The sequence below is a fragment of the Artemia sp. Qi Xiang Cuo genome, chromosome 6 (assembly GCF_049724085.1).
Source record: "Artemia sp. Qi Xiang Cuo chromosome 6, ASM4972408v1, whole genome shotgun sequence".
NCBI lineage: Eukaryota > Metazoa > Arthropoda > Branchiopoda > Anostraca > Artemiidae > Artemia > Artemia sp. Qi Xiang Cuo.
The window spans coordinates 39,373,641-39,480,017 of NC_142799.1; the positions used below are offsets into that span (position 1 = coordinate 39,373,641).

The 106,377-nt window shown below is 36.4% G+C and overlaps 2 protein-coding genes across 6 annotated transcripts; both read left to right on the top strand.

Moving 5' to 3' along the window:
- Positions 1-9,888: 9,888 nt before the first annotated feature.
- LOC148951214 (uncharacterized) lies at positions 9,889-12,621 on the top strand. Its single transcript, XM_089091030.1, has 2 exons — positions 9,889-10,075; positions 12,323-12,621. The coding sequence occupies exons 1-2, from the start codon at positions 10,009-10,011 to the stop codon at positions 12,619-12,621; spliced, it is 366 nt and encodes a 121-aa protein (XP_088947156.1). The 5' UTR covers positions 9,889-10,008.
- A 7,251-nt stretch (positions 12,622-19,872) lies between these two features.
- LOC148951215 (mitotic spindle assembly checkpoint protein MAD2B-like) lies at positions 19,873-103,326 on the top strand. Of its 5 annotated transcripts, none has more exons than XM_089090182.1 (4): positions 19,873-20,011; positions 86,151-86,314; positions 98,790-99,013; positions 103,113-103,326. In XM_089090182.1, the coding sequence occupies exons 1-4, from the start codon at positions 19,874-19,876 to the stop codon at positions 103,139-103,141; spliced, it is 555 nt and encodes a 184-aa protein (XP_088946308.1). In that variant the 5' UTR covers position 19,873; the 3' UTR covers positions 103,142-103,326. The 5 variants fall into 5 exon arrangements, with proteins under 5 accessions (XP_088946308.1, XP_088946306.1, XP_088946307.1 ...); XM_089090180.1 differs by having other exon boundaries at positions 98,790-98,967; XM_089090181.1 differs by having other exon boundaries at positions 86,154-86,314; positions 98,790-98,967.
- Positions 103,327-106,377: the final 3,051 nt, after the last annotated feature.

Sequence of the window (106,377 nt, forward strand, 5' to 3'; positions counted from 1 at the left end):
AAAGAGAATTATTTCCAATGAAAGAATTTAAATCGTTAACATTGGGGGGTTTACATGGTAAAAAAGACGTATTTTACGCTTTCTGGCGACTACAAACATCCCATAGTGGAGTTTGTATTGGGGGGGGGGAATACCCTGAATTTGAATATACTGGAGGGAAACTATGTAAAATGATTTTATTTTGAAATAACCTAAGAAAATTTACTAAGCAGAGCTCGCATTATTAATCATTGTAGCTAAAGTTTCCATGTCAATAATACTTGATGTTCTATCCATGGTGGCTTGAGACTTTATTATAATTTAACCTCAATGCATGTCCGTTATAAACAAAATCTCAAGGGCGAATTGTGATGTAAGGAGAAACTTTATGTAACTTCCTGATTAGCTTAGAAAGAGACACGTGATCTTGTCCCGTTAGAGTCCATCAGTACACTTAGAAACAACAAACAAAATGACATTGAAAGAGGTTTCATTGACCCTGTCCCGTTAGAGTCAATCAATAATACAGCATTTGTTGATGTGAACTTATGTTGACATCGAAAGAAACATCCAGCAATTGTTGTTGATTTCCAAGAAACATCCATCAACAGTGAGAAAAACCATGAAAAAAAAATCAAAGTGAGAAAAACCATGAAAAAATATCCTCAGTGAGAAAAACCATAAAAACATCCATAAATTATGTTAGTTTCGGACTGGCACCCCCTTCCCTACTAATGTCTTCGACATGTAAAAATTGTGAAAAAATGCCTTTAGTAGGCGGAGAATACAAATTTGATAAGAAATTAGCGAAAAGTTGATCAAAGCATGTAAATAATGGATTATTCTTAGAACCAGCAAGACCATAGTTATTTCTTCTATGTTAGCCTGAACAAGAATATACATTAGCCAGAACAAATTGATATTTTTTTATCGCACAAATAGATATACTTACATCTTCAGATTCTGTCGACATTCGGACGTGGGACCTGGACGGTTTTGGTAGTACATAACGCTCGGCGAAATTAGGACCCAGCATATCCGGGACTTGTGCAACCATGCCAGCGACGTAGCGTGTTTTCGCAGTCGGGGCAGCAAATTGAGCAGACAGCATGGCAGTTCAATTGTTTGGAGCTTCCGGCGTGGAAGCTCGATGGTTGGGAGCGTGGGCAGGCAGTGTGGCAGCTCGATGGCTCGGAGCTTGGGCAGGCAGCGTGGCAGCTTGATGGCTGGGAGCTCGGGCTAGCAGCTGGGCAGCTCAATGGCTGGGAGCTTGGGTAGTAGGGGTGGACCTGGATGGGGTAGCTATCTCCAAGCGCTGCATGGGAGTTGGGTCGGTGCCCTTATCCCTCTTGGCTGGTGGAAGGAGAGATGGAAACTCCTAGAAAACAAAACAGGATTTAATATAAAATAGCGCAAACTTCTACAGAAGAAGAGAAAAATATTATTTATTGGAAATATATGGTTTCGGGGCCCCTCTTGAGTCTAACTCACTCCCTTCTAGAAACCCACTACAATAGTCACAGAAACAGGATCCTTTTTCTTGCTATAAATATTTAAACACGTCCATCATTGTTCAGAAGCTTTATACATCGATATCTTAAGCTTTTAAAAATGTGTTATTAATCATCTAAAGGGCAAATAAGAATATATCTGGTACGCGCCGTGGAAATACCCAGCCAGGACCGATATTTTCTCATTTTCTTAACTCTCCTCCCTCTCTTGCTATATATACAGCTATCTTAGGCTTTTCAAAAGGCTATTATTACTCTAAAGAGCGGATAAATAGGTCCCTCCTCCCTTTTCAAGAAAGCAAAAAGTAAAATTTGCAAGGAAAAAGCTACCTTAAATTACCTTAAATCACATTGTCCAGCAAAATAAGGAAAAAATCCTGTAGAGTCACTGGTCGCTGGTCAGTGACGATGGGGAGCCATTGGCTAGGCTTAGAAATCAAACTTTTTTGTTATACAACTTGTGAGAAATAAGCCCCGACAATCAGTAGTATGTAAAAAAATATATAATTTAAAGCAAAAAGAGCTAAGATGTATTTAAAGCTTAAATAAAAACTAACATTATTCGTCTAAGGCCAAAAGGTGCATCAAATCCAGGCCAATGATTTAAAATCTAGATCTCAAAATAGCCAGCCATAAATATAGTATAATTAAAAGCTAACCAAACACTAAACTTAAGAGTCGCATGCATGAAAGGCTACATTAGTTTTCTTGTCAAAGGGGGGTACATGTCTGCACAATGAATCCATCCCTTTGCAGTTCACACGAAGGGACAGTTTGTTTCACCTTACAACGAAACTGTTAGAAGCGAGGCTTTAACTCAGGCACAGTCCCCTCCTCCCTCTCCCCTAAAGAAACACTGACTACTCAAAATAGAAGCCATTACATTTTCCATATGAAAATATTTATCATAACTAACACACGTACCCCTAGCAATTCTAAGGATTTACTGTAGAAAAATATGTCCTTAATTTGACTAGAAAAAACATCTTTTTTATGAAACCATTTTTCTTGGTTAATCAGACAATAAGCTTGATCCAACTATTGTAATGGAGTTACATAGGATGTGCATTTGACGGGTGCCAATAATTACCCCTATATACCTGTTTACGGAAATGTTTAAGCCAGCTTGAACTAGTAGCAGTTATTAGATAACGTAAAAAAGGGAAAACATATAAATGCCAAAAACAAAGAGTTGACGCATGTTAATTTACCCTTTAGCTAGGATACAGAAAGGTGCATTGAAAATGCAAACGGGAGAAAACGTCACCTTTTTTCTAGAAAGAGAATAACTTCCATTGGAAAGGATACATTGTTAACAAATGGGGGAGGGGTTTTTCAAAAAGTAGAAAGAGGCTATTTTATGCTTTAAACCGAGTATAAGCAATGTTTGGAGGTCTTGTTTTTCTTAGGGAGGAGGAGAGGTATAGAAAATACTACAGAAAGTGATTTACATCTTGATCAGATCGTCACATATTCGCTTTTTAGAGATAGATCTAGCACGTTTGAGGAGCAAATGAATACTGGTGAAGAATTATCCCTCCCTCCAGTATTTATACAATTCCTAGAACATGCAGGGATCTTCTATTCTCGATGGAACACCTGGATTCTGGGAATCTTGTGATTTCAACATGGGGAAAACAAAATGGCTTCTACCACCTGGAAAAGCAATTAAACTTGTATAGGGGGAAAATACTTGGGATTTTTGCCTAGAAAAAGGGTTCTCGTAGAAACAAAAAGGGGTGTGTCGTTTCACGAAACATACACTTGAAACGGGGGTGTGTCGCGTGACGAAACAGGGCTCCGCTTCAAAAACGCAGGGGTGTATCACGTGACGTTAGGGCGTTCCGTTAGAAACAGCTGACCGGATTGTACAGGCGTGAGGGATTTCATTTATTTGAACTTGTGTTTTATCCCGACCACATTCCAGGTAATTGAAACACCTGGGAATCTCGCCTAGAAACAGGGCATGTGCTCGGAATCATGCCAGCTGACCGCTAGAAACAGGTGTGCCACCTGACGAAACAGGGCTCTGCTTGAAATTCTATGGAAAAGGGATAGGGCTCTGCTTGAAATCCGGGGTGGGCTCTGCTTGAAATGCCTGTGGGGATACTACTACTAAGCACTTTAGGTCATTTATGAACTCTAGATTATTTAAAAAAAATTTACAACAATTATAAATGCTTTAGATAATCTAAGGTCACCCTCTGTGAGAACCAGGAAAACACAAAGGTAAACAGGAGGCGTACTCCTTCACCCCTTTCTTACGCATTGTTGTTGCCTTAAGCAGACTTTGTGTAACTTACAGTACTTAATTCTCTTCCTTTACGCATTGATTTGACTCTCATGAAATTTTTTACCCAAAGCTCTTAAAGGAACAATCAATTTTTTGGTAGCGTAATTGACTGAGGCGATTTACTACTTTCGTGCTCAAAATTTGGTGACAACTTGATTTTATTGTTAAATTTGATAAGAGTAGAAAAGGGAGAAAACATTGTTTTCCGTCTTATTAAATATACACTCCCCCAATGCTTTTCTTCGGATTTTATTTGTGTGGTATGGTGTGTGCCTGCAGTTCCAAGAAGGTTGTCTCTACTGCCCAAACGTCGTCACCAGGAACTGGATTTTTTGTAAGGCTTAGGACTACTGAATATTTCTAATAGAATACACTTGAATAACCAATTAAGGCTCAAGTCTGTGATTTATAGGCCTCAGTTCAAGTTGTCAAATAAGGTAAAGTCTGCTAATTGAATTATAAATTTTCTGACTAGTAACACTCTCCTCCCGCCTAGCCTCTCTGCATAGACATAAAGACCTGTGTAGCTAACATTTCAGCAAAAGGAATTATCAAAATCGGGCTACAAATGCGTGAACTGGAGCGGCTGCTATTGTAAAAGTTTACCAAAAGTGGACACTGCCAAATGGTTTTGGTGTAGTGAAATACTGAACCTAAAAAGGAATCATCAGAATTGACCTAGAAATCTGGATGGGCATCCATGCTACATAATTATTGCAGCATCTAGTACAAGACCACATAGTGGTAGATTTGAAGATCTTGTACAGGTATGTTCTAAACTGTCAGTCTAGTCACAGTGGACGTAATGGACCTTATTTTGGTGCAATTAGTCATGCCATGCAAATATATTGGCTGGCTCTACATATAACAGTTGTACTACAAATACCTAAAACTGGCAATGTTGATTTTCCTTCTTTAAGTCTGGCCTTAAAAACGCTTGCAGTGCTTTCCACCCTAATATTTACAAGCCATTTAGTAAACTTCTCCAAAACTAGCAGTCCCTAGTACTCACCCTTTCCCGGACAGACAATTACTGTGCAATCTAACAGTTGTATGATGTTTAGATATCGTGTTATACTTGCTGAAATTGTTCTTTCCATGCAAAGCAAAATATGAGCTAGAACTCGCAATAAAATAATACGGTTTGTAATTCGACAATGCAGTGTACTATTACGTCTATGTTTGATGTTCAGAGGTAAAAAAAATTGCTTAATATGGTGAAATGACTCTACCTTAATGGTGCAATGATAAACCTTCTTGCATAAGTTCTTATCATTCTACTTTAGTGGTAACTGTTGCAGGCCCGTAAATGGTGAGGGGGGCCTGATTTTGATATTTTATTCATTTTTAACACAGTTTTTCGGTCACGATGGCATAAAAGGGTTCCTAGCCTGTTTGTCATGACAGAATTGTCAGGAGACTGGAAAAATTACTAAGAAGGGACAGAAATACCTACAAAATTTGCTTTTGGCAAAAAAGGATCATTCACATGCTCATTTTAGTGCTAAAACAGCTGAAATCAGCAAAAAAAGCCAAAAATGTGTGGCCTTCAGTTGAGGTTTTTTTAGTGTTGAAAAATACTGAACTAAAATATAGAGAAGTAAAAAAAAATCGGCCTTTGGCCAAACATGTTGTCACCGTTTCTTCACCCCCCCCCCCCACCAGGTTTTGGTGAAATGACGCAATAGCGTGTCATATCGCCTGTCATTTATCAACACGTAGTGTATACCACCTTAAATATTTGATGAAGCAGAAGTTGAAGGGCTGTGAGGAACTGCGTCTTCACAGAACTAAATGTAGTATGCTCATTAAAAACGTGATAGCCCCAGAAATGCTATCTGAGATAATAGCTGATGTTGGTGGAAACGAGTATTCGTTGATTCTGGACGAATCAACAGACGTGTCAGTCTCGAAATATATGGCTGTGTGCATTAGGTATCAGTCAGCGAAACTGAAAGTGATCAATACTGCTTTCCTGGGTCTCGTTCAGGTTGTGAGCACAACTGCTGTAGCTCTGGTAGATGCCCAGTGTGACTTTCTCGTAAAACTAGGGATCCAAATCAAGAAATGTGTGGGACTAGGTAGTGACGGGGCAAGCAACTTGGTGGGCATTCATAATTCGGTGTACACGCGACTTCGTGAGAAATCGGGTAACCCAGACCTCATACTATTCAAGTGTATCTGTCATTCTCTTCATCTTTGTACCTCCAAAGCTGGTTTAGAGCTACCTACATCGATTGATTACATGCTACAGCAAACCTATACATGGTTTTCAATGAGCCCAATACGTAGAACTGCATATCAGCAAGTTTATGCCCTCCTAAATGACGGAGCTAAAGGCCGTGGTATGGTTCAGCTTGCGGCTACTCGATGGCTTTCACGATATGGGGCAGTAGAAACGGTGCTAAGTTCTTATCTAGAACTATCTTCACATTTTGAGCGAGCTAGACTCACTGAACGGTGCTATGCGGCCGGAGTTCTGAACGACATGTATAAAGACGAAGCAAGTAAATTGTACTTGCTGTTTTTGAAGCCGATTCTGAAGAAGTTTCAGAAAACCAACTTGCTATTCCAAAAGACTTCCGCTGACCATTTTTACCTTCTACAAGAGCTCGAGTCATTTGTGCTTACCTTACTAAGGCGATTCCTACGGAGAAATAGTGTATCAATTGAAGTCTGTCTCGAATCTGGCCTCGAATCGATTTACCTGCCGGTTAGCGAAGTTGACTTCGGATACGAATTCCAAACAGCCCTTGATAAATAGTCGAAGTTGATTTATGAAAAATATGAAACCCTTCGACACTGCCATAACTTCCTGAAAGTAGTAGCTTCAGAGGCACTGAAAAGGATGCCCCTAATCTTGCCCTCTTAAAGAAAATCAAAGTCTTCTCTCCACAAATATGTCTCAACGGCATTACGAGGCAACGCTTCCAAGAGCTGCCACTTTCTCTTCTTAAAGGGCGTGATTTGAGTCAACTAGAAAATCAGTGGCGAAATTTGCTTCAGGTTGACTGGGTCGAAATATTCAAAGGGGAGTTGCCGGTGAGTTCGGAAGTGTTCTGGTTTGGTGTTGGTGACTACAAAGACAGGTTGATTCAAAAGCTTTTCTTCGATATTGCCCAAGCAGTACTTTCAGTTCTTAGCATGCCAATCAGCAACGCCGTAGTCGAGTGAGTGTTTTCGGTCATGAATGTGGTAAAACACAAAATTCGAAACAGGATGCAGCTGAAGATGCTGAACTCTGTTGTGACCATTCGACTTTGGCTGAATTGCCAAAGCAAGTGCTGCAAGGATCTTGATCCCACGCCTGCTATGTTAAACCGATTTACAAGTGATATGTATAATGATATCCTAGAATCACCTGAAGAAGACGAAGATGAAGACGACAGTTATCAGGAAGTTCTGTGTGATATAGAGGAAGGGTTTGCTGCGTTCTAAAAAGCTCACTTTCTTGTTTTCTTTTTGTGTTCTTGAAGTTGATAGTTGATCTCGATGGCTAGTCCATAGCAAATAATGTTTAAATAAAAAATAGATGCAAAAACTCTGTTTACAGCACAATATATTAGTGGGAAAAGATCATTATAAGCTACTGGTGCTGCTAGAAGATGGGATTTGTTAAATAGACTATAGGCTCACGTGTGTACATTTAGATTTTCCTTTGAATCTCTCATTGGCTGTTGACCTTTCAGACCTAAAAATCGAGCTTATAAGAAAGAGGCCTTCTCTGTCTCTACGGTTAGTGGATATAAACGTGCAATGACGTCGTAGATTTGCGGAAACCCCTAACAACTGTCCGGATTGTGGTGTGCTCCCCCCGAACAAATGTGCTGAAAAGCAGTAATAACGGCGGCCGTGTTTTTTTGTTTTTTTTCTTTGACTCGGTTCCTCTTATCGTCCGAACTTGCATTTTCGAAAGAGTTCTCCCACGTCACATACTTTAAGAAGACAAACCGGCAGCTATTGGGAGCTTGGAGCTTTGGGAGCTTTGGTTTCCTATACAAAAAATAGAAAAAGACGCGAAAATGCGCCGAAGGCGCATTTTCACTTTTCTGGCTGCGCGATCTTGTGTCAAGCATCTGGCAACACTGTAAAGACTAGCTTAGTTGTACAAACGGCAGAGAAAGGACTGGGTAGGTAAGAGAACACGCTGGAAGGTGACAGACCTCTTTTCAGGATTCAGACTCTATCGTATAGACGCTTGAAAACTAACCTAGGAGGTGAACAAAATTAGAGTTTAGGGAATTCCATTTTCTGTGCTTGAGATCTCTTGTGAACACTGAGCCTAAGTTGCAAGGAACACTATCCTGTAAAAAAGGGGGGTCAAGCTCTTATAGCTTTCTATCCCTTGTTGCAAGCTACCCTAGGTTAACACCTGGTAACTAAGAAAAGAAAATTACAAAATCCGTAACCAAATCGAAGGAAAATCTAAGAAGGATCTTAAGTTATATGCAAGGAAATCACAGCTTTCTGCTGTGGTATGAATATAGTTTCATAAATTCTGTTAATTAAAGGAATTAAATCGGAATAAATCTAATACCCTAGAGAGGTATGTCCTCCAAGGATACAGCTCTAACTAAAGGTAGGGTCAAAACCCAAAAGGGAATTCAAAAGATTTAATTGAAAGCTTAGTTTAATACAAAATTAGAATCTTTCGGTTTACACATAAGTGTGAAAAGGTCTTGTAATACTATTTTAACATTACATTCAAAGAAGTTGAGACCGGACAAGTGGTTGCCACAAATTAGTTAAAGAAAGGTTACTTACTAGAAGGTTCCTCCTTAACTTCCTCTCGACACAAGACAGCCCTCTTCCCTCTTTGATCTCCATGCTTTATTCGTTTTGTGCTTAATTGTGATTTGTTTTGAGACTGGTTTTTCTCCATGCCTTCTATAAACTTTAGACCATCACTAGTTTTTAGTTAAATTAGTTGTTTCTTTGTTTCTTAGCTTGTTCTAAAAACACTTATGTGTCACAATTGTTCTTTTTGTCTATTGATTCTACTAGTAATAAGGGACTGAATTAAGTCCTGTTATTTATAGCGCGTTCAAAATGTTGTTCATTACTTGAAACAAAGAAATGTCACTTCGAAATTTATGACTAGGTAATTTATGACGGCCAATATAAAGGGATCTTATTCTAAAGTTAAGCTGAAACTATATTTGCACCTATTTTCTTTATGTTTGCTATGATCGTTAATTTTGGATTTTTGTTCGGTTTGGGTTTCATTTATTCTTAATGATAATTTCTATTCTTTTTTAGTTTGAACTATTACAGGAATTTACATCTGCTGGTCTTAAGCTTAATATGACAAAAAAAAAATTTTATGAATTTTTTTGTAATTAATAATCATCAAAAAACTAAAAAAACATGGGAACTTTTTTTTAGATAAACACAACAAAACTACTCATAAGCAACATATGAAAGCAATCTGAAAGGAAGTTAATTTAACCAGCATCTCGCTCACCTAGAAGTATTACAAGTGCCTGACCACGATCTGAAAATGCATTTTTAACACCAAACTTGTCTCTCAGTGCTCTCAGAAAATCACGATGGCGTTTTGTTAGAGATTTAGAAATAAAGATTTTAGAACCAACCAATTTTGATCTACTTGAGAACACACTAAGAATTGTCTCAAAAATAGAAAATTTCACAAACACTGGGGCTAGTATATTATTCGCCGACCTTAAAAAGTTTAATTTTGACCTTTAAACCACAGAAAATCACGATTTTGGATACCCGAAATTCCCATTTTTTATGACGCTACATTCAGACCTGTGTTGCCAGATGGTGCGCATTTGCGCCATTTGGGCGCTTTTTTGAGGCGGCGGCGCTTTAAATTTTACAGGTATGCGCATTGCGCCATATTTGCGCATTTTCGGAAATTTCGGCGCAAATTGGGCGATTTTTGGCCTCCTCATGAAAAAATAGGGATTTTTAGGTACCTCACAGTTATTTTATGTCGAGAAATATAGAGGGTGACGTTCGAAATCTTAATAGCGCGAAACTTCAAATTACAGTAGCATGGTTAGCGGATAGAGACCTGTAAAACCAAAAATGGGAAAGTGGGCAAATTTCCAGAAAACATACAGGAAAGAGTGGGAAAAGCAGGCTGAGCTGAAAGATTAGCTGAAGCCTGTAGACAGTGACCCAACTTCAGCATACTGCCCTGTCTGCAAGTCCACCCTGAGGGCTCACTTGGCTGATCTCAAGCGCCATGCAGAAGGGATGAAGCACAAAGCTGAAATGAGAAAATTGCTGCCACCTGATAGGACACCTACACTTGAGCGAGTTGGTAAGCACACTGTGGTTAGCAGCATTGTTAATTGTACAGTATAGAAGCCCCCTTTGAACATGAAGTCATTTCTAGGTTGATTTTTTTGATTCTTTAGGTAGGCGTGGTCTCTGTAATGCTGTGTTGATAGTGATGAAATCAATAGGAAGCCCCTTCTATTTCCCATGTGTTTTCCTCAGTCTAGCAGGCCAGCCCTTTTCCATGCACCCCAGATAAACCACACTGCACCATGAGAAAAATAGATGGGCTTTATTATTTGTTCATAACTGTTTTTGCAAATAGAGTTTGTTTACATTGTATAAGGTCTCAAAAGAAATGCGAGGAGGAGGGGCACTTTTGGTTACAACTATCCACCATGCCAACTAGTAAGTAACTACTGTAGATATGAGAGTAGAGATAGAATGATGCATGTACCCTACTCAGCTTTTACATATACCCTATATGAGAAAATGTATTAGTATGCTATGGGGTTTGAGCATGTACAGAGGTTTGTGCATGGTACATGGAAAAGGGCTAGTGTACTAGACTGGCAGTGCCCCTATTTTAATTTTTAAATGGAGTAAGTGACAGTGGTTCCCTTTAGTAGATATGCAGCAACCATATTGATTTGAAAGGAGAAAAATAATGGTTCAGCATTCAGAAAAAAAGAAAAAATTGGGGTAAAATTTGATTATAGCAGCTACTCCAGTTCACCCATTTTAAGTCCAATTCCTATGCTTTTTTGGGCTGAGATGTTGCCAACAATTCCTATAAAGGTTGTCCCCCTTTTTACTTTTTTGATTTTTCTATTTTTTTTGAATAAAGTAGAGGAGTGTTTGAAGATTTTGAAATTGACGAAGGAAAGGCAGGGTTGAACACGGTTGAAAGGCAGGGTATCAGAAGCAATATGTAATGCACATACACAGAAATGCTTAAATTGTGACTTACCCCTGATCTACTTCAAACCCTCCCCTACTTTACGGAAAAAAAGGAAAATCAAAAAAGTAAAGAGTGGGACAACCTTTACATAAGGTGTAGCTAACATCTCAGCAAAAAGAATTATCAAAATCGGGCTACAAATGCGTGAACTGGAGCGGCTGCTATGGTAAAGTTTTACCAGAAGTGGACACTACCAAATGGTTTTGGTGTAGTGAAATACTGAACCTAAAAAGGAATCATCAGAATTGACCTAGAAATTTGGATGGGCATCCATGCTACATAATTATTGCAGCATCTAGTACTAGACCACATAGTGGTAGATTTGAAGATCTTGCACAGGTGTGTTCTAAACTGTCAGTCTAGTCACAGTGGACGTAATGGACCTTATTCTGGTGCAATTAGTCATGCCATGCAAATATATTGGCTGGCTCTACATTTAACAGTTGTACTACAAATACCTAAAACTGGCAATGTTGATTTTCCTTCTTTAAGTCTGGCCTTAAAAACGCTTACAGTGCTTTCCACCCTAATATTTACAAGCCATTTAGTAAACTTCTCCAAAACTAGCAGTCCCTAGTACTCACCCTTTCCCGGACAGACAATTGCTGTCCAATCTAACAGTTGTATGATGTTTAGATATCGTGTTATAGTTGCTGAAATTGTTCTTTTCCATGCAAAGCAAAATATGAGCTAGAACTCGCAATAAAATAATACGGTTTGTAATTCGACAATGCAGTGTACTATTACGTCTATGTTTGATGTTCAGAGGTAAAACTAATTGCTTAAAATGGTGAAATGACTCTACCTTAATGGTGCAATGATAAACCTTCTTGCATAAGTTCTTATCATTCTACTCTAGTGGTAACTGTTGCAGGCCCGTAAATGGTGGGGGGGGGGCCTGATTTTGATATATTTTATTCATTTTTAACACAGTTTTTCGGTCACGATGGCAGGAATGGGTTCCTAGCCTGTTGGTCATGACAGAATTGTCAGGAGACTGGAAAAATTACTAAGAAGGGACAGAAATACCGACAAAATCTTTTTTTGGCAAAAAAGGATAATTCACATGCTCATTTTAGTGCTAAAACAGCTGAAATCAGCAAAAAAGCCAAAAATGTATGGCCTTCGGCTGAGGTTTTTTTAGTGTTGAAAACTACTGAACTAAAAGATAGAGAAGTACAAAAAAATCGGCCTTTGGCCGAAAATGTGGTAAATGTTTATTGACCCCCCCCCCCTCCACCAGGTTTTGGTGAAATGACGGGCCTGAACTTTTGTCATAGCCTACTAACTAATAAAATAAGATCAAAACCTCACAACATTTTTTTTCAGGTTTTGTTGCAAAAACGATTGCGTCCAAGAAGGCAGAGCTGGCAATAGCGTGTCATATAGCCTGTCATTCATCAACACGTAGTGTAGACCACCTTACATATTTGATGAAGCAGAAGTTGAAGGCCTGTGAGGAACTGCGTCTTCACAGAACTAAATGTAGTATGCTCATTAAAAACGTGATAGCCCCAGAAATGCCATCTGAAATAATAGCTGATGTTGGTGGAAACGAGAATTCGTTGATTCTGGACGAATCAACAGACGTGTCAGTCGCGAAATATATGGCTGTGTGCATTAGGTAACAGTAAGCAAAACTGAAAGTGATCAATACTGCTTTCCTAGGTCTCGTACAGGTTGTGACCACAACTGCTGTAGCTCTGTTAGATGCCCTGTGTGACTTTCTCGCCAAAATAGGGATCCAAATCAAGAAATGTGTGGGACTAGGTAGTGACGGGGCAAGCAACTTGGTGGGCATTCATAATTCGGTGTACACGCGACTTCGTGAGAAATCGGGTAACCCAGACTTCGTACTATTCAAGTGTATCTGTCATTCTCTTCATCTTTGTACCTCGAAAGCTGGTTTAGAGCTACCTACATCAATTGATTACATGCTACAGCAAACCTATACATGGTTTTCAATGAGCCCAATACGTAGAACTGCATATCAGCAAGTTTATGCCCTCCTAAATGACGGAGCTAAAGGCCGTGGTATGGTTCAGCTTGCGGCTACTCGATGGCTTTCATGATATGGGGTAGTAGAAACGATGCTAAGTTCTTATCTAGAACTATCTTCACATTTTGAGCGAGCTAGCCTCACTGAACGGTGCTATGCGGCCAGAGTTCAGAACGACATGTATAAGGACGAAGCAAGTAAATTGTACTTGCTGTTTTTGAAGCCGATTCTGAAAGAGTTTCAGAAGACCAACTTGCTATTCCAAAAGACTTCCGCTTACCATTTTTACCTTCTACAAGAGCTCGAGTCATTTGTGCTTACCTTACTAAGGCGATTTCTGCGCAGAAATAGTGTATCAATTGAAGTCAGTCTCGAATCTGGCCTCGAATTGATTTACCTGCCGGTTAGCGAAGTTGACTTCGGATACGAATTCCAAACTGCCCTTGATAACTCGTCAAAGTCGATTTCTGAAAAGGATGAAATCCTTCGGCGCTGCCATAACTTCCTGAAAGTAGTAGCTTCAAAGGCACTGAAAAGGTTGCCCCCTAATCTTGCCCTCTTAAAGAAAATCAAAGTCTTCTCTCCACAAATATGTCTCAACGGCATTACGAGGCCACGCTTCCAAGAGCTGCCACTTTCTCTTCTTAAAGGGCGTGACTTGAGTCAACTAGAAAATCAGTGGCGAAATTTGCTTCAGGTTGACTGGGTCGAATTATTCAAAGGGGAGTTGCCGGTGAGTGCGGAAGTGTTCTGGTTCGGTGTTGGTGACTACAAAGACATGTTGAATCGAAAGCCTTTCTTCGATATTGCCCAAGCAGCACTTTCAGTTCTTAGCATGCCAATCAGCAACGCCGTAGTCGAGCGAGTGTTTTCGGTCATGAATGTGGTAAAACACAAAATTCGAAACAGGATGCAGCTGAAGATGCTGAACTCTGTTGTGACCATTCGACTTTGGCTGAATTGCCAAAGCAAGTGCTGCAAGGATCTTGATCCCACGCCTGCTATGTTAAACCGATTTACAAGTGATATGTATACTGATATCCTAGAATCACCTGAAGAAGACGAAGATGAAGACGACAGTTATCAGGAAGTTCTGTATGATATAGAGGAAGGGTTTGCTGTGTTCTAAAAAGCTCATTTTCTTGTTTTCTTTTTGTGTTCTTGAAGTTGATAGCTGATCTCGATGGCTAGTCCATAGCAAATAATGTTTAAACACAAAATAGATGCAAAAACTCTGTTTACATCACAATATATTAGTGGGAAAAGATCATTATAAGCTACTGGTGCTGCTAGAAGATGGGATTTGTTAAATAGATTATAGGCTCACGTGTGTACATTTAAATTTTCCTTTGAATCTCTCATTGGCTGTTGACCTTTCAGACCTAAAAATTGAGCTATAAGAAAGAGGCCTTCTCTGTCTCTACGGTTAGTGGATATAGACTTGTAATGACGTCGTAGATTTGCGGAAACCTCTAACAACTGTCCGGAGTGTGGTGTGCTCCCCCCGAACAAATGTGCTGAAAAGCAGTAATAACGGCGGCCGTGTTTGTTTGTTTTTTTTCTTTGACTCGGTTCCTCTTATCGTCCGAACTTGCATTTTCAAAAGAGTTCTCCCACGTCACATACTTTAAGAAGACAAAGCGGCAGCTATTGGGAACTTGGAGCTTTGGGAGCTTTGGTTTCCTATACAAAAAATAGAAGAAGACGCGAAAATGCGCCGTAGGCGCATTTTCGCTTCTCTGGCTGCGCGATCTTGTGTCAAGCATCTGGCAACACTGTTCAGACTGGTGGACTTTAGGTCAGTATCCGACTGCTGCACCCACCCTCTTGAAAATCAAGTGAGAAAACATTTTTGCTTTGGTACCACTAATGTGTATCCATCTTTATTTCTGATTTTCCCAAGGCGTGACCGTGTAGAGCCAACAGATATTGAATTCCAGAAGGGGGCTCATTTGAAAGGCAATTAATATATCTAATGCGCTTTTTAGATAACAAAATAAAACAAACAGCAGTAACATACTGCTTTCCAGACTATTAGAACTTTTTTCGAACTTTTCCACCCTCTTGCGTCACAGAACATCGATTTAGGCATGATTACGGCTAAAATGCTGAAAAATGCTAGTTTTAATACGACCAATCAGTTTTTCATGGTCTAAACTTATAGCTGGAAATTTACAACCACCTTTCTTTAGAAACAAGGAAAATCGCATTTAGTATGAGTTGAATAACTTTGAGGCTGTCTTTTTTTCCAAGGGTGATCACATTCGAGCCACAGGTCTTTGTATCACGAGGTGGCTTACTTCAACAAAAATTAGAAGATCGTGTGGGTTAAGTATGTCAAAAATCCCTGTTTTCTTTCCCAAATTTCATTACGTGTCCACCGTTGTAAGTTGAAACCGCTGGGAGAAAAGAAAATTTGATCGGTGTCACAAATCAATGCAGCCATTTTTTTCCAAATTAGTGTTTGACTGAGTGTACACGGACCTGTCTACATTTCCTGTAAGTTTAAAATAAATCACAGTCTAAAAATAAATTAGGGCCTGTTTTTGAAATCCTGAATATATACAATAGAAGCTAGTTTCAATGTTGTCTTTACTGGAGTCCCCTTCTCTCCAAAGACTTGTGGGTTTAATTTCCCCGTCGACTGTAAATACAAATTTATGGGCCCGTTTCTATTGTTTGTAATCCATTTTTAATAATCTTTCTAATTATACTATTGAGAACTGTATACGTGAAGTAAGAAATGTTAGAAATAGGGACAATTGATCGTTCTTTGAATCAACGTATCAACGTAATTAAATTGTCCAAAGACGGGATATGTTATATACGCAAGACTGAAACGTTTCTGTTCTGTTAGGGAGAGCCCAAGGGAGTTCAAACCAAGGACAAGAAGATTCGACGGTGACAGTAGTATGACCCATATAACCATAAAAAGGTTGGTATCCCTTATCATTGCTCCACGGAGAACGAGACACAGATAAAGTTCACATAATACATACATCCAAATGAAATTATTTTATTTCCATCATTGAACTTCAAAAATCCACGATTCCTTCACCAACGCTGTCAAAGTTTTCCTCCTTGCTAGCAGCCACACAACACTATATGAAGTACCCTGACAATGATGCCACTTGATTTGCCAACAATCTAATGTCTGCCTCGTTTGGTGGTTGGTGGCATTGATATAGCTTACAATTGTGATGAAGATACCGGCTTGTCATTTATTTTAAGGGTCAAGGTTGCATCTTTCTTTTTTTCCAAATGGCTTTGAATCCTACTGTAAAGAGATTTAAGAAGCATGTGTCACCTCATACCAATCTGGAGTCTGAAATTTCACTTCTCAATTTCCTCAGCCAAGTCTATGTCAATTGTTAAGTGAGTATATTTCACATCACCCTGGAAATGAGACATGGTTATACTTACTTTTTCTCGCACGTGGAACCCGTTGAAATGCACCGTTACCTCACTGTATATTGCAAAGTTACCTCACCGTGATGGTATCAAAGAGCAATCGAAAATATTACAACTCACCAAATGCAATAGGCAACGAGTACGTAACCTTTCCTTTGACTTTGGTCGCCTATGACAGGCCAACGGATATCGACGTTTAGTGGCAACCTTAACCTCGACAAAGTATGGCAATACCTTGTGCAAGCGGAAAAGTGAACCAGTTGATCTCCCGTTGCGTCAAATCCCGTCGATAGTAAACCCGGCCTTAATTCAATTATTTTAAACAAAGTTGTAGGAGGGGAGGGGGGCTGATGTTACACTTTCTCCTTTTGACAATGTCACCCCTCCCAAATTAAGCCTCTGGATCTGTGCTTGCTCAATTTCAGAAGGATTTTCAGAAGGATTTCAGAAGGATTCTACATTATATAACATAAACTTGCAATCATGGTGTATAGGCCAGGAATTTATAAACATAACCGCAATTCAATGTGCCCCGTAGGTAAACTTCAAGTTGAATGTAAAATAAGAGTTTTTGACTTTTTGCGTTGTTTTTGTGGTGGGGGGGAGGGGGCTCATCTAATCCAACATTTATATGATGTGGTCCCTTTGGCTTTTTCAAAGTCATAAGAGCTTAACAGTACTTTACTTATTTTTGGGCCTCTTGATGCCCTCCTTTTCCGAAAAAATTATTGGGTTCCCTGGGTAAAGGGATTGTTCCCTGAAACTTTCAAATCGATTGTGAAGCCAAGATCAAAGATACCTCCAATTTTTCTAAAATAAAATCCCGCTGTGAACAATGGCAATTTGTACAATTTAGAAGTCTTGCACCTGAGCCTATTGGTTCATGGTATCCCTTTAGGGCCACATGTAAGGTCTTTTGATTATTTTGAAAAAATGGTAAGTAAAAAATTTGCATCCCATTCCGTAAAGGTCACAGGGGTGCCTGAAAGCAAAAAGGGTGCTGGAGGAAGGTCGGTTGCCCTCCAGTGACTTTTGCTCATTAATAATTACTTTGGAGCTTGTACAATCAGATGATTCCCTCTCAAGTTTTTACAACCACTCCCTCGAAGTTAAATATACAATGTACAATCAAATGAGCCCCTCTCGAATTTCTACAACCATCCTATCTATGCGAAATGACCGAAAGAAAACACATAAAAGACTGTTGAGTCATCGCTAGTACGTTGAAATTAATTCGTGCAGAGCAATAGCCCGCGAATAACTGCTACGAATTACGCTCTGTGGAGAAGGTTTGTGTTTCTCCATCACACCTTATCTACAAGACAAAAACGTAAAAAAAACATATGCGGCTGCTGATTATGTGGAAACGGCTACAATTATGAAAGAAAGAGAGCTTCTTATTATAATTCCGATTCTAGTTGTTAAGTTCCGTTCAACAGTTTATAAGAGAGATAATTCTGGCAAGTAAAAGTCCAATTTAGTTCAAAAGGCATGAAAAGAGATCTCAAAGGGTACAAATACACTAGATAACGATGCGGTGCACACAATAAAAGCAACTGTACTATTTGATTAGCTGCCTATCTAGTTCCAGTTCCAAAATTTGCAGCAGGGTATATGAACTACCAATAAGTCCTTTCAAACCTTTGGCTCTCCAAAAAGTATCATCAGATATTTAGAAATCCATTGTCCTCATCTTTAACCAAGTCTTCTTATCAATTAAAACAAACCAATCATCCCAAATAAACTTCCTAATTCTATTGATTGATTGTGGGAAGTATGGGTACTTGAGTCACCTTTTCCCAGCAGTTTAAGACCTATAGGCCGGTCAATACCAATACGGCACTTCATGTTCAATCCCGCCCTCTTCTGCACTCTCCAAAACAAATGATGAATAACCTACATCTTATTAATGACTTCATTATGCATTAATAACCACTAATCAATTAGACTGTTCTTTAAAATAGCAATAGATGCCTAAAAAATCTTTCTATCCACGTGCCAAGCCAAGTTAGAATTTAGGATTTCAGTGTAGGTATTTGGAATATTAGCCATATAGCAGAGAGGTTTAAGGGAAATAGTCTCCACACCCAGTGGCTGAAAATTAAATAAGACATGCTGGATAGTTTCATCGGTTGAGAAGCAGACCTGGAATAGAGGGGAGTGATGTAACCCCCAATTAAATAACAAACTATTGAGAAGAAGGGCACCTGATTTCAGACGGTAGTATAGCACTGTGTGTAATCTAGTATGAAAAAGAGATAAAATCAATTTACTGTGATTAACATTAGATCTTTGCCTAATAATATCAAGTGAATTGAGGTCAGAGAGAGGACTTGGGTTTAACAAAGAAGCCTTGGCTGCCAAGAAATCAGCAGTATCATTATATTATATTTGATACCTTTACGGCTTGGAACATGTTGGAAATAAATTTGGTTGCCTTTAGACTGGAGGTTCATAAGCTGTCTTCTATTGTTGAATAGCTCTGTATCATTGGCAATTCTATTAATTTTTTGAGCAATAGTATTGCCGATTTGGGTCAGAAAGGCTAAGAATGTTCTCCTCTACGATGCTATAATTTATGAGAACTTCTAGGGCCAGGCGAATGGCACATAATTCAGCTGACAAAATGGAAGATTCCAAAGGAAGGGGTGAAAAAAGGTTAAGGTTCTGTAATGGAATACATACTCCTACTCCAGCTCTCTCACCCTGAACAGCTCCATCAGAATAGATTTTCCTGTGATTAAGGTATAACTTCAAAATCTGATCAGCCAGAAAAGTATGAATCTCGAGACTGAGAATTTGGTTTTAATTCGATGGAATAAGGTCTCCTTGACAGATAGGTACACTCGTTTCACAAGGTGGAGTGTCAGTAAATGGATACGTAGAGGGGGAATACTGACTTAACTTTCGGACATCTGGTTGAAATTGATCCTAAGATGATTGGCCATCGGTGCCAGCTGCCTTCAAAGCCAAGATATCATTATTCACAAGAAGCTTGTTTCCATAAGCTTGAATTTGCGAAAAGTATTTCTTCCTTTGACTGGATGCTCTTTGACTTATGGAAACCAAATCAGACAGTTGTTTTAGTTTAGACAGAGGAGTATCCCTGTGCAAACCCAGAGCAATTCGAATGGCTGAATTTTGTAAAGATTCCAGGGTTTTAAATGCAGATGATGAACGAATTGAGAAGCATTGGATTCCATATTCTAGATTAGATCAGATATATCTACCAAAGCCCATTGTAGATTCAAAATTAATCGGGAAAATATGCTTCATTACTAGTGAGTTATCAGCTTTTGTCAATTCTAATTTTCTTTCGTGAATTGTTTTGAAGGCTTCACCGATATAGCACTGCGGTATATTATCTGCACCATAATGCATTTCCGTAGATCACTTGTCTATGTCGAACCTAACATTCGCCCATACCTTTTGAATGAAGCAGACTATAGAAGAAATTGAGAGAATTTGTCATGACAGATTTTAACCAAACCAAAAGCAGTATTATTGTAGAACTTTTAGAAGTCATTTTCCATGAAGTAATATACCTGTGGAATGTTTATCCAAAAGGATCATTTTTGAGAACTAAAAATTTTGATTGCCTAGTTATGGTAAGCTATGGGGTTACCTACATCTGACAATATAAAATTTTTTTTCTTTATATCTGAGCAATAGGAAATTGTCACTTACTCTTATATAGGGTAAAATTCTACTTTAGCTACTTTTGACTATCTTGGAAAGGGGTTAGGTTAGGAAAATGAGACTTTCAGGGATGGGTCTACAGGCTAAAGTAGCCTATGTCCTGGGAAGATATTTTGAAGTACCCACCTCCACTCCTACTCCCTCTAGAGGGTCCTGACCTTTAAAAATATGTGAGTTATAGAAGTGAAACCTTGCAAAATAGATCTTCTGCTTAAATGAAGTAAAACAAAATTGTTTTCAGCTTCACAACAGCGCTCAATCCCAATTTATAAGGTTTTAAAGATATGCAAATACATTTCCTAAATTTTGGAAATAAACTATTATATGGCTTAAAATTCTGCTCAAATAAATGAAATTGCATTTTCAGAGCTAAAGCCAGAGAAAAAGAAACTGATAACTGAAAATTAATGTAAAATGTTGTTTTGTCAAAATTTCAATGGGTATAGACCTGTCATATAGGCAGATTTCAGGACCCTCTAGAGGGAGAAGGAGTAGAGATAGGTACTTCAAAATACCTTCCCGGGACATACTTTAGCCTGTAGACCCATTCCTGAAAGTTTCATTTTTCTATCCTTACCCCATTCCAAGATAGCCAAAAGTAGCTAAAGTAGAATTTTACCCTTATATAGAATGCAGTGTAAAGTCAAACAGAAGACAATATCTTGCTTTCTCCTATTATGTAGAATTATAAAAAGTCATACAGATGACTTTTTATACCTCATGCTATTATAGAGCAAGCAAAAATAAAGCCATACAGATGACTTTTTATACATCTCACTATTATTGAGAAAACAAGAATAAAGTCATACAGATGACTTTTTATATCTTATACTATTATAGAGCAAATATGAATAAAGTACTGCAGATGACATTTTTTTTATATATGTCAAACTGGAGATACAACAGAAAACCCATTTTGTATGGATTAATTCAAGACACTGTTATGCAGTAATTAATGCTTAGCATTGTTTCCAATGTGTTGACAATATTTAAACTGTTGTTTTTTGGGGCTTAGGGTGAGAAAAAGGTACCTAGGTTAGGTTAGGTTACATATTTAATATATGCTATGCTTTACAAATGACTTTTTATACCATGTATGTTTGTAATTATATATTTCTATATCTAGAGGAATGATGAAGAATGATATAAAGTGTTCTGTTTGACTTTTTAAACATCAAATTATTGTTGAGAAGTACAAATAAAGTTATACAGAAGACATTTTGGTTTTATTATTTAATATATGATCCACTAAAATGTCATACAGAACAAAGTACATTACCCCACTGATACATAATTAAACTGTTGTTTTTTGGGGTTTAGGGGTAGAAAAGGGTACCTAGGTTAAGTTTGGTTACATATTTAATATATGCTATGCTGTACAAATGACTTTTTATGCTGTGTATGTTTGTAGTTATATATTTCTATTTCTAGAGAAATGATGGAGAATGATATAAAGTCTTCTGTATGACTTTTTAAACATCAAATTATTGTTGAGAAGTACAAATAAAGTTATACAGATGACATTTTGGTTTTATTATTTAATGTATGATCTTCTAAAATGTCATACAGAAGAAATTATATTACTCCACTGATACATAGAGAAAACAACAAAAAGTCATTTGTAAGAATTTATTCATGTTTGCTCTATACTAATATGAGGTATAAAAAGTCATCTGTAAGACTTTATGTTTGCTCTATAATAGCAGGAGGTATAAAAGGTCATCTGTATGACTTTATTTAAGTTTGCTCTATAATAGTATGAGGTATATAAAGTCATCTGTATGACTTTATTTATGTTTGCTCTATAATAACAGGAGACATAAAAAGTCCTCTGTATGACTTTATTCATAATGCTTTATAGTAGAATTATATGTTAAAAAGTCATCTATATGACATTATTTAGGCTACTCTATAAATGAAATCATGTAGGCATACGCTATAAAAATTCATTTGTATGACTTTTTGTGGTTTTCTCTATGTACTAGCAGGAGGCATTAAAAGTCATCTGTATGACTTTATTGAAGTTTGCTCTATAAAAGAAAGGCATAAAAAATCATATGTAGGACTTCATTCATATTTTCTCTATAATTGTATGAGATATAAAAAGCCATCTTTATGAATTTATTTATGTTTGCTCTATAATATCAGGAGGCATAAAAAGTCATCTGTTTGACTTTATTCATAATGCTTAATAGTTGAATGATATATTAAAAAGTCATCTGTATGACTTTATTTAGGCTGCTCTATATATGAAATCCTGTAGGCCTAGGCTATAAAAAGCCATCTGTATGACTTTTTGTTGTTTTCTCTATGTACTAGCAGGAGTTATAAAAAGTCATCTGTATGACTTTATTGAAGTTTGCTCTATAAAAGAAAGGCATAAAAAGTCATATATAGGACTTCATTCATGTTTGCTCTATAATATTATGAGGTATAAAAAGCCATCTGTATGACTTTATTGATATTTGCTCTATAATAGCAGGAGACATAAAAATTCATCTGTATGACTTTATTCATAATGCTTTATAGTAGAATAATATATTAAAAATTCATCTGTAGGACTTTATTTATGGTTGCTCTATAAAAGCAGGAGACATAAAAAGTCATCTGTATGACTTTATTCATTATGCTTTATAGTAGAATGATATATTAAAAAGTCATCTCTATGACTTTATTTAGGCTGCTCTAGGCTATATATGAAATCATGTAGGCCTAGGCTATAAAAAGCCATATGTATGACTTTTTGTTGTTTTCTCAGTGTATCAATAGGGTAGGCTGATATAATTTTTTCTGTATGACATTTTAGTGGATCATATATGAAATAAGAAAACCAAAAGTCTTCTGTATAACTTTCTTCATACTTCTCTAGGCCTATAATAATTTAATGTTTAAAAAGTCATACAGAAGACTTTAGCCTAGGCTATATCATTCTCCATGTTTAAAGGAAACACAATATTGTCTTTTGTTTAACTTTATAGTACTTTCTATATAAAGGTAAATGACAATATTTGTTGCTTAGTGCATAAAGAACCAATGACTTTAATAGTCCAACATTGCTCACCCTAAGCTATGGGTCTATGCCTGGAGCATTTTGTAAATTTGGGGCAGTTTATATTACAAATCCAGACTACAAACAAGGTGAGCATACCAACCATTGCCTTTTTTATCCTCTTTCTAAATATATTAGTCATTTGACTTAGAAACTCAATTCTACCCCCTTTATTGACCCTGAAACCTTTACCCTGACCTTTAAAAATCTGTGTGTTATAAAAGAGAAACCTTGCAAAATAGATCTTCTGCTTAAATGAAGTTCAACAAAATTGTTTTTGGCTTCATGACTTTCCTCAATCCCAATTTATTAGGTTTTAAAGATGTGCACATACATTTCCTAAATTTTGAAAAAAAAAAACAACATTCATATGGCTTAAAACTCAACTCAAATAACAGGGATTGCATTTACAGAACTAAACCTAGAGAAAAAGAAACTTGAAAACTGAAAATTAAGGTAAAATGTTGTTTTGTCAAAATTTCAATAGGTAGCCTATAAACCTGTCATGTATGCAAATTTTAGGACCCTCTAGAGAAAGAAGGAGTGGGTTTAGGTACTTAAAAATAATTTCCCGGGACATAATGTAACCTGTAGATCCATCCCTGAAAGTTTTATTTTTCTAACCCAAGCCCTTTCCAAGATAGCCAAAAGTAGGTAAATTAGAGTTTTACCGTGAAAATATATACCCTAACTTCCCCCCCCCCCTAATGTGCAAATATATACCCTGAATTGGTATATATAGGGGTGGGGGTAAAATTCATTTCCAACAGAAAAGATTATTATATTTAGAAAGAGCATAAAAAAAGGCATTGAGTGGTATGTTTACTTTATTCATAAGTCAATAATATGAATAACAAAAAATTTACCCATAATTTAGCCTGTAGACCCATCCCTGATTTTTTTTTTTCCTAACCTAACCCCTTTCCAAGATAGGTTAGCTAAAAGTAGCTAAAGTAGAATTTTACCCCCCCCCCTCCCTAATGTGCAAATATACACCCTGAATTGGTATATATATAGGGGGGGGGGGTAAAATTCATTTCTGACAAAAACGATTATTATATTTGGAAAGAGCATAAAAAAAGGCATTGATTGGTATGTTTACTTTATTTGTAAGTCAATAATATGAATAACAAAAAATTTACCAAATTATGTCCCCTTTCCAAGATAGCCAAAAGTAGCTAAAGTAGAATTTTACCTGGGGGGGGGTACATTTTATTTTTGATGTAAATGAGAGGCAAGTTTAAACTTGCCCCCTCCCCCTTTATGTGCAAATATATACCCTAACTTTCCCTCTCCCCCCTAATGTGCAAATATATACCCTGAATTGGTATATATAGGGGTGGGGGTAAAATTCATTTCCAACAGAAAAGATTATTATATTTAGAAAGAGCATAAAAAAAGGCATTGAGTGGTATGTTTACTTTATTCATAAGTCAATAATATGAATAACAAAAAATTTACCCATTATTTAGCCTGTAGACCCATCCCTGAAGTTTATTTTCCTAACCTAACCCCTTTCCAAGATAGGCTAGCTAAAAGTACCTAAACTATAATTTTACCCCCCCCCCTAATTTGCAAAAATATACCCTGAATTGGTATATATATGGGGGGGGGGGGGTAAAATTCATTTCTGACAAAAATGATTATTATATTTAGATAGAGCATAAAAAAGGCATTGAGTGGTATATTTGCTTTATTTGTAAGTCAATAATATGAATAACACAAAATTTACCAAATTATGTCCCAGGAAGGTATTTTGAAGTACTTGCCCCCACTCCTTCTCCCTCTAGAGGGTCCTGGCCTTTAAAAATCTGTATGTTATAAAAGTGAAACCTTGCAAAATAGATCTTTTGCTTAAATGAAGTACAACAAAATTGTTTTCAGCTTCACAACTTTGCTCAATTTCAAATTATACTACTACTACTACTAACAACTCACCACAGCACCAAGCCGCCTGAGGCCAACACAGCTATGCATGCTCCTCCTCCACCCCAATCTACTCAAAGCCTCCCTTTTTAAACCCACCCACGAAGTTCCCATTTCCTTTAAATCTTTCTTTATGACGTCCTCCCACCCCAGACAGGGATGACCTGCTTTCTGTTTAGCCCTAGATGGTAGACAAAAAGAACAATCTTTGGCAATCTGTCATACTTCATCTGAAGAATGTGTCCTAGCCATCTCAACTTTTCTTTCATTATAGCCCTAAAGAGCGGTATTGAACCATACTTTTTGTACAGCCTATTGTTTGAAATACAGTCAGTCAGCTGGGTGCCCAGAACAATCCTTAAGCAATTTCTCTGGAAAACATCTAGTAAATCTTCATCCAATTTTCAGAGCATCCATGCTTCAGATCCATATTTGACTACTGTCATCGCTGTAGCTTATAATATTCTAATCTTGGTTTGCAGACTTATCTCTCTTTTCTTCCAAACTTTTTTTAACTGTGAAAAAACACCCTGAGCCTTGACTATTCTACTTTTAACTTCTTCACTGCTCCCGCCATATTTACTAATAATACTACCAAGGTAAGTGAAGCTGCCCACCTGATCAATCTTTTCATTTCCCAATGTCACATTTTCATCTTCACTTATTCCTAGCCTTAGTGACTTAGTCTTCTTCAAATTATTTTTCGAACCTATTCTAGCCTCTTGAACTCGCGAAACCTCTAAAAGTTTAATCATTTTGCTCACACATTCATCTAGGATGCTTAATTCGTCAGCATATTCTTACGTCCAGGAGACTTTTTCCTCCCAATTTGATTCCATGGTCTTCCATTGCCTTTCCTGTGCTCCTTAATACAAAATCCATGAAAATAATCCATATAAAGAGAGATAGAACACAACCCTGCTTAACTCCTGATTTAATACAAAACCAGCTGCTAACCTCATTTCCTACTCTAACCTCATTTCCTTTAAAATTATAAGGTTAAGATATGCATATACATTCCTAAATATATAAAATAAAAAACTTGATATGGCTTAAAATTCTACTTGAATAACAGGAATTGAATTTTCAGAACTAAAGCCAGAGAAAAAGAAACTGAAAATTAAGGTAAAATGCTGTTTTGTCAAAATTTCAATAGGCATAGACCTGTCATGTAGGCAAATTGGTAAATTTTTTGTTATCCATATTATTGATGTACATATAAAGTAAACATACGACTTGATGCCTTTTTTTATGCTCTTTCCAAATATAATAATCATTTTGTTGGAAATGAATTTCACCCCCAGCCTTATATATACCAATTTTAGTGTATATATTTGCACATTAGGAGGGTTGGGGTAAATTTTATTTCTTATGTAAATGAGAGGTAAGTATAACCCCCCCCCTAATGTGCAAATATATACCCTGAATTGGTATAGAGATGGGGGTAAAATTCATTTCTGACAAAAATGATTGCTATATATGGAAAGAGCATAAAAAAAGGCATGGAGTGGTATGTTTACTTTATTCATAAGTCAATAATATGAATAACAAAAAAATTACTGGCACATTTCAGGACCCTCTAGAGGGAGAAGGAGTGGAGGTAAGTACTTAAAAATACCTTCCCATGACATAATTTAGCCGGTAGATTCATCCCTGAAAGTTTCATTTTCCTAACCTAATCCCTTTCCAAGATATAGACAATAAGATAATAGACAAAAGTAGATAAAGTAGAATTCTACCCACATAGGAAATTGCCTAGGCCTACACAATTTGGGCTGTATATTTGTGCATGAGGGGGGGGCTGAGAAAAGAAGAGGAAAATGTATCATCTTAGAGGGTCCATATGGGGCTTAAAATTGTATTTTCAGTTATTATTATATTCAGAAAGAGCATTAAAAAGGCATTAAGTGGTATGTCTACCTTATTTGGTGGTCAGTAGGGCCTAATGTAAAGTGCCCCAAATTTACCAACATTTGTATTTAATTTTGTCTTGCAGCCTAGATTTGTTTTGCTATAAATAAGTAAACATTTTCATATTTTCATTATAGCCTATTTTGCTTGTTTTTATTTTTGCTATATCTTGAATTTCATTTTAATATCACAAAGTTTGTCTAAATTCATCACAAGTTTGTCCCTTTTAGAGAAGATAGGCCTAGGGCCAAGGTAGATACTTCAAAAAACCTTCCAAGGGCTTTGCACTTGTTCCTGAATTTTTATTTACATATATTATCCAATTTCCAAGTTAGCAAAAAACAAGTATTCTGGAATTTTACCTTTCTATCAATTAGATTTTTGGAGTTGCTTCTTGTTTAGGCAAATATGCAGTTTTCAATATAATTTAGCTAAGGTGAAAGTGAATACATCATTTGATGCTTTTTTAGGCCTATGCTCTTTCATATATCAATCATTCTAACGTTGTTTACAAGCTTTGTAGCAAATTTTGTCAGTTAGAGCATATGAAAATGCTGAATTAAGCTAGTTTCTGATTTAACATATTTGTCCACTATCTAGGGAACAAATGGAAATGCCATGCTTGACAAAAGGTTTACATTGTTTCTATTTGCAGTAGAACTACTGAAAAAATTGTATTGTCTGATGGCAGCTGGGACTGCATGAAACACAAGAGGGATATTCTGGAAGAGCTGCTTGTGAGCAAAGGGAGAATTACAGGAAGATCAATCTTCTGTTTTGATCAGGAGCTGACTCTAGTGTCTTATCTTGCTAAGCCATCAAAAATGGTCCTGCTTCTGTCAACTTGCCATGAGGGTACCAGTATCATGTACCCAATCCAGAAGCCTGAGATCATTGAATACTATAATAATACCAAAACAATGTTAAAACATTTGACCAACTGTGTAGCTCAATGTCAGCCACTTGGAAGGCCAACAGGTGGCCCATGTCCATGTTTTATGGGCTGATCAACATCCAATGCATCACCAGTTACGTCATCTAGTCATTCACTATCTCCAAATCTGGCAGAAAACCACATTCACGAAAGGCTTTCGCGAATGTTCAGTCCAAAAAGTTGACCCAACCATATATGGCTGCTCATTTAGAAACCTCAACTTAGCAGCACTTGATTAGACTCTATATAAGTCAAACAACAGAGTTGATGGGTGAAATAGATTTAATGACGTCTGTAGAAGGGGGGAGGGATGATCTGTAGCCTTTGCTTAGTGTACATTTGCTGAATGAATACCAACTTTGGCAACCACTATGAAAAGCTGTTCTGCAGTAAACACCATGTGAAGTTATGGATACCATGTGACTCCAAGAAATGACACCAATCTTTTGTCTTGTTTAATATATTTTCTGAAAATCTGATTCTGATAATTCCTGCTTACTTTTAAAATATACTTAAATGATGAGTTTTTGAAGTCACTGTTTCTTTAAGTAGTAATTTTTTCTAAAGCTTACCATCTAGCCTGTGTAACTTTTGAGAAACTTTGAGAAGCTACAAAAAAAACTTTAAAAATATATCAACAATTTGTTTGTATGCATTTTTTTCAAGTTTTTACGAGTTGGATAAAAATGTTTGTGGGGGGGGGGGGTTCCGGCCAAAACACTCCCCCCCCCTCAGGATACAGCCTTGTCTTTGGTACAATTTCCCGTTTTCCCGAATCAAATGGGACAAATATTTATCATTTTCTGCTTCATCCTGAAGCTGAGCATACATTCGAATTAGAAATTGCAATGTTTTGAATGGTGTATTTTATTTGTAAATAGTTCAAATTAGGTCTAAAGGGGTAAATTAGCTCAAAGACTCAGCTGTATCTTCCATATCTCCTCGTTGGCAGTTAGGTCTATTATTAAACTAATTTTAAAGAATGTGGAATGTACCGTGTTTTTTGGAACTAGGTTTCCTAAGTTATTTGACCCTTTCCACGGTTAAATAAAAAAACAGAAACCAAAAAATGCCCCTTAAAGGTACTTCAGATGGAAAGTCTTCTGATGTACATCTAGTTGAAGCATTCTTGATTGTGAAGGGTGAACTGGTATCCTGCACTTTAGATGTTGGAACCAAACCAAGTCCAATGGTTTTGGCTTTTATTGTTTACTAAACTTTTTGAATGTGGAAATTTTTAGCAATTGGTATCTTGTTCATCTGTTTGTTAAAACACACTTACTGTCAAATAGATCTCCTTCTTTTTCTTTTGACACAGCCTAGTTACTGTTATTGGCTCTACTAGTTGTCCTTGTGTGTCTACTAGCTTTATCTGTTTTCCTCATTTGAGAGATCCAGGTCAAGTCCATATAAGATGCATTGTTATTATTATTTATTGAAAACCCATCTTCATACTAAAAGAAAATGACAGAGCACTACGAAAAAAGCCAAAGAAAACTATACAACTATGACAATGTAGGCCTAACTAGTGTAGATGGAGTTGGTTCCAAGGACTTTTTGAAACGTATGTGACAGGAATGATGTATAATTGCATTATTTATTTTAATTGTGTTGTAAATGTATTTTAATTGTTTTATGAGAAAGCACAGCTGAAATACACTGATTCCCGTTTTTCAATACAAGCATTTGCTGCAGGTGAATAACCCCCAACCAATAGCACAATAAGTGATACCTGATCTGGCTCAATGAATATTGACTGAAGTGACACCCAAGCAAGCTAGTGATTACAGAAGGTACAGAATAATCATGTGATACAAACGCATATGACCAATTGGTCAAATGCATCAAACCCCAAACAACAACAACAACAACAAGGGGTTCAAACCTAACCTAATGTTTTAAAAAAAACCTGAATCCCCTTGAAAATGACGTCAAAGCAAAACTGACATTGTTTCTGAGTGGCTTCTGGGTTTTATTTTTTTAAAATTGCAAATTTGTTTTCGTAATAAAATTTTACTATTATGGCAAATAAAAATGATAATTAGCCTACCATTCCTTAATCAGCTATAAATGGCAATTTTTTCTCACTTGGAAATTTTTTTTAAGAAATAAATTTTAAACTTTTGGTTAATCTATCAAATCTGAGATAGGGAGCGCTGTGGACAGCTCTTTTTTATCCTCCCATCTATTAACTAGAGTTCCTCAACTTAGTTTAAACTGGATAGGGAGCATTGTGAACAGCTCATTTTCTTCAGCATATGATTCATAGTGCCATCATAATCATCATTGTGTATATAAACAAATATCAACAATTAGCCTATATTAAATAACCTACCAAATTGAGTATATAATAAACCAATTTGTTGATAATTGGCTAAGGTGTGTTGTGTATTATATATTTTCATTAGTTTCATTGAGTTTCATTTGCTGATTTAGTTGAATATATTATGTCCAGTAAAGCTAAGAGAAAATACATAAACCCAGTTAAAGGCCATGACAGATGTGCTGCTTGTTCTACTGAATTGGATGAGGGGTCCTCTGCCATTGAGTGTGATATTTGTGAGAAGTGGATCTGTAGTGAATGTCTAGACCTGTCCCCTGGTGAATATAAATTATTAAGCAAGATGATGCAATCCCTTACCTGTTCCTAGTTATGTACAGTCTGCAAAATTAACCCTCCCCCCTCTAGTGAACAAGCTATGATAAATAACTTAGCATCTGTTATGGATAATTCCTTGAAATCTTTCAGGGAAGATCTTAAGAAGAAATTTGCCACCACTTGTCAGTTGACCCAAAGACATTCCCAACTGAGAATTGACATTAAAAGTGACATTTCTGCCCAGGTTAGTGATATTGCAAACAGGGTATCCCATATTCAGGGGTGCCACCGAGGTCAATATTTCCCTGAAAGTTACTATTTTTGAAAAGGTCCCTAAACAGTTACTATGTTGTTGAAAAGTTCCTAAAAGTTACATTTTTGAAGAGGAACCTTGAAAAGCATATCAGGCCTATGAACTGCATTCCCCTCATAATGCGTAGTGGTGGGCCATGTGCGAGATTATTTTATTCTATTCTATGGCGCTTGGACTTTTTTTTTTCATTCCCTTTTCAAATAATGATTAAATGTGCAAAAACTTCTAATAAAATGGTTTTGTCAGATACACATCTGACACACATGTAGACACATCTACACATATGTAATGTAACAAAAACATGATTTGTGTTTCACCTGACCATTTCACAGTTGCAACCATACTATTCCTTGTCTTAAGAATGTCCAGGACACAGTTTTGGCTGTTTCAATGGCATGCTAACAAAGGCCATGGCAATATCCACTTTGTAGCACTGTTAGATATTAATGTTTTTTTTGCATATTTTAATTTTATTCAGTGTTGAAGGTTCTTGCAATGGGGAAGTGTAAGTTCAACTCCACTTGGTTAAAAAAAAGTCGATGACTCGGGACGATGGGTGGGTGACTGGTGCGCATCCACAAAGAGTGATGAAGAGGCTTTTTGTAAAGTTTGTTGCAAGACTTTCAGTTCTGTTGAAGGGTGGCAAGCAATACTACAACATTCCCAAGGAGCAAAGCCCTTAGAAAATGTGAGAGCTTTGCTGAATCTCTTGCAGTGAATTCTTCAGCCAAGATCTGCCGCCTGTAAACATTCGACTCTTGCTTCCGGAAAGGATCGCCAAGTTGAACTGCAAATGATTGCAAAGAAAGATGCGTCGCTAAAGGCAGAACTGATTTGGGCTCTAAAGAATGTGGTGTCAGATATGTCAGCAGCTTTGTGCAATAATATTGGTGATGTTTTTAGAGCAATGTTTGGAGATCCTGCTGCTAAAGACTTCAGTCTTGGGCGAACCAAGCTCGGTTATATAATAACAGAAGCATTGTATCCCTATTTTAGAAAAAGGCTCCTTGAAGACATTGGCTCTTCCCTTTTCACATTGCTATATGGTGAAACAACAAACGCCAAAGGTGTGAAAGAACTGAACGTCATGATATGATATTGGTCTGAGTTGGCAGAAAAAGTTTCCTGCTGTCATATGGAGACTTTCTTTGTTGGAAGAGCCACAGAAGAAAATCTGCTAGCACATTTGCAACAGTCCTTGGCTAATGCCGATTTACCTTCTGCTAATCTTCTGATGTTGGGCAGCGATGGTCCAAATGTCAACAAGAAAGTGTGGCGACTTTTTAATGAAGAGGTTAAGTTGCTACGTAGTGACAGAGGCCTCATTGATGTTGGCACCTGTAATATTCATATGATTAACAATGCTTTTTTGAAAGGCTTATAAGTTCATGGACAGGCTGTTCCTGACCTTGTAATTCGTGTGTACTACTTTTTTCACGGGTGCCCCCTACGCGCAGAGGAATACACAAAGATATAATGCTCCCTTGGGCTTCTGGTTCATCGTTTTGTGAAACATGTTACCTCCTGGTGGCTTACTCTTGGAGAAGCAGCAAGGAGGCTCCTCGAGCAGTGGGATGGACTTACTGAGTTCTTTATGAAGTATATTCCATCAAAACAGAAACAGTTAATGAAGTCCAGTGGATATACTGAAATCGTTTCGTTGCTAAAATCACCTGCAACAAAAGCTCTGGTTTTGTTCGTCGTCTCACTGGCTGACCTGTTTGCTGGCTTCACTAGAATGCTCCAGCGGGAGGATCCTCTGGTCCATGTTGTATATGAAGAAATGTTCAGGCTTCTGCTTATCCTGCTGAGTAGGTGCTTGAAACCTGATGTTCTAGCGGATATTCAAAGGAGACGGAGCGTCGTGGTCGTAGATTTAGACGTGTTTGATAACTTTCTTTCCTTAGAAAACGTAGTGTGGTCAAGGAGTTGGAGAATGACTTGCAAATCTGTCAGAGTTAGAACATGCTCAGTTTCATACCAAGGTAAAAGAAGCCAACGTTTCTGCGTCCAAGTATATTTTGTAAAAAGATGCCTCCACCTGGATCTGTCTTGAAATATTTTCGTTGCCTTTGCCATGAAAATTGTAAGCTTCCCAGAAGTTCCTCCGACTAGTTGAAGATCTGTCAAGTGATGCTTTTCACTGTAAACTGTGACAGAGTCAAAGATGAGTGGGTGCTACTACAGCTTGAGCCTGAGCTGACAATTGCCACACATAGTGTTGGAGAATTTTGGAAGTATTTTATTTTACCTGAAAGACGGTCAAGGTAACCCAAAGTACCCCCAGATCTCTGGGGTAGTAAAGGCCAATTTATCCCTGTCACATGGCAATGCCGATGTCGAGAGAACCTTCTCAAATTCGGGTCGTATTTTAACTGAGGATAAAACCTGCATGGGTTTGAAGATGCTAAATGCAAGGCTAGTGATTTGTGATTGTATGAAGAAATACGGAAACCGACTTGAATGTTTGCCAATTACGCGAAAGCTGCTTGGTCTTGGCCGGGCTTCAAGTCAGAATTACAAAGTGCATCTTGAAAATGGGCATAGGAAAAAAGATGAAATGGAAGCGCGTCGAAAGGAGGAAGAAGAGAAACTTGCCAAGCAGAAAGAAAACGAGCATTTGATAGCAAGCAAAAAGAAGAAGATTGAAGCATTGGAATAAAATCTCAAAGACATAAAATCGAATCACACTGAACAAAGAAAAGTTACTGATAAGCTGATCGAGGAAGCTAATGAAAAACTAAAGAAGGCGATAAAAGCGAAAGACCCCTTGGAAATTGGGATTGCCCAGGCAATGGTTGAAGCAGCAACGAAAAGGCTAAGTGAAGAAAGAGAAACCGCCAAGAAAAACGAGTGCATTCAGCAGAAAGTGTCGAAAAGGCAGGCAAGCTTCATTTCGTCGCTCCCCCCCAAGAAAAAGAAGTGATTTGAAGGCGGTGATTTCTAAAGTCAGTACTGTGCAATTTTCAGCTTTTGTTTTGTGTTTTCTTTTCTTTTTTTTCATTGTATCCTTGTATATGAATAAAGTCAATGTATCTGAGAAAAAAAGCTAGTGATGATCATCTAGACCTGAATTCAGTGTCTAGTTTTCTGAAGCTAACTTGTAATGGTGCCAAAGCTGGCGATCTTGACTAGTCATTGTTACTTGTGGGTCCCTAAATATGGTCACTTTTTTTACTTTTGGTTACTATTTGGTCACTTTTTTTTTACTTCGAAAGTACCTACAGTTACTATTCTTTTTATGGTCAAGACTTGGTGGCAGCCGTGTATATTGAAAATTCTCTACATTTGGTTTGCTCTGTTCAACCATTCAGGATCTAGTGGTTTCTACAGTGTCTTCTAAGTTGTCCCAATTTCCAGTAGCCCAATTAACCAAAACCAATGTTTGTCAGATAGCACGTTCAGAGCGCCAGCGTTTTGAAAGGCATCTTAACATTGTTGCATATGGTATCCCCACCCAGACTGATGATGCAGTTTTCCTGTACAATTATCTATTATGCAATTATGGACTTGACGTTGGTGCCCCCCCCCCCCAGCTCAAGTAAAAAGAGTTTCTAATAGCCATTAACCATCTGGTAGCCTCCCCCTCCTTTTCTCTTCTCTGTACCATCAACTGAATTTAGAAGGCAAATAATACAGAAATCCTTTGAAACAAAAGGATCAATCAGTTTCTATGGTGATAGTCCTAAGGAAGATTGCATAAAGCATAAAGCTCTAGTTGAGGGGCTGAAATGCAGAATAGCAAAGGGAGAGGCAGATTTGATGATTTGTAATGGCGCCATCATCCAAAAAAACTTGCCAGTGGGAGCAACCCCCCAACCACTCCAATCTCCCACTAATGTATGTGCCTCCTTCTACCTGTGTTAATTGTTTGAGTTTTTATGGAGTTGCATCACCAAATTCTGTCTCAATGGTCTTGTAGTGAACATAATAATAATATTTCCCTGTCTGATGCTGACATTTCTCCTGTTTCTTCAGCAACAACTTGATTACCTGATGTTTCTTCTTTGGCATTTCATAGTGCTGTATCCAACAACCATACCAGTCCTTTACTTCCTGCTTCCTCTCAGATTCCTACCTCTCAGGGAATGAGGTTCCTTAGCTCCAGTGTTGATAGCCTCCATAATAAGCTTTCTGAACTTTCCTTTTGTGTGAAATCTGAAGGAGTGGACATTGCAGCAATTACAGAAGTTTCACCAAAAAATACCTTGTCAGTCTTAATTCATGAGGAAATAAAAATCAATGGTTACCAAGTATTTTCCAATCTGAATTCCCCACTTTGCCTCAGAGGAGTGTTCCTTTATATAAGAGATGGACTAAATGTTAGTCTCATTCAATTCAATTCTCTGAACACTGATGGAATTGAATCTGTGTGGATTAAAATACACAATCAAATAATTTCAATTGTAGTGGGTGATGTTTATAGAAGACCCAGTGCTCTGTGTGTTTTGGAATCTGAATCTAATTTGGCTGCTATGTTGTATCATGTGATGTCCAAATTTGCCAGCTATGATCTTGTCCTTATGGGGGACTTTAACCTTCCTGAAATCCAATGGATTGATGGATCTGGTTTTTGTAATAGAGATTCTCCTTTTTTGTTTGCCCTCTCTGATAATTCCCTCTGTCAAACAATCTCATAACCTACTTGTTTCAGGGAAGGTAAAGTCTCCAGGACTCTTGATCTGGTTATGCTCAGTAGCCCTGACCTACTTATTAAGAAGATAGAAACCACACCTGTTGATAATAGCAACCATGCAGTAATTATTTCACAGTTATGTCTGCCTACCAAACAACCTTCCTCTAAGCAACAAAAATATGTAAACTACAAAATACTCTCTGATAAACTTGTCAAAGTCAACTGGAAAATGCTTATTACTGATGATATTGAGGAAAGTTTGTCAAATGTAAAAACAGAAATTCTAAATCTGGAAAATTCATGCACCAGAATTTTTCAGGTAAAACAGGCAAAAATTTACCTTTTTCAACTACCAATGTAAGCAAGCTTATTAATCAGAAACACAGAGCATGGAATTGCTATAGAAAAAATAAGACAACAGAAAATTATCTAGTCTTCAAATCCTATTGTAATCGACCAACAAACCAAATAAAGGAGTTAAAGAGAAGGTTTGAAGAAAAACTGGCTGAGGAAGTTAAGGATAACCCTAATTCTGTCTGGCGTCTGTCTGGCCAACCAAAAATGTAGCAGCAGATGCACAATCCCAGATATCCTGCACAATAGTAAATCAGTTGCTGATGCTGAACTAAAAGTTAAACTTTTCAACCAATATTTCTCTTCTGTTTTTTTTTTTGTCTAACTCTAGTATTCTATATCCTACACCTCCTTTATATGATGTATCATATAATATGGAACCAATTCTGATTACAGATACTTTGGTTCTAAAGGAACCCATATCCCTCAAACTGAATAAATCTGCTGGTAAATCCTGTGTAATCCTCTATAAATCCTCTGTAAATAATGAGCAAGATTTTGGTGTCACTATTGACAATGAATTAAAATTCCGCACTCATGCAAAGAGGTCTGCTGCTGGGGCTAGTTCAACCTTGGGATTGATTAAGCGTACTATTTCATCTCGTTCCCCTAAAGCCATCAGTCTTCTTTATAAGGGACTATTGCGTCCTAAGCTTGAAGTTGGAATGTCTCTTGCCTCTCCGTATTTAAAAAAAAGACATTAAAGTTGTTGAAGATGTGCAGAGACCTGCTACTGAAGTGATATCTGGCGTGCAAGAGCTTTCCTACCCTGTAAGACTATCAAAGCTGAATCTCCCTCTACTAGTTTACAGGAGAAACAGAGGGGATGTCATTTTAGCCTTTAAGTTATTTAGGGCTAATATTCTCCCAGCATTATTCCCTACTGTTGGTACCAATTCAATAACTAGAGGTCATCACCTGAAACTTGTCAAGCAGTCGGTAATTTCTAGAGTCCGTACTCAATTCTTCTCAAAACGTATTGCCAATAATTGGAACGAACTATCTAATGAAACAGTTACTGCTGAATCCAATGATGTTTTTAAAGTGTTTACCAACGAACCTGACGATCCTCTCCCCAACAGTCCAGCATACAGTGTACCAAACCTTTTGCCACCTATCATGATTACTCCTGGGTCTGTCACAAAGCAATTTGAAATGCTAGATGTTAATAAGTCAGCAGGGCCGGATAATATTCACCCAAGGCTCCTAAAAGAAGTAGCTCATGAGATATCAACTCCATTATGTCAAATATTTCAGAAGTCTCTCTACTCAAAGATTGTGCCTACCGATTGGAAGAGCTCTCATATTACACCAGTGAATGGACAGTGACCAGTGAATGGCTGCTCGAGTTTAACATTAATAAATGCAGTGTCCTCCATTTTGGCAATAACAATCCTCACCACCAGTATACCATGCGTGACCAGAAGCCGCAGTCTGATATTCAGCTACAAACCAGTCGTGAAGAACGAAACTTGGGAGTACTTGTTGATGAGCAATTGAAGTTTTACGGGCATTGGTAACAAGTGGTGTCAAAAGCTAATTCGAGTCTAGGCCTGCTGAAACGCACTATCCCCAGCTGCTCCCGTACTGTCTTCCTGAGACTTAACAAGGCTATTGTTAGGCTGTTCTTGGACTTTGAAATATGCCTGACCTCTCCCTCCTACAAACATGACACCAGAATAACTGAAGGAGTCCACAGACATGCCACCAAAAGCATCATAGGTCTGCAAAATATGCCATATGATAAGAGACTGGAGCACCTAAGACTACCAATGCTGGTCTTCAGACGTCACAGATGTGATATGATGCTGACCTACAAATACAATAGTCAACCAAACAACACCCTCCTCACGAAACAAACAGGTCAACACAACACTAGAGGGAACTCACAGAAGCTAGCAAAGAAAAAAGTGAAGACCAGAATGCGCCAAAACTCTTTTACCGAGCGTACTTCCAACAACTGGAACAACCTCCAAGACAATACCATGACTGCACCCACTAGTACCTCCATGAAGTCAAGACTTGACAAAGAATGGAACAACAAGCCATGGAAATATAAGTGGGACAGTCCATCCCTCTCAGCTGCCAGCTAATACAACATCACTAGTCCATTTCACAGTGACGTTCCAAATTAACATCATTTACGCGGAGCAGAACAGATCGAGCATTGACCTTATTTCGCTTGAATGTGCAAATTAAGGTAATTAAGGTAAAGGCTAGATGATGAGTGTTCCTCCAAAGAGTATAAAATCCATTGGGATGCTATTGAAGATGGAACAGCACCTGACCATCAGTGAACCTGCATACAAATAGTCAGCATTACAGAGCTCTATAAGGAGGCATTCTTAGATTGCTCCTAGCTGCAATTTAAGGTAATTTAAGGTAATTACCAGTCACTACCTACTCTACCCAAGTATTTACACCATAGCTCCATTCTTAACCGGTCTTAGTATTAACATGTATTCCCTCTATGACTGTCCCATGGGGTGGGGCCCAGAAGAGGTTATTTCATGTTTGATTGCAATTTGTACCCCATTTCCCTGTGCTAAAATCATCCCTGCAATACTTCATATTTTTTGCCTTGAGTAATTGTAAGCAGTGCTGTTTGACAAGTTTTGTAATGATTCAGATATGAATGTATTTCACCATTGGAGGTTAAGAGGCTAGTTGAGCCAATCCCTCATTCTTTGTTTCTTACACATGTAAAGTTAAAAGAGTGAAAGAATTCTATGTTAATTGTGCTGCAAATCCTTACAAGTGATGACACAGAATCTAAGAAATGGTTGTCCTTTCTTGGTTTTTCAATATTGCTGGTGGGTAGAGGAATTCCCCCTCAGGTAAAGTCCAAAAATTACATAACTATATTAGCACAATTATTTTCACTAATTTTGTAGATTCTCTTCTTTAAAATATAGCACATTTTCCCATTGTTCTACATTGGAAACATGTTGCATGGCAGTAGAATATATAGCCAAACTGTTCTGTAGCTGCTGTAAAAGTATTTTGTAGTACCTACCTCCACTCCTCCCTAGAGGGCACTGACCTTTAAAAATCATTTTGTTATAAAAGGGAATCCTTGCAAAATAGATCTTCTGCTTAAATGAAGTAGAAGAAAAGTATTTTCAGCTTTACAACCTTGGTTTCAAAGATGTCTAAACACATATCCTAAACTTAGGGGGGAAAACCCATTGATATGGATTAAAATTTTAGTCACATAACGGGAATTGCATTTTCAAAACTAAAATCAGAGAAAAAGAAGCTGAAAATTAAGATATAATGTGGTTTTGTCGAAATTCCAGTAGGCCAGCCTGTTAAATAGGTAAATTTCTAAGACTTAGCAATCAGAAGAGGATTAACATATTAGCTTGGCAATACCTCCTTGAAGTATGTTTTTGCCCTGGATCCATTACTGGAAGTTTCATTCTCCTAACCTAGCTCCTTTCCAAAATAGCCAAAAGTGGCTTGTCTAGAATTTTACCTACTTTTTGATTGATATCAGTTTCCCTGCAGATTAAACATGCATGAATTGTCTGTTTACTCTTATTTTTTGTGTGGTCATGGTTCAGACAATTTACTCTTATTTTTGTGTGGTCATGGTTCAGACAAAAAGGCCTTTTAGTGGTTTTACTGAAGTGTTTTTGTTCATTATGCTGTGAGATTTTCTGAGGTTCAGAGTAGGTTGAATCTGAAAGAAGGCAAAAAAAGCTCGGTCAATGCAGAGCAAAACTTCAGGTGGTTTGGAACAATGTGGTAAGTGAGCTAAATGACGACATGAACACCCCATCCCCTCCACCCTTATTTAGAGACTGAAGAGGTTCTTATTGGCCCTCAAGAAATTTGAAGGTAATCAAAGGAAACTAGATGTTTCTTCCCACATTCCTTTGACTATAATGGGAGGATAGTTGTTAAACCCCTAGCTGTTGCCTAGCTTCCCATAGTCAACAAGCTTGGGCAGTTAGGCCATAGCTGAACTGGCTGACCATCATATCCCTCATCAATGCTGAAAATGTTATAACAAGGAGAATTTCTGACTATTTCGTTTACATTAACTCTAGAAGGATAAATATTTGTAAATTTTACAACACCAAAACACGTTTTTGCAGCTACCATGGAAACGGTTGCATTGCACATACCCACCTCCCATATATGCTAATGCTATGATTAACCAGTTTTTGTAGTCACCAAGGTTTTATTGTCTGAACTGGTCGAGGAGATAATAAGGGTAAGTTGTAAAACTTACAAAAGCTTACCAGCTATGTAACTTTTTCACATGTTTCAGGAAAAGGAATTTTTGATAAAAACTGGGTAATTACTAAGCTTCTTCGTACTATGAGGTCAGGTCAGTTTTCTAACGTTGTTTACAAGCCTCGTAGCAAATTTCGTCAGGTATAGCATATGAAAATGCCGAATTTGGCTATTTTCTGATTTAACGTATTTGTCCACTATCGGGGGAACAAATGGAAATGCCATGCTTGACAACAAGTTTACATTGATTCCATTTGCAGTAGAACTACTGAAAAAACAGTATTGTCTGATGGCAGCTGGGACTGCATGAAACACAAGAGGGTATTTCGGAAGCGCTTCATGTCAGCAAGGGAAGAATTACAGGAACATCAATGTTCTGTTTCGATCAGGAGCTGACTCTGGTGTCTTATCTTGCTAAGCCACCAAAAATGGTTCTGCATATGTCAACTTGCCACGACGGTACCAGTATCAAGCACCCAATCCAGAAGCCTAAGATAATTATATACTATAATAATACTAAAAGAATATTAAAACATTTGACCAACTGTGTAGCTCAATGTCAGCCACTTGGAAGGTCAACATGTGGCCCATGTCCATGTTTTATGGGCTGATCAACATCCAATGCATCACCAGTTACGTCATCTAGTCATTCACTATCTCCAAATCTGGCAGAAAACCACATTCACGAAAGGCTTTCGCGAATGTTCAGTCCAAAAAGTTGACCCAACCATATATGGCTGCTCATTTAGAAACCTCAACTTAGCAGCACTTGATTAGACTCTATATAAGTCAAACAACAGAGTTGATGGGTGAAATGCGTTTAATGACGTCTGTAGAAGGGGGAAAAAGGATCTGTAGCCTTAACTTAGTGTACATTTGCTGAATGAATACCAACTTTCGCAACCACTATGAAAAGCTGTTCTGCAGTAAACACCATGTGAAGTTATGGATACCATGTGACTCCAAGAAATGACACCAATCTTTTGTCTTGTTTAAGATATTTTCTGAAAATCTGATTCTGATAATTCCTACTTACTTTTAAAATATACTTAAATGATGAGTTTTAGAAGTCACTGTTTCTTTAAGTAGTAATTTTTTCTAAAGATTTCCATCTAGCCTATGTAACTTTTGAGAAGTTTACCTTTCCAGGGTTAAATAAAAACCAAAAAATGCCCCTTAAAGGTACTTCAGATGGAAAGTCTTCTGATGTACATCTAGTTGAAGCATTCTTGATTGTGAAGGGTGAACTGGTATTATGCACTTTAGATGTTGGAACCAAACCAAGTCCAATGGTTTTGGCTCGTATTGTTTACTAAACTTTTTGGCTGTGGAAATTTTTAGCAATTGGTATCTTGTTCATCTGTTTGTTAAAACACACTTACTGTCAAATAGATCTCCTTCTTTTTCTTTTGACACAGCCTAGTTACTGTTATTGGCTCTACTAGTTGTCCTTGTGGGTCTACTAGCTTTATCTGTTTTCCTCATTTGAAAGATCCAGGTCAAGTCCATATAAGATGCATTATTATTATTATCTATTGAAAACACATCTTCTTACTAAAAGAAAATGACAGAGCACTACGAAAAAAGCCAAAGAAAACTATACAACTATGACAATGTAGGCCTAACTAGTGTAGATGGAGTTGGTTCCAAGGATTTTTTTTTTATCTTTTGTGTGTGTGTTTTCTAGATGTTTAGTAATAGCTATAGTAGGATCTACTAAATGAAGACTCTTGATTAGCTTTGAACTTCTTGTCCAATTTTGGTAGCCACCTTCCCCCCTCAGAGAATCCCACCGTGGAAACTCCTCCCCCCTATAAAATTTCTCCATAATCCCCCCCCACACAAAATTGAGCAGCCAAAAAGAGAGTACAAAATAGGTGCCTCAAAATGTTGATTATATGTCCTAAGGGGTAACAAAAGGACCAGATATCAAAAATAGTTTTAGGACACGGACTGGTTGGTTTCCAATCACTTTCGACTTATAAAAAAAGGACAATAAGTCCCAATTTTTGATTTAATAAGCAAGGTTTCTACAGCTATGAGGTGGGGATTAGGATGGGGTAGCCCCCTCCTGTATAGACTATATCCTGCTCTTTTTGGGGTTTAATGTTACTCTTTACTTTCATAATAACAGCACAGACCAGAAATATTCCTAGATATATTTCTAGACCAGAAATATTCCTAGAAATCAAGAGGGATCAAATATCAGTTTCTACCTTCTATCCCCCCTACCCCTTCCTTAGAACTAATTCTATATACTGGAAGTCTCAGTGGGAGTTAGGATGTCTTGGCATTACAGTGCACCCTTAAGGTATATGCCCCTCCCTAACAACAAAACAACGAGAGAACCTTACTGCAGAGCTTCAAAGCTCTTGCCTATAAATGTTTGGAATTGTGTATTTTTTAATACAGAAAAATCATGGGTGTGTGATTCAGGGAAGGGGTTAGGGGGTTAAACCCCCTAACCCCTTTGGTTTTAGGGGGGTTGCAATTACATGCCTATCAGCAAAGAGGGGGAAAAGCCGAGGCAGGGCATCATGGGCCTTTCCAGGAAATTCCTGGAGATGGGGGGTTACAATTACTACCAGTTTTTTTTCACTTATTTTAAATGGTAATTTTCTTCTTTTCCTATCTAGAATTTTTAAATGTGTTTAAACAAATGTATATAATGCATTTGAACATCATAGAACACTATTGTGGAGATTATGATGGCCTCAACCGGTGGCCGGCGTTTACCTCCCGGCAATTTCCCCCCCCCCCCTCCGGTAAATACACCCCGTGGAAAATAAGGCTTTCCAAATTTGAGAATTTTATTTGAATTTTATTCTTTTTATTTCCGTAGGGGTAACGAATTTTGGTACGTGTATATTATGGGCAACTCACTCAAGTTTACGCTGTGTAAAACTCGAGAACAAACCGGTTTCTTCGTTCGTTTTTTCCAGCTTAGCGCCAGACAAGACAAAGACAAGTGATAGAATATATGGAAAATAAATAATTTGGGCTATATATTTGCACATAAGGGCAAGGACAGATTAAAGTCAGAAAACAATTCTTTCTAGGTATGACCACTAAAAATTACAGAAGAATAGCGAGGTATCTGGAAATTTGGTTAACTATAAAAAAAAATCCCAGTATAAAGTAAATGTAATGTTTCATTTAAGTGTTTTTTTTTCCAAGTATTAAGTGTTTTTTTTAAGTGTTTTATGATGATCGCTGATCAAAGTTTTGTTATTTGTGCCTTTCATTTATGTTATTTTACTATGTTCATGGTTGGCTTTAAAATAAACTTCAATATCTGTCTGTCTAATATGCATAATACTTTTACCAAACTCATTTTACATGCAAACCCGCTATACTTTACACCCCCCTCCGCCTAATATGCAAATTTATTTCTAAAGTAACGAAGAAACTAACGAAAAAAACTGGTGTGTTCTCGAATTTTACGCAGCGTAAACTTGAGTGAGTGGCGCATAATACACAAGTACCAAAATTCCTTCCCTCTACGGAAATAAAAAAAACTCAAATTTTGAAAGCCTTAATTTTCAGGGGGGGGGCATTTTCCGGGGGGGGGGGTAAACACCTAGAACCGCCTCAACCATGTAGAAGACCAAGTCACGTAGAACTTTTATCAACATAAATAATAAGACCCATCTCTGTCCGCCAAATTTTTTAGTAAAATTTTATTAAGAACTTGTTTAAAAAACTATTGGTCAAGGGAAATTTTGACTAAATATTCAAATCTTGTCCAAAATTTTACTTACAATTCTCGAGCAGAAAACTGAAGAAGCAAGAAGCTACCAACTAATGTAAACTTATTGGTACATACGCTTATTTGAAAAATGATCTGAAATTAAATTAAAAAAAATAAATTCTACTGAAAGTAAGGAGCAACATTAAAACTTGATACAAACCGAGATTCAGTCCAGAATCAAAACAAACTCAGTGTTTATGAAATTCAGAAAAAACTGAATCTAAAAATTTTGAACAGATGTGTTTGGGGATAAAAGGGTGTTGGGGAGTTACGTGTTGCCTTCCAATCACTTTTGACTCTCAAAAAGGGCACTAGAACTTTCAATTTTCAATCAAATGAGCCACCTTCCGAAATTTATATGACCACCCCTTCGATATGTAGTGCCTCTGAGAGAGAAAAAAATTAATATTTTGAACCCTTCTGGCTCTTTATTATAGGGAAAACTATAGCATGGTGAGTAGAACTTCCAATGAACATCCAAAATTATCCAGGAGGAATATGGGTGGAAGGGAATTTTCTGGGGGGGATTGAATATCTGAGTAGTTATTTTGCCAAACGGAAGAAAGTGGAGCAAATTTTCAATTTATCAGCGTGTGTAAGAATCTTCCAGAAGGGTTCAATGTAGAAGATATGGGGGAGAGCACCAGTGTTGTACATTGTTGACAGATAACGGCGGTTAAAACGAAGCTTAGCAGAGACTATGAAAGCAAATGAAGCTGATATGTGGCATTTGATGTGTTCTGTTATGAGATGATGAGTTTGAGAAATTACACTTCTAATGGGATTGTCAAGATAAACAATTTGGGCGCACAGCGGATTTTTGAATTCATAATTACAATTTCATCTGAAAGTGGGCTTTTCAAGTTATTAATTAAAAAAAACTTTTTCCACAAAATAAGTTTTTCAAAGAAAAGTAAAGAACTCCATTAAACAAAAAATGAGCAAAACTAAAATCAAAAAATCTACCAAGCGTGAAACTACCACAAATCAGCATCGGTAAATAAATGAAACCCAAAACGAACAGAAATTACAATAATTAACCGAGTCAACTCAAAACGAGCAGAAATTAACATAAGTTCGGCGCAAAACCCCTATGCCTTCCCAAGGCCAGAACAAAATTTGCAATTTACTGAAAAAATATTAATGTTTTTACTTTTATAACTTTAATAAATCAAATAATATTAACATTTTGATTACTAAATATTTTTTTGATTTTTATCAAAAAAATCAAAAAATTCATTTTATCAAAAATTTTATCAAAAAAATCATTGGTAGATTTTTATGATTTTAGTTTTGCTCATTTTTTGTGTAATGGAGTTCTTTACTTTTCTTTGAAAAACTTATTTTGTGGAAAAAGTTTTTTTAATTAATTTCTGTTCGTTTTATATTGACATAGTCTTTTCAGGAAAAAAGAAAATAATACTTTAAATCTTTTTGTTTTTTAAGACTTTATAGTTTGGCCTACTATTTGTATGCCCGAGAAAAATTTTCAGTAATTTTTAACAGCATAGACCCTTTTAAAAATCTGGACACAAATAGTACTGTTTAATTTAGTTTCATAACTCCTCTAGATGAACTGTAATGGAAAACTTGATACCATTCGCAAAAAAATCTGTTTACTTTCTTTGATAGCTTGGATACACTTACGCTATTTGGATTTGGTTAAATTTTAAGAGCAGAAGCAGCCCCGAACGTTTGAACATAATACCCTCAGTCGTTCTTGGGATACTGTTGAGATGCCTTATTGGGAATTAGTATTATCACAGTACATTTTGATTCAATCTTAAGTCAACATTTAGTTTTTAAACATATGAAAATTGGATTTGATAACTAAAATGTATTCTATAAATCATATACAACAACTTTCTATATAAACCTTATATGCCCCCAGGGCATAACTTACAAACCTTGTACTGATGGCTCTGAGGGGGTTATCATTCTAAAAGACCTAATTTCCAGAACTTTCAGCTACGTTAAACAAAATGGATATCTCAAAATTTTGATTGGATGTGTTTGGGAAAATGGTGGGCGTGATTAGGGTGTTAGTCGCTATTCAATCACTTTTAAGTACTAAAAAAGGCACTAGCCCTTTTAATTTCTTATTAAATGTGCCCTTTTGAAGTTTCTATAACAACGCTTTTAATAAATACTTTATATGCCCCAGGGCATAACTGACAACCCTTGCCCTGAAGACTGTGGGGTTATCATCCCTAAAGACGTAATTGCGATGACTTTTAACTACGTTGAATAAAATGGCTCTGTAAAAATTTTGAGTGGATGTGTTTTGGGAAAAGGTGGGCGAGAGAGGGGGGTTAGTTACCCTCAAATCACTTTCGAATATTAAAATGGTACTAGTCCTTTGAATTTCAAATCTAATGAGCCCTTTTTGAAGTTTCTACGACAAAGATTTCAATAAAAACCTTATATGCCCCCAGGGCATAACTTATAATCCTTGCCCTGAGGGTTGTGGGTGAGTGTCCTCCTTATAATATGTTTTCTATCTGGAAATCAACTACCCTGAACAAAATGGCTATCTCAAAATTTTTATTGGATGTGTTTGGGGGAATGATTGGTGTGGGGGGGGGACTAGTTGCCCTCCAATCATTTTCAACTATTAAAAAGGGCACTAGCCCTTTTAATTTCCAGACGAATGAGCTTTTGTTGAAGTTTCTACGACAACGCCTTCTATAGAAACCTTATATGCCCCCAGGGCATAACTTAAAACCCTTGCCCTAAGGGATGTGGGAGAGTGTCCTCCTCAAAAAACAATTTTATATATGGAAATTAACTATGCTGAACAAAAGGGCTATCTCAAAATGTTGATTGGATGTGTTTGGGGGAATGAAGGGCGTGAGGGGGGGGGGCTAGTTGCACTCAAATCACTTTCGAATATTAAAAAGGGCACAATCCAATCCAATTTACCATCGATTGAGCCTTTACTGAAAATTCTATGACAACGCTTTATACAAAAAACTTTCACATCACCAGGGAATAACTTAAACCCTTGTCCCAAGGGCTATAAGGGACTTTCCTCCTCAAAACATAATTTATATCGTGAAATTAACTGTGCTGAACAAAAAGGCTATCTCAAAATTTTGATTGGATTTTTTTGGGAGAATGTGGGTCGTGGGGGGGGGCTAGTTGCCCTCCAATCACTTTCGAGTATTAAAAAGGGCACTAGTCCTTTGAATTTCCAATCGAATGAGCCTGTTTTGAAGTTTCTACGACAACGCTTTCAATTAAAACCTTATATGCCATCAGGATATAGCTTAAAACCCTTGCCCTGAGGGTTGTGGGGGAGTGTCCTCCTCGAAAACATATTTTCTATCTGGAAATCAAGTACGCTGAACAAAATGGCTATTTCAAAATTTTGAATGGATGTGTTTGGGGGAATGACGGGCGTGGGGGGGCTAGTTGCCCTCCAATCACTTTCGAATATAAGAAAGGGGTACTAGCCCGTTGAATATCCAATGGAATGAGCCTGTTTTTAAGATTCTATGACAGCACCCTCTATAAAAACCTAATATTCCCCCAAGCTATAACTTAAAACTCTTGGCCCGAGGGATGTAGTGGAGTATCTTCCTCAAAAACATAATTTCTATCTGGAAATCAACTGCGCTGGAGAAAACGGTTATCTCAAAATTTTGATTGGATGTGTTTGGGGGAATGATGGGCGCGGGGGGGGGGGGGCTAGTTGCCCTCCAATAACTTTCGACTATTAAAACGGGCACTAGCCCTTTGAATTTCCAATCAAATGGGTCTTTTTTGATGTTTCTACAACAACGCCTTCTATAAAAACCTAATATGCCCCCAGGGCATAACTTAAAACCCTTGCCCCGAGGGTTGTGGGGGAGTGTCTATCTGGAAATCAACTACGCTGAATAAAATGGCTATATCAAAATTTTGACTGGATTTTTTTTGGGGGTATGATGGACGTGGGGGGGGGGGGTAGGGGGGCTAGTTGCCCCCCAATTACTTTCGACTAATAAAAATTGCACTAGCCCTTTGAATGTCCAATCGAATGAGCCTTTTTTGAAGTTTCTACGACAACGCCTTCTATAAAAACCTTATATACCCCCAGGGCATAACTTAAAAACCTGGCCCCGATGGTTGTAGGGGAGTGTCCTCCACAAAGAGATATTTTCTATCTGGAAAACAACTACGCTGAACAAAATGGCTATCTTAAAATTTTGATTTGATGTATTTGGGGGAATGGTGGGGGGGGGGGGGATAGTTGCCCTCCAGTTACTTTCGACTCTTAAGAGGGGCACGAGCCTTTTCAATTTCCAGTCGAATGAGCCTTTTTTGAAGTTTCTACGACAATGCTTTCCATAAAAAACCCTATTTGCTCCCAGGGCACAACTTATAACTCTTGCTCCGAGGGTTGTGGGGGAGTGTCCTCCTCAAAAAGATATTTTCTATCTGGAAATCAACTACGCTGAACAAAATGGCTATCTCAAAATTTTGATTGGATATATTTGGGGGAATGATAGGCGTGGGGGGGGCGGCTGGTTGCCCTCAAATCACTTTCTATTATTAAAAACGGAACTAGCCACTCCAATTTCCAATCGAGTGAGTCCTTTTCGAAGTTTTTACGACAAATCTTTCGATACGAAGTGCCCGGGTATGGAGGAAAAAAAAACAACACATTGTGCCCACATCGTTCTTTACTTAGGCAGTGCTAGCGCGCAGCCTATGAAAAAGCACTACATTTGACTTTTCAGCATTGAATTCAAGACTAGATTTTAAGTATTCTGTTTCCAGTTTTTGGAATTTTCAGAAATTTTGTCCAAAGTTTGGCTGAGGTAAAAATGTCATCAGCATAAATGACTAAAGAGATATTGAGGCTAGAAAGAACAAAGACATCTGACTCTGGTCTTGAGCTTTGAGGACATAGTTATTGCACAATAATAATCTATATTGAAAATATCTTTTGGCACTTGCAAAAAATATTGAAATAGTCTTTTGAGTCAAAATATTTGCAGTATATTCATTTTGAAAATAAACTTCAGCCATACTTGATCATGGAAGGTAGAAATTGAAATTTGACTTGCTAGTCAAAAATGCTTTTTTCCTCACCTACAGGCTGTCTTCTGGTTTCAAGGACTATTTGCTTTTGTAATCAATACTGAAATAGAACTTGTATTTGTTAGATTTTTTCATGTTTTCGATGCTGCTTGGCGCATATTTTGATCTTATCCTTGGATTCCTCGCAACTTGGCTTGTTTTTTTCTTTTTGACTAGGCTATTTAGATTTGATGGTAACTTTCTTGAATAATTAAATTTGATGTTTGAGGAGGTGATCTTTTAATTTTTGGACTTCCAGAAAAGGGCTTTTCAGCTCTGATCAAAAGAACTCTCTGAAAGTAATAATTGGCAAAAACCTCTCTGAAAGTAATATTTAGCAATGTTTGTAATTTCATAAGAGAAATTCAGTTCCTCGGGGAATTAAACAGTAGAAATACATTCACGACAATTCATTATTGAAATTGATGTAAATCCCCTTTTAATAGACACTAGGTCCTTAACAAATAGAAGAATTCCACAGAATATAGGAATAACGAATGAATGAACAAATGATATTTATTTCTCGTTTTTAAACAACAGTTAACAAGCAAAGTAAAAACAATGTATACAAATCATGGTTCAGATCAGACAATCTATTATATTTGTTGTATCTTTCAATAATGGCAGTAAGAGGACCCATAGCTCCATATTTTACTGTTACTCTGGAATTTCTTGCCCAGGGTGGGAGATTAAGAAGGAACTTGCAGTTCTTCATAGGCAGTGCAATATCGCTGCCTAAGGAAAGAGCAATGTGGACACGCTGTTATTTTTTTTCAGACCAGGGCTCTTTGTCTAGAAGGAGTTGTCGTAGAAACTTCAAAAGGGGCTCATCCGACTGTAAATTGAAAGTTCTAGTATTCTTTTCAATAGTCAAAGAAATTGGAGGGCAACCATACCTCCCACCCCCCACGCCCATCATTTTCCAAAACAGATCCAATCCAAATTTTGAGATAGCCATTTTGTTCTGCGTAGCTGAAAGGTCCAATAATTATGTCTTAGAGGATTTCACCCCTCCACAGCCCTCAGGGTAATGGCTATAAATTACAGAAATGACTGTTATTACCACATAGTGTTTTTATAGAAGGGGTGGTCATATAAACTTCAGGGAAGGCTTATTGAATTGGAAATCAGAAGTTCTACTGGCCTTTTCAAGAGTCAAAAGTGATCAAAAGGAAGGTACCCCCCCCCCCCCCTCCAATTATTTGATAGAAATTTCGAGACAAACATTTTGTTCAAAATAGTCTAAAGATCATATAACAAGGCTTTTTTTTTTTTTTTTTTTTTTTTTTTTTAATGGTTTTGGATTTGAAACAACTCACCGGAACCTGGGGGCAGGGTTGCAAGTTTTGCCCTGGGGACATATAAGGTTTTAATGGAAGGGGTTGTCAAATAAGCTTTAGAGTAGGCTCATTTAGTTGAAAATTGAAAGCTCTAGTTCTTTTTTAAGAGTTGAAAATGATAGAGTATAACTAGCCCCCCTCCGCCAACGCTCAATTTTCCCTAAACGCATCTGATTGAAATTGTGAGATAGCCATTTTTTTTTTTAAATAGTCCAAAGGACAAACAAAAATCCTTCCAGAGTTGACATAACTAGTTGACATAAAAAAAATAAGCTTCCTACTGACTCGGAAAGGGTTGGCTATCGAAAGGCTTCGAACAGAGTTCGAAAAGCAACCCCGGTTTGAAGCTATTGAAAGGAAACGGCAACTGGCCAATAGCCTGAAGAAAAATCCGAAATGCTTCTGGAGATACGTCAACTCAAAGCGTAAGAACGGAGGTGGAATTCCACCTTTGTTTGACAAGCAGCTCGACACCCGCATAAAAGACCCAAAGGGCAAAGTAGACCTTCTTGGCAAGCTATTTGCAAGAGTCTTTACTCAAGAACCAGACCTTAAAGAACCCATTCCCTCGACCAGCAGCACAAACGATCACGAGCCGATCTCCAGTATCAGAATAACTGAATCTTTAGTACTGAAGGCTATAAACACGACAAAATCTCTAGGGCCGGATAAACTGCATCCAAGGGTTCTAAGAGAGACAGCTGACTTAACCGCTCGTCCGTTAACAATTATATTCCAGAAATCGTTGGATAAAGGCGAAATGCCAAGGGTCTAGAAGAGCGCAGTCGCGTCACCTATCTTCAAATCTGGCAAAAGGGAGATTCCGTCAAAATTACCGTCCGAGACTAGTATCTGATGCACTAGTATTCCCTGCAAGATATTCAGATGCTCTACACAGTGGAAGACTGGAAGACCTCTCTTGATAAGGGACTTGAAATAGATGTTATCTACCTGGATCTCCAGAAAACTTTCGACGATGTGCCCCATAAGCGTCTACTTCTCAAGCTTGCAAAATATGGCATGGATGGGGGGCAAATACTTGTCTGGATAACAAACTTCCTAACGGGGCGCAAGCAACTCATTGTAGAAGGTCAGATAAGCCAAATGGAATTTGACGTTATCAGTGGTGTCCCACAGGGATCTATCCTTGGTCTCTTTTTGTTCAACCTTTATATAAACGACCTAGTTTATGATATTGACTCAACAATTCTGCTCTACGCGGATGACACGAAGCTATATCGTATCATCATGTCACCTGAAGACTCTGTAAAACTCCAAGAAGATTTTGACCGTTTTAGCGCCTGTATGAAGACTGGGCTGGTGGAAATTAATGTCACGAAAAGCCACCACTTAACCCTCGGAGCTGAATGTTCACCTGCATCATACAGCATTGAGCCCACGCCAATGGCTCAAAGCACAGTCGAAAGAGATTTGGGTATCATGGTTGACCACAAGTTGACCTTTTCGGACCACTATGAATTGGCCATAAAACAGGCTACGCGGGTATCAGCGCTGATCAGGAGAACATTCAAGCGTCTTGATGTAGAAATGCTTATGATCTCCATTAAGTTACTAATCCACCCAATTCTCCAATATTGTCATTCCACAGTTCGTCCATCCCTGAACAAGGATATAGATGCACTGAAAGCAGTTTAAAGGTAGATGACGAAGTTCTCCCCAAGTCTGAAATACCTCCCATACGAACAACGTCTTCGTCTACTTCACCTACCAGCGCTCTCATATAGATCTCTAAGGGGTGATATGATCGAGCTGTACAAGCTATGCCATGGCTTCTATGACATCGTCCCCGGAGAAGCACTGCTGGTCTTTAACGAAAATCATCTACTTGGCCATCCCTTAAAGCTTAAAACTGAAAGGTTATACAAAGATGTAGGCAAATGGGCCTTTCGAAACCGATTCGTCGACACCTGGAACTCCCTACCCGAAGAAACCGTTTTTGCACCCTCCATCAGCTCTTTCAAGAACTCGTTTGACAAGGTATACGAGAGTCGTATGTACGACTTCAGTAACTTTAGAAGATTTATCTAAATTTTTGTATTGTTTTTTTTTCCTGTTTTGTAAGAGGCTCTGGCCTACGTTTTTGCATTATATTATTATTATTATTATAACCCACCAGAGCCCTGGGGCAAGGGTTTTGGGTTATGCCCTGGGGCATATAAGGTTTTTATGGAATGGGTGTTTGTATAAACTTTGGATTGGACTCATTTGATTAGAAATTAGAGCTTTGTGCCCCTTTAAAGAGTCAGAAGTGATTTGAGGGCAACCATCCCTCCCCACGCCCATCATTTTCGAAAACAAAGATCCAATCATAATTTTCAGACATCTATTTTCTTCAGCATTGTTGAAAGGTCCAGTAATATGCTTTTGGGGATCCCCCCCCCCCCCCCCACAGCCCTCGGGACAAGGACTGTAAGTTTGGCAATTCATTCATTGTGTATGTTACCGTGAATGTTCAAAATTTGTGAATATTGACATTCACCGGCGAAAGTCTAAAATACCTTCTTTTTTTTTCTCCTTGGATTTAGACAGTGTTGCCAGTCAACTTTTTCAGTTTAATGCAAGGTTTGATGATGACAGGTTAGGTTAAGTAAGGTTGGGCTAGGTTAGGTTAAGTTAGGTTTTTGACCCATTTCTGATATTTATAACCAAACTTTACCTAATCTAACCTAAACAAACATAACCTAACTTTAAATTTTACCATCATAGATTGGAGGGCAAGCAGCCCTTCTCCGAAGCCCATTCATTTTCCAAACACATCCAATCAAAATCTGAGACAGCCATTTTGTTCAGCATAGTAAAACGGTCCAGTAATTATGTCTCTAGGGATATTGGGTATATCAACCCCCCACAGTTATGTAATTTGCCCATTATGCTTTAAAACTAAATGTTGCTTGAAACTAAATCAAAAGGCACTCTTTGTATGGTTGCCAGTAAGACACCTCAATAATATCTCAATAACGACTTGGGGTATTAAGTTGAAACTTCAAGAGCTACTTCTATCACTACTTCTGCTCTTACAATTTAAGTAAATCAAAAGAGTGTAAGTGTATCCAGATTGTCAAAGAGCATAGATATAATTTTTTGGGGAATCGTATTAAGTTTTATTGTTCATATCAACTTGAGGAGGTGTAAACCTAAACTAAACAAGAAAATTGTTGAAAAAGTTTCTCCAACATACAAATAGCAAGCCAAATTATGGATTCTTATAGAAAAAAAAAACGAAAAGAAATAAAATGTTTTTTGCTCATGAGAAAGGCTATATAAATAAAAAACGAACAGAAGTTAATTTAAAAATCTTTTTTCCACAAAATAAGTTTTTCAAAGAAAAGTAAAGAGCTCCATTATACCAAACATGAGCAGTAATAAAGTCAAACTATCTACCAAGTGTAAAACTACCACAAGTCACCACCAATAAATAAATGAAACCCAAAACGAACAGAAAATACAATAGATAATCGAGGAAAACGAGTAAAAATTAACATTATTAGGGTTGACAACCCCCATGCCTTCTCCTGAACAGAACATAATTTGCACTTTACTGAAAAAAAGACACTGTGGATTGTCAATTTAATGTAAATATACAGATATCTATTCCTTAAAGGCTTAATAATTGTTTTTTTATTAAACTAAAAAAAACGAAAAGTATTTGTTTTTCAGTAAAATGCAAATTATATTCTGGTCTTGAGAACGCATGGGAGTTTTCAACCCTACTGTTTTTAATTTTTGCTCGTTTTTAGTTTGACTCGGTTATTTATTTCAATTTCTGTTTGTTTTAGGTTTCATTTATTTACTGATTTTGATTTGTGGGAGTTTTACGCTTGGAAAATTTTTTGACTTTAATTCTGCTCATTTTTGGTTTTATGAAGCTCCTTACTTTCCCTTGAAAAACTTCTTTTATGGAAGAAGTTTTTTTAAATTAATAATAATAAAAATGGAGAGCTCTTTTATCCCCTTTGGATAAAATGGGCTATTAGGTAGATAGTGAAAGAATGTGTGGGATAACAATAACACTAAAGGCCCCTAAGTCAAAAAACAGTTAAGCAACATTCTATTGGTAATAAGGAGTATGTAGGTACGGCGGGCCTTTTCTGCAAGATGCTGAAGAAGAGCCAAACGAGTCGACTTAATATTTGATGCAATTGGAAGACCAGAATAAGTAATGTTACTAGGATCTATACAAACTTGATTACAAAGCTAAGTAGAAAAGATAGAGAGCTTTTGAGAATGAGATCAAACGCAAGCACTTCACTTGCACTCTCATTAAACAAAAGATAGATAGATAAGCATGTGCCAGTTGAGAAACATTTTCCTCAGCTCGGCAAAACCATCTAATAGGACTCAGGATATCATAAGCATAATTCAGTTGTGTAATATCCATTCTGTGAAGTACACAACTCTGTAATACTCTGTACCTGCTATCATCTAATAAAAGCAAAGCAACGTGTTCAGTGAACTTAGCACTGCCATAAGGCAAATGCATGCTGCCTGGTTTGTTAAAACTTCTTAAATATTTTTTCTTTAGCTTAGGAGCTTAGCATCAATAAGGGCACAGGATTTCTTTATCAGCATCCACACCAAGTTGGGATTTGAATGGACTAATTCACAATATTAATCTGCTATGTTATTAGGCGTATTTTGCGAAGTGATGACAGTCACTTCGTAAAATGGTATTTAGTATGCAAATGAACTCTATTCACAGGACTGTTACGAGAGTTTCCACACTCTTTCAACCAGGAATACTAGAACCCAGAGGAATGCCGAGTAGCCACTAAATCATTGTTCTTGGATTAACCAGGTACCATAGGCAGTGCCGCTCTATAATTGCTAGGAATGTCATTGAAACTTTTAAAGTAGATCTAATTTGATTGGAAATTAAAAGTTCTACTGCCCCTTTTAAGAGTCAAAAGTGATCGGAGGGCAAGCAGCCCTTCTCCCAAGCCCATTCATTTTCCAAACACATCCAATCAAAATCTGTGACTGCCATTTTGTTCAGCTTCTTATCTAGCTAAACGTTGCGCTGTCTTTGTCAAACCAACTAGTAAATATTCATTGGGCTTTTATTTTTTCCGTTCAATTATTTTCAGTTTAAGCCAGTATAGTACAGGAGGGAGAATTAAGTTTTGAGGGGGATAAAAATGGTAGCAATTTAGTACCCGGTAAAAAGGTGACTTAAAATGCTTCATTAGAAATAGGTTATTGCTAATGATACCTCCTCGACAGATATTTTTTATAGCTATAAGCCAAACGTTGCTCTGTGTTTGTCACACCAACTAGTAAATATTTATCGGGGTTTTATTTTTTCTGTTCGATTATTTTCAGTGTAAGCCAATATAATTACCTCATTCTTTTATTCTAACTTAACTTGTAGGAATAGGACTTCTAGAATAAGGATTCGTTCCCTCGACTAAATCAGTTTATTCATGTATAATGGTGAAAAAAAGACTATTAATTCTCCGTATTCTTCTTCTTCTTCATATCTAGCTAAAGACTGAGAAAGCTGATTTGCAAAGCTAATTGAATCCAAGCAGAGAAAAACGAATTTTGGACATTCACCGGTGAATGTCAGCATTAACCAGATTTCGGACTTTCATGGTAACACATATGTTGAAATGAGTGTTGAACTAAATCAAAACATGTTATGTGTATATGGATTGTCAAAAGGGTGTAACTCACGGATGACTGACTATATTAATTTGGAGCTTTCAGCAAAAGGTAAGGGAGATGATCAATTGACCAAAAAGGCAATATTTGCACACTACTACTACTACTACAACTAACACCACTGCTACTACTACTACCACCTCATTGCTGCTTTTACAATATTGAGGGAAAATTTGAACTAAATTAAAAGACACCATGTGCATGCACATTGACAGAAGAGCATATCTCAATAATTTATTTGGGTATTAAGTTGGAACTTTTAGAGAATGCTTAAAAGGGAAGATCAATTGACCAACAAGCAATATGTGCATGTCACTACTAATATTACTACCACTGCTTCATTTACTAATACTACTACTACTACTTAAACTACTACTTCTATAACAACTACTTGTAAAACTAAGAGCATTAAGATGAAGATTTCAAGAAGTATATGAATGTACAGGTTATCAAAAGGACTTATCAGCAATGTCATAGGAACAGCCTTTTGTATTAAGCTGGAACTTCCAGGACTTGATGAGAGGGATGTTTAACTGACCAAAAGGCAATACGTTAATACTACTGCTGCTACTTGCTCTAGTGCTATAACCATTAATAATATTACTATTAATGCTAATGCTAATACTGTGACATACTATTACAACTATGCCTAAAGGATATGAAGGTGAAATTTTGAGGAGGAAGGTGAACTGAATCACAACACACCGTCTGTATGCATCCTGTTCAAAGGGTGTTTCAGCAATACCTTAGGAACCGTTTTGTGTGTGAAGTTGAAACTTACAGGGCATGTTATGGGGGATGTTAAACTAACCAAAAGATGATATTTGAATCCTATTGCTACTGCTTCTATTCTTGCTACTACTACTGCTACTATTATTACCACTTCTAGTACTACTACTGCCACTAAAGCTAAGGCTCCTACTATTAATTCTACTGCTACTACTGGTACTACTGCTACTAAACCTAGGGGTATTAAGGCCAAAAAGTTGGGAAATATTGAAGTTGTATTGAACTAAATTAAAACACACTATCCGCATACAGGTTGTCAAGAGGACGTATAAGCAATTCTTCAAGAACGGTTGATGGTATGAAATTGAAACTTTCAGTGTATGTAGAAGAAACCAAAGGTGCTATTTGCATACTGCTATTAAAACTGTTGTTACTACGCAAGCTAAAGGTATTAAGGGGAAGCTTTCAAGGAATATTTAGGAGGAAGTTGAACTAAATGAAAACAAACTATGAGTCTGTTGATTTTCAAAAAGGTGACAAAGCAAATATCTTAAGAATGGCTTACATTATTAAGTTAGACTTTTAAGGGTAAGTTTTGGCGGGTTTTGAACTAGCCAGAAGGCACTGTTTGTATACTATTAATAGTACCACTTAAGTTATTGCAACTAAGGACGCTCAGTATATTAGAGGTAAACTTTAAGGGACCGTTTAGGGGAAGTTTCAATTAAACAAAAAAACTAAATGTATGCAGGTCTTCAAGAGGGCACATAAGCAATATCATAGGCAGCGCCGCTCTATAATTGCTTGGAATGTCATTGAAACTTTTAAAGTAGATCTAATTTGATTGGAAATTAAAAGTTCTACTGCCCTTTTTAAGAGTCAATAGCTAAACGTTGCGCTGTGTTTGTCACACCAACTAGTAAATATTTATCGGGCTTTTATTTTTTCCTTTCAATTATTTTCAGTGTAAGCCAATATAATGCTAGGGGGGTAAATTAAGTTCTGAGGGGGGTAAAAATGGTAGTTATTTAGTAGCCAGTAAACATGTGACTTGAAATGCTTCATTAGAAATAGGTTATTGCTAATGATACCTCCTCGACAGATATTTTTTTTTATAGCTATTAGCTAAACGTTGCTCTGGGTTTGTCTCACCAACTAGTAAATCTTTATCGGGATTTACTTTCTTCTGTTCAGTTATTTTCCGTGTTAGCCTATATAATTACCTCATTCTTTTATTCTAACTTAACTTGTAGGAATAGGACTTCTAGAATAAGGATTCATTCCCTCGACTAAATCAGTTTATTCATGTATAATGGTGAACAAAATTCTTCTTCTTCTAATTCACAGCAGGCGGGCTATTCAGTTGGTACTATTTAGCCCTCTTCTTTTTGCTAAACTCTGTGGGCTACAGAGCTACTGTCTTGGTTGTCTCTTATTTTTTAGATATTCTCAGATATCTTTAAGTACATATTTGGACTCAAGGAGTTCAAATGTGAGACCATATATATTGATTTCTTTACAGTGTCTGCAGGTATAGTCAGCTCGAATTGTGGATAATAATGGTATATCGGGATGTCAGAAGCATTTTAACAATTCAGAGAGCAATGTTTGTTGAGCAGATATCAGCATATTACATTCATTTAGAGAATGGTAAATTGTTCTCATTATTCATATTGCAATTACTGCAAAGAGGGGACAGGGGAGTTGAACCACTTGAATTAGAAAACTTATATGAGAATGCAAGGAAATTTAGTCCATTTGTTCCAGAACGAATTCTATGATAAGTTTTAGAAAGATACTTATTGGGAAAGGGGGAAAGGATAGGATTAATCTTATAAAAATTAATATCTGATAGCATCCATTGGTAAATATCTCTAATTGGGATTGGTCTCCCACTTGGCTGGTCAATATTTATAGCACTTTTTGCTATTTCATCAACCTGATGATTACCACTTATGCCAGAGTGGCTAGGAATGTACTGAAAATAAATTTTTATGCCGCTTGAAGCAAGATTATCAATAATACTGAGACAATGATAAGTGTCAATGTCCAACTTATATTGAGGAGCTGAGGCCAGCAACTCAAGGCTTGATAGAGAGTCGGAATAAATGATAATATTATTTGAATCTGCAATCAAAGGTTGGTTTTCCTTAAGGTGTTCTAATGCCATGATTATGGCATTTAACTCAGCAGACATTATAGATAAATTATTATATAATCTCTCGCCCATTGCAATTTTCAGGTTTGGAAAGAAAACACCACTTGCAACCTTCTCGTTCATATTTGACCCATCAATAAATATTTGCAAGTGATTTTATAGGTAATTGTGTTAAGTTCTGCAAATTTTTTCTGGACAAAAGCAATGGGGGTTAAATCTTTATTCCACTTTGAGAATTCATTATTTATTATGTGACATGACCAATTCCATGGGGGGGGATTGGGGCAAAGTGGGTGCAATATACTTTGCTGGCATGGGGAACTTCTTCTGAATATTGGCATACTCATCAGCAATGCCTCTATACAAGGCCGGATTTCTTAACCAACTATGTAGTTTGGGTGAGCTATTTGATTCAATTTTTGTATGATATTTTGTCAAGAGAAACCTACGTCTCTCCCTTATTGTTGTTAATCCACTCTCCATAAGCAGAAACTTGGTGCTTGTGGGTTTCCTAAGACCAAATATGAGACGTATTGTATCATTTTGTGTTGTTTCAATTTTTTGCATCTGGGTCTTTGCACAAGCACCATAGACAATGAGCCCATAATCAATATGGGGTCTTATATGTGATTTATAAAACTGGAGTAAGGTTTTCTCCTTACATCCCCAGGGTGTGGAAAGAAGTCTTTTTAGTATATTTGTTTTTCTATAGCATTTTTTTATTGTGTTTGAAATGTGGAGGTGGAAATTAATTTTTTGGTCAAGCATGAGACCTAGGTAATTAATATGATTATCTTCTGGAATAGTTGTTTTATTTATAGTTAGTTTTTTATTAACTTGGTTTCGCTTCCGGTGAAATTGGATTATTTTGGAATTGGTGGGTGCAATGGGTAAATCTGAATGTTGAGAGAATTTTTCAAACTAGAAAAGTGACTTTTGCAGATTTGACTGTGCTATCTGAAAGGTGTTGCCAGATGACCATAGCACCAGATCATCAGCATATTGTAGATTCGTGTGGGGTAGGTTCATGTCCCAGAGATATAGGGCAAATAAAAGGTAACTGAGGACTGCTCCCTGAGGTAGGCCTTTGGTTATTGTCTTTTGGGGTGAAGAGGCTGAACCAACACAAACGATGAAACTTCGCACTTCTATGAAGGATTTAATAAAAGATACTAGCTTAGGGGGTACTCCAAGGTTTGCAAGTTTGTTTAAAAGGATTTGGTGGTTCACATTGTCATATGCCCCTTCAAAATCTAGGAAAGCTGCAACTAGGACATTATTTTTTGAGAAAGATTCATTTATTGCATTTGTTAGCAAAATGAAAGCATCTGTTGAGGAGTGGTGTTTCCTGAATCCAGTCTGAGTGTGAAGGATCATATTATTTTTTTCAACAAACCAGAGGAGTCTGTAATAGATCATGTTCTCCCTTATTTTCCCCATCACAGGAGTAATCATTATGGGTCTATAAGACTCAGGGTTATCTTTTGGTTTATTTTTCTTTAGGATTGGTAGGAGGGACGAACATTTCCATATATTGGGGAACCTAGAAGATGCCCAAGCGTGATTATAACAATTTAGCAGTTCTTGTTTGTATGAAGGTGTGAGATTCTTTGTCCATGTAGGGTGTATTGTCATAGCTGCCGCTAGTTTTGGTCCTAATATGATGTATTGCATTATTCAATTCCTGGATTGAAAATGGATTAATTATGTACTCGGATCCTGGGCGTGGTTGGTAACTTGGGTTCATAGGAATTGTGGAAAGTTTACTTTGATTATTTGGTGTTAGCTTATTAACAAAAAGAGTTGCAAATAGGTTAGCTTTTTCATTATCATTGTCATAATGGGTATTATTATGTATAAGCTCATACAGGAGTGGGTTGGGGGAAGTCTTTTTCCCACAGATGTGGCTTATGACTTTATGTATAATTGGCTCATGTGTTTGTCTGGAGAGATTATTTGCAAAATTAGTCCAGTATTTATATTTGGCATCTGTTATAGTCCTTTTTATATTAGATTCTGCTTGTAATTTTTTAAAATATGTAGTAGATGATGGTTTTTTTATGAATTCTGTCATAGCTGTCTTTTTTATCCTCCATTTATTTAGGCACTCATTTGTCCACCATGCTTTAGAAATTTGTTTAGGGAATGTTTTTGTAGGTATTGACCTGGGGATAGCATGATTAGCTGTATTTATTAGTAAAGATGTCAAGGCTTCAACATGTGTGTCAACTGTTGTGTTAGAAATGCATGAACTTTGGGTAAAACTTGTAATTTCATCATTTAGCTTATTTTGGAACATAGACCAATTTGCTTCAGTGTTGATATATCTGGAGGTATGAGATAAAGTTTCAGCAGGTTCATTTAGGGAGCAAACTATAGCAAAGTGGTCAGTACATAGACTATCAATTTTATTTATGTAAATTTTGTTCAAAAAATTTAATGACACAATTTGTAGGTCAATTGTTGAGAATCTGCCACTTTTGGGTTTGAAATATGTATTCAGGTTTGGAGGGGTAGCAACAGCTAATTCATTATTATTTGAATTCATATGCTCAATCAATTTACCAGCTTTATTTGCTGGTTTATTCCCCCACAAAAGGCTATGGGCATTGAAATGTTCACAAATAATGATATTTTTTAACATATTAGAATTATTTATATAATTAAATAAATTCTTGGCATCTGTAGTTTGGCCATTAGGGTTATAAAAGCTTATTATGTAGTTTTTTAAATTATTCAGCCAAACACTGATACTAATTACATCAACATCATTTGCAAAATCTGGAAAATTGATGCCACAAAATTTTATATTATTTTTAACTAATAGAGCTTATTTTCTGTGAGTGATCTTACATTCCATTGGAGTATTGATATATGTTGTGTTGTTGATTTATTCTTCATATGACTGTGTATCAATGTTCAGCTTTGTTAAAAGTAAAGCAAGATCTTTTTTGCTTGAATGAGCATATCATCTGGGATGTAGATTTTTGCCAATTCTGCAATGATTTTTGTTTTCTGTAGTTGATGTATGTTCATGACCTGAACTGCATTACGGTTTAGAATGAATAAGCATATATTTGGGGATTGCATTTTTGGTTGTGCATCCTGTTTGTCGGTTAGAGGATTGATTCCTGGTAGTGTTTCTGGTTTGTTTCTTCTTGGGAGGGGGGGGGGCCAGGCTGACCTCATCTCACCGGACAAGGAGGCTTGTTGGCTTGGTGATTCCTTCTTATAGGAATTTGAGCTAGGGGGCTTAGAAGATGGTGTTTTATATGGGGTGCTTGATGCATTGGGGGCGCTTGACTTGGGGTTTTTTGTTGGTTTCATTACAGGCTTTATTTTGTATTGTTGGGCAGCATTTGCTTCCATTGCTGCAAAGGGGTATGGTATGGCCTTCTCTGTTGCTATTTGTAGTTTTAGAGCTCTTTTCTTATATGCAGGGCATAATGATTTATTTGTAGATTCATGTGGGCCTTTGCAATTGATGTATGTAGGCTGAGTGTCGTTGCAAGTTGTCAGCTCTTTAGGATGGAAAGCTTTACTATTACTACACCCTCGGAGAATTTCATTGCATTTGTTTGTCGTTTGTTCCAGTTTGAGACACTTCTGACATTGGATAGGCTTAGGTTTGAATTCCTTGTGTGGTTTGATTTGCCCAAATGGGAAAAATTTTTCTGGGATAATAATTTTTTCTTTCAGTGTGAAGAAGAAGGATCTACTAGTTTTTAGGCCATTAGAGTTATGTTTTCCAAGTTGGGTAACATCCTCAACTGGGATTGTGTTTCCAGCTCTATCTGATAGGCCTTCTTTTAACTCCTGAGTGGATATCTCTGGGGGAACATTATAAACTACTATTTTTGTTGGTGATTATTTTGGGTTCCAATGAGATGCAATAATTTGGGTACTCAGAAGGGATTTTAGGTTAATTATTGTATCTGCTGATTTCTGATCTTCTACAGCTATTAGCAGAGATCCATCACGGTTAATATTAAGAGAGAACATTGATTTTAGCAATTTAAAAATTGGAACTCTTATTGCAGTGATCATTTTTTTCAGTAAATATTTATCGGGGTTTTATTTTTCCTGTTCAATTATTTTCAGTGTAAGCCAATATAATTACCTCATTCTTTTATTCTAACTTAACTTGTAGGAATAGGACTTCTAGAATAAGGATTCATTCCCTCGACTAAATCAGTTTATTCATGTATAATGGGGAACAAAAGACTGTTAATTCTCCGTATTCTTCTTCTTCTTCTTATCTAGCTAAACGTTGTGCTGTGTTTGTCACACCAACTAGTAAATATTTATCGGGCTTTTATTTTTTCCGTTCAATTATTTTCAGTTTAAGCCAAGATAATGCTGGGGGCTAAATTAAGTTTTGAGGGGGGTAAAAATGGTAGTTATTTAGTACCCGGTAAACGTGACTTGAAATGCTTCATTAGAAATAGGTTATTGCCAATGATACCTCCTCGACAGATATTTTTTTATTTTTTTATGGCTATTAGCCAAACCTTGCTCTGTGTTTGTCACACCTACTAGTAAATATTTATCGGGGTTTTATTTTTTCTGTTCAATTATTTTCAGTGTAAGCCAATATAATTACCTCATTATTTTATTCTAACTTAACTTGTAGGAATAGGACTTCTAGAATAAGGATTCATTCCCTCGACTAAATCAGTTTATTCATGTATAATGGTGAGCAAAAGACTATTAATTCTCCGTATTCTTCTTCTTCTTCTTATCTAGCTAAACGTTGCGCTGTGTTTGTCACACCAACTAGTAAATATTTATCGGCCTTTTATTTTTTCCTTTCAATTATTTTCAGTGTAAGCCAATACAATGCTAGGGGGGGTAAATTAAGTTTTGAGGGGGGTAAAAATGGTACTTATTTAGTACCCGGTAAACGTGACTTGAAATGCTTCATTAGAAATAGGTTATTGCTAATGATACCTCCTCGACAGATATTTTTTTATTTTTTTTATAGCTATTAGCCAAACATTGCTCTGTGTCTGTCACACCAACTAGTAAATATTTATCGGGGTTTTTATTTTTTCTGTTCAATTATTTTTAGTGTAAGCCAATATAATTACCTCATTATTTTATTCTAACTTAACTTGTAGGAATAGGACTTCTAGAATAAGGATTCATTCCCTCGACTAAATCAGTCTATTCATGTATAATGGTGAACAAAAGACTATTAATTCTCCGTATTCTTCTTCTTCTTCTTATCTAGCTAAACGTTGCGCTGTGTTTGTCACAGCAACTAGTAAATATTTATCGGGCGTGTATTTTTTCCGTTCAATTATTTTCAGTGTAAGCCAATATAATGCTAGGGGGTAAATTAAGTCTTTTTGGGGGGGAGGTAAAAATGGTATATATTTAGGACTCGGTAAACAGATCACTTGAAATGGTTTATTAGAAATAGGTTATTGCTAATGATACCTCCTCGACAGATCTTTTTTTATTTTTTTATAGCTCTGAGCCAAACATTTCTCTTTGTCTCTGATACCAACTAGTAAATATTTATCGGGGTTTTATTTTTTCTGTTCAAGTATTTTCAGTGTAAGCCAATAAAATTACCTCATTCTTTTATTCTAACTTAACTTGTAGGAATAGGACTTTTAGAAAAAGGATTCATTCCCTCGACTAAATCATTTTATTCATTTATAATGGTGAACAAAAGACTATTCATTATCCGTCTTCTTTTTCTTCTTCTTATCTAGCTAAACGTTGCGCTGTGTTTGTCACACCAACTAGTAAATATTTATCGGGCTTTTATTTTTTCTGTTCAATTATTTTCACTGTAAGCCAATATAATGCTAGGGGTAAATTAAGTTTTGAGGGGGTAAAAATGGTAGTTATTTAGCAGGAGCGGATCCAGGATTTTTTTCGGGGGGGGGGTTACTAATTTTGACTGTTTCGGGGGGGGGGGTTACTAATTTTTGACTCAGTTTTCGACTAATTTTACTGATTTTTACCTAGGTTTTACTAATTTTCGACTCGGTCAAAAATATCGGGGGGGGGGGGTTCAAACCGTGTAACCTCCCCACCCCCCTTGGATACGGCCTTGTTATTTATTACCCGGTAAACATTTGACTTGAAATGATTCATTAGAAATAGGTTATTGCTAATGATACCTCCTTGACAGATATTTTTTTTTATAGCTATTATCCAAACGTTGCTCTGTGTTTCTCACACCAACTAGTAAATATTTATCGGGGTTTTATTTTTTCTGTTCAATTATTTTCAGTGTAAGCCAAAATAATTACCTCATTCTTTTATTCTAACTTAACTTTCATAAATAGGACTTCTAGAATAAGGATTCATTCCCTCGACTAAATCAGTTTATTCATGTATAATGGTGAACAAAAGACTGTTAATTCTCCGTATTCTTCTTCTTCTTCTTATCTAGCTAAACGTTGCGCTGTGTTTGTCACACCAACTAGTAAATATTTATCGGGCTTTTATTTTTCCGTTCAATTATTTTTAGTGTAAGCCAATATAATGCTGGGAGGGGGGTAAATTAAGTTTTGAGGGGGGTAAAAATGGTAGTTATTTAGTACCCGGTAAACAGATGACTTGAAATGCTTCATTAGAAATAGGTTATTGCTAATGATACCTCCTCGACAGATATTTTTATGGCTCTAACAATTGTACTCTATGCTTGCCCAAAGACACGATGCGGCCTTTTCTTGAATGAAATTTCCGTATCGTGTATCCAATAGGTGAAAACCATAAAGAGTTTATTCCCCGCCCCGGGCGGGGCACGCCGCGGGGGACTATCATCATCCATTGTCGGATTTGTCATTATGAAAAATTGTAAGTAAGTAAGTAGCAAACTCTTTCTTGAATTCAACTCTTGGATACACAATACAGATATTAATAAAAAAATTTTAATTTCCAGACTTCATTTGCATGCAATAGATACCGAGAGTTCTATGACTCCTCCCCGCAATGACTTCTAATGGTCTTATGACTCCTCCCCACAATGAATTCAGATGGTTTTAGGACTCATCCCCCTAGCCATAACTCCATTCAACCTTGAGCGAAGGTATAAAAGTTTGATGAAGTATTTCTCTACTTAACAACTACATTAATAGCTTCCAAGATGATAGGACAGTATGACACAGAATTTATCGGTTTGAAAAAATCATCTTGTGGTGTTATATTTGAATGCGCATTTTTATTATTGTCTATGGAACTCGAAGAAATTGACTGTTATCATTGGATAGTGAACTATAACATGTTTAAGTATGATAAAAGCTTGTGGAGTACTACATTACGTCATATAAACAGACTGGGTTTCTACGATAGAGTGATTACACCACTTAATAATACTGGTCAGGAACTGAGAAATGTTCAGGAGGAAGTCAGTGAAATTTGCAGCTATTTCGGGGTTGAAGCACTCTACGTAAAGGGTAATGTACCTATAGATAAAGTTTTAATTCAAAAGTTTGACCCTAGGATTCCACTTTTCAATCTAGAAGAGTTTAAGTGTCCTAAATTTGAAGGGGGTTATCACCGTCCTGAAGACGATGTTAGGTTCTTCGCGCAGTGGATACCTAAGGACATACCTGATCGTGATAAATCCATAAGACATGGTAAAAACTATTCTATATCATGGGACCATCGTTTCTGGATGTTTAAGTGTGAACTCTAAGTACTATTTTTATGTAAATATGTATTTTTTTGTTTTTTTTTCTAAAAAAAATCTGTTAATACGTTTAAGCGATAAATATCTTTAAGCTTAACCCGTCTTTATTCTTTAAAATAGTTGTATTCATTTCATTAAATTGTGAAGAAATTGTAAGTAAGCAACAATCGCTTTCTTGAATTCGCTTCCTGGACACAATACAGATATTTAATTCAAGAAATCATGATAAAATCGCAAGTAAGTAATAAACTCTTTATTGTTTTCACCTATTGGATACACAATGCAGAAATTTCATTCAAGAAATTATGAAAAAATTGTAAGTAAGTAACAATGTGTCTGTGTGTGTGCAAGGCAGAGCAATTTTCTCACAAATTGCACTATTTAATGCCCCCCTCCACCCCACCGCAGCGGCCCCCCGCGACGTTCCCCGCCCCCTCCACGACGCCCCTATCTATCCGATATATGATGTATGTAAATTCCTTCTCTTACATCTCCGATGTTTTAATAGACATTCTAAACGTTCGATATTCTAGCTTACTCTAAAAATAATGAACACATAACAATGTAATGTATAATATATTTTTAATGAAATAATGTCATGTAGAATATTAATACAAAAAATATATGTTATTATACATTATTAATATCATTGAACAACTTTGGACATTTTGAATCTGTTCCATAAAATGCTTCACCATGTTCTCTCTTGATACCATAGCTATTGTCTTCTCTTTGGTCGTAATCAGTAGAATAATCATTATCCCATTTTGACTCTTATACAATTTTAATTGGTGTGTCATCGACAGGCTCAGTATGCTTTTCATCTTTGGTATTATTTGATTTATTGACTGTTTGAATAATGGCGGTAACGTTTGCAGGTACTTTGATTTTCATCGATTCATCTTTATACTCCTTAGTGATATTTTCTGCCAATGCCCATTTTATTTTTCTAGCAATTTCACTGTCTATTATCACACTATTTTTACACAGGTAACAGTTCCGGCACGTAGACAAGATATGGTTTATGATATTAGTAGAAGAGAATATCTTTCTTTTCGTCTTTGCTTTCATTTGAATGCTAATACCCGAAAGCTGACGATATGATTTAACACTGGGTAACATGTTACCACAAGCACTAGCAAGAAGATGCCTCTCTTCATCAACTATTATTTTTATGTTGGCATTCTCTTTGAGTGCAATCATCTCCGGAGATCTCAATTTTGAATATCCACCATCATAAGAGTTGAATTTTTTGGTACTCCAAAGAAATTCAATTCCTTACTGTCATGACATTGCACGCATACGTTTCCGATAGTGCTACCACTTGTACTTATTTTATAGTTTAGATACTTCTCCTTGTCAGCATTTAATGCTACAATAACACTATCATGTGAACACACTTTCTTAAAATGCTTCATCTTCACTTTTTAGAGATATTAGTTATGTGTTTATTGTTCCACTGTGTAAAAAATACTGATTTAATACGTGTAATAAACTATGTAGAGTCGATAACCGGCCATAGAGTAATAGTGGGAAGGCCGTATCGTGTCTCTGGTCAAGCATAGAGTACCATTGTTAGAGCCATAAAAATATCTGTCGAGGAGGTATCCTTACCAATAACCTATTCCTAATGAAGCATTTAAAGTCACCTGTTTACTGGGTACTAAATAGCTACCCTTTTTACCCCCCCCCCCCTCAAAACTTAATTTAGCCCCCCGCATTATATTGGCTTACCCTGAAAATAATTGAACGGAAAAAATAAAAGCCCGATAAATATTTACTAGTTGGTGTGACAAACACAGCGCAACGTTTAGCTAGATAAGAAGAAGATTACGGAGAATTAATAGTCTTTTGTTTACCATTATACATGAATAAACTGATTTAGTCGATGGAATGAATCCTTACTCTAGAAGTCCTATTCCTACAAGTTAAGTTAGAATAAAAGAATGAGGTAATTATATTGGCTTACACTGAAAATAATTGAACAGAAAAAATAAAACCCTGATAAATATTTACTAGTTGGTGTGAGAAACACAGAGCAACGTTTGGCTAATAGCTATAAAAAAAATATATCTGTCGAGGAGGTATCATTAGCAATAACCTATTTCTAATGAAGCATTTCAAGTCATAAATTTACCGGGTATTAAATAACTACCATTTTTACCCCCCTCAAAACTTATTTTACCCCCTAGTATTATATTGGCTTACAGTGAAAATAATTGAACGGAAAAAATAAAAGCCCGATAAATATTTACTAGTTGGTGTGACAAACACAGTGTAGCGATGGAATTATCTACTGTGGTTATAAATGTGGCTGTAAAAGAAAGGATTGGGCTTGGTTGCGGTAACAAATATTGACCTCGTCAAATCTAATATCGTACTTTAAGACTGTGAACTTACACCTTATAAGTTCTCCGATAGCGCCGCTTATAGCGCTAAAGATCGTGCCATCGAGCCCTGCGCTACAAGGATGGGCAGTGAAGTAAATTTATAACCGCGCCACCCTCAATTATTGAGAGAAAATAATATGTGTAGCCATATAAATGTGACCTCTTTTCTTCAAGCGATCTGAAGATCAGTTTCCCTGGGAATGTCCTTGGAGATTTTGCGAACTAATTACCTGCTAGTAGGCTAGATGCAGACATGTAAAGTGAAATAAACATGGATAAAAAACAATAGATTTATTGGGACTTACATATTTAGGTGCACAGCAGTGAGTCACTTCAAACGACAACAATGGTACAACATCAAAGAATTGTTACGGTCGTACGCCGGGTTATTCTGTCTAAGCGGTCCTGATTCTCAAATACGAATACCTTCAAAAAGCACTTTTACCCCACTACCAAACTACCAACATTAGAAATAACCTATTTCTAATGAAGCATTTCAAGTCATCTGTTTACTGGGTACTAAATAACTACCATTTTTTCCCCCCTCAAAACTTAATTTACCCCCCAGCATATATTGGCTTACACTGAAAATAATTGAACGGAAAAAATAAAAGCCCGATAAATATTTACTAGTTGATGTGACAAACACAGCGCAACGTTTAGCTAGATAAGAAGAAGAAGAAGATTACGGAGAATTAATAGTCTTTTGCTTACAATTATACATGAATAAACTGATTTAGTCGAGGGAATGAATCCTTACTCTAGAAGTCCTATTCCTACAAGTTAAGTTAGAATAAAAGAATGAGGTAATTATATTGGCTTACACGGAAAATAACTGAACAGAAAAAATAAAACCCCGATAAAGATTTACTAGTTGGTGAGACAAACCCAGAGCAACGTTTGGCTAATAGCTATAAAAAAAATATATCTGTCGAGGAGGTATCATTAGCAATAACCTATTTCTAATGAAGCATTTCAAGTCATAAGTTTACTGGCTACTAAATAACTACCATTTTTACCCCCCTCAAAACTTACTTTATCCCCTAGTATTATATTGGCTTACAGTGAAAATAATTGAACGGAAAAAATAAAAGCCCGATAAATATTTACTAGTTGGTGTGACAAACACAGTGTAGCGATGGAATTATACTGTGGTTATAAATGTGGCTGTAAAAGAAAGGACTGGGCTTGGTTGCGGTAACAAATATTGACCTAGTCAAATCTAATATCGTACTTTAAAACTTTGAACTTACACCTTATAAGTTCTCCAATAGCGCCGCTTATAGCACCTAAGATTTTGCCATCGAGCCCTGCGCCACAACGATGGGGAGTGAAGTAAATTTATAACCGCGCCACCCTCAATTATTGAGAGAAAATAATGTGTGTATCCATATAAATTTGACCCCTTTTCTTCGAGCGAGTTGAAGATCAGTTTTTCCTGGGAACGTCCTTGGAGATTTTGCGAACTAATTACCTGCTACTAGGCTAGATGCAGACATGTAAAGTGAAATAAACATAGGTAAAAAACAATAGATTTATTGGGACTTACATATTTAGGTGCAAAGCAGTGAGTCACTTCAAACGACAACAATGGTACAACATCAAAGAATTGTTACGGTCGTACGCCGGGTAATTCTGTCTAAGCGGTCCTGATTCTCAAATACGAATACCTTCAAAAAGCACTTTTACCCCACTACCAAACGCAGTTCTTTCGTCCTGCGCTGTAAGGACTGGCTCGCAATTGGCTCACGTGGCCCAAGGATGCGAACCCTCGTCCAATAATACGTCTTAAATATTTTTGATGATTTAGACGTTCAAACGGTTCTTATCATTTGAACTTCCTGTGAAAATGATAGCACTTTTTCTATGTGCTTATTAATAAAATTTAATTTTTGAAAGTACATTTAACTTAATTATAAAAATTCATAATTATCTTAAGAAGGGAAAAACTATTTTTTGGTGTTTTAAATACATCACATTTTGTTAATGGTAAATATTACCCGTTCCATTATTATATGACGTCCCGTCATTTAGACTTGCTTACCTTTGGGCTTTTCAATGTTTGCCGTTTAATAATTATTTCTTCTAGATAATTATTTTATATTTATGTTATGGCCTAATCAGGAGTGCTAAAAATTTTCTCTATTACTTTTCTTATTTTATTCTACATCCCTATCTAAAATTCATCTACCGGACTAAGATTATTCATGGTTCTAGGCTAACTACTATATTAAAGATTTTTTTTTTCTTTGAATTCACTTTTTACAAGGCTTTTTTTGCTGTTTATATGGTACACTACTTTCTATCTACGCTACATTAATTGAATAGCTCGACAACGCTACACATAACTTTATCTGGACATCTAACACTACATACAAAAACGATTTAAAACACACAATATTGGGTTTACCATATTCACTGGTAAAATTAAAACACTTTCACTGGGGATGTTTTGCTACGCAACGTTAATTATGAGATATTGGGATTTCTGAGTAATCAAAGTTACTAAGAGGTTACATATATAAACTCACATTTATTTCAGCACCTTTGAGTCTTTTTAGCGTACCCAATCCTTCTGTTGTAAATTGATTTCCTTTACTCTCTTCGTCTTGGAGAAATTTTCGAAACGCTTACGTTTTGGTTTTTTCATGGGACAGTTCAAGCACGACTACGTTCACACGTCAGGCTTTCTCTAATTGTCAACTGGGAAATGATGCGTCCAACTACAGGTGTGGGAATATGCCATCAGAGTTCATTCTCACCTACTTTTCGATAGTTAAAAGGGTGCCTTATCTTTTGCGATATTTTGAGACACATAGAGAATGTATACTCGTATGAAATTGTTCTTTTGTGTCTCTTATGAGCTTCTTAGCTCCTGGCTTGTGTCTATTAACGTGTGCGTTGAATCCGAGGGTAATCACGAGGGAATTTAAGTATGGATTGGTATGGGTTCACATAAAAATCTATTTACCTCTTTAAAATATTGTCTTTGACTTCTGGGAGGGGCACTTTTTTGCTGCCTTTGTCAATGGGGTTAAATTTGGTTTTTAGGTCCTTTTTTTCAGAAATTATCTCGTACATTTATGGCATAACAGAGATATGAACTTTCCCCCCAGAGGGGATAGGATGGATTCTGAGAGATGGTCGAAAGGGATTCGACGTGTAAATCTGCGTTGTATAAATAATTTTCGGGGTCATCAAATATCATCACTATACAGTCAAATGGTTCTGGGGTCCATAATGATTGTCAAAGGCGATATTTATGTATTTATATCTTGTACTGATCGATGGGGTTCTCAGTATTTATGTGATTATATAGTTCGATAAAGCACTGGGTACTGAGATTCAAATAGAATTTTACCTGATACGTAATGTGGTTTATGGTCGAAGTAACAATGATCAAAGGTAACTGTTGTTTTCGTTGACGAAGCTGGGGTGAAAAATGCCTGGAGTGTATAGTGAGTATTCTTCGTTGGTTGAGGTATGATGAAAATAGATGCTTCTAGGTTGTAGATGCACTGGGCAACTCATTGTAATGCTCGATATCCAATGTGTCAATCAACTTCCTGTAATAAAAATATCGAGGCAGAATCACACGTTCTTTAAAGTAAATGCTTATAGTACAAATAAGTCACATATTGATCGGGTACATGAATTTTACGCTATGAGACAGAGTTAAATAAATACACTGATATTAGTACAGAAAACTAAATTTTTATCGTGTTCAGCACTCTTTCAACACTCAGTTAATTTTACATCAGTTTTAAAATAATTATTTAAACAGAATTTATGCTACATGGTTAATTTTGAGGTCTAATTTCACAACATATTCCATGCCTGCATTGTTCCCGCAAGTCCGTGCTGTTTAAGAAAGGCATGTTGCAGCGTCATAACCACATGGTTTTACGTAAACGATACTACAATGGGGGAACAAGACATAACAAGTATGAGTGGAAACCTCTCTACCCACTCGTTTCTTGAGTTCTTCCCTATTTCTTGTCCTAGACGTTCTCAGGGGATTCCGGCCTTAACCTCTGTATTTCTGTTGTGTCCATGTGTTTTTCTCTTGGTTTTCGCCTTCTTCGTCTCAGGATTTTTCTGTAATTAAAAGTCACTAGGGCTCTTATAGTCAGGAAAGTCATAAATACGAAACCAATAGCCAATATTATGTTCCACCAGAAATTGGTCAATTCCTTGGTTTCATTCCTGTTTCCATCTAGCCTCGTTACTTGTTGAAACGTGGTCTTGAAGGGTTAGGGGTCCGACTTCATCAGGATCGTCCTTGTGTGACTGGATAGCAATTAATTTTCATCCTTGAATATTACTCCATGTTTTACAATGTCTTGGGCCACTGTGTGAACAATGAGGACTATGAGGATATTCTTAAGCCTCATCTCATTTTTTGTTTCCAGAATTAATTTATCATTAATTTTACCCATTTTTTGCAAAATTCGTTTGTTTACTGCATTCTTATTATATATTTTTTTTTTCAAAGTCACTATAATTTTTACTTCAGTTGTTTTTGTTATATAATCACTCTTTGGCATTGTACTACGAAAACTGATTCGTAGGCGTAAAACCGAATAAAGATATTATGATTAGATAAATTATGGAACTAAAGTTAGGACTTCCGAGCTTTATTCTGGTCGTGATATACCTCTATGACTGGTTGAGATATAACTTTAAAGCGTAGCTAATAATCGCTATACAGTTTAATTTTGCATTATATTTTTCGAGTAAGAAACACATGAATAAGTAAGCGTGTAGCACATAATTACACTGGTATCATATTTTATGTGTAGGCCTAAAATAATTATAATATGCACTAAGACAAAATATTTCATATAATTAGACGCTTCTGTACTGGGATTAATTTCTTGTTTTGTATAATATCCATCTCGGTTAGGACTTGGGTCGATTTTTCATAGAAAATCGGAGGGCGAGCACGCCCACAGCAAATTAAAAGCTGCATGGACATTTAGTTCCTCCCTAGGCTTCCCACAAAACGTGGTCCATATATTTGGATTTGATTACACAAATTAATACTGAGTAGGGAATTGCTTCCATAGTTCTCATCAATCCTATACGCGTCGTTCCAATGACCAAGTATAACAACAACACATATAGAATAGATGATGTTGACTTTGAAAACACGGTCGGTAGGGGAGACCGAACCTCCCCTCCAAATGATATAAGTTCCGTTATTGATCTCAATAACTGGGTACATTATAGGTTGTCCAACTGATTAATTCACATTTATAGGGGTATAGTTGATTTTCGTAAGGTAGTACCTAGTAGGTAGAATGTGCCACACAGGACCTAAAAACACTATTTGTCACCATCGGTCGACCACGAGCTTCCCACCTTGGGCCTTTCTCCCTGATCGCCGACGTTTTGACATCACTTGTATTTTATATTTTTTTTTATTAATATTGACTTGGTTAACTTTGCTTGCACACTGTTAAATTTATTATGGTGTTAATTTTCTTATATTTGAAATTTGTCTTTACATTAATTAGGGATATTTCCATTTGTCAGGTTTTTTAACCGTTCTGCCTGACTAAGTCGTTATTTTCTCCTCTGTTTCTTGCGGTTTTTTCTTTTTCGGTTTTTTTAGCGAAATAAGGTCGAACTTTTTGTATTTTTTCAAAAATTCTTGCCCTTTTAATTTCGTTTGTTTCCCGTGTGCGGCTGCTGAGGTCGGTCTTGATTTTCCTATTTCTTTAGCTACTATATGGTCTGATTCGCCGTCAGACTCTTCGGAACTGGTTTCCGGCGAATCCGGATTAGAACTTTTAGAGGTGGCACTTTTTGAGGTATCACCTGCCCTTCCTTCATAAATTTCTACTCCTCTGGAAGTAGAAGGTTTATTTCCTAAGTTCTCGTCTTGAGTTTTCTACTCTGGAGATTTGAAAGATTCTTGGAAGCTTTGAGAAGAATAAAAAGTTTTTACGGGGTTCCTCTACTGTTTGAACGGCATGTCCTTAAGTGGGTGGGGCTTTCTTTGCTCTAGAGTTTCTATCCATGAAGTCCACTGTTTAGGTTTGACCTTGGAGATAGTTATATCATGATATTGTCCTTGCTGGTCATCCTTGGGAGTTTTATTCTCGGGCAATGTACTTCTCGCAGGTTTGTTTTAGTTAAATCTTTGGGAGGAGTTTTCTTTACAGTAATACCGGGGGTTTCTACAGCTCTGTTTAATTCCTTGTCTAAAGGCAGGGGTCTTTCTATCGGTGTTGCAGGGGAAACCATATCGTCTGGAAATCTTTTGGGGGGACATGGGGTCGAAATTCTATCGGGGAAAAACTGGGTTTTTGATGATATTGTATAATCTAATTCTCCCGCGCTCTCTATTGATGAGCTCTTTGATCTTTTCAGTGTTCTTATTCATACTAGTTTTCGGGAAATTTCCATTGGAATAAATAGATTTTTCAAATCCAAGAACTCTTCTAAATTTTCCTTATTACTGTCATTCTTAACATAGTTTTGCTTGAAATTAAAGGGTTTTAGATCTGTCAATCTTGATCTAGGGGGCTCATTTTCTGCATCTGACGAATCAGTAGAGGAGGGATGTGATACCCATCTCTCTGGAAATTTAGCTCTTTTTATTCGGCTAACATGCGCCTTGTAAGTTCTTCCACTATCGGGGTTTTCCATTTTAAAAGTATAATCGTTATCGTACTTTTTGACTATTCTTTAAGGTCCAGAATATTTGTTGGAAAGTTTTTTTCCTTCCGTTTTTGCCTCGTTCTTTAGGTAGACACAGTCTCCTACTTTGAAATCTATACTCCCCTTGACTTTGGGTTGGTTTCTTAGCTCTTGGTTTCTTTTACATTTTTCCAACTCTTGCCTAACTATTTTATAAGTTTTCCTTATCTTGTTTATGAATTCTTGTTTGTAATCCTCTGAGTTATTATAATACTCCCGAGATTCAATAATCTCATTATACGGGATTCTAAAATCACGACCAAAAAGTAAATAAAAAGGATTATCCTTAGTTGTTTCTGAATAAGCAGTGTTGATTACGTTAGTTAAATAAGGTAAGAAATGATCCCAGTCGTTCCTATTTTCTTTTGTATAAATACTTAATAAGTTCGAAAAAATTTTATTCCTATTTTCTATTTTACCATTAGCTTGTGGGTGGTACGGAGCTGTCACCAATTTCTCTATATTAAGAAAACTCATTAAGTCTTTTGTTACCTTTGAAACAAAATTACCTCCGTTGTCACTCAAAATTTTATTAGGAATGCCAAATTTTAAAAATAATTTTACTAACGCCTTACTAGTGGCGTAAGCACCTTGAATTTTTAATGCTTTTGCAAAAGTAAATCCGGAAAAATGGTCTATAACTGAAAGAATACAAGTATGGCCTGTGCTAGAAACAGGCAAGGCTCCGCTCGTTCCGTATAAGTCAAATGAAATAATATCGAAGGGGTACTTTGCTACTGGGACCCTTCCCATTGGAGGATTAGGATAAGATGGGGGGATTTTTCTTAAGTTACATGCTTCGCATATACTTACAAACTCTTTAAGTTTTGTCATTACCGACGGCACGTAAAAATATTGTTTTAATTTATGGAACGTTTTCATTACCCCTAAATGTCCACCTATATCTGAATGAAAATATTCAAATGCAGGCACTATTAAGTTTTGTGGTAATACAGGTATTATTGAGGTTTGGTTTCTATTTGTCTCAGCAGTCACGATTCTACACAGTATTTCTTCATCAAGATCATAGTAAAAATTATCTATCTCTTTTCTAAGAATTTTTAAATTTATCCGGTAACGCATCGTCATTCACAAAATAATTAATAAGCGCCGAACATATTTCGTCCTTTTTTTGCTTTCTTTTTATATTTTCTAACGATAAGGGACAATAGTTAACCTTATTTTCCTTTACTGTGTCTTTGACTTTGTTTTTCTTACATTTTTGTTTGCTCTTAGCATTGATAGCGTTAACTTCATTTTCCTCAGCTTCCGACGGAATATTTTCTGGGTATCGACTTAAAAAGTCGCAAGCTGCGTTTTGTTTTCCCTTTAAATGTTCAAATTCGTAATCTAGGTCTTGGATTTTCATAATTCATCTAGCTAGAATGTCCGTGGGGTTCTTAAATGTGAGCAGGTAGTGAAAACTTTTATGATCTGATCGTAGAATAAATTTTCTACCAATTAAAGAGTGTCTAAACTTGTTCAAGGCGTGGATCATAGACAATAATTCTAAGTTTGTTGCGGAAGAACTACTCTCACCTTTTGATAAGGCTCTACTTAAAGAGACTGTCACTGTTTCTATTTTTTTTTTATTAGAAGGTCGTTGTAAAGGATCATGGTTTCCCCTGGGAACTATTTGCGATAGAATAACTCCAATACCTTTTGAACTAGCATCGGTCGTAACCACAAATCCTCCGTTTTCGAAATCAGGAAGTGATAATATTGGTTCAGAAGTGAGCGCCTTTTTGAGACAGTCTAGGGAAGTTTGAGCTTCCTGGGACCAGGTAATATTTTGGGAGTTCCCTTTAGTTAATTCCGTAAGGGGTTTTGCAATTTGGGCGTAATTGCGCACGAACTTTCTAAAGTAGCCAATAAGACCTAAAATTCGCCTTAATTCTTTCATAGTTCTAGGGGGTTTGAGGTTTTCAACATATTTTATTTTATCAGGGTCCAGACCCTGCTTGGGTCTGGATATCTCTCCTTGTGTTACTACTACTCCTAAAAATTTAATTTTAGGTTGAAATAAATTTACTTTATCAGGCCGTCATTTTAAATTGCCTTGCCTGAACTTCTCGAACACTTTAACTAACGTTACTAAGTAATGTTTAGTGTCTTATCCCACGCATATAACATCATCAACAAAATGACATATATTCTTTAATCCTCTTAACAGGTTCAATAGGGTTCGACATACCGCGCTTGAACTTGCTTTCAGTCCAAATGGTACCCTTAACTATTCATATGAACCACATTCAGATGCTGAAAATGCAGTTTTATGGACATCTTTTTCGGCTATTTTCACTTGGTGGTAGCCTTGGGTTAGGTCCAAAGAAGTAAAAATTTTGTTTTTGCTTGAGATTAAGTCAAGAATTTAATCTATTCTTGGTAGAGGAAATTTATCGCTTACTACTTTTTTGTTGAGTGCTCTGTAATCTACTACGAGTCTAAGATCTCCATTTTGTATTGGTACTAAGATCACTGGTGCACTATACGGACTTATACTTGGGCGTATAATTTCATTTTTTTCTAATTTATGGATTTTATTTTTAACCATTCTTTGTGCTTATATGGCACACGATATGGCTGTTTCGCTACAGGATTACCGGTCGTTAAAATTGAGTGTTCATAAAATTGTATCAGCCCGATGTCATCTTCAGATGCAGAAAAAACATCTTTAAAATTCCATATTAATTCGCATAATTTTTTCTTAAGTTCCAAGTTCCAAAAATCCATATTAAATTTGTTTAACAATTGTGGTTTAGTTAAAGGGTATTTGTTATTTGAGTTTTTAATGCTATTAACTAGGTTTCTTTTAGAATTTTCCCATCTATTTAAATCATTCTCCGATAAAACCTGGATTTAAACTAAACACGCCCCATTTTTTATTGTAATTGTATCATTTTCGTGGTTATTAGTTACCCAAATAAAACCTTCTCCTTTGTCATAAGATATAATCTGTTCCTCGCATAGCGGATTTTTGGGAATTTCAGATGGGGTCGCAAACCATATTTCGGATTTGCTAACCACTGGCTCAATCATCTGTGATATTTGAATTTTTTGCATCGTTTTGGGAGGGACTTTTGTTTCCCTTGTCGCGAATCCGTAATATATCTCTTTATTTTCATATTTATTAGATTCATACTGGTACTATGCTGCGCCATTGCGGCATCTTGTGGCGTCACGTTGGGTTTTACTATTTTTTTCCATAATTCCACTATTTTCTTGATTTCGTTTGACCTGTACTGTCGCATTTTATTTTCGCAGATTCAATACCCTTATTTTTTAAATTTACTTCATCTCTGCAATGTTTTTTAGAATAATTGGACAAGTTTCTGATTATTTCTTTTCCTCCTTGCGAGACATGAGTTTCAAAAGATTGCGACATTATACCGTCAGAAATTTTGGTTACTGTTACGTTGTCTTCGTAACCTCTGTTACGATTTCTTAAGGTAGAAATTTCTTCCCCCACCTTAGCCGGGTAGACAAGCCTCTCATTTGCTACGCCTAATAGTATTCTATTGGACCTTAAGAAAATTGCGCCTATGATTGCTTCATATGGAAAGTTATCGCATATTATAAAATTTGTCTGGAAGATCATATTGTCCCTTTTTACGTTTAGGCAAATTGAACCTTCCGCGTCAAATTGAAGCCCTTTCACCCTCGTCACACTAGAATTAGTGGGGCTCTTCTGTTTCCTAATATGCGGATTAAATAAGCATATGATTTTGATAATGATTGGTGTGCGGCATTCGATAAAAGCTTCAAAATAAGTCATATATACCCAAAAATCATTAAATATAGGTAATTTGCTATTAATATCACTACAAGATGGCACTACCATTGTTTTGGACCTATTAAATATTCTGGGCACCCTCGGGGTCCAATTTATATTTCTGAGGGGCCTGAAATGTTTCCCTGAGGATTTATTTCGTGTGTCCGTGCCTGTAATAGATATTCGGGCTTATGAGGTTCCTTAAGCATATCTAATTGATATATATCTGTCTGCCTTCGCCATATATTATTATGGTAACTTGGATGTCTTGTGTCCGTGCCGCTTACTGGCGCTGACTGCCAATGCCGTTGGCTTGTAAAATTTTCATGTCCCGTCGGCAGGTTTTCGTGATTTCTATATAGCATTCTCGCATTATATTGGCTTTGTCGATTATTTGGGGTTTCCAATCGGTAATTAATTTGTCTGTTGGAGGGAGGGTTGTACCAGTTTGGTTGGTACGTTTAGTAGAGTACTGCTTGGCACAATCTTCCCTGGTTATAGCCTATCATACCAGTGGCACTAAACTTTTTTCCAACGAAAACAGAGTTGACTTAATCTTGTGTACTACCGTTAACAATTATCGGGATGCGATTGGGAACATAACGGCACTCTCGCGATATGTCCAACACGATTACAAATATAGCACCTTATTATTGTAGGGTTGTTTTCGTAATGAGACTGTTTGATAGGATGAAAACGTACTGTTTCCTGTCTAACGAGTTCTTGCGTTTTATTTGTTTGTGGAACTGGGGAGTTATCCCTTGAAAAGAAATTGGGGGATGCCTGATCGCCCTTGAAGATTAGATTCGCGTTTGAATCGCCTAGGCTATTTCTTTTTGCCTTATTGTGATTAGCCACCATTGTATGAATTTCGATCAATCGCTCCACCTCCTGACCTCTAAGATCAAACGTTTCAATATATTTGAACATTAATATTCTCTATAGTTTTGTGGATAACTGTTGCAAATAGATATCTAGAAGGAATTTTTCTAATTGTTCTCCTAAGCCTCTTCCGTATTTTCACTCTACTGGTATGCGTTTATTATCAAGACATTCTCTTATATTTTGTGAATAGTCAAAGCTCACCGTTCGGTGTTTTAATTTATTTATGGAACTGGTTTCTATAAATCTATCTTTAAATGCTTTTAACCATTTATCAACCGTATTTATTGGCAAGTTGGCGTTATTGCCTATGGTATGTTCAATCTGATTTAGAAAGGTTAAGGCCTGGCCTTTTTATCGTAGAAGGAGCATGTCGACTAACGCTTCTAGCTCTGTTTTATTAGTTGTACAAACTGGGCCAATTGGATATTGAATTAGTCAACATCTGATTGACCACTGTACTCTAGGATAGACTTTGCTATTTCTATATGTTTCGCGACCAACTTTTGCAGCATTAATAAGTCATTGAGGTCGTCCGCCATTTTTTTTTGAATTAATTCAAGATAATTTTTTTTTCATTTAAATTATTTGGGGGGAGCTATTCTCTCCCATGAGATATTTTGAAGGGTTTCCCTGTTGTAGCTTGGCGGCAAGAAGCCTAATCTCCTTACTTATATGTCTGTATAGTTCCTAATAATTAAAATTACAAGGTTTATAGCCCAATTAGTTCGCAAGTTTTTCTCCAATTTCCGACCGCGCCATATGTAGCGATGGAATTATTCCTACCGTGGTTATAAATGTGGTTGTAAAAGAAAGGACTGGGCTTGGTTGCGGTAACAAATATTGACCTAGTCAAATCTAATATCGTACTTTAAAACTTTGAACTTACACCTTATAAGTTTTCCGATAGCACCGCTTATAGCGCCAAAGATTGTGCCATCGAGCCCTGCGCCACAACGATGGGGAGTGAAGTAAATTTATAACCGCGCCCACTCAATTATTGAGTCACAATAAGATATGTGGCCATATAAATTTGACTCCTTTTCTTTGATCGATTTGAAGATCAGTTTTCCTGGAGACGTCCTTGGAGATTTTGCGAACTCATTACCTGCTACTAGGCTAGATGCAGACATGTAAAGTGAAATAAACATAGGTAAAAAACAATAGATTTATTGGGACTTACATATTTAGGTGCAAAGCAGTGAGTCACTTCAAACGACAACAATGGTGACAGAGGTAAAACAATCAAAGAATTGCTACGGTCGTACGCCAGGTAATTCTGTCCAAGCGGTCCTAATTCTCAAATACGAATACCTTCAAAAAGCACTTTTACCCCACTACCAAACGCAGTTCTTTCATCCTGCGCTGTAAGGACTGGCTCGCAATTGGCTCACATGGCCCTAGGATGCGAACCCTCGTCCAATAATACGTCTTAAATATTTTTGATGATTCAAACGTTCAAACGGTTCTTATCGTTTAAAGTTCCTACGAAAGTGACTGCACTTTTTCTCTTTGCTGATTAAGGACTTTTAATTTTTGAAACTAGATTTAGCTTAATTATAGGAAGTCGGAATTATCTTTAGAAGGAAGGAACTTTATTTTGGTATTTTAAATATATCGCATTTTGCTCATGGTACAACAGCGCAACGTTTAGCTAGATAAGAAGAAGAAGAAGAATACGGAGAATTAATAGTCTTTTGTTCACCATTATACATGAATAAACTGATTTAGTCGAGGGAATGAATTCTTATTCTAGAAGTCGTATTCCTACAAGTTAAGTTAGAATGAAAGAATGAGGTAATTATATTGGCTAACACTAAATATAGTTGAACAAAAAATAAAACCCCTATAAATATTTACTAGTTGGTATCACAGACAAAGAGCAACGTTTGGCTAATAGCTATAAAAAAAATAAAAAAAATATCTGTCGAGGAGGTATCATTAGCAATAACCTATTTCTAATGAAGTATTTCAAGTCACATGTTTACAGGGTGCTAAATCACTACCATTATTTACCCCCTCAAAAACTTAATTTACCCCCCTAGCATTATATTGGCTTACACTGAAAATAATTGAACTGAAAAAATAAAATCCCGATAAATATTTACTAGTTGGTGCGACAAACACAGCGCAACGTTTAGCTAGATATGAAGAAGAAGAAGAATACGGAGAATTAATAGTCTTTTGTTCACCATTATACATGAATAAACTGATTTAGTCGAGGGAATGAATCCTTATTCTAGAAGTCCTATTCCTACAGGTTAAGTTAGAATAAAAGAATGAGGTAATTATATTGGCTTACACTGAAAATAATTTAACAGAAAAAATAAAACCCCGATAAATATTTACTAGTTGCTGTGACAAACACAGAGCAACGTTTGGGTAATAGCTATAAAAAAATAAAAATATATCTGTCGAGGAGGTATCATTAGCAATAACCTATTTCTAATGAAGCATTTCAAGTCACTTGTTTACCGGGTAGTAAATAACTACCATTTTTACCCCCCTCAAAACTTAATTCACCCTCTAATACTATATTGGCTTACACTGAAAATAATTCAACGGAAAATATAAAAACCCAATAAATATTTACTAGTTAGTGTGACAAACACAGCAAAACGTTTAGCTAGATAAGAAGAAGAAGAAGAATATGGATAATGAATAGTCTTTTGTTCACCATTATACATGAATAAACTGATTTAGTCGAGGGAATGAATCCTTATTCTAGAAGTCCTATTCCTACAAGTGAAGTTAGAATAAAAGAATGAGGTAATTATATTGGCTTACACTGAAAATAATTGAACAGAAAAAATAAAACCCCGACATATATTTACTAGTTGGTCTACCCCTATTTATGCTGAAGCATTTCTAGTCGTATGTTTACCAGGATATTGAATAAGTACCTTTTTTAACACCACCCACAAAACTCAATTCCTCCTAGCATTATTTAAACTAAATACTTACCTCCACCACCCTCCCCAGAAAGTTCAGAAAGACGCAATACCCCTATTTATGCTGAAGCATTTCTAGTCGTATTTTTACCAGGATATTGCATAAGTACCATTTTTTCACACCACCCACAAAACTCAATTCCGCCTAGCATTATTTAAACTAAATACTTGCCTTCATTCCCCTCCCCAGAAAGTTCAGAAAGACGCAATACCCCTATTTATGCTGAAGCATTTCTAGTCCTATGTTGACCGGAATATTTAATAAGTGCCATTTTTAACACCATCTACAAAACTCAAGTCCTCCTAGTATTTTTTTAACTAAATACTTACTTCCACCCCCCTCCCCAGAAAGTTGAGAAAGAAGCAATACCCCTATTTGTGCTGAAGCAATTCTAGTCGTATGTTTACCAGGATATTGAATAAGTGCCATTTTTCACCCCACCCACAAAACTCAATTCCTCCTAGCATTATTTAAACTAAATACAGTCCCTTATCCCTTTTTTGCAAATGTCAATCAAATAATTCTGATTGTAGGATCCAATTCGCAAATGCTATCTACCGACACATTCATATCAAACTATTCTTGGCTAAAGGCAATTGTCCAAAAAAAAAACAGAAACCGCTCTTGATAGAAAATAATTCAAAGAAATGTAACAGTGGATAACGAAATTTGACAATCTCTAGTTTTCGATTTAAAAAAAAACAAAAAAAAACAAACAACCATACTCTCAAAACATGTTTGACCACTTTATATGTTGCCAACTTTTTTGCAATGTCCACGTGTAACTGTAGTGTCTCAGGCGTAGGTTTTCTTGTAGGGTTCATATCTATTACACTTTTGAGCATATTCTTCTAGGGTTCATATCTATTACTACGATACTACTAGGGTAGAGAGCAAATGAAAAGAAAACAACAAATCACATCGAACAAACGAACAACTTAACATAATACTTCAATAACTAAAAAAAAAATCAATGACGAAACTATTAACATAAAAAGACAACCATTACACGTTGCTGACTATAGCTTCGTACATATTATGCGTTGGGTCTAAAGGCGTCAGGAACTTTTCCCTTCTGGTCGCGATCACGACGAAGGGGTCATCGAGTCCTTAACGTGCTGATTTATACTGAACATACTACTTTCAATGGTCCATGTTTAACATGTCATGGTCAAATTTAACATGAAGTTCAAGAAATTTCAATCTACTGTTGAAGTCCAAAACAAGTTGATTAATATAACCTATTTACGTTAAAAATTAAATTTTTTTTTTACTAAAAAGTCCATAAATCTTAACAATTTCAGTAATTTGTTGGAAATCAAACAGCAAATCACAATGTCAGCAAAAAAAATTGATTTTTTTATTTGTTTAAAGTCCTGCAAAACATTTTGTTGGAAAGTAATTTTTTTTTGTACGGTGTGTAGAGGTTTCAAGCTCCTATATACAAAAATGTGGAATTTTGCATTTTTTGCCTGAAGAATGATCACGGATGCGTGTTTATTTCTTTGTTTTTGTTGTTTGTTTGCTTTTCTCAGGGTTGATTGTATCGAATCAGAGATTCTAGAGGGTCGGGAGAGGGCTCATTTGATCGGAAATCCTAGTGCCCTATTTAAGTGACCACAAATATTGGAGGGCATCTAGCCCCCTCCCACGCCCCTTCTTCCCCAAAGTCACCTGATCGAAATTTGAAGATAGCCATTTTGTTCAGCATAGTCGAAAGATCTAGGAATTATGTCTTTGAGGATGACTTGACCCCCCCCCCCCGCAGTTTCGGGAAGGACTGCAATTTATGAACTTTGCCCATTGTTTACATATATAGTGTTGGTTATTGGGAAGTATACTGATATTTTTCGGGGGGAGGGGATTTGTATGGTGGAGGATTACGTGGGAGGATCTCCCCATTGAAGAATTGTCGTTCGGGAAGGGTATTTTCCATGGAAGGGGATCCGGATTTCCCGGCAATATCTAAAAAATGATCAGAATTAAATATTTAAAAAAAACTAGTTGTTTCAGCTGAAAGTAAGTAGCAGCATTAAAAGTTAAAACGAACACAAATTATTACGTATATGAGGAGGTTGCCCCCTCCTCAATACCTCGCTATTTAGGCAAAAGTTTTGTTTTAGAATTTTTTAAGCTTATGATTATAATAGCTATTCTTAAATAATTTGAACAAAATGTCGAAATTTAGCGTAAAGAGCCATGTATTGCGGAGGGGACAATCCCCTCATATACGTAACAATTTCTGTTCGTTTTAAGTTTTAATGTTGCTCCTTACTTTCAATTGGAAAATCTTGTTTTTTAAATTTAATCAAGATACAAGGCTATTATTTCAGAAAGACAGATCATAACTTGTTTTTATCGTTAGCATGTAATTTAAAAAGGATTCTTTTCGGCATACAGTTCAAAATAACTGAGTCAGTGGTACAATGAATTCCTTTTGTGACAGCCCCTATAGCTTTTTCTTAATAATACCTCGCTACTTAGGCAAAAGTTTTGTTTTAGAATGTTTTAAGTTTATGATTATAATAGGCATAGCTATTCTTAAATAATTTGAACAAAATGTCGAAATTTAACGTAAAGAGCCATGTATTGCGGAGGGGACAATCCCCTCATATACGTAACAATTTCTGTTCGTTTTAAGTTTTAATGTTGCTCCTTACTTTCAATTGGAAAATCTTGTTTTTTTAAATTTAATCAAGATACAAGGCTATTATTTCAGAAAGACAGATCATAGCTTGTTTTTATCGTTAGCATGTAATTTAAAAAGGATTCTTTTCGGCATACAGTTCAAAATAACTGAGTCAGTGGTGCAATGAATTCCTTTTGTGACAGCCCCTATAGCTTTTTTCTTAATAATCTTGACCAATTTTCTCCTACTGTAAATGAAGAGTTGCCTTTTACTATGTTTACTCTGCCATGGTAAGTGCAACTAGTGGTTTTACTTGGTTTTTAAATGAAATAATTTCTTCGTTTTCTTTAACGAATTTATTTTGTAGCAGTGTTCCCATCCATCTGTCATGAAGTATATTTCAGACTCTGTCTCATCAATGAAAAACTCAATAGAAGACGACAAGGTTACCAAGGTTTCTTGTAAAATAATAGATAAAGATGAAAAATTAATTCAATCTGTTGTTTTAGACATCGGAAAGGTGCAGAAAAGGTAAGTTAAAACTGGCATTGCTGCTGTTTAATTGTTAAGTATATTTAAGTACCCATCATAGACACTTGGAATTAATAAGTTTGGAAACTTAACCCGATGCCCAGTGAATATGAGGAGGGTCATCCTATGTCTCTTAATTTGACTGAGATGATGTTTGTAGAGTAGCGCTGTCTAACTAAATAGCGAAGTGGCTCCCATGTAATATTTTTTTGTTTTTCTTCTCCTGGCCACTTCGTATAGAAGAGATGGATGTAGAAGCTTTTGAGGGGACTTGTTCATTGGAAGTTGAATCTTCTAGTGTCTATTTTAAGAGTCCAAGGTGATTAGCGGGCGAACAGCCTCCTTGATATGCCATTTTAGCTACCTTCTCTTGCGGCAAGGGCTGTAAATTATGCAAGTTGCCCAATTTTTATACATAGGTTTGACAATGGAAAAGAGTTTGATCCTGGGTGTCTGATTAACTTGAAATTTTCTGAGATAGTTCTCTGGGCTCTTATTTATAAGAAAATCCTAAATTTTATTTGGATTGGGGTTGTTAGGGGCCCCTGAAATGGGTGAAGAAAGTTTATTCCTGATTAGTTTTATTTCGAGTGAACTTTTAAGGATCGTTTGCTAGGCCAAGATTTTTAGAGGTTCCCAAGAGTATAGGCCTACTCAGGAAACAACACGCGTACCTGAGTAAATCAAAAGATGCTATGTGTACCTGATTTTCCAAATTATTAAAATGTCCTGGAAATTGCTTAAGGGATGGAATTGAAACTTTAAAGGGGCATTGGAGGTTAGGAGGATTGAGTGGACTTAAAATTTTGACTTGGATGGGGGGGAATCGAATTACACTAAGGTCATTGCACTATCATTTCAGCAGTATCCTGGGAATGAATTGGGGGAAGTTGAAAAGGAGTTGCGAATTTCAGGTTGAGTGTTGAAGGGAGCGGAAATTTGCTAACAATCTTTGTCTTTAATCAAGGTAAAAAACTAAGGTTTTGCAATATAAGGTCTTATGGAACTTTTCATTTATACACGGTTAAGTAGTGAGATAAATCAAAAGACACTACGTGCTGCGACGCTGTCAAAATAGTGTCTGGAATATCTTGGGAACGGCTTAGGGTAAGCATAGATACTGAATTATTTGAATAGTTGCTTGATTCTGTGAAATTTTGTCAAATCCTTTTGATGCTAAAAAATACCTGTGTAGTTGAATTTGTTCTATGCAAAAGTACTTTTTTCTTATATTCTTTTTTTATACTCACTTATCAATTAATAGACTTATGAGTCTGCTAGTAGTATCTATGTCTCCTTTTCTTACATCTCCATCTCCAACAAAAATTCCTTTTCTTACATCTCCAACTTTTTAATAGACATACTAAACGTTTGATGGGCTAGCCTACCCTAAAATTAATGATCACATAACAAAGTAATGCATAAAATATTTTTCATTGATAGCAATAGAAGATTTTAGTAAGCACAGCTACTGAAACATTTGAATAGTTTCTTGATTCTTTGAAACGTTGTAAAATCCTTTTGATGCTAAAAATACCTGTGTAGTTGAATTTGTTCTATCTAAAAGTATTTTTTATACTCAGTCGTCAATTAATAGACTTATGTGTCTGCTAGTAGTATCTATGTCTCTGAAAATTTTTTTTCTTACATTTCCTACTTTTTAAGAACATTCTAAACGTTTGACGTGATACCGTACCCTAAAAATAATGATCACATAACAAAGTAATGCATAAAATATTTTTAATGAAATAATGACATGTAGAATATTAATATAACAATATATTACATACATTATTATGCATTATTAATATCATTGAACAACTTCGTACATTTTAAATCTGTTCCATAAAATAATTCATCATGTTCTCTTTTGATACTATGGTTACTCTCTTCTCTTGGTTCGTAACCAGTAGAATAATCATTATTCCATGTTGAGTCATGCACTATTTTTACTGGAGTGTCATCTACAGGTTCAATATGCGTTTCATCTTTGGTATTATTAGGTTCATTGACTATATAATCAATAGTAGTAATAATGTTCACATGCGCTTTATTTTCCATCAATTTATCTTTATGTTCATTAGAGATATTGTCTACCAATGCTCTTTTTATTTTGCTAACGATTTCACTGTCTATTCTTACATTGTGTTTACACAGGTAACAGTTCTGGCACGTAGACAAGATATGGTTTATGATATTAGTGCAGCAGCTGGCCTTTCTTTTCCCCTTTGCTTTCATTTGAATACTAATATCGGAATGATGACAATAGGATCTATCAACAGGTAACGTGTTACCAGAACCATTAGCAAGAAGATGCCCAATTTCATAAATTTTTTTTTTTATGTTTGCATTCTCTTTAAGCGCTATCATCTCTGGAGATCTGACTCTCGCATATCCATCCTCAGCAATGTTGAGTGGTTTCGGTAGTCCAAAGAAATTTAGCTCCTCGCTGTCATAACAACGTACGCATACATTTCCAATAAGATCCCCGTTAATGCTTATTTCATAGTTCAATTTTTTTTCATTGTCATTATTCAAAGCAACGATGATTTTATCGTGTGCACACACTTTCGTCGAATATTTCATTTTCACTTTTTAAAAATATGATACAGGTAGTTACCTTCCAATGTACGAAAATTACTAATTTAATACATACAGTAAACTAGGTAGTGTCGATGATCAGCCATAGAGTACCACTGGTACAGCCGCAAACATATTTCATGTCATTTTAAGACATGTAAAAAAAAGGTGAAAAATGTCCTGGTTGTAGTAATAAGGCATCCACTAAGGCGTTCTCACATCCTTGCAAACCAACATATGTATATCATTCTCATTTTGTATTTCGAAATTATTAAATGTGATCTTTTTTTGGTTTTAAACATGTTTCATGTTGAAAGTCATTTCTATGTTAAAAAATTTATAAAAAAAATAAAAGTTAGAAGAATATTTAACTTAAAAAAAGTATAAAAAATGGGGGGGGGGGGCATTGGAGGTTGAGAAAGGGGCCCTTGGTGGTTGAGGTCCTTGGTAGTTAGGGTCTTTGGTGGTTGGGGACCTTGATGATTTTGGTCCTTGATGGTTCAAGTCCATAACCACTTCACTACTTGATTTCTAAGGATTTGATTTCTAGTGATTGTTCTGAATTTCAATATTGAATTTTTTTTCTTGGCGCCTACGACTTTATTAGTTTCAACTTTATGTATACTCCAATACTAAAGAATATTTTATATTACCTGCAGTCCTCAACTGGTACTTGTGTATTATACAGACCACAGCCAAGAAGTGAAGCTAGGTCAATCGACTTGTGAATGGATGAATATATTCTAATCCTATTCTAAAATTTATGTCACGTGGCATGAGAGCTACCAGTCTCTCAGACTTACCTTTAGTTGGTAAACAGTTTTAACCCATTACCTGTTTCATTCAATCCAATATAAAAATATTCTTATTATCTTTATCTGGTTTTATCCCATTATTCAAATCCATAGTTAAGACCATTAAGACCAGAATTATGCAAATGAGATATCTTCTGATACCTTAAATAATGTAAGCAATGCTGGACGAGATCTGAGATACCTTTAATAATAACTGGTTAGTTCAGCATTCCATACAGCTATTGGCTCAGAAACCTGTTTGGTACGTTCTCTTTTGATACTATAGTTACTCTCTTCTCTTAGTTCGTAACCAGTAGAATAATCAGTATTCCATGTTGAGTCATGCACTATTTTTACTGGGGTGTCATCTACAGGTTCAATATGCGTTTCATCTTTGGTATTATTAGGTTCATTGACTATATGGTCAATAGTAGCAATAATGTTCACATGCACTTTAGTTTCCATCAATTTATCTTTATATTTATTAGCGATATTGTCTGCCTATGCCCTTTTTTTGCTAGCGATTTCACTGTCTATTCTTAATTTTTTTACACAGATCACAGTTCTGGCACGTAGACAAGATATAATATTGGACATTAGCGTAACAGCAGGTTTTCCGTTTTCTCGTCGCTTTATTTGGATACTAGCATCGGAACGATGACAATAGAATCTATCAACAGGTAACATATTACCAGAACTATTAGCCAGAAGATGTCCAGTTTCGTCAACTATAATTTTTATGTTGGCATTCTCTTTGTGCACTATCATTTCTGGAGATCTGACTCTCGCAAATCCATCCTCAGCAATGTTGAGTGGTGTCGGTAGTCCAAAGAAATTTAGCTCCTCGCTGTCATGACAACGTACGCATACATTTCTAATAAGATCCCCGTTAATGCTTATTTCATAGTTCAATTTTTTTCATTCTCATTATTCAAAGCAACGATGATTTTATCGTGTGCACACACTTTCGTCGAATGTTTCTTTTTCACTTTTTAAAAACATGATACAGGTAGTTACCCTTACAATGTACGAAAAATACTAATTTAATACATACAATTAACTAGGTAGTGTCGATAACTAGCCATGGAGTACCACTGGTACAGCCGCGTTGTGTCGATGAGCAGCCATAGAGTACCACTGGTACAGCCGCAAGCATATTTCATGTCATTTTAAGACATGTAAAAAAAAGGTGAAAATTGTCCTGATTGTAGTAATAAAGCCTCCACTAAGGCGTTCCCACATCTTTGCAAACCAACATATGTATACCATTCTCATTTTGTATTTCGAAATTATTAAATGTGATTTTTTTTGGTTTTAAACATCTTTCATGTTGAAAATCATTTCTATGCTAAAAAATTTACAAAAAAAAAGTTAAAAGAATATTAAACTTAAAAAAGTATAAAAAATGGGGGGGGGGGCATTGGAGGTTGAGAAAATGGCCCTTGGTGGTTGACGTCCTTGGTAGTTAGGGTCTTTGGTGGCTGGAGACCTTGATGATTGTGGTCCTTGATGGTTCAAGTCCATAACCACTTCACTACTTGATTTCTAAGGATTTGATTTCTAGTGATTGTTCTGGATTTTAATATTAAAATTTTTTCTTGGCGCCTACGACTCTATTAATGTCAATTTTATGCATACTCCATTACTAAAGAATATATTATATTGCCTGCACTCCTCGATTGACACTTGTGTATTGTACAGACGATAGCCAAGAAGTGAAGCTATGTCAATTAACTTGTGAATGAATGAAAATATTCTAATCATATTCTAACATTTATGTCATGTGGCATTAGAGTTATCATTCCCTCAGACTTACCTTTGGCTGGTAATCAGTTTTAACCCTTTACCTGTTTCATTCAATCCAATATAAAAATATTCTTATTATCTTTATCTGGTTTTATCCCATTATTCAAATCCATAGTTAAGACCATTAAGACCAGAATTATGCAAATGAGATATCTTCTGATACCTGTACTAATGTAAGCAATACTGGACGAGATCTGAGATACCTTAAATAATAACTGGTCAGTTCAGCATTCCATATAGCTATTGGCTCAGAAACCTGTTTGGTACGTTCTCTTTTAATACTATAGTTACTCTCTTCTCTTAGTTCGTAACCAGTAGAATAATCATTATTCCATTTTGAGTCATGCACAATTTTTACTGGGTTGTCATCTACAGGTTCAATATGCGTTTCATCTTTGGTTTTATTAGGTTCATTGACTATATGATCAATACTAGCAATAATGTTCTCTTGCGCCTTATTTTCCATCAATTCATTTAAATATTTATTAGCGATATTGTTTGCCTATGCCCTTTTTTTGCTAGCGATTTCACTGGCTATTATTACATTGTTTTTACACAGGTAACAGTTCTGGCACGTAGACAAGATATGGTATATGATATTAGTACAGCGGTTCGCCTTTCTTTTCCCCTTTGCTTTCATTTGAATATTAATACCAGAACGATGGCAAAAGGATCTATCCACAGGTAACGTGTTACCAGAACCATAAGCAAGAAGATGCCCAGTTTCATGAACTACTATTTTATGTTGGCATTCTCTTTGAGCACTATCATCTCTGGAGATCTGACTCTCGCATATCCATCCTCAGCAATGTTGAGTGGTGTCGGTAGTCCAAAGAAATTTAGCTCCTCGCTGTCATGACAACGTACGCATACATTTCTAATAAGATCCCCGTTAATGCTTATTTCATAGTTCAATTTTTTTTCATTGTCATTATTCAAAGCAACGATGATTTCATCGTGTGCACACACTTTCGTCGAATATTTCATTTTCACTTTTTAAAAATATGATACAGGTAGTTACCCTTCCAATGTATGAAAATTACTAATTTAATACATACAATTAACTAGGTAGTGTCGATAACTAGCCATGGAGTGCCACTGGTACAGCCGCGTTGTGTCGTTGAGCAACCATAGAGTACCACTGGTACAGCCGCAAACATATTTCATGTCATTTTAAGACATGTAAAACAAAGGCGAAAAATGTCCTGATTGTAGGCTAGTAATAAGGCCGCCACTAAGGCGTTCTCACATCTTTGCAAACCAACATATGTATATCATTCTCATTTTGTAGTTTGAAATTATTAAATGTGATTTTTTTTTTGGTTTTAAACATCTTTCATGTTGAAAATCATTTTTATGCTAAAAATTTACAAAAAAAAAGTTAAAAGAATATTAAACTTAAAAAAGTATAAAAAATGGGGGGGCATTGGAGGTTGAGAAAGGGGTCCTTGGTGGTTGAGGTCCTTGGTAGTTAGGGTCTTTGGTGGTTGGGGACCTTGATGATTGTGGTCCTTGATGGTTCAAGTCCATAACCACTCCACTACTTGATTTCTAAGGATTTGATTTCTAGTGATTGTTCTGAATTTCTATATTAAAATTTTTTTCTTGGCGCCTACGACTTTTTTAGTTTCAACTTTTTAGCATACTCCAATACTAAAGAATATTTTATATTACCTGCAGTCCTCAACTGGTACTTGTGTATTATACCGACCACAGCCAAGAAGTGAAGCTAGGTCAATCGACTTGTGAAAGGATGAGAATATTCTAATCCTATTTTAACATTTATGTCATGTGGCATTAGAGCTACCATTCCCTCAGACTTACCTTTGGCTGGTAATCAGTTTTAACTCTTTACCTGTTTCATTCAATCCAATATAAAATATTCTTATTATTATTATCTGGTTTCATCCCGTTATTCAAATCCATAGTTAAGACCATTCAGACCAGAATTATGCAAATGAGTTGTCTTTTGGTACCTGTAATAATGTACGCAATACTGGACGAGATCTGAGATACCTTTAATAATAACTGGTCAGTTCAGTATTCCATACAGCTATTGGCTCAGAAACCTGTTTGGTACGTTCAGTATTCTATACAGCTATTGGCTCAGAATGTGGTTTGGTAGGTTTTTACCAAGGACATTAAACCCCTTCCTGGAGTAATTAGATGGACACTACTCAAATATCATATAACAATACCTCCGGGGCTGGCACAGACACCCAGAGCCCGGGGGCGAAGGTGATAATTTATGCCCGGGACATATAAGGTTCTTATTGAAGGGGTGGTCGTGTAAGCTTTGAAAGAAGATCATTTGGTTTGAAATTGAAAGTTATAGTTCCATTTTAAGAGTCAAAATTGATCAGAGGGCAATTAGCCCCCATCCACACCCTTTTTTACCCAAATGTATCCCATCGAAATTTTGCTAATAGCCATTTTGTTCAAAATAGTAAGATGAGCATGCAACCATGCCTCCGGGGTTGACACAACCCCCCATAGCCCGGGGCAAAGATTGCCCCAGGGGCACTTAAGGTTTATATGGAAGGGGTAATCGCATAAACTTTGGAGCTTATTTTGTTTGAAATTTAAAGTTCTAGTTCCTTTTTCAAGAGTAAAAAGTGATCAGAGGACAAACAACCCCCCTTCCCCTCCTTACACGCCTTTCTTCCAATTGGATCCGATCAAAATTTTGAAAAAGGAATTTTGTTCAAAATAGTCTTATGGCAAAATAACTATGCCTTCAGGGTCGACAATCCCCCCCCCCGCCCAGGCCCCGGGGCTTGGGCGAGAAATATATTCTATTTAATTTGCCCATTGTTAACATGTAATGATTTGTATCGGTAAGGAGGGCATTTTTGTTCCTGGATGTCTAGGAGGTCTACAGGTATTAAGGGGAAACTTTAAGAAAATACTGAGAGGAATGACGAACACAGTCAAAACACTATTTGCTTGCTGGTTGTAAAAAAGGAATGCCAATAATATCTAAAGAACGACTGAGGGTATTAAGCTGAAAATTCTATAGGTAGCCCATGTTGATGAGATGTTGGTGGGGGATTTTAGGGTAGCCACCCCTCCTTGCTCTTCTTAGGTGCCCCCTCTGCTCAACAGTGATTGAAACTTTGTAATTGTCATTTTGTTCAAACTAGGCAAAAGGTCTAATAACTATACTGCCAGGTACGCCATACCCCTATAGTCTCGAGGCAATGATTTTAAATTATGCACTATGTAAATTATTATATATCATAATGTAAATTATTTGACCATTTTTAACATGCTGGATTTATTGTTTGGTAAAAAGCGAAATATTTGATTCCGGGTATATCTGAAGAGGCTAAGGCCACTAAGGTGAAACCTTGAAGGATGTTGAGGGGTATGTTCTACTAAATCAAAAGGCACTATGAGCATCCAGTTTATGAAAAAGGAGGTCCTGCAATATTTTATGAACGGCTGAGGGTATTGAGTTTAAGCTTTCAGGATATCTTTGGGAGATATTGAGAAGGGAATGGACAGCTACCAGCCCCCTCTCATGCCTTTTCCATTGTAATTCCTCCAAAAATATTTGATCAAAATTTTGAAAAATGCTTCTTGTTCAAAATAGTCAAAAGCTCAAATAACTATGCCTATGGAGATGACATAACCACTGCCCTGGAGAGAGATGCTGAACACAAGAAAACACACTGTGTGCGTGCTGATTGTCAGAATGACGTATTATCAATATCTAAGGAATGACTGAGGGTATTAAGTTAAACATTTCAGGAGAGGTTGAAGAGCAATAGGACCTGCCCCTCTTGCCCTTTTCTGATGCTCTGTCCTCTTGTCACTGATCGAAATTTTGAAAAAGTGATTTTGTTAAACAGTCAAAAGGTCTAGTAACTATGCCTCCAGGGATGCAATGTCCCCCACAGCCCACAGGGTAAGGACTGTAAATTATGCAATTTTTCCTTTTTTATACACTGGATTTATTAGTAGGAACAATGAGGAATTTTTTATTCTAGGTGTGTTTGAAAAGGCTAAGGGTATTAAGGTGAAACTCTGGGGAATGTTGAGGGGCTTGTTAAACTAAATGTAAAGATACTATGTGCATCCTGTTTATTGAATAAGGTGTATCTACAGAGCAAGTTGAGGAGGATGTTAAAAAGTGGTCAGAGGTCAAACAGTTTCCCTCCCATTCCATTTTTAGCTGCCCTCCCTCCAAAGATCTGATCAAAATTTTGGAATAGTCGTTTTATTCGAAGTAGTCGATAAAGTCAAATAACTACACCTCCGGGGATGATTTAGCCCTCAGAGCCCCTGGGGCAAGGGTTGTAAGATATTTAAGTTGCCCATTCTTTATACACTAGGTTGGCTATTGGGGAAAGGTGGTATGTTTGATCCTTAGTCTCCGAAAAGGCTAAGAATATTAAGGTTAAATTTTTAGAAAAGGTTGGGGGGGATGTCAAACAAATTCAAAGCACTCTATATACAGGAGGATTTTCAAAAGGACACAACAACAATATCTAAGGAACGGCTAAGGGTGTTAAGGTTAAACTTTAAAGGCATGCTGGGATGCATGCTTGAAGTTTTAGTTGAAACCCCTTCCATATGAAGTGCGTCTGGGAAAAAAATATATATAATAAATTATTGAATCCTATGGTTCTTTATTAATTTTTTTTTTGTACCTAACTTTTGGTTTAAGACTTAGAGAGGGAATGATGGGTTATTTTTTGTCGTTAGTAAATTATAATTCCCGCAGCTTGAACTTATTTTTGCACCAATGGAGGTAGTCATTTTGGGAAACATAAAACAAAGTAATGATAGGGCAACCACGCTCCTTCTAATGCCCTTTTTAACTGCATTTTCCCCAAAGACATCTAGTCAGAATTTTGGTATAACCATCTTGTTTAAAATATGCGAAAAGTCAAATAACTACTCTTCCCGGGATGGCAAAACCCCCCATAGACCCATGTTTTCTGTTTTCCCCAAAACCCCCATGTTTTCTATGATCGTTTGTTTTGATTCCTGTTCGGTTTGGGTTTCATTTATTTTTTTGTAATAATTTCTCTTCATTTTGGTTTAAATTATTATAGGAATTTATTTCTGATTATCTAAGTTTAATATGGCTCTTTACTTTTCTTTGAAAAAAAAAATTGGTACTTGTATGATACCAGTTTTTCAAGTTGTGTGATATCCTATCGTTCAAGTTGTTCATTCCTTGACGCATTATAGAACCGGTTGTTGTTTTGTTTTTTTTCACTAGTTTTTTTTTTCAGCTTAGCGTGAGACAAGACAAATAGAAATAACAGAATAGACGGAAAATATTTAATTGGGCTATATATTTGCATTTTTTTTTTGGGGGGGGGGTAAAGTATTTGGAAAGTGTGAAGTTAGAAAACAAATCTTACTACATAATATGCAGAATAATTGTACCTAACATATTAGGCATGTAGATCCGCTATACTTTACCCCTACCCCCTAATTTACAAATATATAGCCCAAATTTGTTTCTAAAGTATTATATTTTTATCTTACTTTGGTATAATTCATCAGGATTGAGCGCCAGAGCAACATATTTGAAGAACATTAGGTTGGGTGTATATCATACAAGTACCAAAAAACTTTTTTTTCGGAAAAATCTTTATTTAATTTGAAGAAAGCACACGTAATATATTAACTAAAAAAGTTTTAAATTAATTTCGACTACATCTGTTCTTGACACCCCGAAATGAACCAAAAGTTGATTCTCTCCGCTTGATAATTAACTTTCAGTGTGAGTAGACTGAACTTAGGGGACTTTGACGAAGACAACTAAGTCAGGAAGAAGATCGATTTTAGGGTTTTCAAACTTTACAAAAATCGTATCCGTTTTTGGTGCGAAAAACTTTTTTTTGCCCATCCCCTTGAAATTTTAGAGTATGTGTTGAAACTTTTGTCACAGCAACCAGAAATCAGAACACAAGTCCTAAAATCAGTCTGAAATCGTGAGCCCTTTTCGCTATCTAGGTCCACGAAGTTCAGAAATTTTCAACATAGATGTTCATTACTCAACGTTGAGGAAAGGTCTGATTCATCTGGTAAAATTCATACCAAATATTCATACAAAATGAAAATAGCTCGTGTCTTGATTCTCCGCCAAAACCTTTTAATTAACATTTTTCAAATCAAACGCTAACAAACTACGAGCCGAGAAAATATAAAAGTGAAATAACAAAAAAAGAAAATTGATAAACACCATTCTTTGTGTAGAAAGGGCCGAAGGAACTCCTATTAGCAGACATAAAAAAAAAGAAATAAATCTGGTTTTAATGGTTCGTGACGTCTGTCTTTCTTTTTTGGTGATAATAAAACAGAGCTTCTTTATGAATGATCTTCTCTTTTTATAAATGATTTGCCGCACCTTTACTGAAAACTATATGTCTTGAACATTCCTTGGAAATTACTAATAGATTAAACTCTACGTTAGATATATAACAATATTAATTTCTGGAATTTTAGCAGTTCAAGATTTTATTTCACTGTAGGCTTTATTTTTAATGTTATGATAAGTACAAAAGAAAACGTTCGTATTATAGTTCGTTTTCAGTATGTCGCAAATGACTATTTCTTGAGTGATCATTATTGAGAAATAATGAGAAATCATTATGTCTAAGCTACTTAAACATAGGAGATAAAAAAGAGCCCCTTAGGATTAGCACTAAAGATTCCCCTCGACGAAGCCGAGGAAGAAACGCTATGACGCGCAAAACTCCTTGTATTTGGGCCTGTGAACACCATTTTATTTAAAGGAAACTGACCCTGTTTCCTTTAGATGTGTCCTTATGCCTCTAAACGTGTAAGTAAATAGTCAATACCTTCTAGGCTTTTCCACGATATCAGGCCAATAATTAAATGTTTTGTTGCGGCCAACATTGCCGAGTTGTAGAAAATGGCTGTGAAAAAACAAAGTGACCAACAAACGAATCGTTGTTTGAAGACTAGTTGGTTGATCTTTACTAGTCAAGTTGAAATTTAAGACTCGTGGACCTTCAAAGGATTACAGAAAATGTGTACACTTAGAGACTTCTTTTATATTTATCCTAGAAAAAAATTTGAACTCTACAAAGGTTTTGTTTTGCAAAATCATGTTCTCAGTATATTTTCTTTGACCAACAATTTGTACTAATTTGTGAGGGGGTCAAGGCTTTTATTATAGACACTTCCTGTCACACTCATATCTTTCTTTTTTTTTCTTACTTACATTACAAAAACAATGAAAGATGTATCTCTTATCTCAGAATATGAATGGCTGCTGAACTTAATCTTAAAAACTGTGAATATTCTAGAAATGAGGATCCTGGGTTTATTAATCTTGAACAAGATTTGAGGACACTTATCTTGAAGCTTACAAGTTGTGCAAAGCCTTCTCGATACCCTTCGGGGGATCTCTCCTTCAGGATAGAAGTTGAAACATTCATGGCCAATTTTAGAGAAATGGTGAAAAACAACAAGATTCATAGTAAGGTAAAATTCAGTGTTACCTTAGAATTTGTTGAAGCATTCATTAAAGGTAATATTCATTCAATTAATTGCACTAGCAGTAACGGTTCAGTTAAACCTCTCAATCAAACCATAGTACTTGAGTGAGCAAGTGTTCTTATTCTTGTATGATTGTCTAGTAACCAAGTTAGGTAACCAATATAATGTCCGAGTTCGGTAAGCAACACATCCAGGGTAGGAAACCAGCACAATATCCACAGCATAAACACGCCTTGGCGTGATTAGCAAGTATGAATGTCAAACTGCACAAAAACAAATTAATATGAACAGCCTTCTTTTAGAGTCGTCCTAGCCAAGTGGATGGCGCGCTAGATTTGAAATCCTTTGTTCGAAGGGCGAGGGTTCGAGGCTAGTTATTTGGTTTGGGACGGAGGTTAGTGGCGTGACTGTAAGCTCAGCCAGAATTGACTCAGCTTTAAATGGGTACCTGGATAAATATGGGAAAGGTAAGCAGGAAGGGTGTGCGAAATCACAGTATGCCCCCCGCCATTCCCATTGTATTTCCTGGCTAGAGGGCCTTGAGACGGAGATCAGCACTGCCGGTTCGAACTTTAAGGTATAGCACCGTATCCTTTGCTTCTTTTTACCTTCTTTTAGGTTTTGCTAACACATTCTTTCAACGGAATCTAAACAAGTTTTATCAATTAAATAGTAATTAATTAAAATGCTATGGTAAAGTAAACCATAAAAAAAATTAAGAAAAAAACATCATCAAAATAAAAATGCATATATCCACCTAGACAAGTCAAAATGAAATATCCACCTAGACAAGTCAAATGCTAAAATGGAACAAATGCTAAAGTAAAGATAGCTGATATACAGTGGATTACGAATCCAATACTTAAGTATGGTTGATAGGATCGGGATTTTTTTTCCCCGGAGAAAGCCCTTTTAAAAAGGAAACATTCTCCTCGACTTTTTGCATTTCCTTTATTTTCTTAGCTTTTTCTAAGCCTTTCTTAAGGAAGAACGGGGATTTTAATATGCATATTCAGAGGTGCATCACCCTCCTTCGTGTGTAGGTATGTATAAATACATGAAGTTAATATTAATATATGAAGCAATAGAATTACGTAGTTTTTTTGTGAAAGCGGGGGGTAAATTAAGATCAGATTGTAGACGCTTTAGTCTAAAATTATTCCCTTTATTGATAACCATGTTGGATTGTATTATGTAACCATATGGTTATATTGAATTTTAAAGGCTTTTAATTCTTTACTGTAGTAATTATGAAAATATATTTGTTAAATATTTCAATAATTTGAGATTTCTAACATGCTTCATCAGAAATTACTTAATTTTATCAGCTTGTATTTTTTTGGTTATCTCTGTTGCATTTCATTGTACTTCTTTACTAGTTCTATCGTTTACTGGAATTCAACAAGTACATTTACTAAAACCATCAGTCACTGTAAGAATATATAATCAACTCAGTTACTTTGCCTTTTTACTATTGCTTATTCACTAAATCTGCTTGTTTGATTCACTAAATCATCAGTATAATATATATAAACTCTTCTTTTTTCAAAAGCGATGCGAAGGATCATGTAAGTAACAAACACTTAGTTTTACAGGTCTTCTTGATTTTGTTCTTTCACATAATATTTTAATTTTCTATTGGTTCTTGAAAAAATTGTGTTGTATAGTTTTAAAAATTAACTTATCTATGTTTTTTTTTTTAATGATACTGTTTTTTGAGAAAGATTTTTCTCATCATCTCGTTTAGCCTTTAGCTACATTAACGCCCGAATCAAAAGACAAATAAAAAATCGTAGTACAGGATTAATTAAAACACTCATTTGCAAGATAGCACAATAAAAAATAAGAAATAAAAAAAAAGCATTTTTATAGTTCACACAAGATTCAATAAAACTATGTTCATAGCAGATTTGATTCCTTAAAACAGAATAAGAAGTATAGAAATGGAACATTTCCATAGTACGTAGGTAAGCAATCGTCTTCCAGACATGCTTTCTTTACTACTTCGAAGATAAGTATGATGAGCTAGTAGGTGAATAAAATTTCAAAAGATTTTGACGATTTTATATTTCTGCTGATTTCGTGAAAGTTTCTTTCACCTGGCTCTACTACTGCCTTTTAAATATCAAAGAAAGTTTAACTAGGGAGCCATTGTTTACAAAGGTTAGTTTTTCTTCTTCTTTTTTGAGCACTGAAGACGGCTCGGCGGAGGTCCTTGCCAAAATGTCTTCTTTTGTCTTTTCGTTTCTTTCTGTCCACTGGCTGAAATTTTTGTCCACTGGCTGAAATTACCCTCGTTTTCTTGGTTATTTTTTAATTATATTTTTTGCTTTTTGTCAAACGTCATTGTTTCCCCCGAAGATAAGATAGAGGAATAAGAGAGAAGTAATGAGGAACTAGAGACTTGTTTGGATTTTCAGGAACTCACCCCTCCCCCCAGGGCTAGGAAACATGAAGGGTAGTGTAAAATGTATTTATACAGGTAGGAGGGATGGGATACATAGGTAATGCTCATGATGAATAAAAAAACAACTTTTCAGTCTTGCTTAGGTTGAGAAAATATTAATAATATAATCCTAGCTCCTTCGCTTAAAGAGGAAAAAGGCAAAGGCATTAGTCATAGTGGTATATGCCCCTGTACAACCGACTGACGGAGACACAATGGTGACTCTGAAGAACTTCACACATTATTACAATAACAAATGAAAAGGATCCCAGTTAGAAACGTGGTATTTCTATCGGGGAGTTTTAAGTACATTTAGTGTAGGGAAGGAAAATAGCAGCCGTAATTGACTGCTACATTTTTTTTTTTTTTTTTGCAGAATAATCTAGTTATAACCAATACGGTATTTGGGCATAAGCATGGTGACATGGTGACCCTAACATTACGGTATGACGGCCAAATTTATAGATTATGCTATTGTAAAACGAAGATTGGCAAGATCGAACACAAGACACTAGGGAAAATAGAAGGGCTGTCATTGATGTTAAAAGTAAAGATCATTATCTTGTTGTGTCTAGAGTTAATATAAAGGTGAAAATTAGGAAGGTTAACTACCTTTGGGTAGTTATGCTATTGATAGACTCTAAGATGGGAAGCTGGGAGGAACTTTCCATGAATAGTAGGATATGAAAGTGGACAGTTTGAACTTCAACAATGTAGAAGATGGGTAAAGTAGGAAACATTTTGCAAATCAGCAGAGTATGCCTATGGGAGAAAAGCAAGGACCGCAGCTAGGGATATTAGTGAAAACTGTTTTTGCTTTGTAGAAGACAGAAGGGGTTTGTAGAAGATGTTTTGAGTGATAGACCATACAAGAATAAGAGAAAAGTAAGGGAATTGGAGAAGGCTTAAAAGTATGAATAAAGGAGATATAAAGTGGAGGCCATGGATAAAATTGCCAACGATCTGGAAGATGCAGCCGGACGGCGAGATAGTAAAATATTGTATTAGCATGTTAAGAAATTGAGAAGAAGTAGTTGGTCTGGACTTGTCCCTATTAAAGATGAGAACGGAACCTCAATTAGCGATACGGATAACGTTGAAGAGAGATGTGTAGAACATTTTGAGAATGTGTTAAACCGTAATATAGTTTTAAGAATGGTATAGATAAGAATGAAATTTTTTTGACAATTTGGAATTTGAGGAAGATTTCTTCTGTGGAGGAGGACTTAGAGAAAATACGAAAAGGATTAAAAAATAAGAAGGCTTCAGGTACTGATATTGTGGCAAATGAGTCTTTGAAATAAGATGTTTATGAAATCAGGCTTCAATTCGGACTTATCTACAAAATGATGATGAAATATGTAGTTTAGAACCGAAAAGAAACCCATTCATTCGATTGGCTTAATTTACCAAAGTCGTACCAAATTAAGTGAATTCAATTCATATACAAATGCTAAAATGCTCTATTTTAATACCGTAAAAAGATCTCAAAGTGCTGTATGTAGTTCTGTAACAAAAAACTTACATTGTTTTGTGCTTTCAATAAAGCATTGGTTTTGCATTATCCTACAAATATAAGGTAAGGATAAGGTAAAAATATAAGGTAAAAATACTGTCTTATCTTCTTCCTACGGAGTGCTGCTAAAATTGTTGCAGGACCCTCAAAATATATTTTCTATTTCAGGAAGATCCTCAGTGGATAGTTTGCAATGAAATGGATGTTTCAGATGCGGGATCTAGACTTATTGTACCTGTCCATTCAGTCTCATCCAGTCTGTGCAATATTCAGCTATATATTGAAGACTACAAGAAATAGTCAGGATTTGTGAATTTGAACTATGACTAACAAATTCAGACTGATTGTTATTATTTGTTGTGAATAGTATTTTTCAAGCCAGTTTAAATTATCTATTGTAATTGGTGTACTGGGTAGTTAAACCTAATCCTCCAAAGGAGATGAATTTCCCCTCTAAGGAAGCTTTGGTTAGCGTATGAGGGGTAAGATATTAACAGTTCCTTTTGGTGCCCATAATACAAAGTAAACTCTTTAAGCACAAAAAGAATATGGGAAGATAAATGATAAATGCAAATCAAAAAAAAAAAATTGCTCGTGAAACAATGTACTACAAAAGATTTGGTCGATTTTCAGACACAAACTTAAAAAGGCTGCTGGTGTATGGTGTACATAACTCTTCAGATGACAGCGATGTGCGATAGTCGATATCGATTTGTAGGAAGAAATTTAGAATATATCTATATATATTAGAAGAAATATTGAATTCAAGAAGCTGTGCAAATTTCATTGGTTTTTCCAAACAATGCAAAACTGCAAGCTCTTTCAGAAACCTACAAGATATTCAGTTTGTTTTGGAAAATACTATACGTAAGGCTGTAATTACACACTCAGAATTAAGAAGACTCAAAAGTAGTATTTTTCCTTTTCGAGAAAAGAAAGCGAGTCTCATTCATGTCTTGGTCATCTGAGCACAGGATGCTGGCCCCATCCCCCCCATTGCACTTTCTGACTGAAGGGTCTTGAGACGGAGATCAGCACCGCCGGTTCGGACTCTAAGAAGTCTAGTGCCGTATCCTTTACCGTTTTTTTTTTTTTTTTTACCTGGACGTCTAAGGAGATTATTCTAATAAGGTTTTGTTAAGAATGTTTGATTAATTAATAGTAAGAGTAGCAGACGTAAATGAAATAGCAATTAGAAACAGGAGGACATACAAATGTGCACCTGTAAATCAGGTGGACATGTGTCTTTTGATTTACTCGGGTTTGCGTGTCGTTTCCAAAGTTTAGTCTTGGAAGAACTTGTGAATTTTGGCCTAGCGAACAAACTGTACGAACTCACTGGAGGTACTACTTATCAGGCCCCATTCCCAAAGAAATATAATTTTTGTACCAGATAAAAACTCCGAAAGTTTCGAGCTAATCGGGCACCCAGGATCAAACAGCCCCTTTTTCGATTATAGAATCTATGCGTCAAAAATAGGCAACTTTCTTTTTTCACAGCCCTTGCCCATACCTAAAAGGTACGGGAGGTGAGCTGGTTGCCTTCCAATTACATTCGGGTCTTTAAAAGAGCACTAGAACGTTCAGTTCCCAATCGAATGAGCAACCTCCAAAGCTTATAGACCAACCCTTCCACACGAAACTGGCATGGAGAAAATAAATGCATAGAAGCCACTCCTCTCTTTACTTTGGTAGCGTAGTAGCCCTAATTTTGATTACCAGATGATTTTGTGTTACTATAGAAGTTCCTCGTTCAACCATAATGTATTCTACTTCTGTGGTTTGTTCTTAGAGTAGTATCTGTATTTATTGGTTTGATCTTTTCTTTTTATTCTTTTTTTAAGTATTTTTTTTTGTAAGTTGTTGTAGTTCACATGCTTTTTTTGTCAACGCAGAGGACACATTGTTGTATACAGGCAAAATATTTGTATAATTGTTCTTCTTGTCCTTCCTACTGGCCGTAGAGTCGTTGTTTTTCATGATTTTCTTTTTTGTCTATTTATCCTCACAAGAAGTTCCAATAAGTCGTTCCTTATCATCTCCTCTCAATCCCATTCAGTCCCTAGATGGCCTTTTCGTTTGGTCCTAGATGGTTGTCCGAAAAAGAAGATCTTTGGCAATCTTCATCTCCAGAACGTGTCTTAAACCATCTCAACCTTTCCCTCATTATAGCCCTAGAAATCGGGACAGCACGACATTTTTCGTACAGCTTACTGTTTGAAATACGGTCAGTCTAACGGGTATCCAAAAGAATCCATAGACAATCCCTCTGGAAAACATCTAATAAAACCTCCATTTTACGTTTCAGAACCATTCTTAAACACTGCCATCACTGCTGCTTCTAATATTCTAATCTTGGTTCACAGACTCATCTTCCTATAATTACAACCTTTTTTCAACTGTGAAAAAATAGCCTGGGCCTTGGCTATTCTACTTTTAATATCTTCACGGCATCCACCATCTTTACTAATGCTACCTAGTTAAGTGAAGCTACCCACTTGCTCCATCTTCTCGTTGCCCAAAATTACCTATTCAACTTCAATTATTCCCAGTCTAAGCGATTAGGTCTTCTTAACATTAATTTGAAAACCTATTCTTGCGCCCTGGACTCTCGAAACCTTCGAAAAATCATTTATTTGGATAACTTTTTTTTTTATCTAGGACACTCAAATCATCAACATAATCTAAGTCTAGGAGAGTTTACATTCCCATTTTATTTCATGCTCTCCCATAGCCTTTATCGTGCCCCTTCTACATATTGATTACCCTAGCCTTGCTTAATTAATTTAATTTTTAGGCACATGTTATTGTACAGGAAGGATGTCGATGAGTCAGGCTCACGGCGTATCGCGCCGCGTTGCTTTTGATGGGCCACTGTCTCTTTCAGTAGCGAAAGAGCCCCAATCTTATGACGTGTATTCCAGTAGATTACTGACCGTTTTATCGGAAGAAATGCCATGCACCTGTATAAACAACCCAAGTTATTTCTGTTTTACCTGCGCTGAATTAACTATGACATTTCAAAGATGAAAATTTTAATCCTTTTGTAAAAAAAAAATAATTTGAGTTTTGTTTTTAAGTTGGCAACTGAGACAAAAATACCCCCTCCCCCCCACACACACACCTATAAACTGTTTAACCTGTACTCAACATAGCCTTAGGTGCCCCCGTGCTGTGGAGGGAATCAATAGATCACATAACAGACTACTATTACATTGTGACAAAAGTAGCTGCTTTAAAACGGGAAAACAGCGCATTGTAATTAGTTCACAGCCTAACCAAAGGCTTTGGTTAGGCTGTGACAAAAATACCAACTGAGACAAAAATACCCCCTCCCCCCCACACACACACCTATAAACTGTTTAACCTGTACTCAACATAGCCTTAGGTGCCCCCGTGCGGTGGAGGGACTCAATAGATCACATAACAGACT

Bases quoted from the DNA above. Each gene is read 5' to 3' on its own strand.
- LOC148951214 (XM_089091030.1), top strand. From the start codon at position 10,009: ATGAAGCACAAAGCTGAAATGAGAAAATTGCTGCCACCTGATAGGACA. The intron at 10,076-12,322 runs GTAAGCACACTG...ATTTTTTTTCAG, and splicing joins ACCTACACTTGAGCGAGTTG to GTTTTGTTGCAAAAACGATT.
- LOC148951215 (XM_089090180.1), top strand. From the start codon at position 19,874: ATGACAGATTTTAACCAAACCAAAAGCAGTATTATTGTAGAACTTTTA. The intron at 20,012-86,150 runs GTAAGCTATGGG...TTTATTTTGTAG, and splicing joins ATTTTGATTGCCTAGTTATG to CAGTGTTCCCATCCATCTGT. The intron at 86,315-98,789 runs GTAAGTTAAAAC...TGAATATTCTAG, and splicing joins ATCGGAAAGGTGCAGAAAAG to AAATGAGGATCCTGGGTTTA.